The following is a 144,179-nucleotide window of genomic DNA, read 5'->3' on the forward strand; positions in this document are numbered from 1 at the left end:
ATAGGTGAAAGAAGTACGTCAGGGGAGCCACGAGGGGCCCACGAGGGTGGAGGGTGCGCCCAGGGGGGTGGGCGCGCCCCCTGCCTTGTGCCTCCCTCGTTGCTTTCCTGACGTGCACTCCAAGTCTCCCGGGTTGCTTTCCTTCCAAAAATAACTTCTCCAGAAGGTTTCATTCCGTTTCGACTCCGTTTGATATTCCTTTTCTTCGAAACACTGAAACAAGGGAAAAAACAGGAACTGACACTGGGCTCTGGGTTAATAGGTTAGTCCCAAAAGTAATATAAAAGTGTTTAATAAAGCCCATAAACATCCAAAACAGATAATATAATAGCATGGAACAATAAAAAAATTATAGATACGTTGTAGACGTATCAGGGACCACGGCCAAAGTGGCGGCCCTGCAGAAGGCGCTATCCGAGGCCGAAGACAAAGCGGCGAAGGAGCGCATCGAGCGAGAAAAGCAAGAAGCCCGAGTAGGCGAGGTGCAGAAAGAGCTCCAGGCTCTCGCCGAAAAGCATGAGTCCTTGGAGCGTGACTCTAAGACGCAGGGGTCCGAGCTTGCGAAGGCCCTCAAAAGCACTCAGCATGCCAAGGCCGAAGCCCAAAAGGCCCTCAGGGAAGTTGAGGCGGTTAAGAAGATAGCAGCGGGTAAGGCATTCATTATGCAAAGCAAGCATGTGAAGGAAACTTTCTTTTTACTTACCCGAGTTCGGAGCTCTCCAGGAGCGTTCGCAGATCTGCCCCGCAGTGTGTCGGATGCCGCGGAGTTCTACCGGGCTGAGGAGGGGAGCTCGACGAAGAAGTTGTTCTGCTCTCAGTATACTGGGACCGAACGCCCAATGCCCTTGAGCGACCAGCTGAAGCAACTGGTTGAGCTCCACAAGGCGACCGAACAGGCCATTAAGGGTCTTATAGTCTGGATGTGGCCTGGCGAGACCCTGCCTGATAGCTACTTCGGTCTGGTGAGGCGGCTTGTGAACGCCTGTCCACGGCTTGAAGTCATAAAGCGGTCCGTCTGCATCGAGGGTGCACGTCGGGCTTTTGCCCGGGCGAAGGTGCACTGGGCGAAGCTGGACGCCAAAAAGCTGGTGAAGGAGGGGCCGCCGGAGGGCAAGGAGCATCGCCACCCCGAAAAGTATTATGAAAGTGTCCTGAAGGGTTCTCGCCTTGTGGCGGAGGAATGTGCTAAGGATGTAATATTCGAATGAATGTACTCATGTTATCCTGTAATATGAAACGAGTTCATGTGCGCCATGCAACGCTTGTTAATTTAAAATATTACCTTCTGTGCGGCCGTTTATGAAATCTGAGAGTTGGCCAGTCGTCGGCTTCTGCCCCCATGTAACTAGTACTGGGGTGTTCGGGATAAACCTGAGCACTCTTTATCCCAATTTTGGGTCCTTCGAGGGAGGTGTTCAGCACAACGAACCAGGCAATCGGACTATAAGGCTTTATCACTCTCACTTAGCCATAGAAGTCTACAATTTTAAATTTTGGCGAAGCCCCTAGTATTCGGAAGGCCAAATTTGGGGCGCTATATACGCCTAAGTCGGGCAAGGCCGACTCCTCGCCCGAAGCGGAAAAAGTCTAAGGACTTGAGACCTCTCGAATAGCGACCAGCTCTCGCCTTATCATGACAGTCAGTTTTCGGCTTTCTCTACTGAGGTGCTCGTCTGGAAGAACCGGGACACAATCGCAGTAGTTCTCCCAGCGCTACCTTAGCCGATATTGCGGAACGTAAGGTACCAAAACATGGGAGCCGGGCAAACCCAACTATTGACCCAAGACATGATTCGGAGCTGATGCATATAATGCTATAAGTTCGGGGTGCCGCACTGTCGAAAGTGTTCGGACTTCTCACGCCGTATTATGGGGTATACTGAAGCCCCTGGCGCACTAGTCGTACCAGAATGTACGGGTGCAATTTGTCGTAAATAAGCAGACAAGGAAAAAAGGGTAATGCAATAATAGACTAACGCTATGCATTGTTATTTAAATAATACGTCGAAGCGTACTGATACAAGTAGTGCAACTTAAGCAAAAAATAGGACTATTTTACATGTCCTATCCAAGGGCAAGCTGCGTATGGGTATTAAAAACAGGTATTTCGATCATTATCAGAGACCACCTGGGGATTCCCTTGTACGTCTTAGCTTCTTGCCTCCTTGGTGTTTCCTTCCTGCAGTGCGTCCAACAATCAGACTGCCGAAAAGGTCTTCCGGAGAGTAAGGTCCTGAAAGAGAGAAAATGGTAAAGGTATACAGCCCCTGGGGCGGTTGAGCCGCCTTGTGGGGCGTGTCCTGGCCGTGCCCCCGCTTATGCCCATGGTATTTTTAGTGCGTAATTATGTACGCGTGGCATAGATTTCATCACTTGACCGGGACTAGGATGGAGGCCGAATTGCTAGGCGAGCTCTGAACGTGCTAGGCGATCCTGTTGTAGGTTACTCCGGACTCGCTTGAAGGTGTCCGGGGGCTTTATCGCCGAATTGGCGGTTTGCCTTAAAAGGCTGCTTTGTGCCTCTGCTCCAAGGGCCGCAGTGTGCTCCTCCGTGCGGAGCGAGCGTTCTGTGTTTCCATTGACTGTTATAACCCAACGAGGTCCTGGCATTTTGAGCTTGAGGTATGCATAATGCGGCACCGCATTGAATCTGGCAAATGCGGTTCGTCTGAGCAGTGCGTGATAGCCGCTGCAGAATGGGACGATGTCGAAGATTAACTCCTCGCTTCGGAAGTTGTCCGGATATCCGAAGACCACTTCCAGTGTGATTGAGCCCGTGCAGCGGGCCTCTACACCTGGGATGACACCTTTGAAGGTGGTTTTAGTGGGTTTGATCCTCGAGGGGTCTATACCCATTTTGCGCACTGTATCCTGATAAAGCAGGTTCAGACTGCTGCCGCCGTCCATAAGGACTCGGGTGAGGTGAAATCCGTCAATGATGGGATCAAGGACCAATGCGGCAGAACTGCCATGACGGATACTAGTGGGGTGGTCCCTACGATCGAAAGTGATTGGACAGGAAGACCATGGGTTGAACTTTGGGGCGACTGGCTCCATTGCGTAGACGTCCCTTAGTGCACGCTTCCGTTCCCTCTTGGGAATATGGGTTGCGTATATCATGTTTACCGTTTTCACTTGGGGAGGAAATTTCTTCTGTCCTCCTGTGTTCGGCGGCTGAGGCTGCTCCTCGTCGTCGCTATGCAGCCCCTTATCCTTGTTTTCGGCGTTTAACTTGCCGACCTGCTTGAACACCCAGCATTCTCTGTTGGTGTGATTGGCTGGCTTATCGGGGGTGCCGTGAATTTGACACGAGTGATCGAGTATGCGGTCCAAACTGGACGGGCCCGGATTGCTTCTTTTGAACGGCTTTTTCCGCTGACCGGATTTAGAGCCACTGAATCCGGCATTGACTGCTGTGTCTTCGGCGCTGTCGCCGTTGTTGTGGCGCTTGTGTTTGTTACGACGTGGTCTGCTGTTAGTATCTTTGGTATCTGAAGTGCCAGGGTTCCTTGACGTGTTGTTGTTGCGAGCCAGCCAGCTATCCTCGCCCGCGCAAAAGCGGGTCATGAGTGTCGTGAGGGCTCCCATGGACTTCGGCTTCTCCTGGCCGAGGTGCCGGGCGAGCCACTCGTCACGGATGTTATGCTTGAATGCCGCTAAGGCCTCTGCATCCGTACAGTCGACAATTTGGTTTATCTTAGTTAGGAACCTGGTCCAGAATTTCCTGGATCATTCCCCTAGTTGCTGAATTATATGGCTCAAGTCATCAGCATCCGGTGGTCGCACATAAGTGCCCTGGAAGTTGTCAAGGAATGCATCTTCCAAATCCTCCCAACTGCCAATGGAGTCTGTTGGCAAGCTATTCAGCCAATGCCGAGCTGGTCCTTTGAGTTTTAGTGGGAGGTACTTGATGGCATGTAGATCATCACCGTGAGCCATGTGGATGTGGAGGAGGAAATCCTCGATCCATACCGCGGGATCTGTTGTACTGTCATATGATTCAATGTTTACGGGTTTAAAACCCTCTGGGAATTCCTGATCCATTACTTCATCAGTGAAGCATAGGGGGTGTGCGTCGCCTCTGTGCTGGGCTATATCTCGATGTAGTTCATACGAGTCTTGTCTGCTTTGTTCGGCCCGGCCGGAATTTCTTTTAGTGTATCCGGCGTGACGGTCATCGTCCCGCGTTGGGGCGCGCCCTCGTGATCCGTAGATCGATCTTGCATGTTTTGCTTTGTTTTCCAATACGTCTCGCAGGTCCCGCCTATTGCCCCTGGCCTTGGTATTTTTGTTTGAGTGGCGGCGGGGTGCAGGCTGGACTTCGGGCTGAAATGCTTCTCTGTCTCGGCCACGAGGTGGCCGATCAGCTACATCATACGCTGGTGATGTAGGTTTCAATGTTTCCTCCTCGAGTTGGGGTAGCAACCTGCGCTTTGGGTAACTCTTGGTTGGGCGCTCGAGTTCATATTCCTCGGCTGCCAGGACTTCAGTCCATCTATCCGCTAGCAGATCTTGATCAGCTCGAAGCTGTTGTTGCTTTTTCTTCACGCTGTTTGCTGTGGCTATAAGCCGGCGCTTGAAGCGCCCCTGCTCGACGGGATCCTCAGGCACGATAAATTCCTCGTCGCCGAGGCTCACCTCGTCTTCGGAGAGAGGCATGTAATTGTCATCCTCTGATTCTCCATCTGCTGCTTGTTCCCGAGGGCTCGCTTGTTCATCCTCCCGCGCGAGGTCTGGCTGGAGGGGATTATTGTCGTCTACGGCACTATCCGGAGCGTTATTGTCTCTTGTGCCGGTATCGCTGATTTTGCTATGGCGAGACTTAGAGCGGCGCCGCTGATGTCGGTGCTTGGATTGCTTCTTGGAGGGATTATCCTTTGTTGTCTTGTCGCCATCCCCTTCTTTGGGGGTGTCCACCATGTATATATCATATGATGAGGTGGCAGTCCAGCGCCCTGTGGGCGGTGGTTCTTGTTCGTCTCCTGCATCGTCGTCCATACCGTCGATGTCTTCAGAGCCGAAGTCAAGCATGTCAGTTAAATCGTCGACAGTGGCTACTAAGTGGGTGGTCGGTGGGGAGCGAATTTCTTCGTCGTCCGCATCCCATTCTAGCCGGACATAGTTTGACCAAGGGTCTCCTGACAGGGAGAGAGACCTCAACGAGTTTAGCACGTCACCGAAAGGCGAGTGCTGAAAGATATCCGAGGAGGTAAACTCCATGATCGGTGCCCAATCAGATTCGACAGGCACGGACGCAGGCGGCTCGGAGTCCGTGGTCGGGGATGAATCCAACGGTTCGGCGACACGGGTCTCATAGGAGGTGAAGTCAGTATTCGGCTCTATCGCCACTGGGTGTGCGGCCTCCGTGGCGGGGTCCATCCACCCGTCCTCAGATGGCGCAATTTGTTCCGGATTGAGGGCTGGAGTAGTTGCAGGTGTGATATCACGAACACTATCCGGCGACAGAGCTAAGTCATGCTCGTCGTGATTGTGCGGCGCACCTGACATGGGCTCGAATACGTCGAAGATCAAGTCTTCGCGGATGTCGGCCGTATAGTTCATGTTTCCACACCTGACCTGATGGCCAGGGCGTAGCTCTCGATCTGCTCCAGATGGCCAAGCGAGTTGGCCCACAGTACGAAGCCGCCGAATACGAAGATCTGTCCGGGGAGGAAAACCTCACCCTGGATCGCATCGTTGCCGATGATCGAAGGAGCCATCAAGCCTTATGGTGACGGCATAGTGGAACTCTCAATGAAACAACAATGTCGGTGTCAAAACCGGCAGATCTCGTTTAGGGGGTCCCGAACTGTGTGTCTAAGGCGGATGGTAACAGGAGGCGGGGGACACGATGTTTACGCAGGTTCGGGCCCTCTCGATGGAGGTAATACCCTACTTCCTGCTTGATTGATCTTGATGATATGAGTATTACAAGAGTTGATCTACCACGAGATCGTAGAGCCTAAACCCTAGAAGCTAGCCTATGGTATGATTGTTGTTGTCCTACGGACTAAACCCTCCGGTTTATATAGACCCCAGAGGGGGCTAGGGTTACACAGAGTCGGTAACAAGGGAGGAGATCTACATATCCGTATTGCCAAGCTTGCCTTCCATGCTAAGGAGAGTCCCATCCGGACACGGGTTGAAGTCTTGAGTCTTGTATCTTCATAGTCCAACAGTCCGGCAGAAGTATATAGTCCGGCTGTCCGAGGACCCCCTAATCCAGGACCTCACCCACCGCGCAGGGTGCCGGCGCGCGCTGAAGAAAGCTGGCAAGTGATGCAACGGCCCCAAGGAGAAGCGTGTGCGCTTCAAGCACCGCCACATTAAGACCGCATGCTGCCAGAGGCGGCGGTGTGCGGGCATCAAGATCAGGCTCCTCCCCTACGGCTGGCCCCTGTGAGGGCGGCAGGTTGCCGTGCTTTCACCCCGGAGCTGCGCCGCGTCGTCTGGCCTGGCAAGTTCAAGCCGAATCTGCCTCCATGCTACGACAGCACTCCTGACCCCGCTGAGTTCCTCCAGCTCTACGAGCTAAGCATCGAGGCAGCGAACGGCAACGACAAGGTCATGGCGAACTGGTTCCCATGGCCTTCAAGGACAGCGCGCGCTCCTGGCTCATGAACCTCACGGTGGGTTCAATCTCTCCTCCTAGGACGAGCTCCCCGAGCGCTTCATCGCCAACTTCCAGGGTACTCGCGACCGCGCTCCTGTAGCAGGCGACCTATGGCGCATCAAGCAGAAGTCGGGCGAGACCTTGCACAAGTACATACAACGCTTCACCAATGTTCGCCTCAAGATCCTGAAGGTGTCGGACGAGGCCATCATCTCGGCGTTCTCTGATGGTGTCCAGGATGTCAAGATGAAGGAGGAGCTTGCCATCCACGAGGACTTGTGCTCGGCCCTGGAGATGTTCAACATGGCCGCTAGATGCGCGAGGGCAGAGGAAGGTCGCCTGTCCCTCCTGGAGCCTCCGGAGGTCGATCCTAAGGACAAGAAGGCCAAGGCTAAGGACGTGAAGCGCAAGGGCCCCACTGTGCTTGCGGCTGAGCCTGAGATGAAGCGCAAGGGCCCCACTATGCTTGCGGCTGAGCCTGAGATGAAGCGCGGTTGCGACCACGCCGAATCATCCAAGGGCAGCCATCCATTTTGCGTCTTCGACAACGTCCACAGCCACAACACCAACGAATGCTAGGAGCTCAGGGTGATCCACGATGGGTGCATTAGCCGCCGTCCCGAGCGCAACGACCGTGGCTACGGCCGCTGGGACAACCGCGACCCCTGCTAGGACTGGCGCGATCAGACTCGTGAGGACCGCTGGCAGGGCCCACCTCGCGATGGCCCCTGGCGTGACCAGTCTCGCGAGGACCATCCTCATGGCAATGTCGGCCTCCCTCTGCTGCCGCCGCCTCCAAGGAGGAACGAGGACCACCACCAAGACGATAGGGCTGGGGGCTTCCAAGAGCCTCATGCCATTGCCTACATCTTGGGTGGTGCTCAGGCTCCCGCCTCTCATCGCATCTTCAAGCAGTTCGCTCGTGAGGTGAACGCGGCCCTCCCAAAGCTTGAGGCGTGGCGTCCCCTCAGGTGGTCCAAGTACACCGTCACCTTCGACTTTGCTGACCAACTCAAGTGCTCGGCCGCCGCTGGCGCGCTCCCTATGCTCTGCTCACCAACCATCAGCAACGTCCTCATCACCAAGACTCTCATCGATGGTGGCGCGGGGCTCAACGTCCTCTCCGTCGAGACGTTTGACATGCTCCAGGTGCCATATGACCAGCTTCTTCCCACCAAACCTTTCTCAGGGGTGATCGATGGCTCCACCGTCTCCATCGTCTCTCACCTTCGTCAAGCGTGAAAACTACCAAACCGAGCTCATAGACTTTTATGTCACCCACATTTGCCATCCTCGGGTATCCGGCCCTTGCCAAGTCCATGGCAGCAACTCACCATGGCTACAATGTCCTCAAGATTCCGAGAAGTGGCGGCATCATCACGGTCACCTGCGATGAGAAGGATGCGGTGTGCTCCCTCGAGCGCGCTTACCAGGCAGCAATGGTCGAGAACTCCGATGGCGAGGGTGCCACCCTGCCTCCTGAGGCCACCCCCAAGAAGAAGCAGCTCCTTTCCAAGGGACGTCAGGGGGCTGGGGGACCCGACGATCGTGCCTCAGGCCCCGCTCCCACTGCTGGGGCGCCATTCCCTCTCGCATAGGAAGGCACGCCCGGTGCCCCTCTCAGGACAGGCTCGGGGGCTCTCGTCTGGAGGGCCGCTAACCTGACCAGCGTCACGAGGGAGGCGTTCAGGCACCATGTGGAGGCATGCTTCAACGCGCGCTTCCGTGAGAAAGGCGCAAGGGGCGAGGCGCTCAGGAATTCATCACCAAGGCGATCGAGGAGCTTCAGGAGGTGCGAGCCATGCGTGGCGAGCGCCTCCCCGCATCACCCAGCGCAGCTGCTGCCATCGACATAGGTAGCGAGCTGCGAGTCTACGTCAACATCCCAGGCCTCAACAGGTCTGCTTCTCAGGAGCTCTTCTGGCCATCCCGCGTTGTACGGAGTGGGGGCTACCCCTGCAGCTACGTCTGCATGTCGTTTGGCCTGCTGAGCACGGCTGCCTCGCACCAGCGCTGCATAGGGCGTCCTGGTGGATCACGAGGCCAGGCACCAGGCGATCCTGATGGAGGAGGTGCCGAAACCTCGCGAGGCCCCCGGAGCTCCGGAGCCCCCTGGGACTCAGGAGTCGGCCGGCTCGTGAGGAGTGACTTCTACAACACGCATCTCCAGCTACTCCAACACTTCTACAACGACGGTGCCATGTGACTTTTTGGTTTGTTCAATTGAGGGCGCCCCTCAGGCTCCATCATCCTCAAGTTGTCAGGGCCCGTCCCTGTAGCTGCATCATTTTGATTCATGTACTTCGGACCAGTTATGCATGCTCGGGTTATTACGGTTTTTAATGTTACGCCTTCCATATCGTTATCTATGGACCTTCATGGCCTCTGCGCATTACTAACCCACCTCTTTCTCATCCCGCAACGGGGGCTGCTGGCATGGCGCCTGTGCTTGGGTCCGTCCCTACAGCGCTGACAAACCTAAGAGATCGAGCTCTGGCTTGCGGCCGGCCCCGCGCACGTCACCTCACCGGGTCCTTAGTGCCTTCGTCTTTTTGCGGAAAGATCACCGGTAGGATAGCAAGCGCGACTGTCTGTTATGTTTTTGGCTAACTCACAGGACCACCAGCGGCCTTGCCAACACCTTGGACCTTGGAAGAACACCATGCTATGTGCTAAGGGGCGCAACTCCCCTGGGAACCCCCTCGCAGCCAGCCACTCTTTTCTCACACAAGTCACTTGCATGTTAAAGGGGGGCCCTGAGCATCACGACTCAGGGGCTCTTGCCGGCTCTTGGGCCCTCACCCCCTGGCCTCGACCACGACATCGCGACTTGGCATACCAGTGGAAGCTCAGCCTCGCTTAAGAGCCGGGTCCCGAGGACGTAGAGCACCAAGGCAAGCAGGGAAGATGGAGTTGGTAGGAGCCCTGCAGAGGGGGCGTCATCAGGAGAAGGGCATGGCCTAGCATCGTGCGAGAAGCTCATCCACGCAGCAAACAAACCACTGTCGGTGTCAAAACCGGCAAATCTCGGGTAGGGGGTCCCGAACTGTGCGTCTAAGGATCGAAGGTAACAGGAGGCAGGGGACACGATGTTTACCCAAGTTCGGGCCCTCTTAATGGAGGTAATACCGTACTTCCTGCTTGATTGACTTTGATGAGTATAGGGGTTACAAGAGTTGATCTACCTCAAGATCGTAATGGCTAAACCCTAGATGTCTACCCTGTATGATTATGATTGCCTCTACGGACTAAACCCTCCGGTTTATATAGACACCGGAGGAGCTAGGGTTGTACAAAGTCGGTTTACAGAGAAAGTTATTTGTATATCCGAAGGCCAAGCTTGCCTTCAACGCCAAGGGGACTCTCATCCGGACACGGGAGAACGCCTTCCATCTTGTATCTTCACGGCCCATGAGTCCGGCCCACGTCACATAGCCCGGACGCCCGAGGACCCCTTAATCTAGGACTCCCTCAGTAGCCCTCGAACCAGTCTTCAATGACGATGTGTCCAGCGCGCACATTGTCTTCGGCATTGCAAGGCGGGTTCCTCCTCCGAGTACTTCAAAGCATCTGAACCAAAGGATTGTATTCGGTTTTACATCTTCTGTCTTGGCAAGGTGAATTCTTCGAACAGCTCGGCTTTACATTAAATGTTATAGCCTTCGGCTTCTGCGCCATTGTCGCCCCGGCTTCCACGTGTCAGACGAATACGAGGGGTCCAAGCATTTTTACACATAACACCCGGGCCATGTAGGGAAGGCGCCTATTTAAGGAGATTGAATCTCAGATGCCATTCCAAACCAGGCGAAATATCCTTAGAGCTTGCCACAAGAAACCGCGCAAACATGGCTAGCGTTCCCAGTTCTTCCTCACGCCCCACGGCTCTGAAAAAGGAGATTGGGAGAGCTTCTCAGTATCCCACGCCCAGCTGGCCAAGCTCCAGATGCAGGGATATCTCCCTCCTGCGGATCTAGTCCCCGTTCGGGCGGCATTAACTTCCATCAACGACGAAACCCTGGCGGAAAACTTACCCAATCCTGCCGAGGGGGAGCGAGTGTGCTTCGTTTCCTTCCTATTAAGAGGCATCGGATTTTCAATCCATCCTTTCCTCCGAGGTTTCCTGGAGTACTATGGCCTCCAACTGCACAATCTCACGTCGGGCTCCATTCTGCACATCGCGGGCTTCGTGGCTCTTTGCGAGCTGTTCTTAGGCTGCGAGGCCCATTTTGAGTTTGGAGGAAACTTTTCTGCCTCGTCCCTCGCTCCCAAAAGGGATCCATATTCGAGGTGGGCGGTGCCGAAGTGTGGCGCATAGCTGGGACAGGATACTTGTCCGTCACTCTGAAGAAGGCATCCGAAGAGTGGCCCTCGGAGTGGTTTTATATCGAAGATGTTGTTCTCCCAGACCCAATCAGACGGGGTCTTCCCGAATTTTCCAGCGCTCCGTTATGGAAACGCCATAGCTGGCGCCCCCGGAGCCTTGAGGAGGAAGATAGTGCAGAGGTTAAGAAGTTAATGGACAAGATATATTCCAGAAACCCTAGGGGAGTTGACTAAAATCAATTCCAACCGCCGCAAGTTCCAGAACCACCAGATCCAATCTAGACACCATCACGGAGGGGTTCATCATCCTCATTGGTGCCTCTCCAATGATGCGTGAGTAGTTCATTGTAGACCTACGGGTCTGTAGTTAGTAGCTAGATGGCTTCCTCTCTCTCTCTCTTGATTCTCAATACAGTGGTCTCTTGGAGATCTATTTGATGTGCGGTCTGTTTGTTGGGATCCGATGAACTTTGAGTTTATGATCAGATCTATGTTTTTATCCATGAAAGTTATTTGAGTCTTTTGATCTCTTATATGCATGATTACTTATAGCCTCGTATTTCTTCTTCAAATCTTTGGTTTAGTTAGGCCAACTAGATCGATTTTTCTTGCCATGGGAAGAGGTGCTTTGTGATGGGTTTGATCTTACGGTGCTTGATCCGAGTGACAGAAGGGGAACCGACACGTATGTATCATTGCCATTAAGGCTAACAAGATGGGGTCTATTTCTACATAAATAGATCTTGTCAACATCATGTCATCATTCTTATTGCATTACTCCGTTTTTCCATGAACTTAATACACTAGATGCATGTTGGATAGCGGTCGATGTGTGGAGTAATAGTAATAGATGCAGGCAGGAGTCGGTCTACTTATCTTGGACGTCATGCCTATCTAAGGATCATTGCCTGGATATCGTCATGATTATTTGAAGTTCTATCAATTTCCCAACAATAATTTGTTGACCCACCGTATGCTATTTTTCTTGAGAGAAGCCACTAGTGAAATCTACGGCCCCCAGGTCTCTTCTTTATTATATTTTCCTTCGAGATCTATTTTTATTCACTTTTATTTTTAGATCTATTAATCCAAAAATACAAAAATACCTTGCTGCAATTTTTATTTATTTATTTTATCTCGCGTTCCCGTGAGATCTATTTATCCAATCTACTACAATTTTACCTATCCTTTTACCCGTGAGGGATTGACAACCCCCTCTTACGTCGGGTTGCAAGTATTTTTTCTTTGTGTGCAGGAGTTGTTTATGTGGTGTTGCGTGGTTCTCCTACTGGTACGATAACCTTGGTCTCATCACTAAGGGAAATACCTACCGTTGCTGTGCTGCATCATCCCTTCCTCTTCGGGGAAATACCGACGTAGTTCAAGCCAACACCACCTCCCCTCCCAAGGCCATCAGTACCATGGGCGAGGCTGTAGGCGGGAAAGTGGAGGATCAAGCCGCCACTCCAAGCTGGCTCCTGGTGCATCAACTCGATGCTCCAAGCCTGCTCGCAGACGAGTGGCCAATTGCTGCACTTTTGCACATGGGGGACCACGGTGTCTAGTGCACCATGCATGGTCGCGCCATCCGACGCAAACATTGGCGGAATCGCGGCATGCCGATGGAGGTGGCCAACACGTCCGCGGCCACCACCGACACCGAGGAATAGTAGACCATGGGAGCCGCCGCCGCTCAGAAGCCATGAATGCTACGACCACCGCGTCGTCGGCATAGACACCCGGTGTGCTGCCTAGTTGGGCTCAAAACATCGTGGACCCCAGCCGCAGCCGGCGTTAGAAATTATACCTGCTTCCAGAAGTTATTCGTGTTTAGTTAAAAAACGTCCAAAATATAATTAAGTTTGTATGCCTTGTTTGTTGTGCTTGCACTGGTAGTCAGAACTAGAGGTTTTTCTTTATTTATAACTCCCCTCACATTTTTTTCTTTGAAGTGAATCATGGTTGTGGACATTATCTATGAATGTGAAGATATCTGTGAACATGAGTTTGATGTCGAAGTAGAACTTGGAATGTCGGGCTTGCGTGTGAACTATACCATGTCCAATGGTTCGTCTGTTATTGTTTGAAAAGTAATGGTTGTTATACATGACCCGGAAAATATATATTTTGTGCCACATCTCGGCATCACAGACTTACATACGTCTCAGTGGATGCACGGACATCACAACATGCATGTTGACTGGATAAACATTTGAACCTAGCTATTATGAATGAAAATTTGTATTGATAATAGTTTTAGATAGCAGGAGACGCCTAGCCTGCTGTGCCTCTGCTAGCTTCTTCCTGGCTTCTTCCATCTCTTCTTTGGCTTGGGTGAAGGGAGAATCTGATTGCTCTTTTCGCTTCTTCAGGAACTCAGCTACATTCTCAAGGGTTGTTGCATGATTTATTTCAGTCTTTACTAGAGCAACGAGGACACGAACAATTGACGACTCCACCTGGCTTGTGAGTAATCTAGCATCATCCTGGAATTTGCACCTTGTGTCTAATCTGGCATCATTAGGGAATTGGCACCTTGTGTGTAATCCAGCCTCATTTTGGAAACATGATCTCGAGGTTGACCATACTTCCCTCCTCGCAGGAACTACTTCCTGACATGAAGAAGTTACATCTTTTTTAGATCAATAGCCAGAGCTCCCCAGATCCATTAAGTAGAGGCCCGATAAACAGGACTAGGAGAAGTGAATTCAAAAGGAGAAATATAAAATCAGACTGCAAGGTGAGAACGCCCACTTACTACATCAAGCTAAAAGGAAAGCATTAGGACGAAAGACTATGCTTATTACATATCAAGCAGAGCCAGCTTATAGAAACTATGACATATACATTGAAGAACACAAGGCTAGGAGAAATAGAAAAACCAGCAGAGGGGTGCACTAAGCCAAGGGTTGCTGCAGCAAAAAACCCGGCAACCAGATGATCTCCAGGGCGTATGTAGGCGCGTTTGACTGACTAGCTTCAACACTAAATTAAAAAAATCAACCTATGGCATGGTGGGTCCACTGGGTAAATTGAGATCCTACAAATGATTGAGAGCCTAATCAAGTGTACAGGAAATTGTTTGTCTCGCCTATTATTGTTTAATAATCTGCCACATAGCTAGATTCATGGCAAGAAACCTAGCCAAGCAGACAACATGGTTTGACGTTGTTGTCGGCTCAGGGCTTGCCCAGGGCCTGGCCTGGTCCTGTGTTCACTACTGCTGCCAGACACATACCATGTCAAAGTAAAAAAAATGATCAAAAGAGGGGGCTCCCTCCGATTTCTTTAATGAAACCATCAACGACACACAAAACATCCAACACTGCTAGTTAGGTTCTCAATGTCAAAGTAATTGAAAGGTTGTTACTTACCAAAGCTTGTTTTACAGGTTCGGTGCAGCTCCTCTTTAACTTGCAACGTTCCTTGAAGATGTCCCCAACATCCCGTATTTGGTCTTCATTGTTCCTCTGCATGTTCGCATTCATAGTTTTAAAATCTCAACATGGCAACAAAAATATAGTAATACTCATGCATCTTGTGGGCAACATTAAAACACTCATCTGGCATGTTAGCAGGAGTGATTTTTAATATCCTACTATGTGGCTCTTCAACTTTCCTAGAAATACGTTGTGGTTTCATTTTGAGTGAATAGAATAGGGGGATCACCTTCCTCCTATTCTAAAAACTTTCCATCATTTGCGACACTACTGGTTACAGATGAAGAACCTACCCAAGCACAGCACAATACAGGAGCGACGCACAATTACAAGATGATATTCTATTGGGCAATGTAAGATATAACCAATTGCTTTTACCAGAACAATAGCAGCCAGGAAATTTGAAGGGTAGGTATGAACATAACTGGAACTGCACATGTACTGCTAAGAGAATTAATATACACATTACCAATCAAGGAGGAGTATGATGGTCGCGGCGGCATCTGTGCATCATGGTCAGCAATGGGAGTCAGTTCATCGTCGACGATGGTGGTGCTGCTGCGCTTGGCGACGACTTCTGGGAAGCAGATCCAAGACCGTGGAAGATGGTGCCGGGGAAGTGGCTCCGTATACAACGGCGACGACGGACCGGCTCCAGTGCGGCGTACGACGTCATCTATGAGGCAGATGCATTGTGGTGGACGAGTGCACCGATGAAGAAGGGGAGTGGCACGAAGGTGCTGCGGGGCCGTGGTGAGGTCTATTTTGTGGTGGGGATAGAAAATGGGGACTAATAAGGAGTACTCTGGGTGCCAGGGTGGGTTGGATGGGTGGGTTGAATGTGAAGTTACCAAAACAATGGCAACGGAAAAGTAACTAAGCAAAGATCAATATGTGAAAATCTCGTAGGCTTTGGATCAGTGATGGATAATTATGTCGGATGCGATTCCTCATGCAATAGTTATAACATAGGGTGACACAGAACTAGCTCGAGTTCATCAATGTAATGTAGGCATGTATTCCGAATATAGTCATACGTGCTTATGGAAAAGAACTTGCATGCCATCTTTTGTCCTACCCTCCCGTGGCAGCGGGGTCCTATTGGAAACTAAGGGATATTAAGGCCTCCTTTTAATAGAGTACCGGACCAAAGCATTAACACTTAGTGAATACATGAACTCCTTAAACTATGGTCATCACCGGGAGTGGTCCCGATTATTGTCACTTCGGGGTTGCCGGATCATAACACATAGTAGGTGACTATTGACTTGCAAGATAGGATCAAGAACTCACATATATTCATGAAAACATAATAGGTTCAGATATGAAATCATGGCACTCGGGCCCTAGTGACAAGCATTAAGCATAGCAAGATCATAGCAACATCAATCTCAGAACATAATGGATACTAGGGATCAAACCCTAACAAAACTAACTCGATTACATGATAAATCTCATCCAATCCATCACCGTCCAGCAAGCCTATGATGGAATTACTCACGCACGGCGGTGAGCATCATGAAATTGGTGATGGAGGAAGGTTGATGATGACGATGGCGACGGATTCCCCTCTCCGGAGCCCCGAACGGACTCTAGATCAGCCCTCCCAAGAGAGATTAGGGCTTGGCAACGGCTCCGTATCGTAAAACGCGATGAATCCTTCTCTCTAATTTTTTTTCTCCCCGAACGTGAATATATAGAGTTGGAGTTGATGTCGGTGGAGCCTCAGGGGGCCCACGAGGCAGGGGCGCGCCCTCCACCCTCGTGGACAGGGTGTGGGCTCCCTGGTGTTGATTCTTTCGCCAGTATTTTTTATTAATTCCAAAAATATTCTCCATGAAGTTTCAGGTCATTCCGAGAACTTTTATTTCTGCACAAAAATAACACCATGGCAATTCTGCTGAAAACAGCGTCAGTCCGGGTTAGTTCCATTCAAATCATGCAAGTTAGAGTCCAAAACAAGGGCAAAAGTGTTTGGAAAAGTAGATACGATGGAGACGTATCAACTCCCCCAAGTTTAAACCTTTGCTTGTCCTCAAGCAATTCAGTTGACAAACTGAAAGTGATAAAGAAAAACTTTTACAAACTCTGTTTGCTCTTGTTGTTGTAAATACGTAAAGCCAGCATTCAAGTTTTCAGCAAAGGTTATGAACTAACCATATTGACAATAACACTTAGGTCTCATGTTTACTCATATCAATGGCATAATCTACTAGCGAGCAATAATAATAAATCTCGGATGACAACACTTTCTCAAAACAATCATAATATGATATAACCAGATGGTGTCTCGCTAGCCCTTTCTGAGACCGCAAAACATAAATGCAGAGCACCCCTAAAGATCAAGGACTGACTAGACATTGTAATTCATGGTAAAAGAGATCCAGTCACAGTCATACTCAATGTAAATTAATAGTAATGCATGAAAATGACAGTGGTGCTCTCCAGCTGGTGCTTTTTAATAATCGGATGATGACTCAACATAAAAGTAAATAGATAGGCCCTTTGCAGAGGGAAGCAGGGATTTGTAGAGGTGCCAGAGCTCGAGTTTTGAAACAGAGATAAATAATATTTTGAGTGGTATACTTTCATTGTTAACATAACAACCGAGAGATCTCGATATCTTCCATGCTACACACATTATAGGCAGTTCCCAAGCAGAATGGTAAAGTTTATACTCCCCCACCACCAACAAGCATCAATCCATGGCTTGCCCGAAACAACGGGTGCCTCCAACTAACAACAGTCCTCGGGGAGTTTTGTTTGAAATTATTTTGATTTGAGCATGGGACTGGGCATCCCAGTTACCGGCCATTTTCTCATGAGTGAGGAGCGGAGTCCACTCCTCGTGAGAATAACCCACCTAGCATGGAAGATACAGACAGCCCTAGTTGATACATGAGCTATTCGAGCATATAAAACAGAATTTCATTTGAAGGTTTAGAGTTTGGCACATACAAATTTACTTGGAACGGTAGGTAGATACCGCATATAGGAAGGTATGGTGAACTCATATGGAATAACTTTGGGGTTTATGGAAGTGGATGCACATGCAGTATTCCCGCTTAGTACAAGTGAAAGCTAGAAAGAGACTGGGAAGCGACCAACAAGAGAGCGACAACAGTCATGAACATGCATTAAAATTAATCAACACTGAGCGCAAGCATGAGTAGGATATAATTCACCATGAACATAAATATCGTGGACGCTATGTTGATTTTGTTTCAACTACATGTGTGAACATGTGCCAAGTCAAGCCACTCGAATCGTTTAAATGAGGATACCACCCTATCATACGACATCACAACCATTTCAATAGCATGTTGGCACGCAAGGTAAACCATTATAAACTCCTAGCAAATTAAGCATGGCATGAGCATATAATCTTTAATTATCATTGCAAACATGTTTCGTTCATAATAGGCTGAATCAGAAACGATGAACTAATCATATTTACAAAAACAAGATAGGTCAAGTTCATACCAGCTTCTCTCATCTCAATCAGTCCATCATATATCGTCATTATTGCCTTTCACTTGCATCACCGAACGGTGTGGATAATAATAATAGTGCACGTGCATTGGACTAAGCTGGAATCTGCAAGCATTTAATACACAGGAGAAGACAAGGTAATATGGGCTCTTTATTAAATCAACAATAATGCATATAAGAGCCTCTTCAACATTTTCATCATGGTTTTCTCCTCTCGACCCCCAAAGAAAAGAAATAAAACTATTTACACGGGAGAGCTCCCACAAGCAACAGAAGAACGAGAAATATTTTTGGGTTTTCTTTTAATTATTACTACTACAGGCATGGAAAGTAATAAACTAGCTAAAGATTACAACTAATTTTTTTGGTTTTTCTTAAGTTTTTTCAAACACACAAGAAGAAGGCTTAAAACAGAAAATAAACTAGCATGGATAGTGCAATGAAAAAGTATGAGCACCGACAAACTGGCATGAGTGTGTGAACATGAATGTAATATCAGTGAGAAATACGTATGCCCCCAAGCTTAGGCTTTTGGCCTAAGTTGGTCTATGGCCACGGCTGGCCTGGCGGATATCCAAAGTCGTAACTGGGGTTGTACTGAGATGCAGCAGCTACTGCCTCAAGAGCTGCAGCTTGGAGGCGAGTTGCCTCCGTCCTCCTCTCGTACTCGTTCGCCTCCTCCCTGGTTATAACATATCTCCTTTTTGCCTGAAAGTCAAAGAAAGTAGGGGCAGGGAGAGCAGCATGGACAGTGCGACGTCTGTCAAAGATTAGTCTGTACTGGAGGAACTGTTCATTCCTCTCAACAAACTGATGGCGAACCATAGCATTATAATCCAGATAAGAAGGAGGCAATTCCATACCATTTTCATGTATGGGTACATCAAGAAAATTAGCTACATGAGTTGCATAAATTCCACCAAACAAATCTCCGCTTAAACCGTTAAGATGCAACCTTCGTGCAACAATGGCCCCCAAGTTATATTGTTTATCACCTAATACCGCACTCTTGAGGACACTAAGATCTGAAACGCACATGTGACAAGCCTCATCTTTACCGTTAATGCATCTACCTATAAAGAGAGCAAAATAATGTATGGAAGGGAAATGAATGCTCCCTATGGTAGCTTGTGTGATTTCTCTAGATTCCCCCACAGTGATACTAGCAAGAAAATCTTTATATTCAGATTTGCGGGGTTCACTAACGTTGCCCCACTGCGAAAGTTTACAAGCAGTATTAAAATCTTCTAAATCCATGGTATAAGATTTATCATAAAGATCAAATAAAACAGTGTGAGAATTGCATGAGGATGTAAATTTAAACCTTCTCACAAAGGAATCAGTTAGGTAACGGTATTGTGGGCACTTATCTGACATGAAGCCCTCAAGATCACCATTACGCACATACGCGTCAAATTCATTCTTGATGTCTGCCTGGACCATAAACTCTTCTGACGGCCATTCACAAGGCCGCACTTGAGCTTCCCTCGGTGGTTCATCGTCTGGCTCACGTATCGCGAGCCTAGGTTCTTGCTTCCTTGAGGAACCACCTTGGTACATTTTCCTAAACATTTTTCTTCCTCTGAAAAATTTCTGAATTTTTTAGTGACTCAAAATAAAAGTGAACCAAACTCAATAAGATTGATAACAACTACTCCCCCAAGTGCCTAGAGACTATATCATGCATTAAAACTACTTGGGACCATATAAATTTGACATGCAAGCTCAAGAACAGAGTCACCTTAGTAGCAAAAATTTGCAATAAATAAAGCACTAGAACAAAAACTAATTGGACCATTGGAGGAGTCACATACCGAAGAACAATCCCCCAAAACAGTTTTGTGGATGAAGCTTTGAGCAAGGAGATCGAAAATGGCAGCAAGATGAGCTAGAACACGGTTTTGTGCTATGGGAGGATTTTTTTCTGGAGGAAGACAAAGTGAGTGGGTGCTGGAATAAGTGGAGGGGGCCACGTGGGCCCCACGAGGCAGGGGGCGCGCCCTGGACCCTCGTGGCCAGGTGGTGGCCCCCTCTGGTGTGTTATCAGTGCCAGATATTCTTAAATATTCTACAAAAAATCATATTTCATTTTCCGGACATTTGGAGAACTTTTATTTTCGGGGTATTTTTTATTATAAGGATAATTCAGAAAACAGACAAAAAAATACTATTTTTGCTTTATTTAATCTAAATAATAGAAAGTAAAAGGAGGTACAGAGAGTTGTGCTTTCTAACTTCATCCATCTCATGCTCACCAAAAGGAATCCACTAACAAGGTTGATCAAGTCTTGTTAACAAACTCTTTCCGAATAACATGAAACCGGAGAATTTTCGAATAACACTAGGTTACCTCAACGGGGATATGCACATCCCCAACAATAAGAATATCATATTTCTTCTTGACAGTAGGAAGAGGGAATTCAAAACCTCCAATAGTGATTGTTGAAAATTTTCCAATAAAATTTATACTGTGGACTTGAGGTTGTTTCCTCGGAAAGTGTACCGTATGCTCATTACCATTAACATGAAAAGTGACATTGCCTTTGTTGCAATCAATAGCAGCCCCTGCAGTATTCAAAAAGGGTCTACCAAGAATAATAGACATACTATCGTCCTCGGGAATATCAAGAATAACAAAGTCCGTTAAAATAGTAACGTTTGCAACCACAACAGGCACATCCTCACAAATACCGACAGGTATAGAAGTTGATTTATCGGCCATTTGCAAAGATATTTCAGTAGGTGTCAACTTATTCAAATCAAGTCTACGATATAAAGAGAGAGGCATAACACTAACACCGGCTCCAAGATCACATAAAGCAGTTTTAACATATTTTCTTTTAATGGAGCATGGTATAGTTGGTACTCCTGGATCTCCTAGTTTCTTAGGTATTCCACCCTTAAAAGTATAATTTGCAAGCATGGTGGAAATTTCAGCTTCCGGTATCTTTCTTTTATTTGTAACAATATCTTTCATGTACTTAGCATAAGGATTCATCTTAAGCATATCAGTCAAAGGCATACGCAAAAAGATAGGTCTAATCATTTCAGCAAAGCGCTCAAAATCCTCATCATCCTTTTTCTTGGATGGTTTGGGAGGAAAAGGCATGGGTTTCTGAACCAATGGTTCTATTTCTTTACCGTGCTTCCTAGCAACAGAGTCTCTCTTATCATAACGTTGATTCTTTGATTGTGGGTTATCAAGATCAACAGCAGGTTCAATCTCTACGTCATTGTTATTGCTAGGTCGAGCATCAACATGAACATCATCATTAACATTATCACTAGGTTCATGTTCATTACCAGATTGTGTTTCAGCAACAGAAATAGAAATATCATTGGGATTCTCAGGTGTGTCAAGAACAGGTTCACTAGAAGCATGCAAAATCCTATCATTTTTCTTTTTCTTCTTTTTAGAAGAACTAGGTGCATCAACATTAGTTCTCTGAGAATCTTGCTCAACACTCTTAGGGTGGCCCTCAGGATACAAAGGTTCCTGAGTCATTTTACCCCCTCTAGTCATAACTCTAACAACATTATCATTTTTCTTATTATTTAATTTATTGAGCAAATCATTCTGAGCTTTAAGCACTTGTTCTACTTGAGTGGTAACCATAGAAGCATGTTTACTAATAAGTTTAAGCTCACCTTTAACTCTGGACATATAATCACTCAAGTGTTCAATCATATAAGCATTATGTTTCAATAGTCTACCAACATAAGCATTGAAGTTTTCTTGTTTAACAATAAAATTATCAAACTCATCTAAGCATTGGCTAGCAGACTTATTACAAGGAATATCACCTTCATCAAATCTATAGAGAGAATTTACCTTTATAACCTGTGTCAGGTTATCAAGGCCATGTATTTCTTCAATAGGTGGTAAATTCTTAACATCTTCAGCTTTAATACCCTTTTCTTTCATAGATTTCTTTGCCTCTTGCATATCTTCAGGACTGAGAAATAGAATACCCCTTTTCTTCGGGGTTGGCTTAGGAGTTGGCTCAGGAAGTGTCCAATCATTATCATTACTCAGCATATTATTCAATAGCAATTCAGCTTGCTCAACAGTTCTTTGCCTGAAAACACAACCAGCACAACTATCCAGGTGGTCTCTGGAAGCATCGGTTAGTCCATTATAAAAGATATCAAGTATTTCATTTTTCTTGAGAGGATGATTAGACAAAGCATTAAGTAATCGGAGAAGCCTCCCCCAAGCTTGTGGGAGACTCTCTTTTTCAATTGGCACAAAATTATATATTTCCCTTAAAGCAGCTTGTTTCTTATGAGCGGTGAAATATTTAGCAGAGAAGTTATAAATCATATCCTGGGGACTACGCACACAGCCAGGAGTAAGAGAATTAAACCATGTTTTAGCATCACCCTTTAATGAGAACGGAAATAACTTAAGGATATAGTAGTAATGAATTTTTTCCTCATGAGTGAATAGGGTGGCTATACCATTTAATTTAGTAAGATGTGCCACAACAGTTTCAGATTCATAGCCATAAAAAGGATCAGATTCAACCAAAGTAATTAACTCAGGATCGACAGAGAAATCATAATCCTTATCAGAAATACAGATAGGTGAAGTAGCAAAAGCAGGGTCATATTTCATTCTAGCATTCAAAGATTTTTCTTTCAGCTTAGCTAATAGTTTCTTAAGATCATATCTATCTTTGCATGCAAAAAAGTCTCTAGCAGTTTCCTCATCCATAACATAACCCTCGGGTACATCAGGCAATTCATATCTAGGGGGAGAATCTTCATCATCACTTTCATCAATATTATCAGTTTCAATGATTTCATTCTCTCTAACCCTAGCAAGTTGTTCATCAAGAAATTCACCTAATAGCACAGTATCATTTAGCATAGAAGTAGTTTCATCATAAGCATCATGCAAAGCAGAAGTGGCATCATCAATAACATGCGACATATCAGAATTAATAGCAGGAGTAGGTTTAGGTGTCGCAAGTTTACTCATAACAGAAGTTGAATCAAGTGCAGAGCTAGATGGCAGTTCCTTACCTCCCCTCGTAGTTGAGGGATAAATCTTGGTTTTTCATCTTTCAAGTTCCTCATAGTGATCAGTAGATATAAATCCCAAGTGACTCAAAGAATAGAGCTATGCTCCCTGGCAATGACGCCAGAAAATAGTCTTGATAACCCACAAGTATAGGGGATCGCAACAGTTTTCGACGGTAGAGTATTCAACCCAAATTTATTGATTCGACACAAGGGGAGCCAAACAATATTCTCAAGTATTAGCAGTTGAGTTGTCAATTCAACCACACCTGGAAAATTTAATATCTGCAGCAAAGTATTTAGTAGCAAAGTAATATGGAAGTAACGGCAACGGTGGCAAAAGTAACAGTAGCAACTTTGTAGTAATTGTAACAATGGCAACGGAAAAGTAACTAAGCAAAGATCAATATGTGAAAAGCTCGTAGCAATACTAGGAAAAGGGCTATAGATAATATGGACAGTAATGGCGCACCAGACATGCGGTGCGCCACTACTATATAGCAGTGGCGCACCATGTGTTGGTGCGCCATTAGTGTGATAGACACTAATGGCGCGCCACAACCATGGTGCGCCACTACTAACAATTTTTTTTTCAAAAATACTAATGGCGCACCAGGGCACAGTGCGCCCTTACTAGTTTTAACTAGTAATGGCGCACCAGTCACCCCGTGCGCCACTACTATCAATTTTTTTTGCAAAACTACTAATGGCGCGCCGCCACCTGGTGCGCCATTAGTAACCAGGGTTACTAATGGCGCATTTGTGGGTGGTGCGCCATTAGTAACCTGGGACCAACTAGATATTTTGGACAGCCACCTACACACTCACTTTCCCCACTTCATTCTCTCCACCTCCTCCTCCAAGCTTGTCTCGGCTGCCTCCTCCTCCTCACCTCATTTGCACCATAGATTCATCCAAATTAAGTGGTTAAATTACCTTTTTTTGATAGGTAAGTAAGGGGAAAGCTTTCTTTATGTTGTAGATCTACTTTTTTCTCCCTCCAACAACGTGCACATGCACTTTTTATGGCCTAGCTAGATCTATGTATGTTTGTGGTGTTGCATATATGTTTGTGTTTGCAGGTACCGGTATTTGAAATGCGATAGTTGCCAATATATTGCCGGAATGGTGATTCATTTCCGTTTCGGCGAGAATTTTGGCACTATGCATTCTTTTTGGTCCTATTTTTAGGCAAAGTCATGCCAAATTTTTTCTTTGTTCTAAAATATCGTTTTGCTCTACCCCGCAGGCGACCATGGTCCGCACGATGACTGAAGGCATCGTGAATAGGTTTTTGAGCTCCGCGAAGGCCGAGATGCTTCAAAAGAACGAGACGGAGAAAAGATGTCTGTGTCGAAGATGCAAGCTGAGGAGCCTTATGGACCCGGATTCCGTACAGGTGCGGGACCACCTTCTCTTGTGTGGTTTCATGGATGGCTATCGGTGGCAAGGTGATGAAGATGATTATGAAGTCGTCCATGGGGGCCAGGCAAGAAATGAGGAAGGGCAGCAAAACAACCGCAGCGAGGGCGGGCGAGAAGACGAAGAATCTCCAGGACATGATCACGAAGTAGATGCAGTACACAGTCATCATGTAGAAGATGCCGGACATGATGATGAGGAAGATGCCGGAGCAGACGAAGGGCATGATCATGAAGATGAAGATGCCGGAGCAGACGACGATGGACCATCGATGGGCTGGGTGCAGGACCCTCATATTCAAGAGCTGCTTCTCAAGTAGACGGATAACACAAGAGCTGCCGCCTGAGAGAAAGCCAAGCTGGATCAAGTGGAGATAGACGCGGTTACTCCACTGTATGAAGGATGCAGGCCCGAGGATACCCCCCTGAAAGTAACGCTCATGGCTCTGGAGATGAAGGTAAAACACAAAATGACCGACGCATGCTTCGACAAGAACATGTCATTCTGGCATGAACGTCTTCCCAAGGGGAACAAGTGCCCGACCAGTTTCGAGGAGGCGAAGAAAATCGTGTGTCCTCTGGATTTACCGCACGTGAAATACCATGTGTGCATGAACAATTGCATCATTTATCGGGACGAGCACGCGGAGTCTACCATATGTCTGGTGTGCAGCGTCACTCGATACAAGAAGAGGAAGAAAGCTCCTCGAAAAGTGGTGTGGTACTTTCCGATCACTCGTCTGCAGCGTTATTTCACGGACCCTAAGGTAGCAAAGCTCCTGCATTGGCACGCGGATAGGGAGGAGAAGAAGCGAGAAGATGATGCAAATGATCCGGAGATAAATAAATAAGACAAGATGCTGAGTCACCCTAAGGATGGGAGCTAGTGGCAAGCGTTGAACTTCGAACACCCAGAATTTGGGAACGATCCAAGGAACATCGTGCTGGGCGCGAGCACCGATGTAGCAAACCTAGTCGCGCTACAACACATAGATGTGGTTGATCCTTGGGTGGTAGAGCACAAAACCTTTATTGAGAAGACGTACAATGACCGAGGCCAACAGAGGACGGACGGAGATATAATCAAAGAGCACAACTCATGTTTCACGCGTTGGTTCAAGAAGAAGCTTCTGCCGTACCCTTTACATGAGGATTCTTCCGCGGAAGAACAACTCATATTCGCCTTGTCACAGGGCGCCGAGCACAACCTGATGACGTATGAGGCGTACGATATCAACGGCTACACATTCTACACCGAGGGAAAGGACATGAAGAGCGATGGTTATCAGAACTCCAGGGTAACAATGGAATCCTACACCGGTAATGACAAGGACAGATACTACGGAAGGATCGAGGAGATCTGGGAGCTGAGCTACGCTGGAGAGAAGGTCCCGATGTTCCGTGTCAGATGGGCCAAGAGCGTCCTAAAAGAAGACCGCGGGCGCAAACGTCACCGCAAAAAAATGAGCCATGGGTACTGCCTTCCCAAGTGGACCAATGCTTCTTCATTACCGACCCGTCAAAGCCCAGTCGTGTTGTCGTGAGGAGAGGCAAAAGGAAGATCATCGGAATGGATGGAGTCGCCAATGAGCAAGACTTCGACAAGTACGGCGACCTGAAGATGGAACATGACGACGACGATGAAGTACCAGCATACACCACAAGAAGAAGCAGGACCACCCTACCTAAAGACGTCTGTTCAAGAGAAGAACTCCATTTACGAAAATAAGGGCAAGAAGATTGTGAACAGATCGCTAGCTAAGATCGATTGTATTTAAATTGTAGCCTTCATTTCTCGATTGTATTTCGACATATTGAAATGATCTTCTGTTCTAGTGTCCTCATGAATATTTATTTATGTTTATTATGGTATTGAATTTCTAAGTCACAAAAAGTATTGAATTTGTTAATATTGAATATTCATGACGACACTCGATCTCGATCCCCCTCCATCTCGATCGCTATCCCCCCTCGCCAGATCCCCCTCGCCGCCGAGCACCCCCCGCACCCTCCCCCGCTCCACCGCCTCTGACGACCCCCCGCACCCTGCCCCGCTCCACCGCCGCCGAGCACCCCCCGCACTCTCCCCCGCTCCACCGCCGCCGACGACCCCCTGCACCCTCCCCCGCTCCACCACCACCGACGACCCCCCGCACCCTCCCCTGTCTCCTCGCTCGGTTCCCTCGAACGGAATCGGCCGAGCGCACCACCCACCGCCGAGGGGGTGAATTAGGCAACAAAAAATCCTAAAAAAATTACTAATGGCGCACCGCTAGGGGGTGCGCCATTGCTATCCAAAAAAACATTACTAATGGCGCACCTCTATGGGATGCGCCATTGCTGTACAAAAAAAAAGATTACTAATGGCGCACCGCCAGGGGGTGCGCCATTGCTATCAATTTTTTAACTAATGGCGCACTGCTCGAGGGTGCGCCATTGCTAACCCTCCCCCCCACAAAAATCCCCAGTCCCCTTTCTATCTTCCCCATCTCTCACCCGCCCACTGCCCCGACCCGCCCACTCCCCCGACCCGTACTGCGCCGCCGCCTCCCCCGCTCTGACGACTGCCGCGCCCACTCCGACGAGGTGCTCCGACGAGCAGGGCCAGCGCTAGGGTTCCAGCGCCGCCGCCGGATCAACGCCCCGCCTCCACAAGGAGAGGAGGATCCCCGCCGCCGCCATCGAGGGGAAGAGGCCACCGCCGCCACCGAGGGGAGGAGCCCCGCAGCCACTGAGAGGAGGAACCTCGCCGCCAGGTCTTCAACGCCTCACCGCCGCGAAAACGTCGACGTCCAACTCCGCCGGTTCGAGGTGATTCCTACCCTCTTCAATTTGATGGTTCAATTCCATTACTACTGGGTTCAAAGGCCCTTTTTTGGGTTTGGGGACCGTGGTGACACTGCAGGTTTAGTAGATTCACGGGTCTTGGATCAATCTCCATGGAGCCGCTAGATTGATTTATTTGGAGGATTTGCTTTGTTTTCTGATTAATGTGCTTATGTACATTTTAATAAATTGTTTACTTAGGACAGACCTTTCTAAAAACTTCAGAGTTTAAGCTGCGAATTGTGACTTGTTTGTCGCTCTGAAACAACAAAAATACAAGGGAACAATTTTGCCATGGTACTCTGTTTTTTCTCTCTGAAACAAATACAGTAAATAAAATAAATCAGTTTTTACATTATTCTTATATTAGTATTTTTTTTAAAGAAACTGGATGCTTATATTAGTTGTGAAAGACATTCAGATGAGTGGACTTGCTCGTGTGTGGCAGAAGTTCTATTTGTGGCACTTGTTTTGACCTGTTAACTAGTGCTGAAATCAATAAAGATTCAGAAACAAAGGTAGGCCCTTGTTGGTTGGCCACTAGAAGATGATTATCATCATACCGTAAACCTTGGTATTTTCATGATTTTGTGCAGTATGCTCATTAGCTTAAATCATAGTTCCACTCATGTTGCCTACTTGTATGCTGTCTCCTTGCTTAAGCACAATTGTGGTTGCAGAACTTATTTTACAATCTACTGCAAAAATATAATATAATAAAACAACCACGGAAGTAGGAATGTTTTTGTTAAACATAATGCTAATAGGCAAATATTTGATAGACAAATGGCATTATCATAGACTCATAATCCACCAGAGTGTCAAATGGAGCCCGATGTTTGAGATTCTAGATTTAATGAAGTCTTTTCCCCCAATACATGGAGTGCTTGTGTGGATTGTTTATGATATATTAATCTTTCTGGGTGCTAAGTGCTAACTAGAGAAGACATAGCAGGCATGCACATAGGCTGTACTTGTTGAACACGGGAAGCTTACCTGGAAATATTGGTTTAGTCTAATCCACGCAAACTAAGTCTTCAATTTACTTGATTTAGATTAGATGTTGCCTTCTTTCTACATGGAGATGTTGGATGTAGACGCACACCACCTGAATGAGGCAGAGGATCGGCCTGGCCTCGCTTCAGGGCATACTGCAGTCAGATTCCACTGCTAAAAGTTTTCGATTGAGATTATGGTTTATCGTGCTACAGTGGTACAGTGTTGTGATGCACTGAGCTTTTAGTGGTGCATACAAATGGGAATTGTGGCGGCGGCGGCTTGTCATGATCTCCAGTGCTTTGCTTATATGCTTACTGCCATGGAATTATTTGTGGGAATCCATTGACATCATTCACTCACTTGACTCAAAAGACAGCAGCACTGCATTGCATCCTCTTTTATTCTTTCTTTTGATTGTTGTGGTTGCTCAACAAGTTATCTCTCATTTAGAGTAGATGGAGCTTCTTTCTTTTTCATCTCGTTTAATAAGTGGCTAATCATTTGCTATCACTTGGCAAAAAAATGAAAAGAAAGGAAAGAACCGTTGTTTGTAGGCAATGTGATGTGATTTCAATGTGATGTTGACATTAGATAATTAAACCTGCTGCTGCTGCTGTTATGCCTGTATTCACTGCTACTGCTGCTGTACTTGTGATGATGTTGTACTTGTGATGATGCTACTTGTGATCTTGTGAAATGACCCATTGGCGACTTCATTACGCGGGGATAATGATTTTGCAGGTACCCCGAGAGGCCCTTGAGTTTGCCGGAATGTTGATTAACTTCCGTTCCGGCAAATTCGGGTACTCCATATGTCCTATTTTCAGCAAAGGTCATGCTGAAATTTTCCGTGAATTTTAGCATGACTTTGCTAAAAATAGGACATATGGGGTACTTGCGACCAATGCATGGGCCGGGGTATCTTAGTACTTAATTTAGTAGGATCAACTGCCCCTTTATTCTTGCTGCATTAAACCATAGGTGGCAATAGAGCCAAGCGATTAGGCCCAACTTTGAATTCTCCTTCCCTTTTCTTGATAGGGTATATTATTAGAAGATCCCCATGTATATTAGTCAACCTAGGGTGCCTCGGCATCGATAAACCCTAAATGATGAAAACTTAACTTAGAATTTAGGGTGCCTCAGCATCGACAAACCCTAAATGATAAAACCTTGGCTTTTAGGGTGCCTCGGTGTCGATAAAAACCTAAATGATGAAAGCTTAGGCTTTTAGGGTGCCTCGGCGTCGACAAACCCTAAATGATAAAAGCTTCGCTTTTAGGATGCCTCGGTGTCGACAAACCCTAAATGATGAGACCATGATCTTCTTCCTTGACAATAACCAACTTTTTTACCAAACTTTTTTCCTATTTAGAGCGAAACATGGCCCACAACGATGAGGCCGACGGTTCGGGCGGCACGGCATTCCGGGAGCTGTCCCAGGAGATGGAGGAAGAACCTCACCGCTATGAGGATGCCGCGGAAGACACCGATCCTGACTACACAACCCCTATTGGCGTCGGGGATGACACCACTGATGGTGCCGCCGAGGATGCCACCACTGATGATGGCAGCGCACGCACAGATGGCAGCCAACCGAAGAGGCAACGGAAGGACCAGCGCCCGAACGTGCTCGGCACCGTCAAGGAGGAATTTACTGAAGTGAACTCCGACGGGCATCCAACGGCGCCCAAAGAATGAGTCAAGGGGTACTCAGTTCAGCTCGGGTGCATTCTCCGGAGCACCCTCTCGATGAACACCAAGAACCTAAGGCATAAGGACCGAGGGAATTTGCGCAACCTCCTCTTCACGAAGCTGCACGAACGATACAAGTTCCCCGCTGACTTTGCAAACACACGCCTCTCAGGGAATAAAGTGAACAGTGCCGCCCTCACGAAGATGAGCACGGCCCTGTCTACTTGGAGAAGCGCGGTGAAGAGAATGATTGACAAAGGTGATAGTTATGAGAAGATCAAGGCGAAAAATCCTTCGATCAGCGAAGATGACTACAAGGAGTTCAAGATCAAGTGCGAGAGTAGCGCAACCGTGGAATCATGTCCGTGGGGGAAAGAAATGCGGGACTTGAACTTAGGGGTCCACCAACTCGGTCCCGGCGGTTACAGAGTGGCGGAGCCTATATGGCACAACGAGGAAGCGGAGCGTGCCGAGCAAGGCCTACCGCCCCGCTTCGAGAAATACCGTGACAAGCAGACCAGGAACTATGTCAGGGCCCGGTACAAGGAGGACCCAGTAACAAAGGAGCTTACCACGGATCCGAAGACCAAGGCGCTTGAGTCTATTCTCGTAAGGAATACACCCCCGCGTAATTAGCTCCATATGGTTGCATTCTAATTAATGAAGCCAAATTTCTAAATGGTTCACATTCCTTTCGCAGGAGACTGAAAGCAGTAGCGCGGGGTCGTCTCAGAGCTCCCCTTGGGACAGCACTCTAAATAGGGCGTTGAACGTGTGGCCGGCAAAGGCTTGTCCACAAAATGGTCATCATACTATAACACTGGTGGGCGAAAGGAGAAAAAGACCAGCTCGGAAAGCCAGTCGCGCGAGGTTCAAGAACTCAAGGCACAAGTGGCGCGGATTCCGGAGATTGTCCAAGAGCAAGTGCAACAACAACTGGGAACGACGCTCACCGCCATTGTGCCTACCTTGATTCAGGGGCTCCAGACATGGATTGCGGCGGCCAACAGGGGCCGCCCTCGGTTCCCAGCTTCACGGCCAGCAACTCGCACAATGCGCAGGCGGCGCCATTAGTGTCTCCAGCGGAGGCGGTATTGGTGTCTCCGGCGCCGGCACGGGCATTGGAGCTTAATCCACCTGGGTGTACGCCGGCCGGCACCTCGGCAGCAAGCGGCCCCTCCGTCAGTTGCACGCCCGCCGTTGGCGGTGCCTCGACATTAGCTGAGCTCGACGCCATCACGGTAACTAAGCCTCTCGGTCGATGACTTCATCTCCTTGCCTTTGACTGGGCATCCCTGACACCCTACATGTTTTCGCAGGGCGCCACCGAGGTTCCATGCACTCTCCTGCACTTCATGGGCGGCGAGTTGATCGATGTCGCCAAGGGCAGAATCGTTCAACCGGGCAACCCCGTGTTCCACGGTAATCCGATGCCACCCACCGTGTATAGGGTTGAACTGGTTCGGGTGCTGCCAGGCTGCGACGAGTTGTTACCTCCGATTCGACCCGCTGGGGTCGACGAAGATGATGTGATGACCCTCAGCGCCTGCGTAAGCTGGCCCCTACTTTGGCCGAAGAGCCAGATTCGTTTGGGGCAGGGGACACCACCCCACAGACAACACCGCTAGTGGTGCCGGCGCCAAGCCATGGCGAGACCGCCGCAACGCTACCGGACATGTCGAACATCCCTATGGCACAGGATCCGGACATGCATATGGCATAGGATCCGGACGACGATGACAACGACGATGGTACATTTACCAACGTCGATAAGTACTCTGCCGAACATGGGTACGGTGACAAATTCTTCGGGCCTCCTTCTGAAGAACCCAACCCTGAAAAAGACGACCGCGATCTAGCTGGTACCACGGAGAAACCCAATTGCAATAGGCGTTGTCTGGCGTTCAGTTCTCAGGAGACGCCTCCAGCTGCCGCCTTCACCGAGCCTCAGATAGCCGAGGTGCGGAATATTATCAGCCCCAACACACTCAAGAAGGCGGTCTCCGAGCAGAACTCGATCCCATTACAACAGATGAAGAAGAAGGGACGGAAACAAAACAATAACAAGGGCGGTGCGAGCCAGCCGGCACCGAGTACGATCCGTGCTCAGGACGGGCCACCTTCACCTCGAGGAGGGTGCATGTGGCGGGTAGGGCGATGCTACCGACTAATCTGCTCAATGCTGCAACCAGTGCTATGCGAAGTCTGCATGACAGTGTTCTTTCTTTGGAGAAGCGGCGTCTCTCCGAGAATGATGTGGCATACCCGATTTTCATGGCCAAGGTGCCAGAGGGTAAGGGCTTTGTGGATAGCGCCATCGGGGGTACGATCGTCCTGCGGTTTGATGACATCTTCACTATGTTTAACCTTCATCTGCTGCACTACACCTTCGTTCGGCTATTTTCGCTGAGTATGGAGATGCAGATCATTAGAGACAAGACCCCGGACATAGTGATAGTCGACCCCTTCTACATGCGTGCCAAGATCTTGGGCAGCGCTGGGGACCGGCAAGTCGCGAGTTCAGACCTCGAAGGCGTCATTCTGGCAAACCCAGATAAGGATAACTTCCTCGTGCCTTACTTTCCCGAGTAAGTCATCCCCTCACCGCCCCGTAACATATGATTTCTTAGATTTCGATCATTCTTTTTTTTCTAACATTCCGTGTTTTGTGCAGTGACACACATTGCACACTCATCCTCTTAAGCCCGAAATATTCCATGGCCACGTATTTCGACCCGGACCGTCAGTCGAAGAAAGACTACACAAATATCAAGAAAGTTCTTGATGAAGCTCTTCCTGGCTACGCTAGATCTGGAGGCACCTTTAGCAGGCCAATTCGTAGGTATGACAAACACGTGTTCACCCACAATACGACGTTCCCCTGCATCAAGCAGCCGCCTGGCAGTCAGAAGGATGCCTACTACGCCCTCCATCACATGCGGGCAATCGTACGGGACCATAATCACCTTCTACTACCAAATAATCTCAAAGATTGGGCCACACGCTTGTCGGCAATCCAGGACGCGGACATCAGACAAGAATTCTTTCGCATCCAGTTGGAGTTTCCGGAAATCATCCATCAAGATGTCCTTCATACCTCGGGGCAGTTCTAGCTCAGATATCAACCGTCCAACAGTGAGGTAGAAACAACGCTACAAATGCAGGCTGACAACGCCTGCGATTTCATGGCCATCACGAAAGACGGCGGCTTCATCCACGCTCCTGTCCCTGAGTCGAGTCAAAAGTAGTGATGCTATGTAGTTCTGAAATGTCGATTGGCTCATGTTGTAATATTAAACTTTAATGAACTTGTATGTCTCTTTGGTTTGGACAGTCGTTCAACTTATATGTAATCGATGCTATTTATTAGTAGGACCATGAATCGTGCTATTAATGTGTTGCTTTTCTCTTCCGATCCTTTTGTTGCATACTTATATATTGCTTATGTATTGTGTGTGAATTGCTACTAACGTTTTGTTTGGCTAGTGCATATATAGAGATGCCGTCGTATGTCATGTACAAGGGTAAGGTTCCCGGAGTCTACGACGACTGGGAGGAGTGTCAGAGACAGGTTCACCGTTTCAGCGGTAACAGTTACAAAGGGTACACCACTAGGGCGGAGGCGGAAGTTAGATACACGCGCTATCTAGCGGGAGAGAGGAGGGAGCGTTGGAGGAACCGGATGAAGACCAGTTTCATCGCGATTATGCTCATCGTGATGACCGTAGCTCTCTTCTATGTGATGGTAGCTTAGATGACCGATATCGACTTGTAATGTGAAGACAAACTCGCTACTCGCGGTCTCGAGACTTGTAATGTTCTAACTTTGTTCGGTATTTTAAATTCGGAGACTAATATGATGAATTGTATTCGGAGACTAATCTTCTATTGTATTCGATAAATCTACTGTTTATATGTTGTGCTGTCTATATTCTGTGCAGTAATATGTTTTGTAACCTGTGCAAATATCAGAAAAGAAAAAAATCCCTAATATTCATACTAGTGGCGCACCAGCCAGCACTTTAGTGGCGCACTGCAAAATGCACACTAGTGGCGCATCATCAACAAGTGCGCCATTAGTAAGCCAGAGCACATGGGTAAATATGGCCCCCTTGGAGGCATACTAATGGCGCACCGTATGATATACTAATGGCGCACTCCTTGGTGCGCCATTAGTATCTGGTATAGTAATGGCGCACCAGGGGTGCGCCATTAGTATTAATTACTAATGGCGTGATGCTAGTGGCGCACCTGTAGTGCGCCATTAGTAGCCAAAACAGGTGCGCCACTAGCAGGCCTTTTCCTAGTAGTGTAGGCATTGGATCAGTGATGGATAATTATGTCGGATGTGATTCCTCATGCAATAGTTATAAACATAGGGTGACACAGAACTAGCTCCAGTTCATCAATGTAATGTAGGCATGTATTCCGAATATAGTCATACGTGCTTATGGAAAAGAACTTGCATGACATCTTTTGTCCTACCCTCCCGTGGCAGCGGGGTCCTATTGGAAACTAAGGGATATTAAGGCCTCCTTTTAATAGAGTACCGGACCAAAGCATTAACACTTATTAAATACATGAACTCCTCAAACTACGGTCATCACCGGGAGTGGTCCCGATTATTGTCACTTCGGGGTTTGCCGGATCATAACACATAGTAAGTGACTATTGACTTGCAAGATAGGATCAAGAACTCACATATAATCATGAAAACATAATAGGTTAGATAAGAAATCATGGCACGTGGGCCCTAGTGATAAGCATTAAGCATAGCAAAGTCATAGCAACATCAATCTCATAACATAATGGATACTAGGGATCAAACCCTAACGAAACTAACTCGATTACATGATAATCTCATCCAACCCATCACCGTCTAGCAAGCCTACGATGGAATTACCCACGCACGGCGGTGAGCATCATGAAAGTGGTGATGGAGGAAGGTTGATGATGACGATGGCGACAGATTCCCCTCTCCGGAGCCCCGAACGGACTCTAGATCAGCCCTCCTGAGAGAGATTAGGGCTTGGCGGCGGCTCCGTATCGTAAAACATGATGAATCCTTCTCTCTGATTTTTTTCTCCCGGAACGTGAATATATAGAGTTGGAGTTGAGGTCGGTGGTGCCTCAGGGGGCCCACGAGGCAGGGGGTGGGCGCGCCCTCCACCCTCGTGGACAGGGTGTGGGCCCCCTGGCGTTGATTCATTCGCCAGTATTTTTTATTAATTCCAAAATATTCTCCGTGAAGTTTCAGGTCATTCCGAGAATTTTTATTTCTGCACAAAAATAACACCATGGAAATTCTACTGAAAACAGCGCCAGTCCGGGTTAGTTCCATTCAAATCATGCAAGTTAGAGTCCAAAACAAGGGCAAAAGTGTTTGGAAAAGTAGATATGATGGAGACGTAGCACTCACCTAGCACAGTCTCATGACTTGTCATGGGCAATACAAGTGGGTGAACTTCAAACACGATGGCGGACAAGTCACGTTCCAAGGAGTGCAACCCAAGACGACCACGTCCATCGTGGTCGTGGAGCCTGCAGAGCTGCGCAAGATGATCGTCGGCAATGACATCTGGGCCATGGCGATGGTCGATGCCTGGGCACCCATGTCCGCGCCCCGCAAGCACGCCAGCACCACCCCAGTCAGCAATCTCCTCAAAGAATTCGCCGACGTCTTCGCCGTGCCGCACGGCCCGCCGCCTCAACGCCAGTACGACCATGAAGTCACATTGGTCGAGGGTGTGCTTCGGGCAAACACCCACCTGTACCGCTACTCACCGCTCCAGAAGGACGAGATCAAGCGCCAGGTGCGTGAAATGCTGGACTCCGGCGTGATCACACACAGCGTCAGCTCGTACACGGCCCCGTCCTTCTAGTCAAGAAGAAGGATGGCATGTGGCGGTTCTGCATGGACTATCACAGGCTCAATGACGCCACGATCAAGAACAAGTTCCCGCTCCCCATCATCGATGAATTACTGGAAGAATTGGCTGGCGCGCAATCTTCTCCAAGCTGGACTTGCGCATCGGCTACCACAAAATCTGCATGCGCGAGGAGGACAAAGTAAAGACCGCGTTCAAGATGCACCATGTGTATTTCCAATTCCAGTGATGCCGTTCGGCCTCTCCAATGCGCTCGCCACATTGCAGCGCTTGATGAATGCCATATTCAGCAAGTGTGTGCAGAAATTCGTAATGATTTTGCTTGACGATATATTGGTCTTCTGTAACATCCCAATTTTCAATTTGGATGTTATACATAGGTCATCATATGCATAATATATTTTATTTGCATTTGTCTTGTGATCCTAGAAATCTTAAGCAACTCAAGGACCCAAGAAGAGAGTTGGAGATTTCACAAATTTTCATATTTGAATTTTTCTCAAATTTGAAAAGACGATCAATTTGGTTTTAATATTTTTCTCTCCAATTATTTCCAATATTAAAAATAAAAGAGAGAAGATAATATGACTTCTTCAAAAGAGAGAAATATTGGAGAAGAAATTTTAAAATCAAATTTATATTATATTTGGATTTTATTTGTTATTTTATTTGAATTAGAAAAATATGCATTTTTGAAAATTGCATTTTTAGGCCAGAAAAATGTTCACTTTGTTCTAAATATTAGGTTTAGGCGGTGAATTTTTTTGGTATTTTTAGAATTTAATATTTTATTAGGATTTTATTCGGGCGGAATTTTTTTTAAACTTCTTCCCGCCCGACTGGGCCGACGGCCCAGCCAAGCAGGCCGGCCCACCAGCCACCGCCGCCTCCTCCTCCGACTCGGGACAGAGTCCCAAGCCTCGCCGCCGCCGCCATGTCCCGGCTGGACACGTGCCGCCCCGCCCCCTTCCCCAAGCCGCCGAGCCCCCGGGCCTTTATAAGGCGCCGCCCCGCCGCCTCCTCCCCACCTCGCCCCACAGCAGCTGCCGCCCGCCCGCCGCAGGCGCCGTAGCCGCCCGCTGTCGCGCCTCGCCCGCGCCACCGCACCGCCGCTGCCCCTGCCTCACCCGCGCCGGAGCCGCCGTCGTCTCGCTGGTTTTTCTCCGGTTTTAGGTATATAACCTAGATCGTTTTATTTAGGTTTTGTCGGTTTTCTCTTCGGTTCAACGGTTTAGATCGGGTTTTTTTCGAGTTCGCTAACTAGCGAGCGTTCACTCGAATGTCACTGTTAGCGAACGTATTCATTCGTTTGTCCCTGATAGCGAACATTCGTTCGTTAGGTTTTTCTTTTTATTTTATTTTCGGCCAGGGACCTATCCGCGATTATTTTTATCGCAGATTAGCCCTTGATCTTCAAACACTCGCAACTTTTTTCTCGTTCTTCCAAATCCATTGAAACCAACGCCAAAATCTTTGTCTCGATCCCCTCTTTCCAGGTAATTAACTTGAACATGATTTTGACAATTTAAAATTTTGTTTCAAGCAGATTTGAATTCGAACTTCTTTTGATCGTAGTTCAAGTTTCGTAGCTCCGATTCGATTGATTCTTTTTGCAAATCGAAGCTCTTCTCTTGTATTTTCAGTTAGGATCATTTCTCTTGAGTTTTACCCTTGCATCTTATATTGGAGTGCTTATGTATGTTATTGTTTTTTTACGATAGAGTTTCCGAAGTGTGAAGCGTGCTACTACGAGTCCCTAGGGTTTCCAGATCGTTAGCAAGGCAAGTAACACTTTGATCATACCCTTTATTACCCAGTTTGTATGCATTAGTTCCAATCCTCAAACACTGCATGGTTAGGACTTGTTAACATGTGGGTATTGGGAAGTAGTTGATGAGGTAGAACCTATCGTCTTTATTTCAAACCATAGGAGTTACTTCTACACTATGCTTATACTGCTATGCTATGCTAGTAGACATGGTTTGGGTTTGAGAGATCCATGACAAATGTGAGAGTATTATTAATGGTTAAACTTAAGGTGGCTCCTTTAATACACATCTGGGTGGATTGGTTGAGGCACCTTGGAGCACCCAGTGGTTGTCTGGGCACCTGGAGCAATCCAGCGTTGTCATGGGATATCCCGGAGTACCCATGTGATCATCCTATGGTTCGCCACCTAGGCTCAAAGGGATCATAAGATTATTCATGCTAGAAACTTCCGTGTGCAGCCACAAGCCATGTAGCGATCCGACCTCAGACGGTCAAATCTCTGTGTTCAGTGTCATCCCTGGATCGGTAATGCTGACACACACAGTACTCGAAGGATTTATAACAGAGTAGCAATCACACACTTATTACATCGAATGTCTCAAAAGAGAACTTATTACAATAAATATGGCTTAAGGCCATCTAAATACGATAACAGCGGAAGGCTTGGAAGATAAAGTGAGTCCATCAACTCCAACGGCATAGGTGAGTGCATGGCAAACGACCTAGCGCACCTTACTCTTCGTCTGAAAAGTCTGCAACATGATATGTTGCAGCCCGAAACGGGTCAGCACATGGAATATGCTGGCAATATAACACAGTAGAGCAATGAACAGATAAATGCGATCACTACATGCATATATGGCTGGTGGAGGCTCTATGGTTATAATGTTTTGGAAAAGCCAATTTTTTCCTACAACAAAGGAATAGATTTTATTTAACTATCATGGTGGTTGAAACATCATTGAGAAGGTTCCTCCAACTCAATCCCAATTAAAGTGATCATTTACAACCCATCAAATTAGTTTAGAGTGATGAGATCTAATCAATAATTCAAGTACCAGATACTCAAGATGTCTATAACTGGGGACACGGCTAACCATAATTAGTTTATACACTCTGCAGAGGTTTGCGCACTTTTCCCCACAAGACCCGATCTCCTCTGTTGGATTTCTCGCACTACATGGTGTTTGACAAACGGATAACCGAGACACAGTCTTTCAGAAACATTAACTCTTTACTCTGGGTAGACAGTTACACCTACTTTCCCTCTACATCTGCTAGCCTACCACTGAAAGAGGTCATGCAACCTACTCAACTATGCTAGAGCCCATAATAGACTGTGGTTGCACACGGAAGTTTCTAGCATGAATAATCTTATGATCACTTTGAGCCTGGGTGGCGGTGTCGGTGTCAAAACCCGCGGATCTCGGGTAGGGGGTCCCGAACTCTGCGTCTAAGGTCAATGGTAACAGGAGACAGGGGACACGATGTTTACCCAGGTTCGGGCCCTCTCTATGGAGGTAATACCCTACTTCCTGCTTGATTGATCTTGATGAATATGAGTATTACAAGAGTTGATCTACCACGAGATCGTAATGGCTAAACCCTGGAAGTCTAGCCTGTATGACTATGGTCATGAATCTATCTCCCTCTCCGGACTAAGTCCTTCGGTTTGTATAGATACCGGGAGGATCTAGGGTTACACAAGGTCGGTTACAAGGAAAGGAATCTACATGTTTGGTCGCCAAGCTTGCCTTCCACGCCAAGGAGAGTCCTATCCGGACACGGGTGCAGTCTTCGGTCTTCGTATCTTCACAGCCCATCAGTCCGGCCCTTGAGCTAATGGGCTGGACGCCTGAGGACCCCTTAGCCTAGGACTCCCTCAGTAGCCCCTGAACCTGGCTTCAATGATGAGGAGTCCGGCGCGCAGATTTGTCTTCGGCATTTCAAGGCGGGTTCCTTCTTCCGAACTCCAAGGTAGTCTTCAGACGTATTGATCGTGCCCGGACCTGTAACACACGCACCACACACAACTATAGAGGGAATATAATATCCCATGAGCCCCATCAGCTGACAACTTTTTGCAAGATGACATCACATCTGTTCGGTCACTATATCGATCCGTTTTTGTCCGTCGTTCTGTGTTTCGAGATGCGGTTTCCATTGGCACGTCTTGTCAAAGCAGAGATCGTGTCCCCTTATTGCGGGATTTTCATCAATGTGGGTGTGGGTAACCCAACCGTGCCATTTACACAGCCCTTGGGAATAGGCGACTTTTAGGGCGAGTGGGGAGCCGTTCGATATTTACTGCCTTTATAAGGGGATAAGGATTCCCCCCTCTTCCCCCACGCCTTCTCTTTTCATTCGCCATTCCACCCTTGAGCTCCAGTGCCCATGTTCTCATCTTCTTACCACTTAAGCTAGCACTCAACCATGTCCGGATCCGGAGGCCAAGGCAAGTGGATGGTCTCCTCTGTCAAGGAGAAACACATTACTGAGCTTCGGGCGGCCGGGTACTTGACGAAGTAAATCGCCCACCATCTGCCGGCCGAGGGACAAGTCGTCCCCACGCCGAAGCCCAACAAGAGGGTGGTATTCATCCCTCATTTCTTTCGTGGACTAGGGTTTCCACTCCACGCTTTCGTCCGTGGGCTGATGTACTATTACGGGATAGACTTTCACGATCTATCCCTGAACTCCTTCCTCAACATCTCGGTGTTCATCGTCGTGTGTGAGGCATTCCTCCGCATCCAACCCCACTTCGGGTTGTGGCTCAAAGTGTTCAACGTGAAGCCGAAGGTGGTGGATGGCCAGCACGCGGAGTGTGGAGCAGCCATGGTGAGTAAGTTGTCCAATGTCTCCTAGTCGAAAGGCACTTTCATGGAGACTGTCAAGGAATGGCAGAAACAATGGTTCTACATTACGGAACCCCGCGGCACCAACTGTGCCGCAGCTGCCGAATTCAACCCCGGTCGTCCAATGCGGCTCACCTCCTGGGTTGGGAAGAGCCCAAACTGGTGTTCGCCAGACGAGCTGATAGCGCTGCAGACGCGCATTCAGAGCATGGTGGACAAGAATGTCAAACTTGTTGATATAATCCAGGTGATGCTAGTTCGCCGGATTCTCCCGTGCCAAAGCCGAAGCCTCCCGCTATGGAAGTTTAATCCGAAGAAGCACCATACCCTGAAGAGGCTCTTCGGGACCACTCACAAAGATGCCTGGAGGTTGCTCTTCAAGGGCAATGAGATACCGCCAGCCACGGATTCGGACCGTGGCCATGATGTTAACCACCCCGTCAGCGAGGTAAGTTTTTAACGTGTCCTCTACTTGTCTGTTTCAAGGAGGATATCTGAACTTTTACTGTCATTGCTTCTTCATGAATGGATGGAGAGGGCGAAGAAGATCTAGTGCCCGGCTCCGCTGCCTGAAGAACCAGTCATTCCGCGTTTAGCGAAGATGCTGGTGCCGACCCCCTATACGACACTGGCGAAGAAGGTCAAGGGGGTCCGAAGGGGCCCCCACCGCAAGGGTGCTGCGGACACTACGTCCACAGACAAGACCCGTTCCTCCGTCGCCGAAGAAGATGACGATGAAGAGGAGGAGAAGGAGGAGGAGAGCGACTCTCCCCCTGATGGAGGGAGAAAGAAGAGGGTGGCATCCACAATTCTGGAGGCGGAGGCACCCAAGAAGGGGAAAGGCCAGCTTGTGGGCAGCTCCGCATGGGACGTCGACAGTAGTCCAGAGCGACGCCCCCGCACTAAGCCCCGGGCCGCATCGTAATTGTTAGGACTCGTACATGCCCATAGATCTAACCTCTCCTCCTTGCCATATTGACATGGTCAATCATGCTATTACAATCCGGCCCACGACAGCTCCCAGCGATCCTCATCAGATGGTTCGTTGGACTCGAAGGAGATGGCCAGCGAGACATCGCCGGCCGCTTACTCTCCCAAGGCCAAGGGAGACGACGAGGTGCTCTCCCAACCGACCTTCCCAGGCCGCGGAGAGGCGCCAGAAGGCGAAGCCCCCGTCGCCTAACACCAGGGGGAGTCAATTCCCATGGAGACTGGGGGTGAGGGCCGTATTCAATTTGGCCCTCAACCGGACTCGATTCCGAAGACCGGTACGGCTCCGGGATCCGGCACGCAGCCTCCTTCAAAAGAAGGGGGTATGCCTATTCCACCGATGACCCCTGTCCAACCAGGGGCACCAGATAATATACTAGAAGCGATGTGAGGCGCTTCCATTATGGAGGAGCACCGTGCTCTTATGGGAACGGTGATTGAAAGGGTTCACTCTGCCAAGAGCGGACTGACCGAAGCCTGCAGTAGCCTGCTGACAGGTTTTGAGGTAAGCGACGCAAAAGGAGAAAATCCCGATATAGACAGTAGCCCCTGAGACACTGTCTGGTGTCCGGAAAGAAAAACCGGACAGAGGATCAATCCCTCATGTCAGGAAACTAACTAAACTTGTCTTAAATGAATATGCACGCGTCGCTATTGGCCGCAGCCTCACATACTGCCGAAGTCTCCGGACTAAAGCACAGACTGGAGTAGACCGAGGAGGAGCTCAGTCAGGTGAGGAGGCAGCTCCAAGAAAACAAGGTATGTGGTAACCCGTTTTATATTAAGAAGGTAAAATGATATGCATTGACTAATGTTTCAAGATGTATATAGAAGCGACGACCAAGGTCGAGGCCCTGAAAGAGGCCCTGGCCGAAGCCGAGGGGAAGGCTGTCAAGGAGCAGGCCGCCCGTAAGAAGCTCAAGGCCCGGGTCAATGAGATTCAACAAGAGCTCCAGGACGTAGTGAGGAAGTGCGAGACTTTGGAGCGCGACGCGTCGGTTCGAGAGACCGAACTCGCCAAGGCTCGTCAGAGCGCGGAGATGGCCCGGAATGAGGCCCAGGGCACCCTCCAGGAGATCCATGAGGCCAGGAAGATTGCGGCGGGTAAGGCATTTAGTATGCAAAGCAAGTGTATGAAGAAGAAGTATTTCTTACTAACCCGGATTTGGAGTTCTCCAGGAGTCTACGCAGATTTGCCGCGCAGTGTGTCCGACGTCGCGGAGTTCTTTCGAGCCGAAGAAGGGAGCTCCACGGAGAAATTGTTCTGGTCACAGTATCTTGCACTAGAGCATCCCGTGCCCTTCACCGATCAGCTGAAACAGCTGGTGGAGCTGCATAGGGTGGCCGAACTAGCCATGAAGGATTTGATAATCCGGCTATGGCCAGCTGAAGCTGTGCCCGGCAGCTACTTCGGACTCGTGAAGTGGCTGGTGAATGCCTATCCTCGGCTGGACGTCGTCAAGCGATCGGCCTGTATTGAAGGTGCGCGCATGGCCTTTACCCGTTGCAAGATGTGGTGGCCGAAGATGGACGCCGTCGAGCTGACCAGGGGGCCGCCAGAGGGCAAGGAGTACCGCACACCCGAGCGCTATTTTGCGGATGTCCTAGAGGGGTCTCACATTGTTGCAACGTAGTGTGGGCAAGACATTATTTTCGAATGAATATATTCATGTTGTTTTTGCCTTGTATGATGAAACAAAGTCGGTTTGTAATATAATGCTTGTTATGTTTTCATTTTTTCCTCCTGTGCGGCCGTGTTGTATGGTCCTTGAAGGAGTTGTTTAGTGCAACGAACCAGGCAATCAGACTATGCGGCTTAAACGCCCTCACTTAGCCATAGGAGTTTTATAATAAAACATGGGCGCAGCCCCTGGTATCCGAACCAGAGTGCTATGAGCATCTGATCGGGAAATACCGATCCTTCGCGTAATGCGGAAAAAATCTCCAACGATTTGCAACCTCCGAACAGCTGACCGGCTCTCGCCCTATCATGACAGTCAGTTTTCGACTTTCTCTACTGAGGTGCTCCTTTGGATAAACCAGGGCACAATCGCAGCAATTCTCCCTTTACTACCTTAGCCGATATAGCGGAACGTAAGGTAGCAAGCACAGGAGCCGGGAAACCCAACTATTGACCAAAGACATGATTCGGAGCCAATGCATATAATGCTAAATTCGGGGTGCCGAACTATACTGTAAAAGTGTTCGGACTTTTGTTGCCATGTTGTGGAGTGCTATGAAGCCCCTGGCAAGGTGGAACACACCGAGTGTACGGGTGTTATCTGATAGAATTACCAGGAACAAAAAGAAAAAAAGAAAGAAAGAGGAAGAACCAGTGGTAAGCTAAAGCCGTGGAAATTTAGGCCACAAACTGTTTCTATTATAATTTCATTGGTGCGTTAAAGCGCATTCGTACAAGTGGTGCAATAAGCAGAAAGGCTATTTACTATGCCTTCACCAAGAGAGAGCTGCGTATGGGTCCTGAAAAACAGGTAGAGTGATCGTTTAATGAAACCACCTAGAGAAGTCCCCCATATGTCAGCGGCTCTCCCATGCCGAGCTTGTATAATACCATCCAACAGGGTCAACTGACCACTCTGATTCTTGCCGTCTTGGTGTGCTTGTCCTTCGAGAGGATCCATGATCAGGCCATCGGATGGGGTCTGCGGGATTGAGACCTGAAAGGAAAAAGTAAAAGTGAAAGTATGTGTGTATCCGGTGCCGGTTGAGTCGCACTGTGGATCACAAGCTAGTTGTGCCTCCGTCGATGCCCACGGAATTTCGAGTGCGTAGTTATGTACGCGCGACGCGAATGCCACCGCTTGATCGGGACTGAGACAGAGCCCGGATTGCTAATCGAGCTCCTGACGAGCCGACCTGTCCTGCTGCGGGGTAGTTCAGACCCTCTTAACGGTGTCCGTGGGCTTGGCAGCCGCATTAGGGTTCTGCTTGAGAAGGCCGCTCTGTACTTTTGCTGCTAAGGCAGCTGTGTGCTCATCTGTACGGAGGGAGCATTCCGTATTTCCGTTAACCGTGATGACGCCGCGTGGATCGGGCATCTTGAGCTTAAGATAAGCATAGTGTGGCACTGCATTGAATCGAGCGATGCGGTTCGTCCCAGCAGTGCGTGATAGCCGCTGCGAAAGGGGACGATGTCGAAGATTAACTCCTCAATTCGGAAATTGTTTGGAGACCCGAAGACCACTTCACGCGTGATTGAGCCCGTACAGCGGGCCTCGACACCTGGGATGACTCCTTTGAAGCTAGTCTTTGTGGGCCTGATCCGTGATGGCTTAATGCCCATTTTGCACACTGTATCCTGATAGAGCAGATTGAGGCTGCTGCCACCGTTCATGAGGACTCGTGTTAGGTGGAATCCATCAATGATTGGGTCCAGACTAGTGCAGCTGTTCCGCCATGCCGAATACTGGTCGGATGATCCCGACGAGCAAAAGTGAACGGGCACGATGACCATGGGTTGAATTTTGGGGCGACTGGCTCTATCGCACAAACGTCCCTTAGTGCACACTTGCGTTCCCTTTTAGGGATGTGTGTATCATATATCATGTTTACTGTTTTGACTTGGGGGGAAACTTCTTCTGCCCCCCTGTGTTCGGTTGCCGGGGCTCCTCGTCATCGTCCTCGCCTTGCGATCCCTTTTCCCTGTTCTCGGCGTTTAATTTGCTGGCCTGTTTAAAAACCCAACAATCTCTGTTGGTATGATTAGCTGGTTTGTCTGGGGTGCCATGTATCTGGCACGGGCGATCGAGTATGCGGTCCAGGCTGGATGGTCCCTGATTGTTTCTCTTGTACTGTTTCTTCCGCTGGCTAGACTTGGAGCCGCTGAATCCGGCGTTGACTGTAGTGTCATCGGTATTATCACTATTGCATCGGCGTTTGTGTCTGTTACGTCAGAGCTTGCCGTTACTGTTCTTAACCTCAGAGGGGTCCGCCTCGCTGGCTGTGTTTTTGCTACGAGCCAACTAACTATCCTCACCTGCGCAAAAGTGGGTCATGAGTGCCGTGAGGCCTGCCATAGATTTTGGCTTTTCTTGGCCGAGGTGGTGGGCGAGCCATTCGTCGCAGATGCTATGTTTAAAGGCCGCTAGGGCTTCGGCATCCGGACAGTCGACGATCTGGTTCTTTTTAGTTAGGAACCTAGTCCAGAACTTCCTGGCTGACTCCCCGGGCTGTTGAACTATGTGACTTATGTCATCCGCATCTGGTGGCCGAACATATGTACCTTGGAAGTTGTCGAGGAAAGCTTCTTCCAGGTCCTCCCAGCTGCCAATAGAATTCTCGGGCAGACTGTTTAGCCAATGTCGAGCTGGTCCTTTGAGTTTTAGTGGGAGGTATTTGATGGCGTGAAGATCATCCCCACAGGCCATGTGGATGTGGAGAATAAAATCCTCAATCCATACCGCGGGATCGGTTGTTCCATCGTATGATTCGATGTTTACGGGTTTAAACCCTTCTGGGAATTCATGGTCCATTACTTCGTCGGTGAAGCAAAGAGCGTGTGCAGTGCCTCTATATCGGGCCGCATCGCGACGTAGCTCTGATGGAGTCCATCTGCGGTTTTCGGCCCGGGCGTGACTAGGTTTGTCACGCCCGAATGGATAGCCGTCCTCGCGCGTCAAGGCACATCCTCGTGATCCGTAGATCGATCTAGTATGTTATGCTCTACTGTCCAGGTCTTCACGGAGGTCATATGTATAGCCCGAGCTGTCTTATCCCTGCCTTTACGGCGGGGTGGGGCAGTCTGGTTTCCGGCTCGGGTTGTCGTTTCATCCTGACCACGCGGTGGCCGATCAACCGCATTGCGTGATGCTGGTGCAGGATCCGGCGCCTCATCGTCGAACTGAGGTAGTAATCTGCGCTTAGGGTAACTTTTGGCTGGGCGTTTAAGGCCGTATTCCTCGGCTGCCAGGACATCGGTCCATCTGTCATTGAGCAGGTCTTGATCAGCTTGAAGCTGCTGCTGTTTCTTTTTCAGGCTCCTCGCAGTGGCTAGTAGCTGAAGCTTAAAGCGCTCCTGCTCCAGAGGCTCCTCAGGCACGATGAAGTCTTCGTTGCCGAGGCTCACCTCCTCCTCGGAGGGCGGACGGTAACTACCGTCCTCCGAGTCTTCTTCTATGGCCTGTTCGTCGGGGCTGACATGCCCTGATTCCCGATTGTCTTGCTCGGCAGTTTGTTCATCAAGTTCTTCTGTGTCTTCGGCACCATCCGGAGTGTTGTCGTCTCCTGTGCCGGTGTTGCTGTCCCTGCTGCGGCGGGATTTAGAGCGGCGCCGCTGACGCCGGCGCTTTGGTTGTGTTTTAGGAGGGTCCTCCTTTGCTGGGTTTTCCTTGTCATCGCCGCTATTATTTTTCGGCGTATCCACCATGTATACGTCATATGAGGAAGTGGCCGTCCATCGTCTAGTGAACGGCGGGTTTTGGGCCTCCTCGTCTTCGGCATCGTCGTCCATGCCGTCGATGTCTTGACAGTCATAGTCAAGCGTGTCGGTTAAGTCTTCGACAGTGGCTATGAAGTGGGTGGTGGGTGGGAAGCAAAATTCTCCCCCATCATCAGCCTCCAGTTCGAGCCGGACATAGTTCGGCTGAGAGTCCACCGCCAAGGATGGGCTATTTAATGAGTTTAGCACATCGCCCAAGGGCGAGTGCTGGAGGACGTCTGCGGCGCTGAACTCAAAGATCGATAAACAATCAAGTTTGGCATCCGCGGACTCACATGGTTCGGAATTTATGAGCAGAGACGAGTCCGGAGTTCCGGTGACAAAGGCGACGTGTGACTTTAGGTCTATGTTCGGTTCCAACGCCATGGAATCTGTGGCCACCGCGGTGGGGTTGAGCCTCCCGTCCGTGGATGGCGCAATATGCTCCGGATCTACGGCCAGAGCAGTTACAGGAGCAATCTCCTGGATGCGGTCCGATGACAGATTTAGGTCATGTTCATCTGGTTGACCATGAGCAATCGCCGCGGTCTCGAATCCAGCGAACATCAAGTCTCCACGGACGTCTGCGACGTAGTTCAAGCTCCCTTATCTGACCTGATGGCCAGGGGCGTAGCTGTCGATCTGCTCCAGACGGCCAAGCGAGTTGGCCCGCAGTGCGAAGTCGCCGAATACGAAGATCTGTCCGGGGAGGAAGGTTTCTCCTTGGACAGCATTGTTGTTGATGATTGAAGGGGCCATCAAACATTTTGTGGACGACATAGTGGAACTCTCAATGAAAGCACCAATGTCGGTGTCAAAACCGGCGGATCTCGGGTACGGGGTCCCGAACTGTGCATCTAAGGTCGATGGTAACAGGAGACAGGGGACACGATGTATACCAAGGTTCAGGCCCTCTCTATGGAGGTAATACCCTACTTCCTGCTTGATTGATCTTGATGAATATGAGTATTACAAGAGTTGATCTACCACGAGATCGTAATGGCTAAACCCTGGAAGTCTAGCCTGTATGACTATGGTCATGAATCTATCTCCCTCTCCGGACTAAGTCCTTCGATTAATATAGACACCGGGAGGATCTAGGGTTACACAAGGTCGGTTACAAGGAAAGGAATCTACATATTTGGTCGCCAAGCTTGCCTTCCACGCCAAGGAGAGTCCTATCCGAATACGGGTGCAGTCTTCGGTCTTCGTATCCTCACAGCCCATCATTCCGGCCCTTGAGCTAATGGGTCGGACGCCCGGGGACCCCTTAGTCCAGGACTCCCTTAGGCGGACCGTAGGATGATCACACGGGTACTCCGGGATATCCTAGGACAACACTGGATTCTCCAGGTGCCCACAAGAAATCCACCCATATGTGTGTTAAGTTGCCGCCTTAAGTTGAACCATTAATTAAAAAACTCACATCTGTCATGGATACTCTCAACCCAATCCACGTCTACGAGCATAGCATGGCGATATAAGCGTAATGTAGAAGTAACTCTCAAGGGTTTGATAATAAAACAGGTAATAGGTTCTACCTCATCATCTACTTCCCAAACCCCATGGCAAGAGATCCTACTCATGCAATGTGTGAGGGTTGAAACTAATGCATAAAAACTGGGTAATAAAGGGGTATGATCAATGTGTTACTTGCCTTGCTGACGATCCGCAAAACCTAGAGACTCGTAGTAGCACGCTTCGCACTCCGGGAATTCTATCGCAAACAAACAATAGCATACATAAGCACTCAAGCAAATAAGCATAGTTAAATCTCAAATAAGAAGATCGAATCTGAAAACTCAACTGAAGAGATTTGTTGAGGATATAGACCTGGGGGTCACCCGCCAGGAGGGCCGGGTTACTCCAAGGATCATTACCAGAAGCCCGGAGCTAAGTTTCAGGATAATGGGCCAGAGATGGGCTGAGACCCGGATATGACTTAAAGCCCGTAGTTACAATCATTACTATAGTAGACTTGTAGTGTAAGGCAAGTATTGTTTTAGAGTCCGAGCCGGACACTCTTATGAGCCGGCCGGGACTCTAAGGGCTGCTGGGCGTCAGCCTCCCTATATAAAGGGACGACCCGGCAGCGGTTTAGGGGCGACAACAATCTCTCCGAGAGCTGGGATAGCTGTTTAGCTCCCTGGCGATCATAACCCTAATCAATAACACCTCGAACTGGACGTAGGCTTTTACCTTCACCGTAAGGGGCCGAACCAGTATAACCCCTCGTGTTCCTTGTCCCGCATAACCCCTTCAAGCTTCCTAGTTGCGATGGCTCCACGACTAAGTCCTGGCCCAAGGACATCTGCCGTGACAATTCCACGACAGTTGGCGCCCACCGTGGGGCGAGCGCATGGTGGATTTGAGTTCTTGAAGGGCAGCTTCGAAGGGCTCAAGGGATACGCTGTGGGCTGGATGACCAAGAGTCGTCGCGGCAGGCTCTACATCGACGATGCGGACTGGGGCCCCGACGCCGGCTCAGTGGAGTACGGGTACCGGGTCCCCTTTGGCGGAATTCATGTCTTCATTGGCAATGTTGGTGAGCCGGGCCCCGAGCCGGGTCTCTGCGCCGATCTCATCGAAACGGCTCAGCGCGCACGACCCGCCCGGGCCCAGCCTGCCTTAAAATGCGCTTTTGTGGGATGCATCCATGGAAGGCCCTCCGATCCATCTGGGTCTGGGGATGAGGCGGCCGCCGGCTCTGACGGCGAGTCGGCCGCTGATGAGTCAAACTCGTTGTACCAACTTCAAGATGACAGGCTCATGGGTTATTCCGATGGCAACAGTATTCCGGACCTTTTTGAGCCGCCAAGTCAGGTCGGAGTTTTTATGGCTGGTGCGCAGCCTGTTCAGAACCCCGCTACCGGATCAGAAAACCCGGAGCCTTCCCCGGCTCAGATGCTGATGGATCTCACAGATAAGATGACGGCCCTGTTAACTGCCACGGTTGACCCGGCAGATCAAGCCCAGCATGACGCGGAGGTGGCACAGTTAAAATTGGATCTGATGAAAGCAAAAGAGGATCTTGCAGCAGAAGGGATCAGGCTGGCGGCGGAGCGGGCGGCTCTCGACGCCCGGACTCAGTTGATTCAGGCGCAGTCCTTCCAACTCACGATGGATCAGAACGCGGCCAACGAGGTCATGAGAAGGAGGCATCAGAAGGCCCAGTCCCGACTCCCGCCGGTTTACGATCCGCGCAATCTATTCAACACGCCGGGTGCGGGATCCAGTAACCCACCAGGGGTCATTGCGCCCGGGTCGGGACCCCTTATTCAGCCACTAGTAATGGGGCCTCCCCAGGCGCCCCCTGCCCCGCCTCAGTATGTGCCAATACCCCCGGGTCATTACGATAACCCGCTGGAGAACATGGTAGCTGCGGCAGCACGACTGGCGGCTCTTCCCGTTGACGGCAATTCTCCGGCAGCCGTGGAAACCCGCCGGGTCAGGGAACTCCTGCAGACGGCCCTAGCACAGCAAGAGGCGTACTCCTATAGCCGGGACAGGATCCACTCAACTCCTCGCCCAGGCCAGAGCCCGAGCTACAGCCGGCACATGGTCTCGGCGACCGGCTCAAGTAATGTCCGACGCCATGGCCCGGCTCATGTTGGAACCTTCTACGCCGCAGACCAAGCACGGCAAGAGGCGGAGCAGGTGCCGCAATTGACGGCTTATCAGACCCCCCCGGCTTATCCAACGGCGTCCGTTGATGTGGGTATTTCTACCAGGACCGGGGGTGTCCCTTGTTTGGTGCCGGCCATCCGTAATGAACGTTTACCTAAGGATTTCAAGGGCCCTAGGAAGGTGCCTAACTATACAGCTGACTTACAGCCTGCGGCCTGGATTGAGAGTTATGAGATGGCTATGGAACTGCTAGAGGTCAGCGAGGCGGCCATGGCCAAACATTTTACCATGATGTTAGATGGAACGGCCCGCACGTGGTTAAAAGGGCTGCCACCAAACTCCATTGGGTCTTGGACTGAGCTGAAGGCCCGGTTCATTCAAAACTTCAAGGATACCTGTAGGCAGTCTATGTCAATTGTGGATTTGACTAACTGTAAGCAGCAGGAGGGTGAGTCCACGACCCATTGGGTTCGCCGGGTCAAGGAGATCATACATTCGTCAGATAAGATGGACGCCGGCTCTGCAGTCTTGATGTTAGAACAGAACTGTCGTTTTGTGCCCCTAAAGATGAAGCTTGGGCGGCTTAAACGTGACTGCACGGATATGGGTACACTAATGGCGGCTCTTGTCAAATACGCTGATTCCGATGGTACCAAGGATCCCCCTTCAGATGATGAAAGGACAGGGAAGGGAAAGAAGAACGGCAATGGCAAGGGCCCTCAGTTTAACCCGGGGAATCAAGGAGGAGGCAAGTGCAAGGCCGATGGCAGCCTGGAGTTCATAGCCAACACCCAAGGCAACAACCAGCGACGCAAGGGGAGGCCCCCTCCCCGAGGCGGCGGGTCAGGACCTTCTCTGGAGCAGCTGTTGAATGAACCTTGTCCGAGACACGGCTCTAGAGAGAAGCCAGCGACTCATCTGTGGAAGGATTGTGCTATCATGAAGGCCTTTAAAAACTACAATGGCCCGGGCGGCGGCCCAGGCGCAGGCGGCTCCGGCGCTGGCGGCTTTCATGGCCCGGGTGGCGGGTCAAATTCCGGTCCTCAGAACGGTCAAGGGGGCTTCAATCAATAGTCTGGTCAGGGTCATCAACAGCAACAGGGGGGCTATCAGACCAACCCGAAGCAACTTAGCGGTGGACAGTATCACGTGTTCACCACTAGTTTGTGCAAACGAGACGAGAAGCTTCACAAGAGGGCTGTTAATGCTGTTGAGCCGGCAGTTCCACGCTACTTACGGTGGTCGGAGCAGCCCATAGTGTGGAGTAGGGAGGATCACCCTCCCCGGGTGGATAACCCGGGCCACCTGGCCTTAGTAGTGGCTCCTCAGGTGGGAGGCTATAAGTTCACAAAGGTACTCATGGATGGAGGCAGCAGCATCAACATCCTCTATTATGAGACTTTCCGTCGTATGGGGCTAGTTGATAAGAACCTCAGCCAGTCAAATACTATCTTCCATGGTGTGGTACCCGGTAAGTCGGCTTATCCAGTCGGCAAGATCGAATTGGAAGTGGCTTTTGGTGATGAAAACAACTACAGGGTGGAGAAGTTGACCTTTGAGGTGGTCAAGATAAGAAGTCCATACCATGCTATATTCGGACGGCCGGCTTACGCCAAGTTCATGGCACGGCCGTGTTATGTGTACTTAAAGCTCAAGATGCCGGGTCACAATGGGACCATTACAGTTCACGGCAGCCGGAAAGTGGCTCTGGAGTGTGAGGAAGGTGACGCGGCTTATGCAGAGTCTGTTTGTGCCACAGAAGAGTTGAAATTTTATAAAGACAATGTTGACCCAACAGATATGACCTCTCTGAAAAAGCCAACCACGGAGAATGAACCAGCAATGAAGTTTAAATCAGCCGATGAGACTAAACTTGTTGATTTTGTTCCAGGTGACTCATCTCAGCAGTTCAGCATCAGTGCAAATCTGGACCCGAAATAGGAAGGCGCGCTCATCGAGTTCATCCGTGAGAATAGGGACATCTTTGCATGGAAACCTTCTGATATGCCAGGTGTACCTAGAGAACTCGCTGAGCACACTCTCAATGTGGATCCAAAATTTAAGCCGGTCAGACAGTTCCTTCGACGGTTTAACGAAGAGAGGCGGAAGGCTATTGGTGAAGAAGTGGCCCGGCTTTTGGCGGCCGGGTTCATTGTTGAGGTTTTTCACCCAGAGTGGTTGGCTAACCCGGTGCTCGTACTTAAAAAGAACGGCACCTGGCGGATGTGTGTGGACTACACGGACTTGAACAAGGCGTGTCCGGCTGATCCTTTTGCTCTCCCCCGTATCAATCAAATCATTGACGCCACAGCAGGTTGTGCACGCTTAAGTTTCTTGGATGCTTATTCCGGGTATCATCAGATTAAGATGGCAGTTAAGGACCAGGAGAAGACGGCGTTCATCACTCCCTTTGGAGCCTTCTGCTATGTGTCTATGCCCTTTGGACTCAAGTGTGCACAGGCGACTTACCAGCGTTGTGTGCAGAATTGCCTTCATAAGCAGATCGGGCGCAATGTTCACGCTTACGTGGACGACATTGTGGTTAAATCCATCAAGGAGGAAACCCTGATAGATGACTTAAGGGAAACCTTCGACAATCTCCGGGTCTATAAGATGATGCTTAACCCGGCCAAATGTGTTTTTGGTGTTCCTGCAGGCAAACTATTGGGCTTTTTGGTCTCTGATAGGGGCATTGAGGCTAACCCAGAGAAGATCAAAGCTATCACTTCTCTAGCTAAGCCGGCATGTATAAATGACGTTCAGCGTTTGGCGGGTCGCATCGCTGCGTTAAGCCGGTTTATAAGCCGTTTGGGTGAGAAGGCTATGCCCTTATATCAATTGATGAAGAAAACTGATAACTTTGTCTGGAATGATGCAGCTAATACCGCCTTCGAGGATTTCAAAAAGCAACTGGCAGAGCCCCCCGTCCTTGCTGCTCCGGTTGATAAGGAGCCCTTGCTACTGTATGTAGCGGCAAACGCACGAGCCGTCAGCGTGGCTATTGTGGTGGAGCGCAAGGAGGTGGGTAAGGAGCATCCGGTTCAGCGGCCGGTTTATTATGTCAGTGAGGTGCTCATTGAGTCCAAGCAGCGGTATCCGCATTGGCAGAAGCTCGTATATGGGGTGTTTATGGCGAGCCGGAAGCTTAAGCATTACTTTCAAGGTCATCCCATCACTGTGGTCAGTTCCGCCCCTCTCGGTGATAATATCCAGAACAGAGAGGCTACAGGGAGAATTGCTAAGTGGGCTATAGAACTTGGACCTCAGGGCCTCAAATATGTGCCACGCACTGCTGTTAAGTCTCAGGCCTTGATAGATTTCATCAATGATTGGACAGAGTCACAAGTACCCGAGCAAAAGCCGGATAACACTTATTGGACTATTCACTTTGATGGGTCCAGGCAGCTGGAGGGCTCGGGGGCTGGTGTGGTCTTGGCTTCCCCTAAAGGTGACAAGTTCCATTATGTGCTACGGTTGATGTTTCCTTGCACTAATAATGCGGCTGAGTACGAGGCTTTGCTCCACGGTCTTCGGGTGGCTAAGGAGATGAGCTTAAGCCGGCTGAGGTGTTTTGGTGACTCAGACTTGGTGGCTCAACAAGTATCAGGCACCTGGGATTCTAAGGATCCTCTAATGGCGGCTTATCGCCGCGAGGTTGATGCCATTGCCGGGCACTTTCAGGGATATCAAGTGGAGCACATTGACCGCAGGAAGAATGAGGCGGCTGATGCTTTAAGCCGGCTCGGCTCTCAGCGAAAGCCGGTGCCGCCTAACAATTTCCTGGATGTCCTATATAACCCTTCGGTTAAGTTGCCTACAGAGGAGGACTTGGCTATCCCTGACCCGGAGGCACGACTGGTGGCGGCTCTTCATATCATACCAGACTGGACAATGCCATATCTGGCTTATATAACCCGGGGAGAGTTGCCTGAGGATGAAATTCTGGCCAGGCAAATAACCCGGCGGGCTAAGTCAATGATTGTTATCGATGGCGAGTTGCATCATCGCAGTGTTTCAGGGGCATTCCAGCGTTGTATCCCCCCTGAGGAAGGTCAAGAGATCTTGCGCGAGATCCATGAAGGGGATTGTGGCCATCATGCCGGTTCAAAGTCTCTTGTGGCCAAGGCTTTCCGTCATGGTTTTTATTGGCTGACGGCGCACGCTGATGCAGAGGACTTGGTCAGTAAATGCGATGGCTGCCAAAGGTTCTCCCGACGGGCTCATGTGCCGGCTCAGGAATTGAGGATCATCCCGATCACTTGGCCCTTTGCGGTCTGGGGGCTTGATATGGTCGGGCCTTTTAAACGGTCCAAGGATAAGAAGACCCACCTCTTGGTGGCAGTGGACAAATTCACGAAGTGGGTGGAAGCTGAGCCAGTTAGCAAGTGTGATGCAGCCACGGCAGTTCAATTTATGAAAAAGGTGATCTTCCGCTTCGGCTTTCCACACAGCATCATAACAGACAATGGCACTAATCTGTCCAAAGGCGCTATGGAGGAGTTTTGTCAAAGAGAGCATATCCGGCTTGATGTCTCTTCAGTGGCACACCCCCAATCCAATGGTCAAGCTGAGAGAGCTAACCAGGAGATTCTGAAGGGCATTAAACCCCGGCTCTTGGTCCCTTTGCAACGGACGCCAGGTTGTTGGGTGGAGGAGTTGCCCTCCGTTTTATGGAGCATCAACACTACTCCCAACAGGTCTACAGGCTTCACGCCTTTCTTCATGGTTTATGGAGCAGAAGCAGTTCTCCCCAGCGACATCCGTCATGATTCACCTCGTGTGGCGGCTTATGTTGAGACGGATAATGAACAGGCGCGCCAAGATGCTCTGGACTTGCTGGACGAACAGCGTGATGTGGCAGCCGCCCGTTCAGCGATTTACCAACAAGACCTGCGCCATTATCATAGCCGCCGGGTCAAGTCCCGGGTCTTCCAGGAGGGCGACCTGGTGCTCCGGCTCATCCAGGATCAAACAGATGCACACAAGTTATCCCCACCTTGGGAAGGGCCTTTTGTGGTCAGTAAGAACTTGCACAATGGGTCATATTACCTCATTGATATCCGGGAGCATAAGGACTCGCGTAAATCTGAGGAGGAGACCCGTCGGCCGTGGAACATAGCTCAGCTTCGGCCTTACTACACTTGAGCTTCCGACTCTTGTGATGTACATATTTATCTCAGCCATGTATATATTATGATAAAGCAATAAAGCAGGACCTCTGTCCTTTGCTCTCTTCCAAAAATGTGTGTTGTTACATGCTGACTTACAGAAGATCCGGCTTATGATCATCTTCGAATCTAGCTGTAAGCAGTAAAGTCGCTTGGGGGCTTCCTGTTCACACATGGGTCGTATTCGAACCAAAGAGAACATAGCTGTCGATACCCATTTGATTGGCAAAGTGCCGAGCTCATTGGGAAGTTGCCTCTGGTCATATTTGAATCATAGTGTAACCCCTCTGAGAACCGACGTGGATCGTACTCGAATCAGCGTCGTTAAACAAATTTTCAGAATCACTTGGGGGCTTCCTGTTCAAACATGGGTCGTATTCAAACCAAAGAGAACATAGCTGTCGATACCCTCTTGATTGGCATCGTCAAACCCACTGGGGGCTATATGATCGTATCCGAATCTTAGCTTAACCCCTTTGGACCGAGTTTCTGGTCGTATTTGAACCGGAAGCCCTTAAGTTTTTATATTTTACCACAACTTGCCTTGATCATGTCAAAGTATGTACTGCCGGGTTTCACTTGCCGGCTTAATTTTGGTTTATCTTGTTAGTTGAGCATCATGGATGTCATCAAGACAAATAAATTCGAGTTAAGGTACCAACCGTGCTACCCGGGTTATTTAACCCGGAAGCATGCTTACAGGCTGTTAAGTGTGTCATCACAGCTATGTTCGAGTATAGTTAAGGACCAATCTTTTTTGGTTCGTATCCCGGGTTATCCATCTCAAACACCTGATTCTCAGGGCGGTAAGCCGCCTTGCGACTTGTAATTTGCCTTTCTATGCAGATATTTGAAGGCACTTTTTAAGGTTGAGAAGGACAAAGGGATAATTACGACCCGGAGGAGCATCAAAAGAATGACTTCAAAGGATTTCAGCATTCATTACGTGCACGATGGCACGGCAGAGATAAATTGTTGCACCTACTCTATTACAAAAGTCTTTCACAGTTTCAAGGATGGGGCGTTGTTTAGTGAGCCGCTAGCCGGTTTATGACGCCTACTGAGTTGAAGTCCCCGGCTCATCTTCTGCTTCGGCTGATTCCAAGGCTTCGAAGGTCGACGACTTCCAGTTGATGCCGCTGAGAGCTTCGAACTGAGCTTCTTCGTCAATTAACCCGGCCGGGTTAATCTCCAGGGCGAAGGTGTGCTGGCGAGCCGGGGGAATCAGATTGATAGCTTCATAGCGAGGGGTTGGAATCCTCTGATTCTCCGCGTTGTATCCCGGCTGATACTTGGTTAAATCGGTGTCGTTCCCGATGATGGTGGCCACCGGGCGCACAGCCTTCACACAAGCCGCGAAGTCCTTCTGGTCGAACGCTGAGCCGTCTTCTTTCAGGCTGGGGTAACCCAGGGCGATATCTGCCGGGTCTAGCTCCGGCAAGAAGGCTTTGGCCCGGCTCAGTGCGGCGATTGCTCCGGATCTCGCGGATGCCCGTCGTAGCTCCTGGATCCGCTGCGGCAGAACTGCGAGCCGGCGCAGGACTTCGGCCAGATGAGTCGGCACTTCGTTTGACAGGGCCACCACAGCTAAGGCCCGCTGTGACTCGGTGTAGAGCTGTTCCACCAGGGTGTACACGGCCTTTAACTTGGTGACCACGCTCTGGTTCAAGTTGGTGCTTCTGGAACCTGTTTAACAACATCAGATGACCCGGTGATAAGGATGAGTTAAGAGATGTAAACATTCCAACTTGAATGAAAGCCGGTGAGGCAACTTACCGAAGATGGCAGCTACCATTTGGGACACGTGGCGCTTTAGACCGGAGAGCTCAGCGGTCTTCTCAGTGAGGGCCTTCTCCGCCTGTTCTGCCCGGGTCACCAGTGCAGCTTTCTCCTCAGCCCAGGCCTTCCGCCCAGCGTCGAATTCAGTCTTCAATTTCTCCTGAGTGGCGATGCTGGAGACAAACTTGGCATTTGCCTTCCGGGTCTCCATCTCTTGTGCCTTCAGCCGGCTCTTGAGATCCGCCAGGTCCGACTCTAATTTCTTGCCAACAGCCTGCATATATTTCCGGGTTATTAACAGTCATTCTATAAAGTCCCAAGCGCTTTCCAAGCAAAGACACTTGGCACTTGGGGGCTAATGCATATTGAACGTATCTATCTATGTACGGCCGGCTCAGTTCAGTAAGCCGGAATCTAAAGTCTACAACATATTCAAGTATAAGTCCTAGACTTGGGGGCTAGAATGGCAAGGATCACTATGCGGAAAGTAAGAGAACAGCAGAAGGTTACCTCAGATTTTTGTTGGATCTGGTTGACCATGGCGATCTCGGCGTCCCGGCTCTTGTGAACCTGGCTGATGTAGCCTGAGACGAGTTCTCCAATACTTAAGTCGGTGTAGCTGGATAGATCCAGATTCACCCGGTGGGGTTGCAGCAACTCCCCCCTCGCGGAGCATTTGGCCAGCGCGGTTGGCCTCCCCGGCTCAACAAACTCCGTCCGGGTAATTACCACGTCCGGGTCGTTAGCTGGTGGGGCTGAGCCGGAGGCCTCCGGGTTAGCTAACGCTTCGGTCGTTGTCTTGGTGGTCGGGGCAGGGGCTTCAGGCGCCGTATCCATGGGAATGGTGGCTTCAGGGGCGGAGGCGACTGGCGGCTCTTGAGCCGTCGTCTCCGGCTCAGGCAAGTCGGGCACTCCGGCTGACCTGGTCTTCTTTACTCTTTTGGTGAGCTTTGCCTGGGCACTGAAAAGGCAGAAGTGTTAGGCATACAAAGGGTAAGTACAGACAGATAATGTAAGGAGATTGTTATTACCCGGGGGCAGTCTTGAAGGCCGGCAGACTTGACTGCATGGAGTCACCCGAGGAGGGGGAGGTCTCCTGGTAATTGGAGTCAGAAGAGTTGAGTGGCTGACGGATGACACCCGCCAACGGATGAAAAGGGTACAGGTGAGAAAAAACCTCAGTGCGGCGTTTCCTCGTTGCGTCGGGTAACCCAGTGGAGAGGTCGGTGTCCTTGCGGGCCCGGGTGTGACGCCGGCTCTCGTGGCCTTGCTGCTTCAAAAGAAATTGAGGGTCTCGGTGAGCTAATCGATGGGAAAAGCTTACTTTCCGGGTTACCCTTCAGACTTTCAGCTGTGGTAAAGGCTCCGAGCCGGAGGAAAGTGATGTTACCTCTTCGACCACCGGGTTACTGGCGCCGGTGTCATCCTGTCAATAAGCAAGTGTTGATAAGGCGGACAGCATCAGACAACATATACTGCAAGAATTTAAAAGATTTAAGGGTTACCTCTGACTCGGAGCTATCGCTTAATTGCAGCAGCTCCGAAGCAGTGGGTCTGTTTCCCTTTTTGCGAGGGGCGGCTCTCTTGGCGGCTTTCTTCGCCTTCCTGGCCTTCTTGGCCGCCTCGTGGTCATACTTGACCCGCCAGAATTTATCATCAACCTGAGAAATACAGTAATGAGTTCTTAGTAAGATGACAGGTAAAACAAAATGGAAAGGTTAAAGTCAGCGGCTTACCGCTGGGGCTGGATTGGTCTTGCAGAACGGGGCTAGCCCGGTTCTTCCACAGTCTGCCAGGCTCTCGTTTAAAAGAGCCTTGGTCTCTTCTTCAGCAACGTCTTCTGGAAGATCATTGCGACTGTGCCTCTGCGGGTCATCCTTTCGCCCGGTGTACTCACACATTAAGCCGGGGCGGCGGCTCAATGTGATCACCCGCCATGAGATCCAGACCCGGACCAGGTCAATTCCGTTCAGACCATTGCCTAGCAGGGCTTTGATCTTGTTGATCGTTGGAAGCAGAGGCTGGCATTCTGCGGCAGTCAGCTTGTCGGATAATGGATGAGTTGGTTCCAGGCGCGTTGGGCGAAAGCCGGGCAGCGGGCTCTCATCAGCCGGGGACGTGTCTTGGCAGTAGAACCAAGTCATGTTCCAGTCCTTGGGGTGACTTGGCGGTTCTGCGTAAGGGAACAGACAATCCCTGCGCCGTTGGATGCAGATGCCGCCTAACTCTAGACTTGGACCGTTTGCGCACTCGGTTTGGCGGTTCAAATAGAACAGCTCTCTGAAGAGCAGCAGACTCGGCTCTTCTCCAAGATATACTTCACAAAAAACTTGGAAGTTGCAGATGTTGGATATGGAATTGGGTCCTATATCCTGAGGCCGAAGATCAAAGGAGTTGAGCACGTCCTGGAAGAATTTTGAGCCGGGCGGTGCGAAGCCCCGGCTCATATGGTCGGCAAAAATCACTACCTCCCCGTCTCTCGGCTGTGGCCTTTCTTCGGACGGGTCAGGGGCACGGTAGGACATCACTTCCTTCTTAGGCAGATATCCGGACTTAACGAAGTTGGCCAGGGTCTCTTCGGTGACGCTCGATTTCATCCAGTTGCAAGTGATGGGAGCCTTGGGAGGCATGGTGACGGTTGGTGGTCTACGAGGAAGAGAAAAGTGTCCGGGTTAATTATAAGCCGGAGTTTATCATTCAAGTTACAACGATGGCTTATGAAGGGGACTAATGGTATGTATTGATACGGTGGGTTATCTAAGCCGTCGGGGCTTTCAGGATAAGTTGGTTGTCTACGGCTTACTGCGGTTAAGTCGGAAGATACTACAGAGCATGATTCTCTTTAAACCGGAAAGTTCTACGGCGCGTGTGTTCTCTAAGTCGGAAAGATAAGCCGCCAAGATTCAAGGACTGCAGTTTTTACTAAGTGTGGTAAACAGATTTCACACATTACAGTAACTTTTTTGGATTAAAGTAGTCGGAGCAGAGAAAGTTTTCTAGACCTAAAAAACAGAAGCAGGGGAGGTTCTTGAGATGGAACCCAGTCCTTATGCAGTAAAAAGAGGTGTTCTTGCAGAAGAAATGAACCTCAGATATCTACCGCGGTGGTTCTACACAAGCCTAAGGATCAACGGGGGGCAGTGGCTACAGGGGTTACCGAAACTTGCGGTAACGGTGATGAGCATGAAGAACACAGATGAACTCTGTCCTAGATCTATGCTAGTAAGGCAGAGGGGACTCACCGGAGCTGGAGAAGAGCGGAGGTCGCCGACGTTATCTGGTCCGAGTCAGGTTGATGCAGCGGCCGGGTTGAGGAAGACCAGGGGTGCGACGGCGGTGGCGGCGGCAGAAGCTCGGGCAGAGGAACGGCAGTGCGAGGAAGAAGAAGGAGAGTGTGAAGAAGAGAGTGCCGGGCCGGCCTATTTATAAGGCCGAGTCATAAGTGGGCGCGGGATTTGAGGAGGCCACGGCGTGGTTATCTCCCCCTCACGGCGCCTCGATTCTCGGAAGGACAGTAAAAGCAAAGATCCGTTGCGGATCTGGCGGAGTAAAAAACGGAGTTAATGGAGGATGACGTCACGGCGGATTACCCGGAGTCCAGAGGATGACGTCACTCCGGGTTATGACCTTCACATGAATGATAAGCCGGAGATTTTTTCTGACTGCGGAGCTGAAGATTGACACGAGCCGGCTCAAGTCAATCTGGGGCCTAATGTTGAGGATATAGACCTGGGGGTCACCCGCCAGGAGGGCCGGGTTACTCCAAGGATCATTACCAGAAGCCCGGAGCTAGGTTTCAGGATAATGGGCCAGAGATGGGCTGAGACCCAGATATGACTTAAAGCCCGTAGTTACAATCATTGCTATAGTAGACTTGTAGTGTAAGGCAAGTATTGTTTTAGAGTCCGAGCCGGACACTCTTATGAGCCGGCCGGGACTCTAAGGGCTGCTGGGCGTCAGCCTCCCTATATAAAGGGACGACCCGGCAGCGGTTTAGGGGCGACAACAATCTCTCCGAGAGCTGGGATAGCTGTTTAGCTCCCTGGCGATCATAACCCTAATCAATAACACCTCGAACTGGACGTAGGCTTTTACCTTCACCGTAAAGGCCGAACCAGTATAACCCCTCGTGTTCCTTGTCCCGCATAACCCCTTCAAGCTTCCTAGTTGCGATGGATCCACGACTAAGTCCTGGCCCAAGGACATCTGCCGTGACAATTCCACGACAAGATTCGATTTGCAAAAAGAATCAAACCAAACGGAGCAACGAAACTCAAACTACGAAAGAAACAAGATCCGTTTGCTAATCTGGACTAAAGTCAAATTTTACAGTACCAAAATCTTGTTCAAGTTGGTTAAACAGAAAGAGGTCTTCGAGACGAAGATCTAGGCGCTTATTTCACCTGATTTCGCTAAACGAGCGAAAAGATAAACTAAAATGAAGATTAGGGCAGAAATCGCGATCGAAAATAATCACGGAAAAACCCTGAAAACAAAACGAGATGAACAGGCTAACGAACGAACGTTCGCTGTCTGCGGCTAACTGACGAACAGCGTTCGTTAAAATGAATGTACGGACGAACGAAAACCGATCTAAATAAAAAAACCAATCTAGGGTTTTCTAGAAAAAAACGACCGGTCAAACGGTCAACGGCGGCGGCTCGGCGAGATCCGGTGCGGCGGTGGTGGTCGGCAGCGATGGGCGGCGCGGCAGCTCGGCGGCGGTGGCGGCCGAGGGCAGCGGCGGCGGCTTAGGGTTTCGGGCGGGGCGCGGGTGGCTTGGTGGGCTGGGGCGGCCTCGGGCGGCTGCTTATAAAGCCTGCCCGGCAGAAGTCCGGGTCGGTCACGGCCCGTTAAGGTCGGTTGACTTTTTTTTAAATACTGGTGCGAAAAAATAATAAAAGAAAAACTAAACGGAGTCCAAAAATCTTGAAATAAATTCTCACAATCCTCTAATAATATTGCGGACAAAGTGAACATCTATTTGGGCCTATAAATTTTTTTTGAAAAACGCATATTTTTCCTAATTCAAAATAAAATCCAACTAAAATTATTTATTTGATTTTAACATTTTTCCTCCAATATTTCTTTTATTTTGGAGAAGTCATATTATCTCCTCTCATATATTTTAATATGAAATATTTTCGAAGAGAAAATAATTAAAACTAGAATGATCCTAGTTTCGATATTTGAGAAAATTCAAATATGAAAATCGTGAAACCCCCAACTCTCTCCGTGGGTCCTTGAGTTGCTTAGGATTTTCTAGGATCGCAAAACAAAATGAAATAAAACATGATATGCATGAATGACCTATTTATAACATTCCAAATTGAAAATTTAGGATGTTACAAACCTACCCCCCTTAAGATGAATCTCGCCCTCGAGATTCGGGTTGGCTAGAAAATAGGTGTGGGTCGTCCTTGCGTAGATCATCTTCTCGTTCCCAGGTGGCTTCATCCTCGGTATGGTGGTCCACTGAACATTGCAAAACTTGATAACCTTGCTGCGTGTAACTCGGCTGGCAAACTCGAGAATCTTGACTGGTTTCTCCTCGTAGGTCAGATCACCGTCCAACTAAATTGCTTCCAAGGGCATTGTATCTCTCAGAGGAATATCGGCCATCTCTGCATGGAATTTCTTCAGCTGGGAAACGTGAAACACATCATGAACTCCTGACAGTCCTTCGGGTAACTCCAACTTGTAGGCTACATCTCCCATACGTTCGAAAACTCGGTATGGTCCAACAAATCTCGGGGCTAACTTTCCCTTTACTCCAAAGCGTTTAACTCCTCGCAGAAGTCACACAAAGATAGGCTCGGTCTTTGATTTCATAGACTACCTCCTTGCATTTTAAGTCTGCATAACTCTTCTGCCTGGACTTAGCCACATTCAGTCTATCTCGAATCAGCTTAACCTTCTCTTTCGACTCTTTAATCAAATCCGGTCCAAACAATTGGCGGTCTCCAACTTCATCCCACATCAACGGTGTTCTGCACCTCCTTCCATACAAGGCTTCGAAAGGTGCCATCTTCAAACTGTCCTGGTAGTTGTTGTTGTATGAGAACTCCGCGTAGGGTAAATTGTTGTCCCAACTAGATCCATAATCTAGTGCACAAGCTCTCAACATGTCCTCCAGAATCTGATTGACTCTCTCGGTCTATCCATCTGTCTACGGATGAACAGCTGTACTGAACTCTAGCCTGGTACCCAAAGTCTGGTGCAGCTGGTGCCAAAACTTTGAAGTAAACTATGTTTCTCTATCTGATACGATGGTCCTCGGAACTCCGTGCAGACATACGATCCTGGTCATATATATCTTGGCCAACTTCACACTAGTATAGGTGGTTTTCACTGGGATAAAGTGAGCTACTTTGGTCAAGCGGTCCACTACTACCCAGATAGAATCATATCCCGATCGGGTCCTGGGTAATCCAGTGATAAAATCCATGCCAAGCTTTTCCCACTTCGATTCGGGTATCGGCATTGGCTGCAGTAGTCCTGCTGGCTTCTGATGATCTGCCTTCACTCTCTGACATACATCACATATGGATACATACTCGGCAATGTCCTTGTTCATTCCAGTCCACCAGAAACGTTCCTTCAATCCAAATACATCTTGGTGTTTCGGGGGTGTATGGAGTATGGCGAGTCATGAGCTTCCTGTAGTATCAACTTCCTGATCTCGGCGTTATTGGGCACATAAACATGGTCCTCAAACCACAAGGTGTCATGCTCATCCTCACGAAAACCTCTGGCTTTTCCTTCACTCATCTTCTCCTTTGTCTCGGCAATTTCTTTGTCATCCTTCTGAGCTTCTCGAATCTTTCCCAATAATGTTGATTTAACCTCCAATGCTGCAACAAAACCTCTAGGAACTATCTCCAAACTAAGCTCCCTGAGACCTTCTGCTAACTCCTTTGGCAATCCTCCGCTTACGAGGGTATTGACATAACTCTTCCGGCTCAAAGCGTCTGCTACGACATTGGCCTTTCCCGGATGATAGTGCAACTTCATATCATAATCCTTTATGAGTTCCAACCATCTCCTCTGCCTGAGGTTCAGCTCCTTCTGAGTAAAAATGTACTTCAAACTCTTGTGATCCGTGTACACATCACAACGGTTTCCAATAAGAAAATGTCTCCGGGTCTTGAGGGCATGCACTACAGCCACTAACTCCAAATCATGCGTGGCATAATTCAACTCATGCGGTCGAAGTTGACGTGAGGCATATGAAACAACTCTTCCGTCTTGCATAAGTACTCCTCCAAGTCCTAAGCGAGAGGCGTCGCAATACACTTGGAAATCCTTGCATATATCCGGCAAAATCAGCACTGGGGCTGTAGTCAAACGTTTCTTCAACTCCTGGAAACTTGCTTGGCATTCTTCAGTCCAATGGAACTTGGTGTCCTTCTTCAACACTGTCGTCATAGGCTTCGCAGTATTGGAGAAATTCTCTATGAATCTCCGATAGTATCCCGTGAGTCCAAGAAAACTGCGGATCTCTCCAACTGAGGTGGGTGCCAACCACTCAGTGACAGACTGCACCTTGGTAGGATCCACTTCTATACCTTCTCCTGATATAACATGTCCAAGAAATCCAACTTCCTTTAACCAAAACTCACATTTGCTGAACTTGGCATACAACTGATGTTCTCTGAGCTTTTCAAGTACCAAATGCAAATGATCCTTGTGTTCCTCTTCATCCTTTGAGTATACTAAGATACCATCAATGAACACCACAACACACTTATCCAAGAACTCCATAAACACCTTATTCATCATACTCATAAAATAGGCAGGGGCATTAGTCAATCCAAATGACATGACCGTGTACTCATATAACCCATACCTTGTGGTGAAAGCTGTCTTAGGTATATCCTTTTCTCGGATCTTCAGCTGGTGGTACCCTGATCGCAGATCAATCTTGGAGAATACTTTAGCTCCTTGCAGCTGGTCAAACAAATCATTGATCATCGGCAGTGGGTACTTGTTCTGGATTGTCACCTCATTCAACGCACGATAATCGACAACCATTCTTAAGGATCCATCCTTCATCTCAACCAAGAGCACTGGGGCTCCCCATGGTGATGAACTTCGTCGAATGTAACCTTTCTCCAATAACTCCTTAATCTGCTTCTTGATCTCTTCCAGATCATTCGCGGGCATCCGGTATGGTCTCTTCGATATCGGTCCGGTGCCGGGCAATAGTTCTATCAAAAACTCGATGTCTCGATCTGGCGGCATGCCTGGTAGCTCCTCTGGAAATACATCAGGGTAATCTGTAACACCCCGCATGTAACTTTCCATATTTGTAACTCCGACTCTTGCCATTTTCGGCTATGTGTTATGATATTCCCTCCGTGGTCGGGTTTTGTCTTTCGTTTTGCATTTTGTCATGTCATGCATTTTCATATCATGTCATCATGTGCATTGCATTTGCATACGTGTTCGTCTCATGCATCCGAGCATTTTCCCCATTGTCCGTTTTGCAATCCGGCGCTCCTATCTCCTCCGGTGCACCCCTCTTGTTTTCTTTCGTGTGCGGGTGTCAAACTTTCTCGGAATGGACCGAGGCTTGTCAAGTGGCCCTAGTATACCACCCGGAGACCACCGGTCAAGTTTCGTTCCATTTGGAGGTCGTTTGGTACTCCAACGGTTAACCGGGCATCCGCAAAGTCCATTTATGTGTCCAGCCAAAACCCCCTCAAAAACCAGCCCAAAACCCACCAAACTCTCTTCCATGCTCTAGGTCGTTCGATCACGATCATGTGGGCGAAAACCGCACCTCATTTGGAGCCTCCTAGCTCCCTCTAGCTATAAAAGAGCATCCCCTCCCGAGACGAATCGCAGTCCAAACCCTACCTTTCTTCCACCTCGCGCCCGGACGAAATTCCCCGCCGCCGGACGTGTCCGCGCCACCGTCCCGGACGAATCCCGTCACGCCACATCGCAGCGCTCTCTCTCTCCTCCCCGCGCCGCCGGCCCGCCTGGCCCAGGCGGGGCCCGCCCGGCCCGATCCGCCGCCGCCTCCCGGCTCCGCACGCCCAACCCGCGCCGCCTCCTGTTCGCCGCGCCGCCGCCGCCGGGCATCAACGCCGCCGCGCGCCGCCTCCCCGCCGCCGGCGCCGCCTCCTCGCCGCGGCCCCGCCGTCGCCGGCCACCGGCGCCCCCTCCTCCGACGCCCGCGGCCTCCCTCTCCGCCTCCATCGTCGGCCCCGAGCTCGAGCTCCTCTGCTCGCGCGAGATCCGATCGGTGAGCCTGTAGCGGTTGACTTTCTCGATCTCGTTTTTTTCTGTCATTAATTTTCTATAGCATATGCTCATGTTCAACAGTGCATAACTCCTTGTACATAGCTCCGTTTCGCGCGTCTAATATTTCAAATTGTTCGTCTCGTGATGCTCTACATTTTGTTCAATTGCACCATGTTCATTAGAGGCCATCTTGATGCCCAAATCTCTGTTGCAAGTTGGCTAGTTGCTGTTATCTGCTGGTTCTTATCAGAACTTGGAGATTTGTCATTTTTGTATCATTTAATCTGTGCATCTTTTGGGCATGAGCTCTACATGTGTTTTGTTGTATGCCATGTCATCTTTCCAGTGGTGTATGCCATGTATTTGTGTGATCTCTGTGGTGACTAGCACAAGCATGCAAAGTAGGCTCCGTAATGTTTCTGATTTCAGGGACTTGGTGATTTCTGTCTTTGTCTGCTATTATTTTGTTGCCATGTAAACTTGATGCTACAGAGATATCCATGCATAGTTTGGAGATGTTCAGTAAGGATGTTTTGTAGCTATAGTTGTAATTGATCCATTACTGCCCTTTTTTTCAATTATGGAGTACCATAGCATGACTCAATCTTGCTCTACTTTTGCTACAAAATATTTCTGGCAGATTCTTAACATGATATGCAATTTTGCCAAGCTTATTGTAGTTGATCCATACATGCTATGCTTTTGTTCTTGCCATGGTTAGCTGCATAAACATGCCATCTTGCTGTAGGTATGCTTGTTTTGTCATGCATAGCTCTGTAGTGAGTGCATCAAGCTCACCAATATGCCCTCATATTATTGTTTCCGCCATGCTCTGTTTTCTGCTAAGTCTGAAAACCTGATAACGAAACTTGCTATTTTACATGCTTGCCATCATATCTTCTGGTCCTTTTTGGCTTATGGTCAGTAAGGGACTTTTGTCATATGCAATTAGCAGAATACTGCCATGCCTTGTTTTTCTATGTTAAGTTTCTGTAGCATGTCGATTTCGTGCTCTGAACATTGCTACCTGATGCTGTTTTCTGCCATGTTCAGTAATTTCACCAAGTCTGTGAACCTGTTATCTTTTGCACTTTACCATGCTTGTTTGAGCTTGTTATGTTGTGAACTATCCGTAGCTCAGTGTTCATCTTTTGTCAAGAATCTCCTGTAGATTACTTCCCATATGCTTTGTTGCTATGTTGGAGTGCTGTAGCTTTGTTGTTTGTTGCATTTTAAGTGCTATCATGCTGTTAATCGCAGATTCGTGTCATTCTTGTTTTGCTTGCCATTTGCAAACCGTGCATCCGTTTCCGGTGATCTTTATATTGATTTCGACCGAAATCATCTCATCTTTCCAGTGGCAAGCTTGGTTTTCCAAGTTACTACCTTGTTCATCTTTTTCCTTCCGAAGCACGCATATGCATCGCACATCATATCTTGCATATCATACATGTTTTGCATCATGCCGCTTGTGCATTTCTCGTGATTGATTGTGGTTCCATTTGCTTGTGTTCTTGTCTTGGGTAGAGTCGGGAGACGAGTTCGTGAACGAGGAACCTGTTGAGTACGCTTTCGAGGATCAAGCTTTCGACAACTCTGAGAACCTTGCCGGCAAGATGACCACCCCTCGAAATCACTTCTATCTTTGCTTTGCTAGTTGTTCGCTCTATTGCCATGCTGCGCTACCTATCACTTGCTATATGATGCCTCCCATATTGCCATGTCAGCCTCTAACCATCCTTTCCTAGCAAACCGTTGTTTGGCTAAATTACCGCTTTTGCTCAGCCCTTCTTATAGCGTTGCTAGTTGCAGGTGAAGTTGAAGTTTGTTCCATGTCGGAACATGGATATGTTGGGATAACACAGTATCTCTTATTTAATTAATGCATCTATATATATTTGGTAAAGGGTGGAAGGCTCGGCCTTATGCCTGGTGTTTTGTACCACTCTTGCCGCCCTAGTTTCTGTTATACCGGGATTATGTTCCTTGAGTTTGCGTTCCTTACACGGTTGGGTGATTTATGGGACCCCCTTGACAGTTCGCCTTGAATAAAACTCCTCCATCAAGGCCCAACCTTGGTTTTACCATTTTCCGCCTAAGCCTTTTTCCCCCGGGTTTTCGCGAGCCCGAGGGTCTTCTTTATTTAAACCCCCGGGCCAGTGTTCCTCTGAGTGCTGGTCCAAACTAGAGCCACTTGCAGCGCCACCTTGGGGAAACTCGAGGATTGGTTTTAGCTGTACGTAGTGTTCATCCGGTGTGCCCTGAGAACGAGATATGTGCAGCTCCTATCGGGATTTGTCGGCACATTCGGGCGGCTTTGCTGGTCTTGTTTTACCATTGTCGAAATGTCTTGTAAACCGGGATTCCGAGACTGATCGGGTCTTTCCGGGAGAAGGTTTATCCTTCGTTGACCGTGAGAGCTTATGATGGGCTAAGTTGGGACATCCCTGCAGGGTATTATCTTGGGAAAGCCGTGCCCGCGGTTATGAGGCAGATGGGAATTTGTTAATGTCCGGTTGTAGAGAACTTGTCATTTGACCCAGTTAAAATACATCAACTGCGTGTGTAGCCGTGATGGTCTCTTCTCGACGGAGTCCGGGAAGTGAACACGGTCTGAGTTATGATTGACGTAAGTAGGAGTTCAGGATCACTTCTTGGTCATCGCTAGATGACATCCGTTCCTTTGCTTCTCTCCTCGCTCTCATTTGCGTATGTTAGCCACCATATATGCTTATTGCCGCTGCAGCTGCACCTCATTACACCATCCTTTCCTATAAGCTTAAATAGTCTTGATCTCGCGGGTGTGAGATTGCTGAGTCCTCGTGACTCACAGATTCTACCAAAACAGTTGCAGGTGCCGACGATGCCAGTGCAGATGATGGGGTCGATCTCAAGTGGGAGTTCGACGAGGAACGTGGTCGTTACTATGTGTCTTTTCCTGATGATCAGTAGTGGAGCCCAGTTGGGACGATCGGGGATCTAGCATTTGGGGTTATCTTATTTTAATATGGATTTTGACCGTAGTCGGTCTATATGTTTGTATTTTGGATGATGTATGAATTATATTTATGTATTGTGTGAAGTGGCGATTGTAAGACAACTCTTTATCCCATTCTTGTTCATTACATGGGATTGTGTGAAGATGACCCTTCTTGCGACAAAACCACTATGCGGTTATGCCTCTAAGTCGTGCCTCGACACGTGGGAGATATAGCCGCATCGTGGGCGTTACATAATCCTTCACTACCGGCACTTCCTCCTGAACAACTCCCAAGAGAGAATTTACTTGAGTCCTCCGGGGTGGTGAGTAAAATCGACTTACTGGCGCAATCGATGTTTCCCCCATACATTGATAGCCAATCCATGCCTAGTATCACATCCAATACTTGTGACTCCAAAATTATCAGGTCTGAGGGGAAAACATGGCTTCTAATGGTCAATGGCATCTGAAAACATCCTTGATTTGCCATATACTCCGCTCCTGGTGAGCTTACTAACATAGGTGTTCTAATTACTTTAGTGGGCAAATTATATTTATCCACGAATCCCCTTGAAATGTATGAATGCGATGCACCAGTATCAAAAAGAACAATTGCAGTAAACGACTTAACCAAAAACTTACCGACAACTGCATCAGGCTGCTCCTCAACCTCCTCCACGTTCACGTGGTTCACTTGTCTCCTGTTGAAAGGGTTGGGCTTCTTCCCAGAGCTTCCATTGCCATTCCCAGTCTTCACTTCAGGGCACTCGGTGGCATAGTGTCCAGTCTTCCCGCACTTGAAACAAGTAATGTGACTTAGGTCCTTCTTGGCGGGTGTGGCTAGGTTGGGGCAGTTCTGATTGTTGTTTGCTTCACTCCCATTCCCATTCTTGGGGCCATTGTGGTTATGGGAACTTCCTCCATTGTGAGTGTGGCCTCCATGGTTATGGGTATATCCTCCCGAGTTCAGGGTAAAACGAGGCTTCTGCTGTGCTCCTGAATAGTACTTTCCTTGTCCATACTTCCTATTGCGGCTCTCAATCTGCTGCTACTTCCCTTCAATCATAAGAGCCTTGTCTACCAGCTCCTGGAAGTTGTTAAACGTTTCCACCATCAATTGCATGCTCATCTCATCATTCAGCCCTTCCATAAACTTCTCCTGCTTCGCGACATCTGTGGCCACATCATCAGGGGCATAACGAGATAGCTTACTAAACTCATCTACGTACTGAGCCACAGTACGATTTCCCTGGCGCAAGATGCGAAACTCGTGCTTTTTCATGCTCATAGCTCCAGTTGAGACATGGGCTATGCGGAATGCTTGCTGAAACTGATCCCAGGTGATATTGGCTATAGGGAAAGTGGTCATGTAATTCTCCCACGATGAAGCTGCTGGTCCATCCAATTGATGTGCAGCGAAACGCACCTTCTCAGCATCGGTGCAACCTGTGGTGGTCAACTCCCTTACAATCTTGCGTAGCCAGTCATCGGCAACTACTGGCTCGGTGCTACTGGAAAACACTGGCGGCTGCAACCTCAGAAAACGGGCTAAGTTCTCAACTGGAGGTGGTGGTGGCGGTTTTTTGTTGTTGTTGTTGTTGTTGTTGCCTTGGTTCTGGACTAGTATCTGCATCAAGGCATTCTGCTGCTAGATCAACTAGGTGATCTCCGGTGGGAAAACAAATCCGGTATCACGTCTCGGAGGCATATGATGGGTTTAGAGGGGAGAGATTAGAATAGAAATGAGGTCTAGTGAGAAAACACTACCCATATGCACATGAGATAAACACAATCATTATAGCGATCCGACCTCAGACGGTCAAATCTCTGTGTTCAGTGTCATCCCTAGATCGGTAATGCTGACACACACAGCACTCGAAGGATTAATAACAGAGTAGCAATCACACACTTATTACATCGAATGACTCAAAAGAGAACTTATTACAATAAATATGCCTAAGGCCATCTAAATAAGATAAGAGCGGAAGGCTTGGAAGATAAAGTGAGTCCATCAACTCCAACGGCATAGCTGAGTGAACGACAACGACCTATAGCAGCTTACTCGTCGTCTGAAAAGTCTGCAACATGATATGTTGCAGCCCGAAAACAGGTCAGCACATGGAATATGCTGGCAATATAACACAGTAGAGCAATGAACAGATAATGCTATTACTACATGCAAATATGGCTGGTGGAGGCTCTATGGTTATAATGTTTTGCGAAAAGCCTATTTTTCCCTACAATAAAGGAATATATTTTATTTAACTATCATGGTGGTTGAAACATTGAGAATGGTACCCCAGTCTCAATCCCAATTATAAAGTAATTATCAACCCAAACAAACTAATTTAGAGTTATGAGATCAAATCAATAATTCAAGTACCAGATACTCAAGTTGTCCATAACCGGGGACACGGCTAACCATGATTAGTTTGTACACTCTGCAGAGGTTTGCACACTTTTCCCCACAAGATTCGATCTCCTCCGTTGGATTTCTTGCACTACATGGTGTTTGAGAAACGGATGACCGAGACACAGTCTTTCAGAAGCATTAACTCTAACCCCGGGTAGACAGTACCAACCTACATCCCCTACATCTGCTAGTCTACCACTGGAAGAGGTCATGCAACATACTCAACTATGCTAGAGCCCATAATAGCTTGTGGCTGCACACGGAAGTTTCTATCATGAATAATCTTATGATCCCTTTGAGCCTGGGTGGCGGACCATAGGAGGATCACACGGTATAACCCCGGGATCTCCTAGGACAACACTGGTATAACCCCAGGTGCCCTAAACCAACAATCCACCCAGATGTTTATTAAAGTTGCCACCTTAAGTTAAACCATTAAATAAACAATCTCACATCTGTCATGGATACACTCAAACCCAATCCACATCTACGAGCATAGCATAGCAATATAAGCATAACGTAGAAGTAACTCCCAAGGTTTTGATAATAAAACAGGTAATAGGTTCTACCTCATCATCTACTTCCCAATACCCACAAGTTAATCACATCCTAATCATGGAGTGTTTGAGATTGTAACTAATGCATAAAACTGGGTATGAAAAGAGTATGATCAATGTGTTACTTGCCTTGCTGACGATCCGCAAAACCTAGTGACTCGTAGTAGCACGCTTCGCACTCCGGGAATTCTATCACATACAAACAATAGCATACATAAGCACTCAAACAAAGATGCACGGGTAAAACTCAAATAAGAAGATATACCAGAAAGTTCAACTGAAGAACTCCGGTTTGCAAAAAGTATCAAATCAAGCGGAGCAACAAAACTCAAACTACAAAAGAAACAAGATCCGTTTACTAATCTGGACTAAAATCAAATTTTATAGTACCAAAATCTTGTTCAAGTTGCTTCAACAGAAAGAGGGCCTCGATACGAAGATCTAGGCGCTTGTTTCACCTGATTTGGATAAACGAGCGAAAAGATAAACTAAAACGAAAATCAGGGCAGAAATCGCGATCGAAAATAATCGCAGAAAAACCTTGGATAATAAAACGAGACGAACAGGCTAACGAACGAACGTTTGCTGTCTGCGGCTAACTGACGAACAGTGTTCGTTAAAATGAACGGACGGACGAATGTGCGCTAAATAAATAAACCGGCGAAAATCGATCTAATAAACTAAACCGGGAAAAACTAAAAAAACCGGATCTAGATCTAGATCTAGGGTTTACCTAAAAAAATCAAAAAAATACGACAACTCCGGCAAGACTCCGGCGACGGCGGCCGCGAGACGGCAGCTGGCGGCACGGCACGCGGATCGAGGCGGGGTGACTAGGGTTTGGGCGGCGTCGTGGGCTGGCGGCGGGGAGGGCTGCGGGGCAGGGGGCCGGCTTATAAAGCCTGGGCGGCGGCGGAGTACGGCTCGGCCACGACCCGTTTAGGTCGGTTCACTTTTTTTAAAAATAATCCTGACGCGGAAAAACTAATAAAAGAAATACTAAACGGAGTCCAAAAATCCTGAAATAAATTTTCACGGTACTCTAATAATATTGCGGACAAAGTGAACATTTATTTGGGCCTCTAATGCAATTTTGAAAAATGCATATTTTTCCTAATTCAAATAAAATAGCAATAAAATCCAAGTAAAATTATTTATTTGATTTTAACATTTTTCCGCCAATATTTGTTTTATTTTTGGAGAAGTCATATTATCTCCTCTCATATATTTTAATATGAAATATTTTCGAAGAAAAAAAATAATTAAAACCAAGAATGATCCTTGTTTCGATATTTGAGAAAGATTCAAATATGAAAATCGTGAAATCCCCAACTCTCTCTATGGGTCCTTGAGTTGCTTAGAATTTCTAGGATCGCAAAACAAAAATTTAATAAAATATGATATGCATGAATGACCTATGTATAACATTCCAAATTGAAATTTTGGGCTGTTACAAACCTACCCCCTTAAGATGTATCTCGCCCTCGAGATTCGGGTTGGCTAGAAACTAGGTGTGGGTGGTCCTTGCATAGATCATCTTCTCGTTCCCAGGTGGCTTCATCCTCGGTATGGTGGCTCCACTGAACTTTGCAAAACATGATAACCTTCCTGCGTGTAACTCAGCTGGCAAACTCGAGAATCTTGACTGGTTTCTCCTCATAGGTCAGATCACTATCCAACTGAATTGCTTCCAGGGGCACTGTATCTCTCAGAGAGATATCGGCCATTTCAGCATGGCACTTCTTCAACTGGGAAACGTGAAACACATCATGAACTCCTGACAGTCCTTCGGGTAACTCCAACTTGTAGGCTACCTCTCCAATACGTTCCAAAACTCGGTATGGTCCTACAAATCTCGGGGCTAACTTTCCCTTTACTCCAAAGCGTTTAACTCCTCGCAGAGGTGACACACGAAGATATGCTCTGTCTTCGACTTCATAGACTACCTCCTTGCGTTTCGTATCTGCATAACTCTCCTGCCTAGACTGAGCTACCTTCAGTCTATCTCGAATCAGCTTAACCTTCTCTTCTGACTCTTTGATCAAATCCGGTCCAAACAACGGACGGTCCCCAACTTCATCCCACATCAACGGTATTCTGCACCTCCTTCCATACAAAGCTTCGAAAGGTGCCATCTTCAAACTGGCCTGGTAGCTATTGTTGTACGAGAACTCCGCGTAGGGTAAATTGTCGTCCCAACTAGATCCATAATCTAGTGCACAAGCTCTCAACATGTCCTCCAGAATCTGATTGACTCTCTCGGTCTGTCCATCTGTCTACGGATGAACAGCTGTACTGAACTCTAGCCTGGTACCCAAAGTCTGGTGCAGCTGGTGCCAAAACTTTGAAGTAAACTATGTTTCTCTATCTGATACGATGGTCCTCGGAACTCCGTGCAGACATACGATCCTGGTCATATATATCTTGGCCAACTTTGCACTTGTATAGGTGGTCTTCACTTGGATAAAGTGAGACACTTTAGTCAAACGATCCACTACTACCCAGATAGAATCATATCTCGATCGGGTCCTGGGTAATCCAGTGATGAAATCGATGCCAAGCTTGTCCCACTTCCATTCGGGTATCGGCATAGGCTGCAGTAATCATGCTGGCTTCTGATGCTCTGCCTTCACTCTCTAACATACATCACATACGGCCACATACTCGGCAATATCTTTCTTCATTCCAGTCCACCAGAAATGCTCCTTCAAATCCAAATACATCTTGGTGTTTCCGGGGTGTATTGAGTAGGGCGAGTCATGAGCTTCATGAAGTATCAGCTTCCTGAACCACAAGGTGTCGTGCTCATCCTCACGAAAACCCTTGGCTTTTCCTTTGCTCATTCTCTCCTTTATCTCGGCAATTTCTTTGTCACCCTTCTGGCCTTCTCGAATCTTTCCCAATAATGTTGACAGAACCTCCATTGCTGCAACAAAACCTCTAGGGACTATCTCCAAACGAAGCTCCCTGAGATCCTCGACTAACTCCTTTGGCAATCCTCCGCTTACGAGGGTATTGGCGTAACTCTTCCGGCTCAAAGTGTCTGCTACGACATTAGCCTTACCTGGATGATAGTGCAACTTCATATCATAATCCTTTATGAGCTCCAACCATCTCCTTTGCCTGAGGTTGAGCTCCTTCTGCATGAAAATGTACTTCAAACTCTTATGATCCGTGTACACATCACAATGGTTTCCAATAAGAAAATGCCTCCGAGTCTTGGCCGCATAATTCAACTCATGTGGTCGAAGCTATCGTGAGGCATATGAAACAATCCTTCCGTCATGTATAAGTACTCCTCCAAGTCCTAAGCGAGATGAGTCGCAATACACTTGGAAATCCTTGCGTATATCTAGAAAAATCAGCACTGGGGTTGTAACCAAACGTTTCTTCAACTCCTGGAAACTTGCTTCACATTCTTCTGTCCATTTGAAATTAGTCTCTTTCTTCAACAACACCGTCATAGGCTTTGCAATCTTGGAAAAATTCTCAATGATTCTTCGATAGTATCTCGCGAGTCCAAGAAAACTGCGGATCTCTCCAACTGAGATGGGTTCTAACCACTCAGTGACTGACTGAACCTTGGTGGGATCCACTGCTATACCTTCTCCTGATATAACGTGTCCAAGAAATCCAACTTCCTTCAACCAAAACTCACACTTTCTGAACTTGGCATATAACTGATGTTCTCTGAGCTTCTCGAGAACTAATCGCAAATGCTCCTTGTGTTCCTCTTCATTCTTCGAGTATACCAAAATATCATCAATGAACACCACAACAAACTTATCCAAGAACTCCATGAATACCTTGTTCATCATGCTCATAAAATAGGCAGGGGCGTTAGTCAATCCAAATGACATAACCGTATACTCATATAGCCCGTACCTTGTGGTGAAGGCGGTCTTACGTATATCCTGTTCTCGGATCTTCAACTGGTGGTATCCTGAACGCAGATCGATCTTGGAGAATACCTTAGCTCCTTGCAGCTGGTCAAAGAGATCAATGATCATCGGCAGTGGGTACTTGTTCTTGATCGCCACTTCATTCAACGCATGATAATCAACAACGTTTCTTAATGATCCATCCTTCCTCTCAACCAAGAGCACTGGGGCTCCGCATGGTGACGAGCTTCGTCAAATGTAACCTTTCTCCAATAACTCCTTAATCTGCTTCTTAATATCCTCCAGATCATTTGCGGGCATCCGGTATGGTTTCTTCGATATTGGTCCGGTGCCTCGCAATAACTCTATCAAAAACTCAATGTCTTGATCTGGCGGCATGCCTGGTAACTCCTCTAGAAATACATCTGGGTAATCCTTCACTACAGGCACTTCCTCCTGAACAACTCCTGAGAGAGAATTTACTTTGGTTCTCCTCGGTGCATGCCTGGATACATACTTGATCCTTTTTCCCCCCGGGGTGGTGAGTAGAATTGACCTACTAGCACAGTCATTATTTCCTCCATACTCCGATAACCAATCCATTCCCAGTATCACATCCAATCCCTGTGACTCCAAAATTATTAGGTCTGAAGGGAAAACATGGCTACCAATGGTTAAGGGTATCCGATCGCACCATCAGCTGGCCATATACTCTGCACATGGTGAGCTTACTAACAATGGTGTCCTAAGGGCTACGGTGGGTAACTTAAACTTGTAAACAAATCCCCTTGAAATGTATGAATGCGATGCACCAGTATCAAATAGAAGAAGAGCAGTAAATCACTTAACCAAAAACTTACCGATAACTGCATCTGGCTGCTCTTCAACCTCCTCCACGTTCACGTGGTTCATTTGTCCCCTGTTGAAAGGGTTTGGCTTCTTCCCAGCGCTTCCATTGCCATTTCCGTTCTTCAACTCCGGACAATCATTGGCGTAGTGCCCAGTCTTCCTGCACTTCAAACAGGTAATGTCACTTTGATCCTTCTTGGTGGGTGTGGCTGGGTTAGAGCGGTTCTGATTGCTGCCTGCTCCATTCCCGTTTCCATTCTTGGGGCCACTGTGGGTATGCGTACTTCCTCCATTGTGAGTGTGGCCTCCATGGTTATGGGTATATCCTCCCGAGTTCGGGGTAAATCAAGGCTTCTGCTGAGCTCTTGAATTGTACTTCCCTTGTCCATACTTCCTTCTGTGGCTCTCAATCTGCTGTTGCTTCCCTTCAATCATAAGAGCCCTGTCTACCAACTCTTGCTAGTTGGCGAATGTTGCTACCATCAACTGCATGCTCATCTCATCATTCAACACTTCCATAAATTTCTCCTGCTTCGCGGCATCTGTGGCCACATCATCAGGGGCATAGCGAGCTAACTTACTAAACTCATCTACGTACTGAGCCACAGTACGGTTTCCCTGGCATAAGTTGCGAAACTCACGCTTCTTCATGTTCATAGCTCCAGTTGAGACATGTGCAGTGCGGAATGCTTGCTGAAACTGATCCCAAGTGATATCGGCTATAGGGAAAATGGCTGTGTAAATCTCCCACCATGAGGCTGCTGGTCCATCCAACTGACGTGCGGCAAAATGCACCTTCTCTGCATCTGTGCAACCTGCGGTGGTCAACTCCCTTCCAATCCTGCGTAGCCAGTCATCCGCAACTATTTGCTCGGTGCTACTGGAAAACACCGGCGGCTGCAACCTCAGAAAATGGGCTAAGTTGTCAACTGGAGGTGGTAGTGGCGGGTTGTTGTTGTTGTTGTTGCCTTGGTTCTGGATTAATATCTGCATCAAGGCATTCTGCTGCTGGATCAACTGGGTGATCTCCGGTGTCACGTCTCGGAGGCATCTGATGGGTTTAGAGGGGAGAGATTAGAATAGAATGAGGTCTAGTGAGAAAACACTACCCATATGCACATGAGACAAACACAATCATATCACACCAAATCAATTCAAGCAAGGGCATACAATCGGTCTAGAACTATCGTTAAGATAGTGCTCGGACTACTACTATATACATGGGGGAATACTACTAATCTTATGGTGGTCACCTAGAAATTTTGATCGGTGGAAGACTCCATGATATCCGGTCCAACTTCGTCTTCATAATCATCATCACTACCATCAGGGTCAGAGTCGGTGTCGTCGATGATGATGTAGTCCTCTGGATGGTCGTCATCTCCTCCTGGCGTGGGGTCTCCCATGAATACTCCTAGCTTCCTTGTCAGGTCGTCATTCTTCTCCACTAGTATTGCGATTTCCTCCTCATATCCGTCGCGTGTAGACTTGAGTTCCTCTTCTAGCTCCATGTTCCTGGTCATCGCCTTCTTCAAATCTCTCATGCTTGCGCACATCTGGTTCTCCTGTCGACGAATGTGCTGGTTTAACTCCTGGATGAAATTTGCAATGGACATGTCCTTCCTGGTGCTGATCATCTCCCATTGCTCATCTCGGCGCCCACATATCTGATAGATAGTGTCCTTCAGCTCCTGTTTGTAGATTTCTCCAATTTGTCCCATAGCAATGTGGGCTGCCATGCTCTTGCCTAGACTCCAGGTGGGTGCATCAAAGGAAAACTCTATGGGCTCAGTGATTGGCGTGAATGTCCTTCCTGGAACTTAAACTTGAATCATCCAACGCTCCTGTTCTGGTAAAGTGGCGATGTAGGTCCCGGTGAAGCTTGGTATTCCGATGTTCAGGTACCTAGTGACTTCCTTCAAGTGTCGTCCAAAAGGTGTGTCTTCATCCGTTTGTGCAAACTTGTTCCTTGAGTCCGCCATCCTAAAGAGTAGAAAATGGAGAGGAGTCAGAAATGGGTAGAGAAGAGTGACCTATGGCTCATCTCAGTGGTCGTGTCCTACATTCAACGTGTGCTCTGATACCATCTTGTAGCGATCCGACCTCAGACGGTCAAATCTCTGTGTTCAGTGTCATCCCTGGATCGGTAATGCAGACACACACAGTACTCGAAGGATTTATAACAGAGTAGCAATCACACACTTATTACATCGAATAACTCAAAAGAGAACTTATTACAATAAATATGGCTTAAGGCCATCTAAATACGATAACAGCGGAAGGCTTGGAAGATAAAGTGAGTCCATCAACTCCAACGGCATAGCTGAGTGCATGACAAACGACCTAGCGCACCTTACTCTTCGTCTGAAAAGTCTGCAACATGATATGTTGCAGCCCGAAACGGGTCAGCACATGGAATATGCTGGCAATATAACACAGTAGAGCAATGAACAGATAAATGCTATCACTACATGCATATATGGTTGGTGGAGGCTCTCACTACTAGGGAAAACCTTATACACAGAATCTTAGCAGCAGCGCGGCCTAAAAAGAGGCGCTACTGCTAATTAGCAGTAGGGAGGTTAAGAAAAGCACGCTACTGATGTAAATTTAGCGGTAGCGTGTGATGTCTAAACCGAGCTGCTACAAAAATCCACCGACAGTACCCAACAACCTAAGTTTACCTACAACATGGCGTCACGATGCGCGCTACTGCTAATGCAATAGTAGTAGCGCGCTTTTTAGTCATGTCACTACTGCTAATTTTGAAATTGTCCACACGGTTGGCCCGTTTAGCAGTAGCGCGTGTCACGAAAGGGGGATGGTGCTACGCTCTTAGCAGTAGCGCGTTTTTCCTCCCGCGCTAGTGCTAAGATGCAGCACCCCACCACCTTTTCCCACCCGTACGTCCTCCCCTCCCTCATCTCCTCTCCTCCCTTTCCCCTACCTCCCACATGCATCCTCCCTCTCTCACTCTTCTTCTTCCTTGAGGGAGTCCTAGACTAAGGGGTCCTCGGGCGTCCGGCCTGTTATCTGTTGGGCCGGACTGATGGGCTATGAAGACATGAAGGCCGAAGACTATACCCGGATTGGACTCTACTTGGCGTGGAAGGCAAGGTAGGCGACCGATTATGAAGATTCCCTCCTATGTAACCGACCTCATGTAACCCTAGATCTCTCCGGTGTCTATATAAACCGGAGGGCATAGTCCGGATAGGACAGATTCATTACCATATACTCATAGGCTAGACTTCTAGGGTTTAGCCATTACGATCTCGTGGTAGACCAACTCTTGTAACACTCATATTCATCAAGATCAATCAAGCAGGAAGTAGGGTATTACCTCCATAGAGAGGGCCCGAACTTGGGTAAACATTGTGTCCCCGTCTCCTGTTACCATCGATCCTAGACGCACAGTTTGGGACCCCCTACCCGAGATCCACCGGTTTTGACACCGACATTGGTGCTTTCATTGAGAGTCCCACTGTGCCGTCGCCAAGAGGATTGATGGCCCCTTTGATTGTTAGTAATGACATTGTTCGGGGAGAAACCTTCCTCCCCGGACCAACCTTTGTGTTCGGTGATTTCGTACTGCGGGCCAACTCGCTTGGCCATCTGGAGCAGGTCGATAGCCACGCCCCTGGCCACCATGTCAGGTTCGGAAGCTTAAACTACGTCACGGATATCCGTGGAGACTTGATCTTCGAGGGATTTGACAACGCGGCGATCGCTCCCCCTTTCTCCGATGAACATGACCTAAATCTGTCATTAGAGCACACTCAGGAGATGGATCATGTTGCTGCAACGGCCTCAGTACCAAAGTAGATTGCGCCCTCCGAGGCCATAAAGTCCACGGTGTTGGAGCCGCACACGGACTCGACATCCTGCAATGCTTGCGTCAACGGAACCCCGGACCCATTTCCAGCTGCACGTTTCGGACCGGATACACCTGCGGACACCGAGCTGAATCAGTTGTCGAATTTTGAATTTAGCGCCGCAGACGTCTTCCAGCATTCGCCTTTGGGTGACGTACTAAATTCTTTGAAGAACTTGTCTTTGGAGGAAGACTCACAGCCGAACTATGTTCGGTTCGAGCTAGAGGCGGACGATGAGGAATTTTGCTTCCCACCTGCCACCCACTTCATAGCCACCGTCGACGACTTAACCGACCTGCTTGACTATGGCTCCGAAGACATCACCGGTATGGACGACGATGCCGACAATGAGCAAGGCCAAGACCCGCCATTCACTGGACGTTGGACGGCCACCTCTTCGTATGGCGTATACATGGTTGATACACCCAAGGGATCTGGTGACGAAAAAGAAGAGCCAGATAAGAATAAAACTTCCGAGACACAGTCCAAGCGCCGGCGCCCCAAACGCCGTTCTAAGCCTCGCCGCTCAAAGGATAGCAATACTGGTACCGGAGAAAATAGCACTCCGGGTGATGCCGAAAACAGTGAAGACCCTGTCGGAGCTACATCCGAACAGGAGGAACACGACGACAGGCAAGACAATCCTGATGAGCAGGCCATAGAAGATGACTCGGGGGATGATAGTTACCGTCCACCCTCCGAAGAGGAGACAAGCCTTGGCAACGACGATTTCATCGTGCCTGAGGACCCTCTGGAACAGGAGCGCTTTAAGCTTCAACTCATAGCCACTGCAAGGAGCTTGAAAAACAAGCAGCAGCAGCTTCAAGCTGAACAAGATCTGCTCGGCGACAGATGGACAATCGTCCTGACAGCGGAAGAATACGGCCTCAAGCGCCCAGCCAAGAGCTACCCAAAACGTAGACTGCTACCTCAGTTCGACGAGGAAGCACCAGATCTCGTACCCTCCTCGCACAATGCGGACCGACCACCGCGTGGTCGGGATAGAGCGGTGGACCGGCCACCCCGCGGTCGGGATAAAATGGCAACCCAAGCCGAACAGCAGCCTGCCCAACCGCCCCGCAAAAATAAAAACAAAAGAATTCGGGGTCACACGTATGACCTCCGGCAGATCCTGGACAGTAGAGCAGGACATACAAGATCGATCTACGGATCACGAGAACGTGCCTCGAGGCACAAAGACGGCTACCTATTCGGACGTGACAAACCTAACCACGCCCGGGCCGAATGCCGCAGACAGACTTTATCAGAGCTGCGCCGCGATGCGGCCCGTTATAGAGGCGCCGCACACCCTCTCTGCTTTACAGACGAGGTGCTAGATCACGAATTTCCCGAGGGGCTCAAGCCTGTCAGCATTGACTCATACGACGGCACAACTGACCCCGCAGTATGGATCGAGGATTTTATTCTCCATATCCATATGGCTCGAGGAGATGACCTCCACGCCATCAAATACCTCCCGTTAAAACTCAAAGGACCGGCTCGACACTGGTTAAATAGCCTGCCTGAGAATTCCATCGGCAACTGGGAGGACTTGGAAGAGGCTTTCCTCGATAACTTCCAAGGAACTTATGTCCGGCCACCGGATGCCGATGACTTAAGCCACATAGTTCAACAACCTGGAGAATCAGCCATAAAATTTTGGACTAGGTTCCTAACCAAAAAGAACCAGATTGTTGACTGTCCGGATGCAGAGGCCTTAGCAGCCTTCAACCACAGCATCCGTGACGAATGGTTAGCACGCCACCTCGGCCAAGAGAAGCCAAAGTCTGTGGCAGCCCTCACGGCCTGATGACCCGCTTTTGCGCGGGAGAGGATAGTTGGCTGGCTCGTAGTAATAACACAGCCAACAAGACAGGCCCCTCGGAGGCCAAGAATAGCACTGACAAGCTCTGGCGCAATAGACATAAACGCCGAAGCAATGACAACAACACCGATGACACCACAGTCCACGCCGGATTCACTGGCTCCAAGTCCGGCCAACAGAAGAAGCCCTACAAATGAAACAATGAAGGACCTTCCAGCCTAGACCGCATACTCGACCGTCCGTGTCAGATACACGGCACCCCGGACAAGCAAGCCAATCATACCAACAGGGGCTGTTGGGTTTTCAAGCAGGCCAGCAAGTTAAATGCCGAAAACAAAGAAAAGGGATCACAAAGTGAGGACGAGGACGAAGAGCCCCGGCAGCCGAACACTGGGGGGGCAGAAGAAATTTCCCCCTCAAGTCAAAACGGTGAACATGATATACGCTACACACATCCCCAAAAAGGAGCGTAAGCGAGCGCTTAGGGACGTCTACACGGTCGAGCCAGTTGCCCCAAAATTCAATCCATGGTCGTTGTTTCCGATCACCTTCGATCATCGAGACCACCCAACTAGTATCCGCCACGGCGGTTCAGCCGCACTAGTCCTTGACCCAATTATTGACGGGTTTCACCTAACACGAGTCCTGATGGACGGCGGTAGCAGCCTCAACCTGCTCTATCAAGATACAGTGCGGGAAGATGGGCATTGACCCATCACGAATCAAACCAACAAAGACTACCTTCAAAGGAGTCATACCAGGCGTAGAGGCCCGCTGTACGGGCTCAATCACGTTGGAGTGGTCTTCGGTTCTCTGGACAACTTCCGAAGCGAGGAGCTAATCTTCGACATCGTCCCCTTTCACAGCGGCTACCACGCACTGCTTGGACGAACAGCGTTTGCTAGATTCAACACAGTGCCACACTATGCTTATCTCAAGCTCAAGATGCCCGGTCCACGCGGTGTCATAACAGTCAATGGCAATACGGAACGCTGCCTTCGAACAGAGGAGCACACCGCTGCCCTAGCAGCAGAGGTACAGAGCGGCCTTCTCAAGCAACACCATAATGCGGCTGCCGAGCCCCTAGACATCATCAAGAGGCTCAGGACTACACTGCAGCAGGACAGCACGGCTTGTCAAGAGCTCGATTAGCAATTTGGCCTCCGCCCCAGTCCCGACGAAGTAGTGGCATTCACACCACGCGTACATAATTACGCACTCAAAATCCCATGGACATCGACGGAGGCAGAAGCTAACCCGGGATCTACAGTTCAGCCAGACCGACCCCGGACATACATACTGTCACCTTTTCTTTTTATTTGAGGTCCCTTTTCCAATGGGCCGGCTGACCGGTCCCTTCGAAGGATCGGCATATATAAGGAGGCAAGCAGCATAGGTGCGTAGAATAACCTCTATACGTCTTCTTGACAGTATTTATATTTATTTCCCAGGACCCGCACGTTGCGCCCTCTTGATTCCGGCATGTTAAATAGCCTGGAGGCTTATCGCACTATTTGTACAAGATACGCCTTGACGTATCCATCCAGTCATAATGAAAATGGTTTGCGGCCCAATTTCTATGGTTTTAGCCTCTTACTTCATTTTATTTCCACTTATCGGCTGCACCATTATCCCTTGGTACGTCTCATATTCTCCAGGGGCTACTTATCGCCCCACAACATGGCAGCAAAGACCGAACAATTCTTATATATATCAGTTCGGCACCCCGAATTAAGCATTATATGCATTGGCTCCGAATCATGTCTTTGGTCAATAGTTGGGTTGCCCGGCTCCTGTGCTTGCTACCCTATGTTCCGCTCTATCGGCTGGGGTAGTAAAGGGAGAACTACTGCGATTGTGCCCTGGCTTTGACCAGATGAGCACCTCAGTAGAGAAAGCCGAAAACTGACTGTCATGATACGGCGAGAGCCGGTCAGCTGTTCGAGGGTTACAAAATCGTTGGAGATTTTTTCCGCATCACGCGATGGATCGGCTCTTCCCGATCAGATGCTGACAGCACCCTGGCTTGGACCAGGGGCTGCGCACTTGCTTAATTATAAAACTCCTATGGCTAAGTGAGGGCGTTTAAGCCGTACAGTCTTATTGCCTTGTTCATTGTGCTAAACAACTCCTCCAAAGGACCATATAATTGGATCAAGATTGTTTAGAATCCATCCCGAACACCTCCGTACTACCTACGTGAGGGCAGAAGCCGACGACTGGCCAACCCTCAGATTACAAATAACACGGCCGCACAGGAGGAAACAATTCAAAGCATAATAAAATTATTTTACAAACACCGGCTTTGTTCCCATAATACAAGGCAAGGGCAACATGAATACATCTATTCAAATACAATGTCTTGCGAACATTGCGCCGCCACAAGTCGAGACCCCTCTACGACATCCGTGAAATATCGCTCGGGTGTGCGGTGCTCCTTGCCCTCCGGCGGCCCGCTAGCAACTTCAACAGCGTTCATCTTCGCCCACCACATCTTGCAGCGAGCGAAGGCCATGCAGGCACCTTCAATATAGGCGCGGACACGCCTCCACCAGATGCCTCACGAGTCCGAACTAGCTGCCGGGCATAGCTTCGGCTGGCCATAGCCGGATTGTCAAATCCTTCATGGCTAGTTCGGCCACCCTGTGCAGCTCCAGCAGCTGCTTCAGCTGATCGGTGAAGGACACGGGATGCCCTGGCGTCGCGTACTGCGACCAGAATAGCTTCTCCGTAGAACATCCTCCTTCGGCTCGGTAGAACTCTGCAGCTTCTGATACGCTGTGTGGTAGATCCGCAAAAGCCCCTGGGAACTCCAAACCCGGGTTAGTAAAAGGTATTGCTTCTCCGCATACTTGCCTTGCATCTTAAATGCCTTACCCGTTGTGATCTTCTTGGTCTCCTGGATCTCCTAGAGGGCGGCCTGGGCCTCATTCCGTGCGGCCTCCACGCTCTGGCGAGCCTTGGTGAGTTCGGCCTCTTGAGCCGACGCATCATTCTCCAAGCTCTCACATTTTTTCACTGCATATTGGAGCTCCTGCTGGATTTCTTTGACCCGGGCCTTCAGCTTCTTATGAGCGGCCTGCTGCTGGACAGCTTTCCCCTTGGCCTCGTCCAAGGCCTTCCTCAGGGCATCGACCTCGGTCGCGGCTCCTGCACATATTATGACACTATAGTCAATATACATCGCTTACACTTTTCGAACATACAGCAAGTCGTTATTCACCTTGCTTCTCCTGGAGCCGAGCCCTAAACTTGCCGAGCTCGTTCTCAGTCCGCTCTAGCCTCTGCCTCAATTCAGAGACTTCGGCAGCATGCGAGGTTGCGGCCAACAGCGACGCCTGCTTATGCATACATGCTATGTTAGTCTCCTACAATAGATCCTCTGTCCGATTCTTCTTGCCGGAAAGTGTCTCAGGGGCTACTAACTACAGGGGGTTTTCTCTATGTCACTTACCTCGAAACCTGTCAACAGGCTGCTGCAGGCTTCGTTCAGTCCACTCTTGGCAGACTGAACCTTCTCAATCACCACGCCCATCAGGACACGGTGCTCGTCCATAACGGAGGCGCCTCGTAGCTTCTCCGTCAGGTTATCCGGCGCCCCTGGATGGACAGGGACCACCGGCGGAAGCGGCGCACCCCCCTCCTTCGAAGGGGGCTTCTCGCCCGATTCCGGAGCCATATGGGTCTCCGTAAACGTATTTGGCGGAGGGTCGAACTGAATATGGCCCTCCTCGCCAAAGTTCATGGGGATTGGCCCCTCCATGTGTCCAGCAGCGGAGGCCTCGCCTTGTGGCGCCTCCCGGACAACATCCTGGGCTCCTCCCTTCAGAACGGTCCTCCGGGACAACACTTCGGTGTCGTCCCTGGCCCCAGGGGAGTAAGCGGGCGGTGGCGACTGGCTCGCCATCTCCGATGGAGCCAACGAACCTCCAGACGAGGATTGCTGGATTAGGTTGCGGGCCGGACTGCAACAGTACAGTCAACTACATCAAGATAATGGAAAAGAAAGGGCAGGAGGTGCGCACGAGCAAGCCCTGTCACTTATGATGCGGCCTGGGGCTTAGTGCGGGGGTGTCGTTCCGGACTGCTGTCAACATCCCACACGGTGTTGACCGCTGGAACGCCTTTCCCCTTCTTGGGCGTCTCCGCCTCCAGATGCGCCGGAGCCGCCCTTTTCTTCTTCTTCTTCTCGGGAGGAGGGTTGTTCTCCTCCTCCTCCTCGTCATTGTCCTCAGGGACAGAGGAATGGGCCTCGTCGTCTTCGAACATCGCATCCGAGGTGCCCTTGCGACGGGTGCCACTCTTGGCCCCCTGGCCTTCTTCTCCGGCGCCTTGTATGGCGCCGGCACAAGCATCTCCACTGTGCGCGGGATGACCGGTTCTTTGGGCAGCGGAGCCAGGCACTGGATCTGCTTCGCCCTCTCTATCCCGTCCTAAAGGAGCCATAATAAAAGCTCAGACATCACCCTCGAAACAATAAGGTTGGGGATAAGACAGAAATAACAAACCTTGCTGGCGGGGTGTGTACAATCATGGCCACGGTCTGAATCCGTGGCCGGTAGTTTCTCGTTGCCCTTGAAGAGCGACTTCCACGCACCTTCGTGCGTAGTCTCGAAGAGCCTCACCAGGGTCCGGTGCTTCTTCGGGTTGAACTCCCATAGCGGGCAGCTTCGGCGCTGGCACGGAAGGATCCAGCGAACCAACATCACCTGGATCACATCGACGAGCTTGACTCTCTTGGTTACCATGCTCTGAACACGCGTTTGCAGCATTATCAGCTCGTCGGGGGAACACCAGTCCGGACTCTTCTCTACCCAGGAGGTGAGTCGCATAGGAGCATCGGAGCGGAATTCAGCAGCCGTGGCCCAAGTGGTGCCGCGCGGTTTCGTGATGTAGAACCACTGCTTCTTCCACTCCTTCACTGTTTCCACAAAAATACCTTTCGGCCAGGAGACGTTGGGCAGCTTGCTCACCATGGCTCCTCCGCACTCCGTGTGCTGGCCGTTCACCACCTTCGGCTTCACGTTGAAGTCTTTGAGCCACAGCCCGAAGTGGGGTTGGATGCGGAGGAAGGCCTCGCACACGACGATGAACGCCAAGATGTTGAGGAAGGAATTCGGGGATAGATCATGGAAATCTACCCCGTAATAGTACATTAGCCCGCGGACGAAAGGGTTGAGTGGAAACCCCAGCCCGCGGAAGAAATGAGGAAGGAATACTACCCGGAAGAAATGAGAAAGGAATACTACCCTCTCTTTGGGCTCCGGCGTGGGGACGATCTGCCCCTCGGCCAGCAAGCGGTGGGCGATCTCCTTCGCCAAATATCCGGCCGCTCGAAGCTCAGTAATGTCCTCCTCCTTGACAGAGGAGACAATCCACTTGCCCTGACCACCAGATCTGGACATGGTTGCTTAGGTGGAAAGGAGATGAGAACTTGGGCGCTGGAGCTCGAGATCGGTAAGGCGAAGAGAAAGCGTGAGAGGAAGAAGAGGGAATCCTTATCCTCTTATAAAGGCAACAAACATTAAACGCCTCCTCACACGCCTTGAGATTCGCCTATTCCCAAGGGCTGTGCAAACGGCACGGTTGGGTTACCCATGCCCGCATTGATGAGAATCCCGCAATAAGGGGACACGATCTCTGCTTCGACAAGACATGCCGGTAGCAACCGCGTCTCGAAACATGGGATGGCAGAAGAAGCTGTTGACAGATTAGATTCGTACAAATATTATATTCTCTCTGTAGTTGTGTGCGGTGTATAACAGGTCTGGATACAATCATCACGTCCGAAGACTATCTTGGAGTTCGGGAAAAAGGGGAACCCGCCTTGCAATGCCGAAGACAATCTGCGCGCCGGACTCCTCGTTATTGAAGCCAGGTTCAGGGGCTACTGAGGGAGTCCTAGGCGAAGGGGTCCTCGGGCGTCCGGCCTGTTATCTATTGGGCTGGACCGATGGGCTATGAAGACATGAAGGCCGAAGACTATACCCGTGTCCGGATTGGACTCTACTTGGCGTGGAAGGCAAGCTAGGCGACCGATTATGAAGATTCCCTCCTATGTAAACGACCTCATGTAACCCTAGATCTCTCCGGTGTCCATATAAACCTGTCGGATGTGGGGTTCCGGCAAACCCTTAAGGTTCGAACTCTGGGGTGCGCGCGAAGTCTTTCCCTCCTACCGATCCACGCCCTAGCTCTCTAAGATCTTGCGGACGAACTCGATGAACTCACAACACCGAGAGACACAAGATTTATACTGGTTCGGGCCACCGTTGTGGTGTAATACCCTACTCCAGTGTGTGCGCTGGTGGATTGCCTCTTGGGCTGATGATGAACAGTACAAGGGGAAGAACAGCCTCCTGAGGTTGAGGTGTTCTTGTGCTAGGGTAGGCTCTCGATCGGATCAGATCAAGTTGAGATGCCCCAACTGTGGTGGCTAGTTCTACTTATATAGGCCCTGTTACTCTTCCCGAATATCGAGCGGGAAGGGAGCCAACAACGGCGGGCAAATTTGAAGGGGGGCAGCTAGTACAAGCTATCCTGACAAAAGTGGTCTTCGCCTGCGAAAGGCTCTGGTGGTGATGCCCTCTTGGGCTCCACGATGACCTCCACCTTGCCGTCCCGCTGGTCTTGGTCTCGTTGCACCGATATGGCAACCTTTGCCTGATGCCTCGGTACTCCTCGCCTGCGCTTGCCTCCTTAGCACCAAAGAGTAAACAAGGACGCTGCGCGCGCTGGTGCCTGGTGTCGATCGTCATGGCTCACGTCACGAGAGCCTCGTGAGGTTTGCCCTGCCTTGATATCTCCAATCCTCGTGAGCCCGCCCGACTAGGCCACTCCTGAGGAGGTCTTGCGTCGTCCGCCTCGCGAGGCTTGGCCCCTCGCGAGGGCCTTGGATTGTTTGCTGATGAAGATCGGTCATACGGGCCCGCCAACTTAGCCACGCCGCGGGCCGCAGGCAGGCAAGTCTGGGGACCCCCATTCCTAGAACGCCGACAGTAGCCCCCGGGCCCAAGGTGCGCTCGGGCTTAGCTTTGCGGCAAGGCCAAGGGTCAAGTTCGGAGCACCGCGGGCCCCAAAAGCCTGCGGCCTCGGTTGACGCGCAGCGGTTGATTGGACGTGGGCGTCTCCGCTTCCCCACGCTGCCTCGGCAACTGCAAGACTTGACAAGTCCCTGCGACATGCAAGGAAAACCATCATTACCTGCGATCGTGGGAGGCGCCGGTTGGCCTTCTTCCGCTATAAATGGGAAGGGGGCGGAGCCCCCGTCGCCCATCTCTTCCTTGCTCGCTGGCTCCTTCCTCCTTGCTCCACTTCTAACAATAATGGCGCCTATCAGAAGGTTCTCTGCTGAAGAGAAGGGAAAGGCACCCAGCGATGATTCGGGGCCGCTCCCGCCGAAGAAGAGGTCGGTCCACCGCCGTGATGAAACGGCGATGCAGGTGGTGACGAGGCCTTAGTGCGAGCGGCCTCCTCCAGGATATCCGCTACCCTTGTACGCCCGAGCCGAGGGCTCAGGAGGACGGAGCGACAAGCGGCGTCACCCGCGCTGTGCCAGCGGTCGCCACGCCACGGCGACTCGCGCTGTCGCCCTGGAATCCATGCCGCGGACTCCTCGTGTGAGCTTGTACTGTGGGCGCCGATGCCTCCAAGCTCTTGGATCCACTTCTCGCGGTTCTTCTCCGACGTGATGCCGCCGAGGGGGCCTCTCGAGCTCTGGTTGCAGCATGCCGACTGCGACGCTTCGGCGACCGGGGCAGAGATCGAAGCAGTCCCCAACGGCAAGATCTTCATGACCCGCGGCTGGGGCGAGGTCGCGCGGGTGTGCCGCGCGAGGGGTGCCCTCGCGATCCACTTCGAGTACGACGGCGCCTCCACGCTCTTCTTCAAGGTCTTTGATGAGGAGGGCCGCCGCCTGGAGTGCTGCTCCGGAGAGGAGCGCCAGGCTGACGCGCGCTCTGCTCGCGGTCACTCCAGCAGAAACAACCCTTGGGAGTCCAGCAGCTCTCCTGAGCCCTACAAGACTCCGGAGACAAGCGACGACAGCTACGTGCCCCCGAGCTCTTGCCGTGCTGGGAGCAGAGCTGCGGCGTCCGGCCGTCGCCGCCGCTGATCTGGATAGGGTTGGCGCTGGCCTCTCGTGGCCCACTGTTGATGATGGCATCCGTCACGGGAGGGTGTAGATAGGATCTTTCTTAGCTCTAGGTTTTGTTCCCTGCAAAGAACCATGAAGTACCCCGTGGGGGCGTGTAAAGGGTCTGTAATGTCTTTTGCGCTCATATTCCTTGTTATAAAAATTAGCGAACACATGTCCTATCGAGGCTCGGTCTCCCCTTTCTTCCCTCGCGATAGCTTGTTGCTCTACGTTGACTGGTCCCGGTCCCCAGGCAGGCTACAGCCGTCGCTGGTATACTAGGTCGAGTGCCATGGTCAAGGCCAGGAGGTGTGCAGCCCGAGGTCCAGTAAGAACCCCTGACGCGCGATGCTCAGGAGGTCCCCTTTAGCGCTCAAGCGGCCATGGTAAGGCAAGAAATGGAGTTGACGTGGCCGCAACGAGGCTGCGGCGAGGGTGACTCTCAGGCCCCAACACTTAGCCAATCCGAGAGCAGGACTTATCTTGCCGAGTCCGAGCCGATTCCTTGCGATGCGCCAGGCCTGTGCGCAACCATTCGCAGCGTAGCCAGGTCAGGCCCGTACGGGACCTTCCTCTTCCAACGCTCTCCTTCGTCCTCTGCGTCCTCAGGTCCCGGCCCTCGAGCGAGCTCAGCCGCCACTGGAATGCCAGGTCACGATGCCGTGGTCAAGGCCAGGGGGTGAGGGCTGGAGAGTCAGTAAGAGCTCCTGAGTCGCGATGCTCATGAGCCCCCCTTTTAACGCGCAAGCGGATCGCGTATTAGAGGAGAGAGTCCGTGGTACCGCCCGCTATTGTCCTCGGGAAGTTCCTGCAGGTCATCACAAGGAAAAATACAGTTTTGCCGTTATAGCTACCAACCTGCCGTTGGTTGTTCCGTGAAGAGGCGAGGGCACTGAGGGCCTGGTGAGGTGACGTGCGCGGGGCGTGCCGCGAGCCAGAGCTCGACCGCTCAGGTTTGTCGACGTGGCAGGGAAGGACCCATGCACCAGCGCCGTGCCAATGTGAGGAGGCCCCGTGGGAGGCGACAATCGAGCAGGCGATAACCGTAGGCAGGTTAAGCATGGGAGGCAAATCAGCTTGGGTAAATGCAGGAAGATACATGCCACTGGGTCCGGCCCGAGCGGCTTGGGGATGATGCATCCCGAGGGGCGCCCCCAGCAAGGAAAACTAAAGACATAAGCAAAGGGATACATGCCACAGGGACGGACCCATGCGGCCTGGGAATAATGCAGCCCGAGGGGCGCTCCCAGCTAAACGAGCTTGGAAAATGTCACCTGGTTCTGTAGACGAAGAAGAGTTGGTGCAGCTGAAGGCGTGCGTCGAAGGAATGACTCTTCACGAGCCACCGGGACCCTGAGCCTCGGGACGCTCTGGTGGCTCGGGAGGTTCCCTGAAGACCGTCTCCATCTCTCCCAGGACGGCGTGGTACCTGGCCTCCTGAGCCGCCAGGACACGCCGCATGATGCGTTGATAGGCTGACGCCACGCTCGGCAAGTCGAAAGGCATGCGAACGTAGCTATGTGGCGGTCCCTCACAACGGCCCACGCGCGAAGGCCAGAAACGCTCCTGAGTAGCGGCCCTGTTGAGCCCTGGGACGTCGATGCAGACGCGCAGCCCAGCATCCTCGCCTGGATGAGGAGCTGCGCCTCATGAGCGGCTGTCGCCGCGCATGGCTCTTGCGTCTTGCAGTTCCTGAGTGGTCTTGGTAATGAACTCTTGAGCGGCGGGCACTCCTTGCCCTGTGTTCTCCTGAGGGAAACGTGCCGCGAAGCACGCCTCCAAGTGGTGCCCAAGCGCCTCCCTCGTGAGGTTGGCAAGGTTCGAGGCCCTCCAGAAGAGAGCCCCCGAGCCCTGCACAAGGAGGGCACTAGGCGCGCCTTCCTATGCAACGGAGGGACCGCCCCTAGCGCGGGCGCTGATCTTGACGAGGTTCCAGCTACGACGCCATCCTCCTGAGGTCCGACGCGACGCAACTGCTTCTTCTTGGGGATGGCCTCCGGAGGGCCCTCACTTCTGCTGTCAGGGTCGCCGATTGCTGCAGCTTGGAAGGTGTGCTCGAGGGAGCACACCGCGTCTCTTTCTTCACACGGGACCGTGATGATCCCGCCACTTCCCGGCATCTTGAGGACATTGTAGCCGTGATGGGTGACTGCCATGAACTTGGCCAGGGCTGGATACCCGAGGATGGTGTTGTACGGTAGGCGGATGTGCGCGACATCAAAGTCGATGAGCTCGGTGCGGTAGTTCTTGCACTCCCCGAAGGTGACAGGCAGGCGGACCTGCCCAATCGGTGTGGTGGAGCCATCGGTCACTCCTGAGAAAGGCTTGGTAGGCTGAAGCTGCTCATATGGCACTTGGAGGTTGTCGAACGTGTCGACGGATAGGACGTTGAGTCCTGCGCTGCCGTCGATGAGGGTCTTGGTGACCTGGACATTGCTGATGACTGGAGAGCACAGCATTGGAAGGTGATGGCGCACTGGGACCATTTGAGCGGGCGCGTGGCCTCGAGCTTGGGGAGGACTGCGTTCACTTCACGAGCAAACTGTTTGAAGATGCGTTGAGAAGCTGGGGCCTGCGCGCCGCCCAAGATGCAGGCGATTTCACGCTGCTCCTGGATGCCCCCAGCCCCCTCATCCTGATAGTGATCGTCGTTCCTTTTTGGTGGTGGTGGCAGCGGGGGAAGACCGGCATTGCCCTGAGGGCGATCCTCACGTGGCTGGTCCCTCCAGGTGCCCTCGCGAGGATGGTCCTGCCAGCGGTCCTCACGAGGCCTGTCGCGCCACTCCTAGCGCGGGCCACGGTCGTCCCAGCATCCGCCTCCACGTCCTCCTCCGTGGCCGTAGCCCCGGTCGCTACGCTCGGGGCATCAACCGAAGCGTCCTTCGCGAATGGATCTGAGCTCTTGATAGTCGCTGGTGTTGTGGGTGTTCAGGTTGTGGAAGGCGCAGAACGGTCGGCTGTTCTTAGATGACTCGGGCTGATCTCTGCCCCGCTTGGTGTCGGGCTCCGCTGCTAGCACTGCCGCTTCCTTGCGCTTCACGTCCTTGGCCTTGGCCTTCTTCTCCTCTACTCCCACAACTGGCAGCTCGAGGAGGGAAAGGCGCCCCTCCTCAGCTCTCGCGCACTTGGTCGCCAGGTTGAATAGCTCCTGAGATGTGCACAGCTCCTCGTGGATAGCGAGCTCTTCCTTCATCTTGACATCATGGACGCCGTCTTAGAACACGGAGATGATGGCCTCGTCCGTGACCTTGGGGATCTTGAGACGAGTGTTGTTGAAGCGCTGGATGTACTTCTGGAGGGTCTCCCCTGGCTGTTGCTTGATGCGGCGCTGGTCGCCCGCGGCCGGTGGGCGGTCGCGGGTGCCTTGGAAGTTGGCGACGAAGCGCTCGCCCATCTCATCCCATGAGGAGATCGAGCCGTGCTGCAGGTTCAGGAGCCAGGAGCAGGCACCATCATTGAGAGCCATGGGGAACCACTTCGCCATGACTTTCTCGTCGCCGTTGGCTGCTTTGATGCTCAGCTTGTAGAGCTCCAGGAACTCCGCGGGGTCGGCGGTGCCGTCGTAGCGAGGAGGCAGATCCGGCTTGAACTTGCCTGGCCAGGCAACGCTACGCAGCTTGGGGGTGAAGGCGCGGCAGCCGGCCGTGGTTGCTGGTGCCCGCCTCGGAGGTGGAGCTTGGCCTTGATCAGGCCCGCGCGGCGCCACCGCAGGCGGCGCGCGGTCTTGACGAGGTGGTGCGGGGAGCGCTGGTGCAGCTTCTCGCGGTCGAGGGATTTCTTGACAACTTCTCTCTTCGCGCGCGGGCGCCCGGCGTGGTGGGTCGCGTCGTGGGGCCGCGCGCCTTGGTGCCAAGGCACCGTCTTGGGGCAGAGGTGGTGGAGGCGCGCCATGAGCCTCGTCGCCCGTGGCTGGCGGAGGGTGAGGCAGGGAGAGGGATGGCGCCGGGGAGCCCCCTGCGGCGCAGACGAGCTCAGCGACGCGGTCGAGCCACTCCTCGTAGAGGTCGTCGACCGGGCGGTAGCGCAGAAGCTCGTTCGCCACGCCTCCATGGGAGTGCGGCGAGCATGAGACGAAGAACCGGCCGGGGTCAGCGACGGAGTGGCGGTGCGGCCGTCCTGCCGCACCGATGGATGCAGCAAGGACGCCTGCTTCTCGTTCCCCGCCGGGCCGGTGGCAGCGTTGGCGGCGGGAGACAAAGAACGACGAAGTGGCCCACCGACGGGAGCCGTCTGAGCAACGCGGGCGGTGAGGGCAGCCCGACGCTCAGCTCGAGCACGGCGAGCGTCCGCCATGGAGACGACGGAGTGATGGGGCGACGAACCGACGGAAGGGAAGTTACAGTGCACCCCTACCTGGCGCGCCAAATGTCGGATGTGGGGTTCCGGCAAACCCTTAAGGTTCGAACTCTGGGGTGCGCGCGAAGTCTTTCCCTCCTACCGATCCACGCCCTAGCTCTCTAAGATCTTACAGACGAACTCAATGAACTCACAACACCGAGAGACACGAGATTTATACTGGTTCGGGCCACCATTGTGGTGTAATACCCTACTCCAGTGTGTGTGGTGGTGGATTGCCTCTTGGGCTGATGATGAACAGTACAAGGGGAAGAACAGCCTCCGGAGGTTGAGGTGTTCTTGTGCTAGGGTAGGCTCTTGATCGGATCAGATCAAGTTGAGATGCCCCTACTGTGGTGGCTAGTTCCACTTATATAGGCCCTGGTCCTCTTCCCGAATATCGAGCGGGAAGGGAGCCAACAACGGCGGGCAAATTTGAAGGGGGTACAGCTAGTACAAGCTATCCTGACAAAAGTGGTCTTCGCCTGTGAAAGGCTCTGGTGGTGACGCCATCTTGGGCTCCACGATGACCTCCACCTTGCCGTCCCACTGGTCTTGGTCTCGTTGCACCGATATGGCAACCTTTGTCTGATGCCTTGGTACTCCTCGCCTGCGCTTACCTCCTTAGCACCAAAGAGGAAACAAGCACGCTGCGCGCGCTGGCGCCCGCTTGGTGTCGATCGTCATGGCTCACATCACGAGAGCCTCGTGAGGTTTGCCCCGCCTTGATATCTCCGCTCCTTGTGAGCCCGCCCGGCTAGGCCACTCCTGAGGAGGTCTTGCGTCGTCCGCCTCGCGAGGCTTGGCCCCTCGCGAGAGCCTTGGATGCTTTGCTAATGAAGATGGGCCATACGGGCCTGCCGACTTAGCCACGCCGCGGGCCGCAGGCAGGCAAGTCTGGGGACCCCCGTTCCCAGAACGCCGACAAAACCGGAGGGCATAGTCCGGATAGGACAAATTCATTACCATATACTCATAGGCTAGACTTCTAGGGTTTAGCCATTACGATCTCATTGTAGATCAACTCTTGTAACACTCATATTCATCAAGATCAATCAAGCAGGAAGTAGGGTATCACCTCCATAGAGAGGGCCCGAACCTGGGTAAACATTGTGTCCCCCGTCTCCTGTTACCATCGATCCTAGACGCACAGTTCGGGACCCCCTACCGGAGATCCGCCGGTTTTGACACCGACATTCCTCAATACTTCTCCCCCCATTACTCTCCCTCTTCTACCTACCTTTCTCTCTCTTCATTACTCCTAGCTAACACCACCTCCATTAATGCATCTCCTTTCTCTTTTTCCTTCCCCCTCCACTAGTTGAAGTTGTCTCCTCCCAAATTAGCTAGCTAGGTAGATGTAGCATTTAGTCAAGTGACCTATATTTGCCCCCTAACTAGATCTGTCTTTGTCAAGAAGAACTTTGTGCATGTTCGATCTCCCTACATCATCATCTCCATCGTGTGCTCGATATCGAGGAAGAGGTGATTAAAATTTCATGCTTTTGCAAAATGGAAAGATGTGTATGTGTGTGTGATATGATAACTGGGCAATATGATGGAAATTGTGTGTGTGGCATGTGTTGACGCCAGATTGTGCTTTTGAGTTGCCTATGTTTTGCCGAAATGTCGATTTATTTCCGTTTCGGCGAATTCCGGGCAAACTCTAGATCTATATATGTCCTGTTTTTAGGGAAGGTCATGCCGAATTTTTGTATGACTTTGATGCATGCACGCATTTGTATAATCAATTTGTTTATTATTACCGTGCAGACGTTCATGATGGTCAGTGGAACGATGGTGGATAGCTGGTTGCGGTCGGCGATGCAGGACATGAAAGAAAATAACCGGACAGAGGTTTTATGTCCGTGTCGAAAATGCAAAGTAATAGTTTGGCTCGACCCCTATGACGACGGTCGTGTCGAAGCGCACCTGCTCATGACTGGTTTCATGGATGCCTATACTCGGTGGATAATTGAAGATGAGGAGGATGACGATGTTGAGGACGCCGACGGGGCAGGCAATGACGACATGGGGCAAGACGAAGAGATGGTCGATAATGGCGGCGGGGAAGAGGCCGGACATGGCGGCGGAGAAGGGGCCGGACATGGCGGAGTAGAAGGGGTCGGACATGGCGGCGGAGAGAACGTGGACTCCACGCAGCAGAGTTCGTCGGTACTAAGTTCAATCGTGCGGGATCCTCATGTTCTAGCACTGCTTCGCAAGGAGACGAGTACTGACAGAGCTACTTCTAGAGAGGAGGCTAAGCTGGAGCAACTGGTGGTAGACTCGAACACTCCATTGTATGATGGTTGCAATCCTGAGGTGACCCGCTTGAGTTTCACGCTCCAACTCCTGAAGACGAAGGCTAAAAACAAATGGACCGACACTAGCCTCGATGAGCATCTCAAGTACCTAAAGGATGTTCTTCCCACGGGGAATCTATGTCCTACTAGTGTTGATGAGGCCAAGAAGATCGTCTGCCCTCTTGATCTGCCGCATGTTAGATACCATGCATGCATTAACGATTGCATAATATATCAGAAGGAGCACACGGAAAAAACAAGCTGTCCGGTGTGCAATGCTTCTCGATACAAGAAGGCCGGGAAGAAATGTCCCCAGAAAGTTGTATGGTACTTGCCGATCACTCCCCGTCTCCAGCGGTATTTCGTAGATCCCAAGGAAGCAAAGCTAATGTGCTGGCACACGGAGAGGAAGAAGCCCGACGATGGAGATGATACGAAGCTGAGACACGTCAAGGATGGAAGCCAGTGGAAAGTGTTGAACAGCTTCTATCAGTATTTCGAATGTGATGCAAGGAACATCATGCTTGGCGCGTGTACCGATGGCATGAATCCGTTTGGCAACCAGAACACCAACCATAGCACATGGCCCGTGTTTGTATGGATGTACAACATCCCCCCTGGTTGTGCATGAAGTCGAAGTACATTCACATGAGCATGCTTATTCAAGGGCCGAAACAACCAGGAAATAATACTAATTTGTATCTGGGGCTACTTCAAGTGGAGTTAGACACTTTATGGAAAACACCGGCCAAGACATGGGATGCCAGCAAAGGGAGTATTTCTACATGAGAGCCGCGCTGATCACGACGGTGCACGACTATCTCGGTTACGGATATGTCGCTGGCCAGGTGTGCCGTGGATATTGCGGATGCACGCGGTACATGGATGATACGACGTCTCAGTAGCTAACGTCAAGGAAAGATGGCGGGTTTGGGAAAATCATGCACATGGGGCATCGAAGATGGCTCAAACAGGACGACCCGTGGAGAAACCATGGAGATCTATTCAATGGTCACGCTGAGCATCGAGGACCTCCACGTAAGCGGAGCGGTGCCGAAATCGATGAGCTATTGAAAAACTGGAAGGAGTGCCCCGCGCCGGGAAAGACGATAAAAAAGGCGCCGGAGCCGCTGCTGAAGGTATAGAAGACGAGGTCTGTGTTATGGGACTTGGAGTACTGGCACAAACTCGATACACCACATTGCCTTGATCAAATGCACATCTGTAAGAATGTCCTTGAGAGCTTGCTCACGACACTGATGAATATGCTGGATAAGACCAAGGATGGGCAGAAGGCAAGAAAATACTTGCAAGATTTGAATATCAGGGAAGATCTGCACATGCCGCCCCGTAAACAGTCAGACAAGACAGAGATGGAGACAGAGGCGCGGGAGAAGAAGGGCAAGAAAATAAAGAAAGAGGATTATTGCCCCCCTTCTTGCTTCACCTTAAGTGAAGCTGAGATCGATCATTTCTTTAAGTGCCTTACCAGAGTCAAAGTTAGTTCTGGTTACTGTGGCAAGATAAGCAGATATCTAGACACAGACAAGAAAAGGTTCAGCGGGATGAAGTCCCATGACTGTCATGTGATGATGACGCAGATACTACCTGTTGCCCTTAGAGGGATAATGGACAAGCACGTACGTGACACGCTTATTGGTCTCTGCAACTTTTTTGACGTCATCTCTCGAAAGTCGATCAGTCTGAAGCAGCTTCGAAGGCTACAGGAAGAGATCGTTGCGATACTGAATGAGCTTGAGATGTACTTCCCGCCCGTGTTCTTTGATGTGATGGTGCATCTGTGTGTCCATATTGTGGACGACATAATAGACTTGGGGCCGTCATTTCTGCACAACATGATGCTGTTTGAGAGGATGAATGGGATCATCAAAGGATTCGTTCAAAACATGTCCCGTCTGGATGGAAGCATCGTCCAGGGCTATCTGACACAAGAGTGCATCTCTTTCTGCGAGAATTGTCTATATGGCGCAGACCAGCCGCCTGGTGTTAGTGTTGGTTTGCCCGTTAACAAGCACGATGGGAGGCTCGAAGGAGGTCACTCCAACGGTCGCAGGGAACTGCACGTGGCATACTCAGATCAACGCAGGGACTTTGATAGAGCAAACTTGGTAGTGCTACAACGCCTAGACGAGGTAGATCGTTTCGTGGCACTGCACAAAGAAATTATCGCAAAGAAGTATCGTGATCGGAGGGTATGCAGGACGGACGCCGAAGTTACTAGAGAGCACAACTCCACTTTCCTACATTGGTTCAAAGAGCATATTATTGCTAATCCCCCGGAGGAGGGCTCTAAGGACGGATTGCTCATATACGCCTTAGCACATGGCCCCTTGCCCAACCTCCTAACCTATCAGGCATACGATATCAACGGATACACGTTCTACACGGAGGCCAAAGATATGGACGATGTAATGCATGACCGGCAGCGACAACGGCGCAACTGAAAGATTTTACGGAAGGGTCGAGGAGATCTGGGAGCTTGACTACCCTGGACTACACAACATGACGATGTTCCGTGTCAGATGGGCTAAGAATGTCGAAAGAGAAAAACGGAATTTCACTACCATGACTATACCCGACGCCAAGAGCGCTACCGTGAACGCTATCGCAAAAAATGAGCCATGGGTACACGCTAAGCACGTGACACAATGCTTCTTCATAACCGACCCGCGCAATCCCAGCCGTGCTGTCATGAGGAGAGGCAAAAGGAACATCATTGGAATGGATGGAGTCGCCAACGAGGAAGACTACGATCAGTACGGCAACCCAATGAGGGAAGATGATGATGAAGAAGTATACGTCAAAAGAAGAATCAATACTACATTACCTAAGAAAAATCATACTCCATGGAAAAGGCAAAGTCACAATGAGGGGCTCAATTATTCTTCAACGAACAAGAAGGGAAAGAACCTGACTCAAAAACGAAAACATCAACGCTGAGGAACCATATGTTATCGGTCAAATGATGTAATATATATGTTCCTATTTTGTATACACACTTAGCCATTATTATGCATGTGTCCAATGATGTAATATATATGTTCCTATTTTTATACATATTTAACCGTCAAATGATGCAATATATATCGCCTTCAATTCCCTTCGTTAACTGCTCTCGGAAAGAAAGTGAGAGAAAATAAAGGAAAATAAAATAGAAGGAAACAAACAGGAAAACTGTTATATAGGTACTGGTTATAGCAGCAGCGCTTTTTGAGAGAAGAGCTACAGCTAGTCAAGCTAGCAGTAGGGGTTTCTACACGAAACTGCTATACCTACCTGGAGTAGCTATAGCGCGTTTTGCCTAAACGCGCTACTACTATGCCCACTTAACCCCGAAAATCCCCACTCCTCTCTTCATCCCGCCTCTTTTCCCCCAAATCCCCACACTCTCTCTTCCCCCGTTGCGCCGCCAGAGACCTCGTCGCGCCTCTGCACTCGCCCCCGACCCCGACCCCGGCTCTGGCCCCGGCTCCGGCGCTCGCCCACGGCCCCGGCCCCGACCCCGACCCCGGCTCCAGCCCCGGCGCTCGACCCCGACCCCGACCCCTCCCAACCTCGGTCGTCGTCGGGCCTGCACCCTTTGTAAGCCCCCCACTCTCCTCCTCCCTCTGGTAGCTAGGTTTTTTGGTTAATTTAGTTAGGTTTTAGTTAGGGCAGATGGTTAATTAGGTTATATATTTAGTTATGAATTTCGCTAGGTTTTTTCTTCAAATTCTATATTTTTCTTCCTTTTATATGCAAATTTGAAGTGGACATGTGATATGTGGACATGTGATGTTTTGGACATGTCATATTTGGAAATTTGGACATGTCATTTGGACATGATGATTATGTGTAGGGTAAATGATTCGAGTGGCCTATGTTACGCCGGAATGTTGATTCATTTCCATTCTAGTGAATTTTAGGCGCTCGATATGTCCATTTTTTTAGCAAAGGTCATGCCGAAATTTTTCATGAATTTTGGCATGATTTGTGCTAGATAGTAGGCATATCGAGTGTACCTCTAGTTAATTAGTTTGCGTACTGTATGTTGCATCTAGTTGCTAATTAACCCTTTCTTTTGCTTGTTGCTCTAATATATTTTGTTGCATATGATTGTACATCTTCTTGATGAAGATGCATCTCTAACAGGTACCTAGTTTCTTGATGGCGAGATGGCGGTGCTATGTCGTGTACAAAGGGAAGGTTCCGGGGGTGTACAACGAGTGGCCTGAGTGTCAGGCGCAAGTGAATGGGGTCTCGGGCGCCAGCCATAAAGGCTTTAAAAGAACACAAGAAGGAGAAGCTAGTTACTTGAGGTTCACGCTAGCGCGAGAGAGGACTCGTAACCGCCACCTCATGTACTGCATAGTTCCGCTCTCACTCATAGTGATAGCTCTTCTCGTGTATACCATTGTTTAGATGGATGACGTTGTAGTTGCAAGTATTCGAGACTTGCATGTATCGCTATTTTCAAGATGATGACGAGATACCACTTTGTGTTGGATGATGATTATGATGAGACTATTTGTATGTATATGCTATGATTACATTTGTGGTCTCGCAGCCATTTGTATGTGTATCATGATGACATTTGTATCTGCTAAAGATACTTGTATAAAGCCTGTTCAATACAAAACAAATATGCAGAAAAAAAAACAAAAACTACTAAAATTAGCAGTAGTGAGTGGAGAAAAGTTAGCAGTAGTGCCACAGTAGCAGTAGCGCGTCCAGGCAAAGCGCACAAGAGCTATTAGCAGTAGCAAGCTTCCATGAAGCGCACTGCTGCTACACTTGTATAGCAGTAGCGCGGGTGTGCACGCGATACTGCTACGGGTTAGCTGTAGCGCCTTATTAGTAGCGCCGGTCCCTGTGCTACTGATATACCTAGAACCCGTGCTGCTGCTAGCCTTTTCCCTAGTAGTGTCTATGGTTATAATGTTTTGCAAAAAGCCAATTTTTCCGTACAACAAAGGAATAGATTTTATTTAACTATCATGGTGGTTGAAACATCATTGAGAAGGTTCCTCCAACTCAATCCCAATTAAAGTGATCATTTACAACCCATCAAATTAGTTTAGAGTGATGAGATCAAATCAATAATTCAAGTACCATATACTCAAGATGTCCATAACCGGGGACACGGCTAACCATGATTAGTTTATACACTCTGCAGAGGTTTGCGCACTTTTCCCCACAAGACCCGATCTCCTCCGTTGGATTTCTCGCACTACATGGGGTTTGAGAAACGGATGACCGAGACACAGTCTTTCAGAAACATTAACTCTTTACTCTGGGTAGACAGTTACACCTACTTTCCCTCTACATCTGCTAGCCTACCACTTAAAGAGGTCATGCAACCTTCTCAACTATGCTAGAGCCCATAATAGCTTGTGGCTGCACACGGAAGTTTCTAGCATGATTAGTCTTATGATCCCTTTGAGCCTGGGTGGCGGACCGTAGGATGATCACACGGGTACTCCGGCATATCCTAGGACAACACTGGATTCTCCAGGTGCCCACAATCAATCCACCCAGATGTGTATTAAAGTTGCCGCCTTAAGTTGAACCATTAATTAAAAAACTCACATTTGTCATGGATACTCTCAACCCAATCCACGTCTACGAGCATAACATGGCGATATAAGCGTAACGTAGAAGTAACTCCCAAGGGTTTTATAATAAAACAGGTAATAGGTTCTACCTCGTCATCTACTTCCCAGACCCCCATGTTAAAAGATCCTACTCATGCAATGTGTGAGGGTTGAAACTAATGCATAAAAACTGGGTAATAAAGGGGTATGATCAATGTGTTACTTGCCTTGCTTACGATCCGCAAAACCTAAAGACTTGTAGTAGCACGCTTCCCACTCCAGGAATTCTATCGCAAACAAACAATAGCATACATAAGCACTCAAGCAAAGAAGCACGTGTAAATCTCAAATAAGAAGATCGAATCTGAAAACTCAACTGAAGATATTCGATTTGCAAAAAGAATCAAACCAAACGGAGCAACAAAAGTCAAACTATGAAAGAAACAAGATCCGTTTACTAATCTGGACTAAAGTCAAATTTTACAGTACCAAAATCTTGTTCAAGTGGTTAAACAGAAAGAGGGCTTCGAGATGAAGATCTAGGCGCTTGTTTCACCTGATTTGGATAAACGAGCAAAAAGATAAACTAAAACGAAGATTAGGGCAGAAATCGCGATAAAAAATAATCGCGGAAAAACCCTGGAAAAAAATGAGACGAACAGGCTAATGAACGAGCGTTCGCTGTCTGTGGCTAACTGACGAACAACGTTCATTAAAACGAACGTACGGACGAACTTCTGCTATTTAACTAAACCGAAGAAAACCGAACAAAAACTGATCTAAATAAAAAAACCGATCTAGGGTTTTCTAGAAAAAAGACGACCGGTCAAACGGTCAACGGCGGCGGCTCGGCGAGATCTGGCGCGGCGGCGGTGGGCGATGCGGCGGGGTGGCGGCTCGGCGGCGGCAGTGGAAGCGGGCAGCGGCGACGTGGGGCGGCGGCGGCGGCTCAGGGTTTCGGGTGGGGCGCGGGTGGCTTGGTGGGCTGGGGCGGCCTCGGGCGGTGGCTTATAAAGCCTACCCGGCAGAAGTCCGGGTCGGTCACGGCCCGTTTAGGTCGGTTGATTTTTTTTCTTAAAAAAAATACTACCGCGAAAATAATAATAAAAGGAAAACTAAACGGAGTCCAAAAATCCGGAAATAAATATCCGCGGTCCTCTAATAATATTGTGGAGAAAGTGAACATTTATTTGGGCCTCTAAAGCAATTTTGAAAAATGCATATTTTTCCTAATTCAAAATAAAATAGCAATAAAATCCAAATAAAATTATTTATTTTATTTTAACATTTTCCACCAATGTTTCTTTTATTTTGGAGAAGTCATATTATCTCCTCTCATATATTTTAATATGAAATATTTTCGAAGAGAAAAATAATTAAAACCAGAATGATCCTAGTTTCGTTATTTGACAAAATTCAACTATGAAAATCGTGAAATCCCCAACTCTCTTCGTGGGTCCTTGAGTTGCTTAGGATTTTCTAGGATCGCAAAACAAAATGAAATAAAATATGATATGCATGAATGACCTATTTATAACATTCCAAATTGAAAATTTGGGATGCTACAGGCCATTATGGGCTCTGGCATAGTTGAGTATGTTGTGTGACCTCTTTCAGTGGTAGGCTAGCAGATGTAGGGGATGTAGGTGGTACTGTCTACCTAGAGTAAAGAGTTAATGCTTCTGAAAGACTCTGTCTCGGTCATCCGTTTCTCAAACACCATGTAGTGCGAGAAATTCAATGGAGGACATCGAGTCTTGTGGGGAAAAGTGTGCAAACCTCTGCAGAGTGTATAAACTAATCATGGTTAGCCGTGTCCCCGGTTACGGACATCCTGAGTATCTGGTACTTGAATTATTGATTTGATCTCATCACTCTTACTTAATAAATTTGTTGGGTTGTTACTATTGTTTAATTGGGATTGAGTTGGAGGAACCTTCTCAATATTTATCAACCAACTTTGTAGTTAAATAATATATATTCCTTTGTTGTAGGGAAAAACTAGCTTTATGCAAATGATAACCATAGAGCCTCCACTAGCCATATATGCATACAGATATAGTTGTTCTTGTTCATTGTTCTATAGTGTTATTCTGCCAACATATTCCATGTGCTGACCCGTTGCGGGCTGCAATGTATCATGTTGCAGGCTTGCGAAGAGTAAGGTATGCTAGGTCATTGTCGTGCACTCAGCTATGCCGTTGGAGTTGATGGACTCATTTACCTTCGAAGCTTCCGCTGTTATCTTAATTAGATGGCCTTCAGCCATATTATTGTAATAAGTTCTCTTTTGAGATATTCGATGTAATAAGTGTGTGATTGAACTCTGTTATAAATCCTTCAAGTATCGTGTGTGTCAGCATTACCGATCCAGGGATGACACTTATACACAGGTCGGATCGCTACAAGATGGTATCAGAGCACATGCTGACTGTAGGACGCGACCACTAAGATAAGCCATAGGAACCTATTCTCTACTCATTTCTGACTCTTCTTCATTTTCTACTCTATAGATGGCGGACCCAAGGAACAAGTTTGCTCAACCGGATGAAGACACCCCTTTTGGACGACACTTGAAGGAAGCCACTAGGTACCTGAACATCGGAATGCCAAGCTTCACTGGGACCTACACCGCCACTTTACCACAAGAGGAGCGTTGGGTGATTCGAGTTCATGTTCCAGGAAGGACATTTGCGCCAGTTACTGAGCCCATAGAGTTTTCCTTTGATGCACCAACCTGGAGTCTAGGAAAGAGCATGGCAGCTCACATCGCCATGGGATGCATTGGCGAAGTTTACCACAAGGATCTTAAGGACACCATCTACCAGATATGTGGGCGCCGAGATGAGCAATGGGAGATGATTAGCACCAGGAGGGACAAGTCCATTGCAGCCTACATCCAGGAGTTGGACCTGCACATCCATCGTCAGGAGAACCAGATGTGCGCCATCATGATAGACATGAAGAAGGTGATGACCAGGAACATGGAGCTAGAAGAGGAACTCAAGTCTACACGCGATGGATATGAAGCGGTACTGCTGGAGAAGAATGAAGACCTGAAGAAGAAGCTAGGAGTCTTCATGGGAGATCCCGCACCTGAGGAGGAGATCCGTTCTGAGGACAACATCATCATTGACGACAGTGACTCCGACCCCGACAGTGTTGATGATTATGAAGACGAAGCTGGAGCGGATATTATGGAGTCTTCCACCGATCAAAATTTCTAGTCGACCACCAAATTATCAGTAATATTTCCCCATGTATATAGTAATAGTCCGAGTATTTTGTAACGGTAGCTAGATCAATTGTATGCCCTTGTTTGAATTGATTGGTGTGATATGAATGTGTTTGTCGCATGTGCATATGGGTAGTGATTTTCTCTCTAGACCTCACTCTATTCTAATTCTCTCCCCTCTAAACCCATTAGATGCCTCCGAGACGTGACCCCGGATTTATCTTCCCACCGGAGCTCACTCAGTTGATCCAACAGAAGAATGCCTTGATGCAGTTGCTAGTTCAGAACCAAGGCAATAACAACAACAACCACAAGCCATTATGGGCTCTGGCATAGTTGAGTATGTTGTGACCTCTTTCAGTGGTAGGCTAGCAGATGTAGGGGATGTAGGTGGTACTGTCTACCTAGAGTAAAGAGTTAATGCTTCTGAAAGACTCTGTCTCGGTCATCCGTTTCTCAAACACCATGTAGTGCGAGAAATTCAACGGAGGAGATCGAGTCTTGTGGGGAAAAGTGCGCAAACCTCTGCAGAGTGTATAAACTAATTATGGTTAGCCGTGTCCCCGGTTATGGACATCCTGAGTATCTGGTACTTGAATTATTGATTTGATCTCATCACTCTTACTTAATAAATTTGTTGGGTTGTTACTATTGTTTAATTGGGATTGAGTTGGAGGAACCTTCTCAATATTTATCAACCAACTTTGTCGTTAAATAAAATATATTCCTTCGTTGTAGGAAAAAACTAGCTTTATGCAAATGATAACCATAGATCCTCCACCGGCCTTATATGCATATAGATATGGTTGTTCTTGTTCATTGCTCTATAGTGTTATTCTGCCAGCATATTCCATGTGCTGACCCATTTCGGGCTGCAACGTATCATGTTGCAGACTTTTCAGACGAAGAGTAAGGTATGCTAGGTCGTTGTCATGCACTCAGCTATGCCATTGGAGTTGATGGACTCATTTACCTTCGAAGCTTCCGCTGTTATCTTAATTAGATGGCCTTCAGCCATATTTTTTTGAAACTACCTATTGTGGAGCAAAGCCCCACAGTCTTTTATTCCAATCTCAAAGAAGGAGTACAGATACAGTTAATCATATGTACAAAAGGAAAGAAAAGAACACCTACCCCAAACTTACCTAAAGACTAAGGGAGGGAATTAACCCAGGCCAGGAGGGAAGCCCTGGTGGTGCTAGCTAACCTATGAGATAATAAGGTTACATCATGTACAAAATTACATTTCCACCTAGCAAAGGTGGCATTCTCTCCTCTAAAGGTTCTGCCATTGCGCAAAATCCAAATGTTCCAAGCAGCAGATAGCATAACTTCAAAGAAGAAGGTGTGTCTGAAGGAGCTCCTTGCATGAGAGATGCATGCCTGCAGATCATCCCCACCACACCAGTCCAAACCCAGATAGTTCCAAATTCTATTGCTGAAGGTGCAATTCAGAAATAGATGCAGCCTGTCTTCATACGACTGAGCAGCACAAGTTACACATTGGTTATCATCATCAGGCAACCTCCAGTGTCTTCTGACAAGCATATCTTTGGTGTTCAGTCGATCAAAGAATAACAACCATCCAAAAACTTTGATTTTCATGGTACACTTGCTCCTCCAAAGACATTTGCACATCTGAATTCTAGGCATGTGAGAATGCATGATGGTGTAGAAGCTTTTGGCAGAGTAAGCACCAGATTTCCCAACCCAAGTCCAGACATCAGCAATTAATGGGTCTCTTTCAAGATGCAATATCCAGTCTTGAAGAATTCCAAGTTCCTCGGCAACTTCTTGAGATATTGGCAGGTAGAACAAAGAGAAGATATCCGAGGAGTTAAGAATATCAGTCGCAGAAGCTTTATCATCCTTGACAAAAGAGAACAGCCTTGGGAGCCTTCTGAACAGAGGCATAGTGGAGCCCCCCACTAGCCAAGCATCTAACCAAAACATGACAGAGTCTCCCATGTTAACCTTGGCTGAGGCAACGGCTCTGTAGGTGTCAGAAAGTTTGAAAATGTCTCTCCACCAGAAAGATCCAGTCATCACAGTAGCTTGGGGTACCACACCATCATAATATGAGTTCCAAATCAAGGAGACCCAAGGAATATCCACCTTATTATAAAAGTTGTGCAAGTGTTTAATAAGAAGCCCCTGGTTTTGAATGTTAAGATTGATTATTCCAAGACCACCTTTGTCTTTGGGCCTACAGACCAAATTCCATGCAGCAAGGGACTGTTTTGGGGTGTCACTGTTGCCTCTCCAAAGACACTGCCTGAAGATCCTGTCCAGCTGTTTAATAATCCCAGGGGGGATATTCAAGGAGCATAGAAAATAAATTGGCATAGAGGTCAAGATTGAAACAAGGAGTTGAAGTCTGGAGCCTTGATTGAGCATTGAGGAACTGCAAGATAGTCTTCTCTCTACTCTGTCGACCATGGGCATAAAGTCAATAATCCTAGGCCTTGTGGTGCCCATTGGTAGGCCCAGATAAGTAAATGGAGTAGAGCCAATCTTGCAACCTAGAACTGCAGCCAATCTTGTAGCCAAAGCATTATCCATATTCAAAGGGATCAGAGAGGACTTGCTAAAGTTCACCTTCAAACTAGTGGACTCCTGGAAGATGAGGAGCATGTTCTTCATTGCCACCAATTGTTCCTCAATAGCAGGCAGAATGACAATTATGTCATCGGCATACTGAATAATTGGAAAATCAAGATCATGAGATGGAATTGGCAGAGTGAGGATGCCACGGGCAAGCATATCATTTACCATTGTCTGTAGCAGATCCACAACGAGAAGAAAAAGCTGAGGTGAGAGAGGGTCACCTTGTCTGACGCCACACTTACATTTGAATTGTTTGACTGGGACACCATTTAACATAATAGAAGAATGCTAGATGATAAAATTTCCTTTATCCAGGAGATCCACTTGTTATCAAATCCTTTGAATCTTAGCATCTGCAAGATAACCTCGTGCTCGATCGTATCAAAAGCTTTAGCAAAGTCCAGCTTGAGAATAACAATTGGCCTTTTGGATTGCTTGCACTGGTGTATGTACTCAAAAGTCCATGCCAAACAATCTTGGATTGATCGGCTCTTAAGAAATCCATATTGGTTTTTGTGTATACATTTGAGGATTACACTTTGCAAATGATTGGCCAGAAGCTTTGTCAAAATTTGAGGCAGGTGTTGGTGAGAGAAATGGGCCTAAAATCATTAGGGCTCTCAGGGGACAGCATTTTGGGTATGAGAGTTATCAGGGAGCCATTTATGCTTTCCAAGGATAGTTTTCCATCATGGAAGTCTTTGATCAGTCGCAAAAAATTAGGCTCAATGATAAACCAACACTGCTTGACGAAGAGACCATTGAAACCATCGGGCCAGGGTGCCCTGTCCACTGGCAGCTCCTTTAGAACCTTGGCTATTTTATCATCCAAAAAGGGGCGGGAGATCTCATTCAAATCCGGAATGGGCTGGATTAAGCGAGGCAGATCAAAGCCCATGGAAATGCCCTGGGCCTGGCCCATTCTACTTTTGAAAGAGGTCCACAGAATTCCCGCCATTTGCTGATGATCGGACACTGGAGCACTTCCATCAACCGTGAGGCTGACAATAGAATTCTTCCTCATCCGTTCAGTAGCCATCGCATGAAAGAACTTTGAGTTCTCCTCCCCCACCTTGATATAACGGATTGTGCAACGCTGCTTCCAATAGATGTAATGAATCCTCAAGAGCTCCTCATGATGCAACTTAACAATCCTCCTGAAATTAAACTCAGGTGTGGTGAGAGGCCTCCTTTCCTCAAGGTGATGGAAGAACAAAATAACCTTGCTACATTCCAAAGTTAACCATTTGATATAAGATAGATTTTTGCTCCATCATTTGAGGTCCTGCCGCAGACGCTTGAATTTCTTCGAAAGGACTCTAGTGGCAGTCAGGTCAGCAAAAACTGGCGCGCCCCAGGACCGCGTGACACACTCAAAAAAGCCAGGCATGTCCACCCAAAACTTTTCAAAATGAAACACTCTTGTAGCTGGTATATTGGTGTCAATTGAGTACACAGGGCACATGATCAGAAGATGTTTTGGCAAGGGGGTACCACTGTATTTGGATAATATGAGATCCAGTCCGAGGTTGTGAAAAACCAACCAAATGTTCCAACAAAGGATTTTCCTGCATATTAGACCAAGTGAAACGCCTTCATTTCAAGGGTAACTCCAAAAGACCTAGGTGACCAATGATCTCATTGAACAGGAAGATGTCATTGACATCCCCCCAGGCAGGTTCCTGTTGTCAAGAGAGCGAATAAAATTGAAATCACCTAGTAAAAGCCAATGCACATCAATGGGTATTTGAAGATGATACAACCAATGAAGAAAATCATCTCGGCGTTCCCCTTCACATGGCCCATAAACTGAACCCAAAATCCACTTCTCTGCATTATGAACAGAGGTAAAAGATATAACAACGCCAAAACTCTCAATTTGGATCAACTGCCCACTGAAGATGGAAGAATTCCAAACCATAAAATTCCTCCCGAGGCGCCAGACGATGGTGCAAAAGCAAAACTTTCAAACCTGCATGGACAGAATTTACGGATGGCTCTGATGTCAAAATCGGAGCATTTGGTTTCCTGGAGATAGATGATAGAACATTGACTTTCTTCAATTTTGCCTCGTACATCACATTGTCTGGCCTCAGAGTTAAGACCTCTCACATTCCAGCATAACACTTTCCAATTACGATAATAAGATGTATTCATGATGCAACAATAGGAAAAGATAAACATGCCAAACTGCGTAACAGTTCAGACACCCAAAAGGATCAAGGTTCACAGCCAACCAAGACATAACAGACTCAGGTTCAGACGATAAAGGACAGTAATGAAAAAGAGCAAAAAAGCACAGTGCAGGCGCATTAAAACGAACATGGAGAGCTTCATCATCATTTGGTTGAGTCCTCAGAAGCAAAAGTCTTCGGAGATGCCATAAGCTTCTCCACCGTGTGTGTCAGCATTACCGATCCAGGGATGACACTTATACACAGAGATTTGACCGTCTGAGGTCGGATCACTACATCTTCTATGAAACCATGGAGGAGGACATCGAACACGTGTGGCCCGTATTCCAGCTGCTCCGAGAGCACCAGCTTCGCTTGCGACCACATCAACTACCTCGGGCACGTGATCTCCAAGGACAGTGTCGCCAAGGATACGGAGAAAACACATGCCATGGCACAGTGTCCTACGCCGATGAACAGGATGGAGCTGCGGTGGTTCCTCGGCCTCACCGGCTACTACAGGAAATTTGTGCCTCACTATGGCGTCATTACCAAGCCACTGATGCAGATGCTCACCAAGAAAGGGTTCATATTGAACGAGTGATGACCCACAAGTATAGGGGATCAATCGTAGTCTTTTTAATAAGAGTGTCGAACCCAACTAGGCGTAGAAGGAAATGACAAGCGGCTTTCAGCAAGGTATTTTCTGCAGGCACTGAAATTGTCGGTAACAGATAGTTTGATAGCAAGATAATTTGTAATGAGCAAATAATAGTAATGGTAAAAAAAGTGCAGCAAGGTAGCCCAATACTTTTTGTAGGAAAGGACAGGTCGGAACATTCTCTTATAATAAGTAAAGCGTTCTTGAGGACACAAGGGAATTTCATCTAGTCACTTTCATCATGTTTGTTTGATTCACGTTTGTTACTTTGATAATTTGATATGTGGGTGGACCGGTGCTTGGGTGATGTTCTTACCTGAACAAGCCTCCCACTTATGATTACCCTTTCTCGCAAGCATCCGCAACTACAAAAAAAGAATTAAGATAAATCTGAGCATAGCATGAAACATGTGGATCCAAATCAGCCCCTTACGGAATAGTGCATAAACTAGGGTTTAAGCTTCTGTCACTCTAGCAATCCATCATCTAATTACTACTCATGTCATGTAGTCCACGTTCACGTAACACCACTAAGGTAACAACAACATACATACCATCAAAATATAGAACGAATACCAAATTCACATGATTACTTATGACAAGACTTCTCCCATGTCCTCAAGAACAAAAGTAACTACTCACAAATCATATTCATGTCCAATATAGAGGAGTATTGAATAGCATAATGGATATAAACATATAATATTCCACCAAATAAACCGACTAGCATCAACTACGAGATGTAATCAACACTACTAGCAACCCACAGGTACCAATTTGAGGTTTGGATACAAAGATTGAATACAAGAGATGAACTAGGGTTTGAGATGAGACGGTGCTGGTGAAGATGTTGATGAAGATTGATCCTCCATGATGAGAGGGTTGTTGGTGATGACGATGGCTTCGATTCCCCCCTCCCTAAGGGAAGTATCCCCGGCAAAATCGCTCAGCCAGAGAGCAAAAGTGCTCCTTCCCAAGTTCTGCCTCAAGATGGCGGCGTTCCATCCCGAAAGTCCTCTCTCTATTTTTTCTAGGCCAAATGGGCTTATATACCAGTGAAAGGATCGAGAAGAGGTGTCTAGAGGAGGGTGATTAGACCCTCAACAAAGAAAAGTAACAGTTTTTAAGTTCTTCAAGTTAAGGTGGAGTTTTAGAACAAGTTTAAACATTCACAATGCATTTCAAGCAAGCATGACAAGAGTATATGAGCAGCGGAAAGTAAAGCATGCAAATTGCAAGAAAGTAAAGGGATGGGATTGGAGTGTGCAAACGCAATTGGAGACACGGAGATTTTTGGCGCAGTTCCGATAGGTGGTGCTATCGTACATCCACGTTGGTGGAGACTTCAACCCATGAAGGGTAACGGCTACGCGAGTCCACGGAGGGCTCCACCCACGAAGGGTCCACGAAGAAGCAACCTTGTCTATCCCACCATGGCCATCGCCCACGAAGGACTTGCCTCACTACGGTAGATCTTCATGAAGTAGGCGATCTCCTTGCCCGTACAAACTCCTTGGTTCAACTCCACAATCTTGACGGAGGCTCCCAAGTGGCACCTAACCAATCTAGGAGACACCACTCCCCAAAAGGTAATAGATGGTGTGTTGATGATGAACTCCTTGCTCTTGTGCTTCAAATGATAGTCTCCCCAACACTCAACTCTCTCTCACAGATTTGGATTTGGTGGAAAGATGATTTGAGTGGAAGGCAACTTGGGGAAGGCTAGAGATCAAGATTCTTGTGGTTGGATTGGAATATCTTGGTCTCAACACATGAGTAGGTGGTTCTCTCTCAGAAAATGAATGCTGGAAGTGTAGGCATGTTCTCATGGCTTTCTCCATGAATGAAGAGTGGGTGGAGGGGTATATAGCCTCCACACAAAATCTTACCGTTACACAATTTACCAAACTCGGTGGGACCGAATACTCAAACTTGGTCAGACCGATTTAGTTCAAAATGTGAATGTTAGGATTTTCGGTGGGACCGACATGATCAACTCGGTGGGACCGATGTGCTAGGGTCAGGGTAAAACCTCAACTCAGTTTGACCGATTACACAAACTCGGTTGGACCGATTTTGGTAATAAGCAAAACAGAGAGTTGGTCAAGAGAACTCGGTGGGACCGATTGCATATCTCGGTGGGACCGAAATAATTGCAACAGGCAACAAAGAGTTTGCAAGCCCATCTCGATGAGACCGAGATCCCATCGGTGAGACTGAACTGATTAGGGTTTCTGGCAGTGGCTATGTCAAGTGAACTCGGTGGTGCCGGATAGATCAAATCGGTGGGGCCGAGTTTGACTTTAGGTTTAGGACATATGTGGAAATGAGAAAGTGGTTGAGGGTTTTGGAGCATATCACTAAGCACTTTCAGCAAGCAATCCATTAAGCAACACCTCATCCCCTTTTAATAGTACTGGCTTTCTTATGGACTCAATGTGATCTTGGACCACTAGAATGAAAATATAGTCTTGAGCTTTTGCCAATCTTCTGTCCTTAGCATCTAGAGGGGGTTCCACATCCTCTTGTCCATGCCACTCTAGGAACTTATCTGAAATATACTAGATGAAAGTATTAGTCCAACAAGAGATATGTTGACATTAATTACCAAAATCACCCAAGGAGCACTTGTGCTTTCAATATCCCCCTTTTTGGTAATTGATGACAACATACATCAAAGCTTTAGATAATGATATGAAGAATAACAAGTAAAGCTTTGGAAAGACATGTAACATGCATAGGCTCCCCCTACATGTATGCAATCATGTGAACATGGAATATAAGAGCATGTGAATGCACAAGCATGACAGAGCAAGCAATGACTTACATGTACCTTGGCTATATGCATCAGAGCAAATGGTGTGGATATAGGAAATGTACCTTCATGTTCATGAGTCCTTCTTGCAAACAATATGTACATCAGCAAGAGATCATCATGCACATGAGTGTGATGCATATACTTACCTTGTGATCTTGAGCTGGCTTTGGAAGAGATGAACCTGAGTAAACAAGGTTAGATAACACAGAAACATCTACTAAGCAGAGCAAACAGCAAACCACAAGAGTACCAAGATTGGGTGACATGTAGAGAGTGAGTACTTAGTACTCTATTTGGGTATTAAGATGTCCCCAAGGAATGAAGATATGCAATGAATTCAAAGATTTCCTTCCCTTAGATGCCTTTCTCCCCCTGAATCTAATATGGGATACTGGGAGAAGGTAGGGAAAAGAAAATCAGAGAAAAACAATCATAACATATACTAACATGTCTTTTCCCCTCTTAAAGACATGTAACTTCTCTCCTCTTTGAATACCAAGCATCTGGGAAGATTAAGAAATCTTTGCTTCCCATAGGGTCTCTCCCTTTGATGTGAGTAAGCTTTGATGTGATCTCTCTCTCTCCCCCTTTGACATCAATTTCCAGGAAGGGCTCTTTTGGATTATGAGTCAAGTAGGTTTGGTCCTTGAGTCACAGTACAAAGCAACATGTGATATAAGATGCTGGTAGAGGATAAGAATCATCGAGTGGAGCTGGAGCAAATATGCAGGATGCAAATAGCAAAGTGTGTCCTTAGCATTGAAATCGGTAACACTGAGTTGTTTTCTTCGGTGGCCCCGAGGTGATTCCGTTGGACCGAAAGAGACAAACTGGTGTGTCCGAGTTCAACACAAAGAGAAAACAATTGTCATCTCACCTCACTAGGAAAATAAGATCTCACAAGGATTTGTAGGGAATTAACTAAAGAATTTGCAATGAATTGGATGCAGGGAATGCAGAACATAAAAGAAAAGAAAAGAAATCTGGATGAAGTTTTTTTTGAAAGGGGAAACAAACATGCATGAGACAAATGCAAGAGCACAAAGAAACACTAGAGGACTTCATCTAGAATAGGTCGGCGACAAAGTCACCTATGTTAGAGTATATTGACTTAGGAATCAAGTGAAGGCACTTGATCATAGGCCATACTCATCGTTTAAGATCAAAATGGGGTTGCCATTTTCTGTTTAAGCATTTTGATGTATTCACATCTTATCGAGCTGCTTTGACCCATGACTTGGGGTTAAAGCTTCTCTAAGATGGAATAACATACCTTGGGTGGTGGTGTTGATCTTGATCATGTAGTTGAACTTGTGTTGGATGCTCATGGTTGATGTAGTTCATCAAGAGTTGGGAGCACCACTTGTAGTTTGAGTTCATCTACCTACATGGGTTAGTTTTGCAAGGAAGAGCACTTGTGTATCCAAAATGACAATCATGAAGTTTGATACCAAATGAAATTTGATATATAGAAATTGTCAAAGGATATGTTGAAGGGTTTCATGCTTCCTTGTCTTCAACCACCATATTGTAGAGACTTGGTGATGTATAGATTGCTCAAGATGTGAGTGAGTTGCAATCTCATAGAGTTGGGCTTATCCATGTACTACAAGGGTTAGATAGCTGATACGTCTCCAACGTATCTATAATTTTTGATTGTTCCATGCTGTTTTATTATCAATCTTGGATGTTTTACAATCATTTTATAGTCATTTTATATCATTTTTTGGTACTAACCTATTGACATAGTGCCAAGTGCCAGTTGCTATTTTTCCATGTCTTTTACATCGCAGGAAATCAATATCAAACGGAGTCCAAATGGCACGAAACTCCATGATGATTTTTTATGGGCCATAAGGAAGGCAATGGGCCCTGGTTGCACCTGGGGGGTGCCCCGAGGGGGGCACAACCCACCAGGGCATGCCAGGAGGCCTAGGCGCGCCCTGGTGGGTTGTTCCCACCTCGGGTGCCCCCCGGACCGCCTCTTTTCTCTATAAATACCACAATATTCCAGAAACCCTAGAACAAGCGTCGAAATATTCATCCAGCCGCCGCAGAGTCCAGAACCACCAGATCCAATCTAGACACCGTCACAGAGGGGTTCACCACTTCCATTGGTGCCTCTCCGATGATGCGTGAGTAGTTCTTTGTAGACCTTCGGGTCCGTAGTTAGTAGCTAGATGGCTTTCTCTCTCTCTCTTGCTGAATTCTCAATACAATGGTCTCTTGGAGATCCATATGACGTAACTCTTTTGCGGTGTGTTTGTTGGGATCTGATGAACTTTGAGTTTATGATCAGTCATATCTTTTTATATCCATGAAAGTTATTTGAGTTTCTTTGATCTCTTATATGCATGATCTCTTATAGCCTCATATTTCTTCTCCGATATTTGGGTTTTGTTTGGCCAACTTGATCTATTTGTCTTGCAATGGGAAGAGGTGCCAGGTAGTGGGTTCGATCTTACGGTGCTCGATCCCAGTGACAGAAGAGGAACCGACACGTATGTACCGTTGCTACTAAGGATAAAAAGATGGGATCTATATCTACTTCCATATAGATAAACGGATATTGTCTACATCATGTCATCGTTCTTATTGCATTACTCCATTTTTCCATGAACTTAATACACTAGATGCATGATGGATAGCGGTCGATGTGTGGAGTAATAGTAGTAGATGCAGGCAGGAGTCGGTCTACTAATCTTGGATGTGATGCCTATGTAATGATCATTGCCTGGATATCGTCATAATTATTTGAAGTTCTATCAATTGCCCAACAATAATTTGTTTACCCACCGTTTGCTATTTTTCTCGAGAGAAGCCACTAGTGAAACCTACGGCCCCCGGGTCTTTCTTCTCATATATTTGCCTTGCGATCTACTTTTCCTTTGCATTTTTATTCAGATCTATTAAACCAAAAAATACAAAAACACCTTGTTGTGTTTTATCTTTATTTATTTTATTTGGCGTTTGAGCTATCAATCTACTACAATTTACCTCACGTGCGTTTCCCTATCTTGAGGCGCCGTACCCCGGAAGGGATTGACAACCCCTTTAACATGTCGGGTTGCAAGGTGTTGTTGTTTGTGTACAGGTGTTGTTTACATTGTGTTACTTGGTTCTCCTACTGGTTCGATACCTTGGTTTCATAACTGAGGGAAATACTCTACCGTCGCTGTGCTACATCATCCCTCCCTCTCCGGGGAAATACCGACGTAGTTTTAGCTACCATCAAGGAAGAATTTCTGGCGCCGTTGCCGGGGAGGATCAAGTCAAGATAGTCCCCCGTCAACTTGCCAATTTCTGGCGCCGTTGCCGGGGAGGATCTTCAACATAACCAGGTTCCTAATCACAAATCTCATCTCCTTGCAATTTACATTATTTGCCATTTGCCTCTCACTTTCCTCTCCCCCACTTCACAAAAATTTGCCGTTTTATTCGCCTCTCTTTTTCCGTTTGCTGTTTTCTCGTCAGATCTATTCTCTGCTTGCAATCATGAGTGATTTCGGTATGGCACCAACAAATGATGGCCTGACTCCTAAGATTGGACGTACAGGCAATCTGGATGCTAAAACTTTTATCTTGGGGCAAGGGAACGTTATGGGAAAAGAACGTATCCAAGAATTTTTCAATTGTGTTGGGAATCTAAGTCTTGATGATGCTCCTATACTTAAAACTACTAGATCTTATGCGGATGCTATTTCAGCACTAGTTCTGAAACTTGAAAGTAAACTTATTCGTACTCATCCTACTTTGCAAAGATTGTTTCTTGAGCTCCCCGATATAAAGAATCCTAGGGCTAAAAAGTTGGCCGCTCTCGTTCTTACGAATGAGTTTGACTACATAATTCGGGAAGCTAGAGAAATCTTTTACTTTTATGGTATGAATCGTGAAAAGCCCGTGATAGATGAAATTCTTTACAATAGTGACTATGCACTAAGGCATTTCCTTGGGGATAATAATATCTTTTATGGGAATCTTAAAAAGGAGGTCCCCGTTCTAGAAATAATCCAACAAGTTTTTTATAATGTTAATCAACACTACTCTTGGATTGTTGCGGGAAATCAAAGGGGTTATGAAGAAAACCAACTAAGGAATGCTAAAGTTCACATGGATAATATGTTTTATGTTGTGTTTACAAAACCCCATGATGAAAACACTTCTAAGAAAACTAAGAAGAACAAGGACGACAAAGCTTAGATCCTTGCTTTATGCCTAGCTAAGGGCGTAAAACTATAGCGCTTGTTGGGAGGCAACCCAATGAATAAAATTTATTTTTGCTTTTTGCTTTCTGTTCTTGTGTGTTTACACAATTATGCTACCGGGATGATTGTGCTTTTTGTGTTTTAATTAGTGTTTGTGCCAAGTAAAGCCTTTAGGATCTTCTTGGGTGATAGTTGTTTGATCTTGCTGAAAAAGACATAAACTTTGTGCTCACTAAAATAATTTTCATAAATCACAGTAAAGAGATTTTACCCTGATTCTTTTTGCAGAAGATTAATATACAAACTACCCTGGTCTTCCTAATTTGGTAGAATTTTTGGAGTTCCAGAAGTATTCGCTAAAGTCAGATTGCTACAGATTGTTCTCTTTTGACAGATTCTGTTTTCTTTGTGTTGCGTGCCTATTTTGATGGCTCTATGGTTTTTTTATGAGTTTTTGCCATAGAAAAGTTGGAATATAGTAGATATAATACAAAAACAAAATATGAATTGGTTTGATACATCACTTATAGTAGTGGTTTGCTTTCTTACACTAACGGATCTCAGGAAGGTTTTGTTGAGTTTTGTGTGATTGAAGTTTTCAAGTTTTGGGTTATCTTACGATGGATGAAGGAAGGATGCAAGAGCCTAAGCTTGGGGATGCCCCGGCATCCCAAGCTATTATCCAAGAATGAGCAACCAACTAAACTTGGGGATGCCCCCGAGTGGCATCCCCGCTTTCTTCCAACAACTATCGGTATTTCACTCGAGGCTATGTTTTTATTCGTCACATGATATGTGTTTTCCTTGGAGCGTCTTGTATGATATCTGTCTTTGCTTGTTTTATTTTGTGTTTTAAGTCATCAATCCTTGCTGGACACACCTATTTGCGAGAGCTAAAATTATATCATGACTTGTTAGAATTGCTCTCTATGCTTCACTTAAATCTTTTATGAGCTAGGACTTGCTCCAGTGCTTCACTTATATCTTTTTGAGCATGGTGTGCTTTGTTATTTTTGAAGAAATGCTCTCTTGCTTCACTTAGATTTATTTGAGACTTAGTAAATCTTGAAGAAATTCTCTCTTGCTTCACTTAAACTATTTTGAGAGAGAAAAATTGTTATGCTCATGATCTTCACTTATATTTGTTTGAGCTTTTGAAAAGCAACACATGAAAATTAGTCCCAAAGTGGTAGATATCCAAGAAGGATAAAGATAAAGAAAATGTCATGAAGATCGTTGGACAAAATAAACTTGATTCTTAGTAATAGTTCTGAGATATGATGATGTGATATGTGAGTTATGTTGATGAGTAATTGTGCTCTAGTAAGAATATTGGTGTTAAGGTTTGTGATTCCCTATGCATGCACGAAAGTCAATAATCATGCAATGAAAATTATATCCTACTTGTGGTGCATTATTCGGTCTTAATTATGCTTAATGCTTGCTTATGAGATTATTTGTTTCTTGGTTGGTCGCTTCCCAATCTTTTGCTAGCCTTCATTTTGCACTAAGTATGACCTCCACTACAAAAAAGGACACATCCGTGACATTTTGGGCCGAACGAAATTTTCTTCTGTCATACTTATGACACTTCTATGACGATAATTGTGACAAAACCCGGTATCATCATAGATGTGGTGGGGTCCTACTTCTATGAAAAAAAATCATGACATAAAATGGGCTTTTCGTCCTGGGTGGGCCGGAGACGCAGCTGCATGACATTCTTTGGGCCGTCCATGACGGAAAAACCGTGGTAGAAGCGAGGGCGAGGAAAATATCGGGGTGTTCCCGGTTACGGTGGGTGGTCGGGGCCGAGTGATGCGCGTTTCTCTCGTACACGCACGCGCATGGGTGCGAGGCGTTGGGCTCTAACTGAACCCGAGCGGTTGCACTGCAGGCTACGCGTTACTGAACCCGAGCGATCGATCGATGGTTGTTAACTGAACCCGATCCAGCGATTCCTTCGCTACTGCAGCTAACTGAAGCCGATCGATGCTGCCTCTGGATGAACAGTGAGCGTTGCTGGGGGGTTTGGATGAACAGTTCCCGGTGGGGGTGGATGAATAGGACCCCATGGTGTTGCCTCTGGATGAACAGGACCCCGATCCATCAAGCCGGTTGGGGCTGGACGAACAGGACCCCGTGGAGGGCTGGATGAACAGGACCACCCTGTGGAGGGCTGGATGAACAGTAGATGGTGGAGGGCTGGATGAACAGTAGTCCGTGGAGGGGTGGTTGAACAGGAGCCCGTGGAGAGGGCTGGTTGAACAGTAGCCGGTGGAGTAGTGCGCGGTGGAGGCTGGATGAACAGGAGCCCGTGGATGAACAATCGCGGGTGGAGGGTGGAGGAGGTCGACGGTGGATGAACAGTAGCCCGTGGAGGCTGGAGGGGGTCGACGGTGGAGATGAACAGTATCCCGTGGAGTCCCGTTTTGCGGTACGCCACACCCCTCCCGATGAACAGGACCCCCGTTTCGACCGTAGTGCTCCAACACAAGTCCGTTTCCTCCGTTTTGCGGTACGCCAGACCCCTCCCGATCAACAGGACCCCCGTTTAGACCGTAGGAGGTTTGTTTCCTCCGTTTTGCGGTACGCCCGACCCCTCCCGATGAACAGGATCCGATTTCGAACGTGGTCGGTCGAACACAAGGCCGTTTCCTCCGTTTTGCGGTACGCCAGGCCTCGTTTCCATTGGCTGTTCCGTCCGATCCCTCCCAATGAACACGACGACGCATTCTGTTCGGACCCAGCTGGTTGGCTCCCCATGAACACGACGATGACGCAGTTTCTCCGTTCCGACCCAGCCATGTACACGAGCCCTGGCCATACATATGCGCAAGTAGGTATTCGAGACCCTACCCGCATGTACGTATGTGGCCGTATTTTCTTTCTTGCACACTGGCCGCTGTACGTACGTGTACATGCTACGTGCACGCCTCTACTACGACACGTGCGCGCCTCTACATCGACCAGTATGTACGTACACGTTCGCGACCAGAATGACAACGCTACGTACGCTTCGACCAGGTGGGTCCCGACTGTCAGGCACTTCCTTGCCTGCGAAGATGTAGCTGGTGGGTCCCAGCAGTCAGGCGGACGAATCATTTTTTTTGCCCTGGCGCACTTCCTTGCGTGCGAAGATGTAGCTGGTGGGTCCCAGCAGTCAGGGGAAATGTTTTTTTTCACGAAATAGGGTGGCCCGTCCGGTGGGTCCCCGCTGTCAGGTGCAGAATAACTATTTTCCGCGTAATAAGGAGGCACTTCCTTGCGGCTGCCGTGGACCCAGTTGTCAGCCTCTCCACGTACAGTACTCTTCCGATGGAAGTCGGTCATTGACCACATTGACCACGCCGCGCCGAGAGCTCCAAGGCGGTGGACGACGGCGAGGCCTGGGAAGGGGACGACGCGGAGCCAGGGAAGACGCGGCAGTGGATGCCCACGCGGGGAGGCGTACGAGGGTTCACTGGTTCGGCTGCGGTGTGAGGCTACCGTCGCCGTAGAATAACAGGGGGTGTGGGTGAGTAGACAGATGGCCTGGCCAGCGGTGGGAGTAGTAGGGGGCGGTGAGTCCTCCGCGGAATCACAGCCAGCCACGGAGGCAGGAGCACGTGGCCCGATCGGCGCTGCTTTGGGCGGCTGGAGCAAGAAGACCAGAGGTTGAAGAAGCACTACGGCCGTTGGATAGACATGGTACGGTCACTGGAGCTAGAATCATTCATATTGACTAAGTTGACAAAGCACTCCGTCCCCGTCAACTTAGTAGGCCCACAAGTCAGCCTCCCACCAAGGTGGGTCCCAACTAGCAAGGGGAGTATTCATTTTTTTGTGCGTAATAAGGAGGCACTTCCGGTGGGTCCGAGCTGACAGCGGGGGGAACGTTTTTTCATGAAATATGGTGGCCCGTCCGGTGGGTCCCAGCAGTCAGGGGGGAAACTTTTTTTTTGCCAAATATGGTGGCCCGTCCGGTGGGTCCCTGCTGTCAGGTGGGGGAATAATTATTTTCCGCGTAATAAGGAGGCACTTCCTTGCGGCTGCCGTGGACCCAGCTGTCAGCCTCTCCACGACAGTACTCTTCCGATGGAAGTCGTTCCTTGACCACGTTGACCACGCCGTGCCGAGAGCACCAGGGCGGTGGACGACGGTGAGGTCTAGGAAGGGGACGACGTGGAGCCGGGGAAGACGCGACAGTGGATGCCCACGCGGAGAGGAGTGCGAGGGTTCACTGGTTCGACTGCGGTGTGAGGCTGCCGTCGCCGCAGAATAACACGGGGTGTGGGTGAGTAGAGGGATGCCCTGGCCAGCGGTGGGAGTAGTAGGGGGCGGTGAGGCCTGCACGGGAGGCGGGAGCAGGCGGTCCCGCCGGCGCTGGATTTGGCGGCTGGAGCAAGAAGATCAGAGATTGAAGAAACACGACGGCCGTTGGATTGACATCCAACGGTTACGTCTGCTAGAATCGTTTGTTGACGTATATAATAACTAAAAAAATCTTGCATACACGTCAACTTAATAGGCCCATAAGTCAGACCATTCCCTCTTTTTTTAGTAATTTCTATATAGCTCATTCCGACTTCTTATGCAATTTATTGCAGTCCATTTTTTGGTTGGCCAGGGCCAATTTCGCATATTTCTGTGGGTTCCAAACTATTTTTAATACCGAAATGTCAAGCCAGATTTAAAGTACTTTGAAGATATATTTAAATTAGGTTAATACCAAGTGAAATAGGAATCTAAAATTGTGAAAAAATTCAGAAATTATAAAGTAACTGCCAATTTGTCTTGTGTTTTTATATTTACAACCCATTTCATATTACTTTCAAGATTTGCAGGCGTCTTGAAAGAGTTGCAGCCCATCAGGGCGTAGAAAAATAAATAGGCCTGGATTGGGTATTCTTCAGAAAAAATAAACTGAGCTCATTTTCACAAAGAAAAAAATAGCTGGGCTGGTCACATGGTGAACATAAAATATAAGCCTGGGCTAGACGGGCCACAGCCCAGTTCAAGCCCTGCTTCATCTTAACAATAACAAAAAAAATACTGCTCGAGCAGCTACGTCCCAGGTGTCAGCCGATCTTGTGCCGTTCTCTTGTCTATTGACTATATACGCTCACAATGTCGTGGGTCCCAGATGTCAGGAAAACACTAGGAGGAAGCATTTTATTTTTCCATACACTGACATGGTGGGCCCGTACTGTCAACCTCTCCACGTACTTCTGCCGATTCCTATTGTTTGTTGACCACATTGACAACGCGAGAGGGAGGCGCCGCGGCAAGCGCACCAAAGCGCGCGGAGGATGACGGTGAGGCCTCGGACGTCGGCATTAACGATTTAGGAGACGGTGGGGCGGCGATGCGTGCGCTGAGGCGCAGCCAGCCGTGGTAGGCGGAAGTAGGCGGCCCCGCCGGCGCTGGTTTGGTTTTGGCGGCTGGAGGAAGACGGGACCGAAGAAACACGACAGACTGTAAAAGCAGCAGGAGTACTTAACAACCTTAACTAAAACCAGCAGGGGCACTTAACAACCATAGCTGAAAGCAGTATGAGTACATATACAGGTTCAACCGTACAAAGCACGCCTTGAACAGTGCTACTTTGCCTACAGTTAACCAAGGGTGAGGCCGCCAAGCCCCAGGACATGGCCCAGGCGCCACCCCGCGCATCCACAACCTTCTGAAAGCGGCTTCATCTCACAATGTGGTCAATAAATAGGATATTCGCTTTAGAGCCATGGAAAAGCAGGAACGTAATCTTCTGTCCTATTCTCCAAGATGGACGGGCCTTCATTATTTGAGACCACCCATGAATACGTATCTTTTCACCTCCAACGGGAATGGAGTAGGTCGGCATAAACATCATGTTGTGACCAAGCGCAAGTCTGACCCGACCATGGTCAGGCATCTGTATAGGAACAATAGAACTGGGCAGTTTCTGATTCAAGAAGATCACAGCTGTAAAACTGCGTATAAGCAATAGTTTATGAACAACATATATAATGGAAAACAGCTCGTACCATAAGTTTCTCGACACAGTTGGACCTGTTCAACGAGTGCAGCAGTGGCACACATATCCCATGTGGCCTTCCACCATTGAAACACCCCACAAGGACCTCAAGATGATCAATAAAGTGTAGGAACATGTGGATGTCGTCCCAGTCAACTTCAGTGCCATCAGTAACAGCCGAGTTGTTATAGAATAACAAACGAGCAGCCTGCTTAACTCTGAAAAACCTACACGTGCCACCAATTATAAGAAAATATTAGTTAGAAGTAGCATCTTCGTGAGAGATTCGTTGCTACTTCTGAAGTTAGATTGTGATTAGTTAGACAGAATAGGTGGATTAAGAAGTAATCGAGGCAATAAGCAAGAACCAGATACAAACCTAACATGGATGAACAATTGGAACGACGTCGGGGTGGAAGATCGCAGTGAAGATGAGACCAGGTTCTGCTATTTCCATCAACATTCGTGCGCCAGCTTTCAGTCCGTAACACTTGAGAAAGTTTATCCATGTTCGGCCATAAAAAAGCAGCGATATTCTTGGTTCATGAACCCAACTCAGAACTTATATCCATGGCTTCTCTTCACTGTGACCATTAAACTGGTGTATTCAGTTATGGCAAGGCCAAGCATCTTGAGTACATGTGTTCTGGCAGAGCAAATAATGCACTGCAGGAAAAATAATATGAGAACACAATGTATTCCCTATCCAAATCTATAAATAACTTCCTCCTTCACGTCAGTGTTGACCATCGTACTGGTAGTACCTTTTATCCAAATATAGCAATCCAAATTTCCAAATTAGTCGACAGCATGTTCAAAAAAAACCCCTCCCGGATAGAAAAGAGGACTCTAGGAACATACTGTGCGTGTTTTAAAATCCCATATTAGGATGAGAAGGAACAAGTGTGGTGTCTTGCCGAGGGCGCAGAAACCTGTAGGGTCCTTGCACTTTGGGCACTGCAAATGAAACACACCAGATTCAGTAGGAAGAAAAATGCATCAATGGCGGTGGCTGCCATCCTAGGATTACCCGCGACCAAGGGACTTGGATTTATCGCGGATGGATGAAGAATTCGTACCTGGTTCTCCATGAGAAAACCCTATGCAATCGCCGAGAGGGGTTTTTCTCCGAACAAGCAGACGAGGGAGAAGGGGATTCAGGCCCAGTGACATATTGCCGCTTCGTCCGTCCAGCTTACTGCTAAAGCTGGAAGGGGGGTTTGTGATTTGACGGCTCATTGGGCGTTACTGTGGCGCTACGACGGGGTGTGTCTACCGTGCAATCGTGCACTCTAATTTGTGCATATGGCACATGGACCCCGTTGTCGGATGCCCCACATATCAGCGAAAGGAAGTAGAAAGAAAGGAGTAACTAGTTACACAAAAATATATTGTTCACAGAGAGATACTCCCTCTGTAAAGAAATATACAAATCTTTTATATCACAACTTTATACATAAGAAAAATCAAGGGGAATATATATAACATATATAATTATAAAAAACGAGTTGTTTTTAACACAGTATAGACGAGTTGCTAAAGATGGTGTGCCTGTCATCCTGCAATATAGGCCATCCGATTTATATCTGACGGATAGGAAGGAAACTATGGAAATTTTGCAAAAAGGTACCCACACACCTCTCCACTTTTGCAAATAAGGCCTTCCCTCGTTCATCCTTTTATCTCACAAGCACTACAAAAAAAAGACACATCCGTGACATTTTGGGCCGAACGAAAAAAAATTCTGTCATACTTATGACACTTCTATGACGATAATTGTGACAAAACCCGGTATCATCATAGATGTGGTGGGGTCCTACTTCTATGACAAAAAATCATGACAGAAAATGGGCTTTTCATCCTGGGCGGGCCGGAGACGCAGCTGCATGACATTCTTTGGGCCGTCCATGACGGAAAAAACCATGGTAGAAGCGAGGGCGAGGAAAATATCGGGGTGTTCCCGGTTAGGGTGGGTGGTCGGGGCCGAGCGATGCGCGTTTCTCTCGTACACGCACGCGCGTGGGGTGCGAGGCGTTGGGCTCTAACTGAACCCAAGCGAGGCGTTGGGCTCTAACTGAACCCGAGCGATTGCACTGTAGGCTACGCGTTACTGAACCCGAGCGATCGATCGATGGCTGTTAACTGAACCTGATCGAGTGATTCCTTTGCTACTGCTGCTAACTGAAGCCGATCGATGCTGCCTCTGTATGAACAGTGAGCGTTGCTGGGGGGTTTGGATGAACAGTTCCCAATGGGGGTGGATGAACAGGACCCCGTGGTGTTGCCTCTGGATGAACAGGACCCCGATCCATCGAGCCGGTTGGGGCTGGATGAAGAGGACCCCGCGAAGGGCAGGATGAACAGGACCACCCCGTGGAGGTCAGTATGAACAGTAGACGGTGGAGGGCTGGATGAACAGTAGCTCGTGGAGGGGTGGTTGAACAGGAGCCCGTGGAGAGGGCTGGTTGAACAATAGCCGGTGGAGTAGCGCGCGATGGAGGCTGGATGAACAGGAGCACGTGGATGAACAGTCGCAGGTGGAGGCTGGAGGAGGTCGACAGTGGATGAACAGTAGCCCGTGGAGGCTGGAGGGGGTTGATGGTGGAGACGAACAGTATCCCGTGGAGTCCCGTTTTGCGGTACGCCACACCCCTCCCGATGAACAGGACCCCCGTTTCGACCGTAGCGCTCCAACACAAGTCTGTTTCCTCCATTTTGCGGTACGCCACACCCTTCCCGATCAACAGGACCCCCGTTTCGACCGTAGCGCTCCAACACAAGTCCGTTTCCTACATTTTGCGGTACGCCACACCCCACCCGATGAATAGGATCCCGTTTCGAACGTGACCGATCGAACACAACGCCGCATTCTGTTCTGACCCAGCCGGTTGGCTCCCCATGAACACGACGACGACGCAGTTTCTCCGTTCCGACCTAGCCATGTACACGAGCCCTGGCCGTACGTATGCGCGAGTAGGCGTTCGAGACCCTGCCCGTATGTACGTACGTGGCCGTATTTTCTTTCTTGCACACTGGCCGCTGTGCGTACGTGTACATGCTACGTGTGCGCCTCTACTACGACACATGCACGCCTCTACATCGACCAGTATGTACGTACACGTTCGCGACCAGAATGACAACGCTACGTACGCTTCGACCAGGTGGGTCCTGTCAGTGTCAAAACCGGCGGATCTCGGGTAGGGGGTCCCGAACTATGCGTCTAGGATCGGTGGTAACAGGAGACGGGGGACACGACCTTTACCCAGGTTCGGGCCCTCTCTATGGAGGTAATACCCTACTTCCTGCTTGATTGATCTTGATGAATATGAGTATTACAAGAGTTGATCTACCACGAGATCATAATGGCTAAACCCTAGAGGCCTAGCCTGTATGACTATGGTAATGACTATGTCTACTATCCGGACTATGCCCTCCGGTTTATATAGACACCGGAGGGATCTAGGGTTACATAGAGTCGGTTACATAAGAAGGAATCTTCATAGTTGATCGCCAAGCTTGCCTTCCACGCCAAGGAGAGTCCAATCCGGACACGGGTGCAGTCTTCGGCCTTTGCGTCTTCATAGCCCATCAGTCCGGCCCATGGATAATGGGCCGGACGCCCGAGGACCCCTTAGTCCAGGACTCCCTCAGTAGCCCCTAAACCTGACTTCAATGACGAGGAGTCCGGCGCGCAGATTGTCTTCGGCATTGCAAGGCGGGTTCCCCTTTTTCCGAACTTCCAGATAGTCTTCGAATGCGATGATAGTATCCGGACCTATCACACACACCATACACAACCGCAGAGAGAATATATTTTTACACGAGTTCCATCCGCTGACAACTTTTTTGCAGCATAACGTCACGTCTGGCCGGTCATAATTCCAAACCGTTTTTGTGTTCGACGCCCCACGTCCCGAGACGCTGTTGCCATTGGCACGTCTTTTCAAAGCAGAGATCATGTCCCCTTATCGCGGGATTCTCATCAATGCGGGCATGGGTAACCCAACCGTGCCGTTGATACAGCCCTTGGGAATAGGCGAATCTTAAGGCGAGTGAGGAGGCGTTTAATATTTGCTGCCTTTTTAAGGGGATAAGGATTCCCTCTTCCTCTCATACGCCCTCTCTGTCTCCGCCCTTCCAATCTCGAGCTCCAGCGCTCAAGTTCTCATCTCCCTTACACTCGAGCTCGTACTCAAATATGTCCGGAGGTCAGGGCAAGTGGATGGCCTCCTTCGTCAAGGAGAAGGATATCACCCAGGTTCGGGTGGCTGGGTATCTGGCGAAAGAAATCGCCCACCGTCTGCCAACCAAGGGGCAAATCATCCCTACTCTGAAGCCCAATGAGAGGGTGGTTTTCCTTCCTCACTTCGTCCGCGGACTGGGGTTTCCAATTCATCCTTTCATCTGCGGACTGATGTATTATTACGGGCTAGATTTCCATGATCTAGCCCCGAACTCCTTCCTCAACATCTCCGTGTTCATCGTCGTGTGCGAGGCCTTCCTCCGCATCCATCCCCACTTCGGCCTATGGCTCAAGACCTTCAACGTGAAGCCAAAGGTGGTGGATGGCCAGCACGCGGAGTGCGGCGGCGCCATGGTGAGCAAGATGCCCAATGCTACATGGCCCAAGGGCACGCTTGTGGACACTGTCAAGGGGTGGCAGAAACAATGGTTCTACATCATGGAGCCACGCGGCGCCACCTGGGCGGCGGCCCTGGAGTTCAAATCTGGATCTCCCACGTGGCTCACTTCCTGGATGGAGAAGGGTCCCAACTGGTCTTCGACAGACGAACTGATAGCGCTGCAAACACGCATTCAGAGCATGGTGGACAAAAAGATCAAGATTGTCGACGCGATCCAAGTAATGCTGGTCCGTCTAATCCTCCCATGCCAAGACCGAACTTTCACCTTATGGGAATTCGATCTGGAGAAGCACCAAACCTTGGAGAGGCTCTTCGGATCAACTCACGAAGATGCCTGCAAGTCACTCGTTAAGGGCAACGAGAAGCCGTCGGCCCTGGATTCGGACCGCGGGCACGACCACACTCATCCCGCCAGCGCGGTAAGTTTTTAATCCTCAAGGCATGCCTTCTACTTGATTGTCCAAGGAGGACGCATAATTTTTGTTGTGCATATTCTTTTTAGGGGTGGTCGGAGAGAGCGGAGCAGATCCGGAGTCCGGCTCCGCTGCCCGAAGAGCCAGTCATCCCGCGCCTGGTGAAGATGCTGGTTCCGGTGCCCTATCAGCTACCGGAGAAGAAGGCCAAGGGGGCCAAAGGGGGCCCCCGCCGCAAAGGCACTTCGGACGCGACGTCCGAAGGTGAAGAAACCCCATCCTCCGCTGCTGAGCACGATGATGAGGAGAAGGAGGAGGACGAGGAGGACAACCCTCCCCCTGATGAGGGGAAGAAAAAGAGGGCGGCCTCCACAAACCTGGAGGCGGGGACGCCCAAGTGGGGGAAAGGCTCCCTTGCGGTCAACACCGCGTGGGACGTCGACAGTAGTCCGGAGCGACGCCCCCGCACTAAGCCCCGGGCCGCATCGTAAGTGCTATGACTCCTGCATAGTCGTACACCCGGCCTCTCCTCCTTATTGTATTGACATGGTTAGTTATATTGCTACAGTCCGGCCCACGATAGCTTCCAGAGACCCTCATCGGAGCATTCATTAGCCTCGAAGGAGATGGCCAGCGAGACACCGCCGGCAGCTTACTCTCCCAAGCCCAAGGGAGATGACGAGGTGCTCTCCCAACGAACCTTCCCAGGCCGGGGAGAGGCGCCAAAGGGCGAAGCCCCTGTCGCCAAACACCAGGGGGAGTCAATTCCCATGGAAACTGGGGGTGAGGGCCGTATTCAATTCGGCCCTCAACCGGACTTGATTCCGGAGACCGGTACGGCTCCAGGATCCGGCGCGCAGCCTCCTTCAAAAGGAGGGGGTGTGCCGATTCCTCCGGTGACCTCTGTCCAACCAGGGGCACCAGATAATCTGCTGGAAGCGCTGTGAGGCGCTTCCGTTATGGAGGAGTACCGTGTTCTTATGGGCACGGTGATTGAAAGGGTTCAGTCCGCCAAGAACGGACTGACCGAAGCCTGCAGCAGCCTGCTGACAGGTTTTGAGGTAAGCGACGCAAAAAGGAGAAAATCCCGATATAGACAGCAGCCCCTGAGACACTGTCCGGTGTTCGGAAAGAGAGAACGGACAGGGGATCAATACTTTTTGTAGGAGACTAACTTGATATGTATGAATAAGCAGGCGTCGCTGTTAGCCGCGACCTCGCATACTGCTGAAGTCTCGGAACTGAAGCAGAGGCTGGAGCAAGCCGAGAACGAGCTCGACGAGGTGAAGACTCAGCTCCAGGGAAAGCAAAGTATGTAACGACTTGCTATGTATTCGGAAAGAATAAGTGGTGTGTATTGACTGGATTGTCGTAATATGTGTAGGGGCGGCGACGGACGTCGATGCCCTAAAAAAGGCCCTGGCCGAAGCCGAGGGGAAGGCTGTCCAGCAGCAAGCCGCCCGCAAGGCTCAAGGCCCGGGTCGACGAGGTCCAGAAGGAGCTCCAGGACGTGGTGAAGAAGTGCGAGGACCTAGAGCGTGATGCGTCGGTCTAAGAGATCGAGCTCGCCAAGGCTCGCCAGAGCGCTGAGACCGCATGGAAGGAGGCCCAGGACGCCCTCAAGGAAGTCCAGGAGGCCAAGAAGATCACGGCGGGTAAGGCATTTAACATGCAAAGCAAGTATGCGGAGAGGAAGTGCCTTTTACTAACCCGAATTTGGAGTTGCACAGGGGCTTTTGCGGATCTAGCACGCAGTGCGTCCGATGCGGCGGAGTTCTTCAAACCCAAAGAAGGGAGCTCCACGGAGAAGCTATTCTGGACGCAGTACGCTGTGCCAGAACATCCGGTGCCCTTTACCGATCAGCTGAAACAGGTGGTCGAGCTGCACAGGGTGGCGGAACTAGCCATGAAGGATTTAATAATCCGGCTGTGGCCGGCTGAGGCGATACCCAGCAGTTATTTTGGCCTCGTGAAGTGGGTGGTGGAAGCCTGTCCTCAGCTAGACATTGTCAAGCGATCAGTCTGCATCGAAGGTGCCCGCATCGCCTTCGCCTGTTGCAAGATGTGGTGGGCAAAGATGGACGCCGTCGAGGTGGCCAAGGGGCCGCCAGAGGGCAAGGAGCACCGCACACCCGAGCGATATTTTGTGGATGTCCTAGAAGGGTCTCGACTTGCAGCAGTGCAGTGCGGGCAGGACATTGTTTTTGAATGAATGCACCGTGTTTTGTCCGTGCCTTGTATGATGAAAACAAAGCCGGTTTGTAATATAATTTTGTTATGCTTCAATTGTTTCCTCCTGTGTGGCCGTGTTGTATGTAATCTGAAGGTTGGCCAGTCGTCGGCTTCTGCCCTCATGTAGGTAGTACGGAGGTGCTCGGGATGGAATCTAAACAATCTTGATCCAATTATATGGCCCTTGAAGGAGTTGTTTAGCGCAATGAACAAGGCAATCAGACTATGCGGCTTAAATGCCCTCACTTAGCCATAGGAGTTTTATAATAAAGCATGGGCGCAGCCCCTGGTGCGAACCAGAGTGCTGTCAGCATCTGATCGGGAATTGCCGATCCTTCGCGTAACGCGGAAAAAATCTCCAACGATTTGTAACCCTCGAACAGCTGATCGGCTCTCGCCGTATCATGGCAGTCAGTTTTCAGCTTTCTCTAATGAGGCGCTCATTTGGTCAAGGCCAGGGCACAATCGCAGTAGTTCTCCCTTTACTACCCTAGCCGGTGTAGCGGAATGTAGGGTAGTAAGCACATGAGCCGGGCAACCCAACTATTGACCAAAGACATGATTCAGAGCCAATGCATATAATGCTAAATTCGGGGTGCCGAACTTATCTATAAGAAGTGTTCGGACTTTCCTGCCGTATTATGGGGCGATAGGGAGCCCGTGGCGAATATGAAACATACCAAAGTGTATGGATGCGGTCGATAAGCAAATCGAAATAAAATGAAGTAAGAAGCGAAAACCACAGAAACTGGGCCGCAAACTATTTTCATTATAACTGTATGGATACGCAAGGCGTATCTTGTACAAGTAGTGCGATAAGCATCCAGCCTATTTAACATGCCGGAGTCAAGAGGGCGCAGCGTGCGGGTCCTGAGAAATAAGTAGAAATACCATCAAGAAGAACGTATAGAGGTTACCCTACACACCTATGCTGCTTGCCGTCCTTGTACGTGGATCTTTCGAAAGGACTGGTGATCAGGCCCGCGGAAAAGAAACCTGAAACAAATAAAAAGAAAAAGGGTGAAAGTACGTGTGAGCCTGGGGTCGGTCAAGCCGTACTATGGACCACAAGCTTTGCCTCCGTCAATGCCCATGGGATTTTGAGTGCGTAATTATGTGAGCGTGGTACGAGTGCCACTACTTGATCAGGGCTGGGACGGAGGCCGAATTGCTAGTCAAGCTCTTGATGAGCCCAGTTGTCCTGTTGTAGCGTAGTCCGGACCTTCTTAACAGTGTCCAGGGGCTCGGCAGCCGGATTGCGGTTCTGCTTGAAAAGGCCGCTCTGTACTTCCGCTACTAGGGCGGCGGTGTGCTCCTCTATACAGAGGTTGCGTTCCGTATTTCCATTGACTGTTATGACGCCGCGTGGACCGGGCATCTTAAGCTTGAGATAAGCATAGTGTGGCACCGCGTTGAATCTAGCGAACGCGGTTCGTCCGAGCAGTGCGTGGTAGCTGCTGCGGAAGGGGACGATATCGAAGATTAGCTCTTTGCTTCAGAAGTTGTCCGGAGAACCGAAGACAACCTCTAGTGTGATTGAGCTCGTACAACGGGCCTCTATGCCTTGTATGACTCCTTTAAAGGTAGTCTTTGTTGGTTTGATCCATGAGGGATTAATGCCCATTGTGCGCACTGTGTCCTGATAGAGCAGGTTGAGGCTGCTACCACCGTCCATTAAGACTCGTGTCAGATGAAACCTGTTGATGATTGGGTAGAGGACCAATGCGGCAAAAAGCCGTGACGAATGCTAGTTGGATGATCTCGACAATCAAATGTGATCAAGAATGACGACCAACGATTGAATTTGGGGGCGACTGGCTCTACCGCGTAGACGTCCCGGAGTGCGCGCTTGCGCTCCATTTTGGGAATGTGTGTAGCATATATGATGTTCACCGTTTTGACTTGAGGGGGAAATTTCTTCTGCCCCCCAGTGTTCGATTGACGGGGCTCTTTGTCATCGTCCTCACTTTGTGATCCCTTTTCCTTGTTCTCGGCATTTAACTTGCCGGCTTGCTTAAAAACTCAACAATCTCTGTTGGTATGGTTGGACGATGGAGTATGCGGTCCAGGCTGGATGGTCCCTCACTGTTCCTTTTGTAGGGCTTTTTCCGTTGGCTGGACTTGGAGCAGCTGAATCCGGCGTTGACTGTAGGTGTTATCGCCATTGCTTCGGCGTTTCTGCCTATTGCGCCGGAGCTTGCCGGTGCTATTCGTGGCCTCGGAGGGGCCTGTCTCGCTGGCTGTGTTTTTGCTACGAGCCAGCCAGCTGTTCTCACCCACGCAAAAGCGGGTCATGAGTGCCGTAAGGGCTGCCATAGACTTCGGCTTTTCTTGGCCAAGGTGGCGTGCTAGCCATTCGTCACGGATGCTGTGTTTAAAGGCCGCTAGGGCTTCGGCATCCGGACAGTCAACGATCTGGTTCTTTTTGGTTAAGAACCTAGTCCAGAATTTTCTGGTTGATTCTCCAGGTTGCTGAACTATGTGGCGTAAGTCATCGGCATCAGGCGGCCGGACATATGTACCTTGGAAGTTGTCAAGGAAGGCTTCTTCCAAGTCCTCCCAGCTGCCGATGGAGTTTTCAGGCAGGCTATTTAGCAAGTGTCGAGCTGGCCCTTTGAGCTTTAGTGGGAGGTATTTGATGGCGTGGAGATCGTCTCCTCGGGCCATATGGATGTGGAGAATGAAATCCTCGATCCATACTGCGGGATCGGTTGTTCCGTCGTATGATTCAATATTGACGGGCGTGAACCCCTCAGGAAATTCATGATCCAGTACTTCATTTGTGAAGCAGAGAGGGTGTGCAACGCCTCTATATCGGGCCACATCGCGACGTAGCTCTGATGGAGTCCGTCTGCGGCATTCAGCCCGGGCGTGGTTACGTTTATCACGTCCAAATAGGTAGCTGTCGTCGTGTCTCGGGGCACATCCTCGCGATCCGTAGATCGATCTTGTATGTCCTGCTCTACTGTCCAGGGTCTGCCGGAGGTCGTACGTGTGACCCCGAACTGTCCCGCCTCTATTTTTACGGGGCGGTGGGGCAGGTTGCTGCTCGGCCTGAGTTGCCGTTTTATCCCGACCGCGGGGTGGTCGGTCCGCCACAGTGTCTCGACCACGTGGTGGTCGTTCCGCATTACGCGAGGGAGATATGTGCTCCGGTGCCTCCTCATCGAACTGAGGTAGCAGTCTGCGCTTTGGGTAACTCTTGGCTGGGCGCTTGAGGCCGTATTCTTCGGCTGTCAGGACATCAGTCCATCTGTCGACGAGCGGATCCTGTTCAGCTTGAAGCTGCTGCTGTTTCTTTTTCAGGCTCCTTGCAGTGGCTACGAGCTGAAGCTTAAAGCGCTCCTGCTCCAAAGGATCCTCAGGCACGATGAAGTCTTCGTTGCCGAGGCTTGTTTCATCCTCGGAGGGTGGATGGTAACTATCGTCCTTTGAGTCTTCTTCTATGGCCTGTTCGTCAGGGTTGACATGCCCTGATTCCCGATTGCCTTGTTTGGCAGTTTGTTCATCGGGTTCTTCTGTGTCTTCGGCACCATCCGGAGTGTTGTCGTCTCTTGTGCCGGTGTCGCTATCCCTGCTGCGATGGGACTTAGAGCGGCGCCGCTGACGTCGGCGCTTTTGTTGTGTTTTAGGAGGGTCCTTGTCATCGTCGCTGTTATTTTTCGGCGTGTCTACCATGTAGACGTCATATGAGGAAGTGGCCGCCCATCGTCTAGTGAATGGCGGGTCCTGGCCTTGCTCCTTGTCGGCATTGTCGTCCATACCGTCGATGTCTTCAGAGCCGTAATCAAGGATGGTGGTTAAGTCATCGACAGTGGCTATGAAGTGGATGGCGGGTGGGAAGCTGAATTCTCCATCGTCAGCCCCTAGTTCGAACCGAACATAGTTCGGCTGTGAGTCCTCCGCCAAGGACAGGTTCTTAAAAGAGTATAGCACATCACCCAAAGGTGAGTGCTAAAAGAAGTCTGCGGCGCTGAATTCGAAGATCGATAAACGATCAAGTTCGGTGTCCGCGGGCGTACGTGGTCCGGAACTTATGGTCGGAATCGAGTCCGGAGTTCCGTCGACGCAAATATAGTCGGGTGTCGAGTATGTGTGCGGCTCCAACGCCGCGGACTCTATGGCCTCGGATGGCATGATCTGCTTCGGTTCTAAGGCCATTGCAGCAACAGCAACCAGCTCCTGGATGTGATCCGATGATAGATTTAAGTCATGTCCATCGGAGCGAGGGGAAGTGATCGTCGTGGTGTGAAATCCGTCGAAGATCAAGTCTCCAAGGATATCCGTGATGTAGTTCAAGCTTCCGAATCTGACCTGATGGCCAGGGGCGTAGCTATCAATCTGCTCTAGATGGCCAAGCGAGTTGGCCCGCAATACGAAGCCGCCGAACACAAAAATCTGTCCGAGGAGGAAGGTTTCTCCTTGGACAGCGTTACTATCGACGATTGGAGGGGCCATCGAACCTTTCGTTGACGGCACAGTGGAACTCTCAATGAAAGCACCAATGTTGGTGTCAAAACCGGCGGACCTCAGGTAGGGGGTCCCGAACTGTGCGTCTAGGATCGATGGTAACAGGAGACGGGGGACAGGACATTTACCCAGGTTCGGGCCCTCTCTATGGAGGTAGTACCCTACTTCCTGCTTGATTGATCTTGATGAATATGAGTATTACAAGAGTTGATCTACCACGAGATCATAATGGCTAAACCCTAGAGGCCTAGCCTGTATGACTATGGTAATGAGTATGTCTCCTATCCGGACTATGCCCTCCGGTTTATATAGACACCGGAGGGATCTAGGGTTACATAGAGTCGGTTACATAAGGAGGAATCTTCATAGTTGATTGCCAAGCTTGCCTTCCACGCCAAGGAGAGTCCAATCCGGACACAGGTGCAGTATTCGGCCTTTGCGTCTTCATAGCCCATCAGTCCGACCCATGGATAACGGGCCGGACGCCCGAGGACCCCTTAGTCCAGGACTCCCTTAGGTCCCGACTGTCAGGCACGTCCTTTCCTGCAAAGATGTAGCTGGTGGGTCCCCACTGTCAGGTGGAGGAATAATTATTTTGCGCGTAAGAAGGAGGCACTTCCTTGCTGCGGCCGTGGACCCAGCTGTCAGCCTCTCCACGTACAGTCCACGTCCGATGCAAGCTGTTCCTTGACCACGTTGACCACGCCGCGCCGAGAGCACCAGGGCGGTGGACGACGGCGAGGCCTAGGAAGGGGACAACGCGGAGCCGGGGAAGACACGGCAGTGGATGCCCACACGTAGAGGAGTACGAGGGTTCACTGGTTCGCTGCAGTGTGAGGCTGCCGTCGCCGCAGAATAACAGGGGGTGTGGGTGAGTGGAGGGATGGCCTGGCCAGCGGTGGGAGTAGTAGGGTGCGGTGAGGCCTCCGCGGCAGCACAGCCGGCCACGGGAGGCAGGAGCACGAGGCACGACCGGCGCTGGTTTGGGCGGCTGGAGCAAGAAGACCAGAGGTTGAAGAAGCACTACGGCCGTTGGATGGACATTGTACGGTCACTATAGCTAGAATCGTGCATATTGACTAAGTTGACAAAGCCCTCCGTCCCCGCAACTTAGTAGACCCACAAGTCAGCCTGCCACTATACTGGGTCCCAGCTACTAGGGGAGTATTCATTTTTTTTGCGTAATAAGGAGGCACTTCCTTGCGTGCGAAGATATAGCTGGTGGGTCCGAGCTGTCAGTGGCGGTAACATTTTTTTCGCGAAATACAGAGGCCCTTTCGGTGGATCCTAGATGTCAGGTGGAGGAATCATTATTTTGTGCGTAATAAGGAGGCATTTCCTTGTGTGCGGCCGTGGACCCAGCTGTCAGCCTCTCGACGTACAGTCCACTTCAGATGCATGTCGGTCGTTGACCACGTTGACCAGGTCGCGCCGAGAGCACCAGGGCGGTGGACGACGGCGAGGCCTAGGAAGGGAACGACACAGAGGCAGGGAAGAATCGGAAGTTGTTTCCCACGCAGAGGGGAGTACGACTGTACAAGGGTTTACTGGTTCGTCTGCCGTCGCCGGAGAATAACAGGAGGTGTGGCTGAGTAGAGGGATGGCTAGGCCAGCGATGGGAGTACGGTGGGGCGGTGAGGCCTGCGCGGCAGCACAGCCGGCCGAGGGGAGGAGAGAGCAGGCAGTCCCGCCGGCGCTTGTTTGAGCGGCTGGAGCAGGAAGAACACAGATTGAAGAAGCACGACGGCTGTTGGATGGACATCCAACAGTCACTGCTTGTGCCTCAAATCTGTGGAAAACATCATACAGCCCATCTGCCATTATTTCTAATAATTTACAGCCCATTTGCTCATTCTTAAGGTTTTTTGGAGCCCATATTCTTTTTGTTAGCATTACAGCCCATATTGTGACCACGGTTAAAAATTTATACGAAATTTTGCATATTTCGATGCGGTCCGAACTGTTTTTAATCCCGAAATTTCGAGTCACGTTGAAACTGATTTTAAAAATAAATATATATCAATATAAAATCCAACAAATTGTCCACGCATAAAAATCAATGCAATTTAAAATCTTGAAATGAAAAAAAGAAATTTGAAACTAAATGCCGGTTTGATGTGTTTTAAAAATGTACAGCCCATTTCTCATTACTGATAGGCCATTTTCTCGGCCAGCCGAATGAAAGCTCTCCTCGTCTTGAAAATTTGCAGCCCAACAGGCCTGACAAAGCGACTTACTTGGCAAATCACAAAAAAACTGGGTTGTGGCCATGGACCCAGCTATCAGCCTCTCCACGTACAGTACTCTTCCGATGGAAGTCGGTCGTTGACCACATTGACCACGCCGCGCCGAGAGCACCAAGGCGGTGGACGACGGCGAGGCCTAGGAAGGGGACGACGCGGAGCCAGGGAAGACGCGACAGTGGATGCCCACGCGGAGAGGAGTACGAGGGTTCACTGGTTCGGCTGCGATGTGAGGCTGCCATCGCCGCAGGGCCTGGCTAGCGGTGGGAGTAGTAGGGGGCGATGAGGCCTCAATGGCAGCACAGCCGGCCACTGGAGGAGCAGGCGGTCTCACCGGCGCTGGTTTGGGCGGCTGGTGCAAGAAGAGCAGCGATTGAAGAAGCAGCAGGACCGTTCGATTCAAATCCAAAGGTTACTGCTGCTAGAATCGTTTGTTGACTAAGTTGACAAGCCCTGCGTACGCGTCAACTTAGTAGGCCCACAGGTCAGCCTCCCAACCGGTGCGCCCCAGATGTCAGTGGGAGGAATCATTTTTTCGCGTAATAAGGAGGCAGGTGATTGCGTGCGGCTAGGCCAGCGGAGGGAGTAAGGTGGGCCAGGGAAGCCTGCGCGGCATCACAGCGGGCCACAAGAGGAGGGAGCAGGCAGTCCCGCCGGCGCTAGTTTAGGCGGCTGGAGCAGGAAGATCAGAGATTGAAGAAGCACGTCGGCCGTTGGATGGACATCCAACAGTCACTGCTGCTAGAATCGTGTGTTGACTGACAAAGCCTTGCGTAAACAAGTCCGCCTCGAAATCTGTGGCGTGTACAGCCCATTTCCTATTATTTTTATAATTTTTACTCATTTTCTAACTCATATGGAATTTATTGCAGCCCGTTTTCCATTTTTAGAATTGCTGCCCATTTTTTGGTCAGTACCAGGGTCAAAAAATTAACTAAATATGTGGGAAATTTTGAAAATTCGCAAATTTTTGCTGGGGAACAAAATATTCTTAATCCAAAAATTAGTAGCCATACTAAAGCAAATTTAGAAATAAATTAGTACTATGTCATGTTAAATCCAATGAAATACGTATAAGATATCACTGAAGAACAAAAACAAAAAAAGAAAATAATATCCCATTTGCTATTTTTTTTTTGGAATTTTCAACCCCTTTTGATATTACTTTTAACAGACACTGACCATACTCTTTGGCCAGGCCGGAATGCATCCCTCCTCGTCTTGAAAGATTTGCAGCCCAGTAAGTTGGAGAAAACAAATAGGCCTAGCTTGGGTATTCTTCAAAAAGAAATAATGGGCAACCTATTTTCCCAAAGAAAAAACTGCTGGGCTGGTCATGTTGTTAGACGGGCCACAGAGACCGCACAACCTAGTTTATAGCCTGCTCCTCCGAATTACTACTAAAAAAAGTTGTGCAATTCTGTCGTTAATTGACTATACGTTGAAAATGATGTGGGTCCCAGATATCAGCAGTGTGGATTAGAGTAAAAAACGAGGGGTTCATTTGAGTAGTAAAAGAGGCGCTTGCTTGTGTTCGGGAGTGGACCTGGTGGGTCCGTACTGTCATACTCACAACTACAGTCCTCTCCCGATTCACTATGTTGATAGGGACCATTTCGAAAAAAACTATGTTGACAGGGCCGGACGGCGGCGCCGCGGCGAGCGCACCAAGGCGGAGGATAAAGTGTTGTCGCCAATGTGTTGGGCTGGTTTGGACATTTTTATTGAAAAATAAAAATGGACCGGATCTATTTACGACGTTGACTACGATTTGCATGGGTCCGCTGGTTGCAGGAAGAAAATGCTGGGAGAAAGAAGACCGGTCGCTATCTTTGCCGAAGAATAATATCGACTGAATGTAACGACACTATCATAGGAAATAATATCCTCCTGTTAAACCGTGAATTTAAAGAACTGGTGCATGAGCATTTAGCTTTATTTATTTATTTACTTATTTATGTTTAGGGGGCCATGAGCATGTACCTGGGCCGGATTCATGTGAGAGCCTCCCTTCCAGTTAATTATGGGCTTCTCTATTGGGCCTTCTTCAGTGGGCTGCATGTTATCCACAAGTGGAAAATGTGTTCCGTACGAAAAATAGTATGCGCTACGTACGGTACGGGGCACTAAAGGATTGAACCATGCAACGACTTCCAAAACATTGTGTTTGTCATTCTAACAACACATTTATTCAACCAACAGACGAAATATACTACTAATTGTACATTGAAAACAGCAGCAGCAGCAACCAGGGCTGGGGGTGCAACAGAAGCAGTAAGCAGGCTAGAAGAGTGAAGACGCAGCTCTCTCTTCCAAACCAAACATCAGCCATCATTACAAAAGGGCTACCAAAAAAGAACAAGTGTATGCATCAAACTAAATAAAGATCCTACTACACCAAGTCTACGCATCTAACTAACTGGCTCAGTTAGACGTTACTATTTATTAAGCTATGGAGATTGGCTGACGGCTTGAACCAGATGGGTGCCTGACGGGGGAAACTCCAGCCAGCAGGTCGAAGTCTGATACTTGCGACCCTCTCTCCCACTTTGGGCTGCAGAGCGTGGCGGCACATATCAGGGTATGGTGCATGCAGAGACACATGGTACACTGTGTACACATAGTTTTGCCTAATGAACGAAACCGCGCTGCCATCATGATCCTTGCCGTCGGTTATCTCCTGGTTAATCGGATAATTCAGTCCGACAAATAGAGAGCGTGTACCAAGTCTACTTACCAACCTCCAGTCAAAATTCCTGAAGGCCCAGAGAAGCCGGGATCCTGCTCAAAGACCTTGCAGTGACTGTGATTGTATTCCGCGAAACAACACGTCCGGTTCGTGCGAACGATCATCAATCGTTCACCGTCGTCTGATCGAGCCAGGAACCACCTGCAACTGCCATGCCGCTTTTCTTTGAAAGGTTATGGGATTAGGAAGGGTAGGGACACCAGGCAGCCTACAACATCATATCAAGTTGGAGTCAAATAACCCTAAAAAAAGTTGGAGTCAAATAAAAAGGGCTCTTGATGTAGTCAATCTTAAGAACAGCATGTTATGAGCATGAATATTTTTTCAGTAAATGTTAACAGTAATATAAGCAAGCCATCATGATATCATAGGAAAGTAACATACTGCTGTAACAGCCGTTTGTAGCGATGACTGGAGTAGGCCAGCAATACGTCCAGCCATAGAAGGAGTCGACAGCGTAAATGAAGCCCTTGTGTTCAATGGCATCAGAGAACCATGGAGGATGTATGATCCTGCGATGGACGTGCAGATTTATCCACTTACCGCAGTGACCTGTCAGATAGGCGAGACCGCGGTTGAAGAATGCAATTAGCCTGAAGTCTTCATAATTCGCAGATCTTGTGGGCACTTCGCAGATTACAACCTTGAGCAAATCAAACTTGGTATCATGTTGGCTACTGTAAGATTCCGAGTATTCTGGGCCGCGGTGCCAAAGCAGTGCAGTGTTAATCGAAGGAAGGGGGATCAATCGCCGGGTGTAGACCTCCACGAGCAACCAGCTGCCGCGACCATCAACGAGCACCATCCAAGACGTGTTCATGCCGAACCAGTACATACCGTTAATGTAGATGAGGGTGACGGGGATCGGATCGCAGTCAATGGGGTTGATGCTCGCCACCCTACGATCGTTATGCTGCGTGACACGCCGTTTCTGAAGATCAGGCGGCATCAGCAAGCAAGGAGCTGGCTTAAAAAGCTCCGGCCTGAGGGCTTTGAGTAAACGGTACAGCCCCGACGAGCACGTGGCGAGCGGCATGGTACTGAGATTGTCCACAAGCGAAATAATGAGCTTGATTACCTCTGTGGGGAGCAAATTCCAGCCACTCTTTCGGCGGACGCTGCTCGGTTCTTGCATTGTTAGTGCTTGGGTTTCGTACGAGGGGGGAGGCGCCTTAGCGGGGATGGAAGAGCGAACAAAGATGGAGAAGTGAATATGTGATGCGGGAAGTGGACAGGTGATGATGACTACAGCATGCCGCTTGACTTACGAGACACATACCAGCAACATAGGGTCATATCGAAGTCAGACAACTTGCTTGAGTGCTCACAGTACTGGTACTCCCTACAGTACCTGCTACTATGCCCTAACTTGGTTGAGTAGAGTAGTAGTGGAGTAGGGCTCTGCTCTACTACTAGCACCGGAGGAGTAGTATGTTCTAATCTAAAATAGTTACAAACTTCAATGCCCGAGCGTGGAACGACTACGAACCGCCATCGGTGCTAACTCCAATCCTGCAAGTCATGGATTTGTTTCTTTTTAACTTTCTATACGAATCTGTAGCCAGCCTGCAAGTCATGTACACTGTACTGACAGTGGAACCCACAGAGTACTTAGAATACAAGATTAAGGATGCAATTAACTTTTTATAGAGGGAGAATCATACACGCAATTAACTCAAATGGATTGGACGTGACTCTATTATTCTCCAACGGCAACCGGCAAATTTCCTCCCGCGGGCCGGAGTAGGTTTCTCGGTTTGCATGCGGGTTTAACGGAGGGGTTTGATGGAGGCGAGGAGGCGTGTTCAGTCGGGCGTGCAGTGGACGGTGCAGTACTATTCAATTTGACAACTACAACTAGTATATTATAAAAAACAAAGAAGAGTAGTAGAGATAGAGATAAGAACAGAGACTAGGGAGGAGCACCATCTACTGCTTCGTGGGCTACTCCTGCGCTCCATTCGGCGGCCGCAACGTCCCCTACAGCCACTCCCTCCTGCGCTCCACTCGGCGGGCGCTGTTGAAATTTGGGGAGCGCACTCTCGCGACTGCTAGCAGCGATGACTTCACCGACGACGACTTCTTCCCCGACCTCGGCAACCTCTTCCTCAACGACATGGGCGACAACCTCAATGCCAATGGTGCTGCTCCTGTTGCACTGTATGTGTTTCTATCCTTCCTGTTCGAAATCGTGGTAGAATTCATGTTTCTAGTTTGTGTCCTAGATTTGATCTGTTCATCTACTATGCTAGTCCACATGATTAGTTTAATCTCTGTTATAGCCGTCATGATTTATTTTGTGCTTATTCGGACTAAATCTCGTAGTACCTTGCTCATATATTCAACTGGCGGAATGTCCCCTACAGCCACTCCCGTTTCATGGAC

Source organism: Triticum aestivum, chromosome 7D (genome assembly GCF_018294505.1).
Source record: "Triticum aestivum cultivar Chinese Spring chromosome 7D, IWGSC CS RefSeq v2.1, whole genome shotgun sequence".
Classification (NCBI taxonomy): Eukaryota; Viridiplantae; Streptophyta; class Magnoliopsida; order Poales; family Poaceae; genus Triticum; species Triticum aestivum.